Consider the following 144,179-nt stretch of genomic DNA (forward strand, 5'->3'; position numbering starts at 1 on the left):
GCGGCCTCTGCGGCGCCGGTTGGATCCCCGGCTGTTCCCCCGCCACCAGAGGAGGGTCCCACATGGCGCGCAGACCTCTCCTGCCGCCCGCTGCTCCCCTCAGCAGTGACCTTCGGTCCTTCTGCCTGCTCTGCTCCCCGCTCTGGCTCTGGTGAATTCTCTCACCCTCCCGCACTTCTGACTGTACCCAGTGCTTGTATAAACAAAACAAACAAACAAACAAATAAATAAAACATGCCTCTATTAAAAAAAAAAAGAAATACTGATATTTTTTTCTCCCCCCAAGGATTTATGCATACAAGAGCTGGGGTGTAGGCCAGGGTTGCGGGGTGGTGGGGTGAGAAGATTCACCAGAGACAGAGTGGGGAGCAGAACAGGCAGATTGACTGAAATACACTGCTGAGGGGAGCAGCGGGTGAGACAGGAGAGGTCTGCTGTGTCATGTGGGTCAAATCGAACTTCTGCTGCAGTGGCTGCTGATATCTTTGTAGTGCTGAGACTTAACCCCTTGTGCCACCACGGAGGCCCAATACTGATAGTTTGATATGATTGGAGCTTTGGGAGGGAGTGGGAGAACAGGTAGAAAAGAGGCAGAGGCCAAGTTCCAAAAGGATCTGTATATCATGCCCCTTTGGGGGCATGATAAAAGGATGAATAAAAAGGGTTTCCTGCTTTGGATTAGTGGGATCCAGCAGCTTTAAAGAGTGAGATTATCATGTGATGTGAAAAGTGTTATAGACATAAATGTATTTATGGGAACATAGAGAAGTAAGCTATTAATTCCACATTGGGAGGTGCCATTGGGCATATTATGGAAGGGATTCTGAGAAATTCTTTGTTTTTTATTTCCTGTTTATCTTGTTCTATATTTGACATTTTATAGCATATTTTATGCTCTATATCCATTTGCTTCTTTATTTCTTCCTAAAAGCAATTCTATAATGCCAAAAGATGATGGAAACGCCATTAATGTAAGGCAGTGATTTTAGGTAAAAGCATTAGATTACTGTGTCTCATCTGGAAATCTCGTTCTCTGTGTGAAGTGTTTATCTCTAGCTCACTAAACTATTTCTTAATTTAATTATTAAGACATAAACAATTTCAAGGCCATTTTGAAGAAAGAATGCAGTGCTATATTCAATTATATGTCAGTTCTCAAAGACAAGAATGGACACGAGGGCAGATTGAAACACACACACATACACACACATGTGTTTTCTTTCTTCCTTGAAACCCCACTCAAATGATAAGAAACAATGGAAGAGATAATAGTGGATGACTGATTTCAGCAAATGGAAAAAATAAAGAAAGTTCTTAGAATTGAAGCAGCAGTAAAACACTAGCTTGCTGAGGGGCATGTGATGAGAAAATCCACTACCCAGAAAGAACGGTAGAGACTTGTGATATGGAAGCTCTCTCAAGACTTGGGTGAGGTGTGGTGCTGAAAACAGATTGGTGGGAAGTCTGTTCAAGGAGTGGTTAGTTTTGCAGTTATTCTGATTTATCTTATGTTGTTATTACCCTGCCTTATCTTGATGGTGACCAGAGGTTTTCTTTGGAAAAATTGAATTATGAAAGCTTTGAATTGAGGCATCCAGGCACATCAGAAGGTAGAGATTGATTAAGGAAAATGTAAAGTTATAAATGTAAAATTGAGACCAGTCACCATGTTGTGTGATTTCTCCCTACGTTTGTTTGTTTATTTATTTATTTATTTATGCAAGAGCTGGGGTACAGATTAGAGATGCAGGGGGTGAGAGGATTCACCAGAGACAATGGGAAACAGAACAGGCAGATTGACCAAAATACACTGCTGAGGGAAGTGGCGGGGTGGGGGTGGGGGGCTCGAACTCGTACTGCAGAGGCTGAGGATTGCATCATAGTGTGGTGCTTAACCCCTTGTGCTACCAGGGAGGCCTTCCTTACCTATATTAAATTGGAATGGGGAATGAATGGAATAGATAGAAAGCTGGACTTAATCAGGATTGAGGCTTTGCCAGTTGAAGCTAGATGGTCAAAGGACATAATTCTGGAAGGAAAACCTAACATGTTTAGGATAGTTTCATAATAATATTCAACTTGCCACTCACACTAAAACATGCACATTCACACATGCAAACACACTCGCACAGGCTTTGACTTTGAGTCTGTGGAGTTAATTTTGTTTAAAAAATCTTCAACTGGCTATGTGTTAGAGGGAAGACCTTACTTTTGACTCATTATCATTTTGATTTTGGTACTTCTACCCTTAAAACCCTGTCATACTTCTGATATGATTTAGTCCTCTATTTGACAGATGTGTTTTTTTTTTCTTTTTTTAATTGTTATTGATGTACCATTGTTTTACACCCTCGCTAGTGTTTTGACAGTATGGGATATCCCCCCACTGGGGTAGTCACCATAGCACTCCCATTACCAAGGCACCCGTGTTCCTCCACTGTAGTCCATGGCATCAGCAGTTCTTCTCACTTGGAGAATATAGAATATGCATATTTTTTTCAAGTTCTCAAGACAAGTAAATCTTTCATCAGTGATTTTTATTCCACATTTTTTTTTGGTGTCTGAAAACTTGAATTTTAGACTTTTTCCTTACTCTGTGATTTTTTTTCTGAAAATGCTATGATTACATGTTAATGTGATGTGTTGATATTGTTCAGATAATATTAGACTCTTAGTTTCATTCTGATTAACTACTAGTCTTGTTCAAAGCTCAATTAGGCTTTCAAAGAATTTCAGATTATCTCTAAGCAGTTATAGAGGGATTTAAATTAGAGTACTATAACTTCATGGATGTGTATATATAGTCATATATTCAGAAGGGAATAACATTCGAGGAAGCTTTGTTTTTGCATACTCCTGATAAAAAGATTAATATTGGGTTAATAGATTTATTGCTTCTAAGAGGTGAAGGAGGACTGGAATATAACAAGAGATTCCATTTGGAGAAAAAACAGTTGTTGGTCAATAAAGATCTGAACAGGAAGATTTCTAATCTCAATTTAAGAATTCTGTATTTGTAGGAAGAAATCATACTAACAGGGCATTTTTTTTTAAAAGATTTATTTATTTATGCATACAAGAGCTGGGGTACAGGTCAGAGGTGTGGGGTGGGGGGGTGAGAGGATTCACCAGAGACAGAGTAGGGAGCAGAACAGACAGATTGACCGAAGTACACTGCTGAGGGGAGCAGTGGGCGAGACAGAAGAGGTCTGCCTCGCCATGTGGGTTGCTCCCTGGCCAGCTGGGGAATTGAACTTGTGCTGCAGAGGCTGTGGGCAGCTTCATAGGTTGCACCACCAGGGAGGCCCACTAACAGGGCATTCTTGTGAAGCAACAGTTTTGTTAGGTTTGGCTTCTTGGCAGGCCTATTGTATTAGGAAATAAGTATTTTTATGACTTAGCATAATTAAAATCACTGGATAGAAAGTGTTGGCTTTTGATGATTGACTTTGTGTTACCCATTGAAAAGAAAAAGTGTGTAAAAATTCTTAACTGTTTATTGATACTTGTAACTTCGGCCCTCTTGGACAAATAAGTGTGTCTGCTGCTGTGTTCCATACTGGCCAAGTCTTTGAATCTGAAGATGTAATTTGTGTTTTAAGCCCCTTAACTTCATTTGTCTGACTAGCATAGGTTTATATTAGGACAATTAAGGTTTATTACTTCAGCAAATATAACAAGCAATGTTTTTTTTCCTTCCTTTAGGATCATCAGGGCATACTGAATCAACAGGACTGGCTGGTGCAGCAAGCATCATGAGTAAGCACAGAGAAGTCTGTTCCTTATCACATGTGTAAGGGGACAAAGGTAAAAAAAAATCAGTGTTCTTATTATTAGAGGTTAAATTTTAGAAAAGAGCTAAGTCTATTAAAACTGCTTAGGTATATGTCACACTTGCTTCATTTTTGTCATTGTTTCTTTTGAAATCAAGAGTGTAGTTTTTCAGAAAGACCCGACTTAAATGCAGAGCAAAAGGGTATTTTAAAATTATTGTTGAATTATGTCAAAATGCTACTTTTTCCACCAGTACTTAGCTTCTCCCTTTTAGAATCAACTACCTTGAGCACAGAAGGGAGTAATTTCAGCATGGATTTAGAAACAGCGTTTAGAGAATATAGTGGTATATCTACTCAATTAATGCCATTTATATTTCTTAGTCATCATGTAAGAGCAAAACAAAACTAATTTTGGGGCAAGGAATCAGAAATATGGATTCAATTACATTATTTTGTATTGTATTTTAAGGCTAGTTATAAAGAGCAATAACTTTCAGAAAACTGGAAGTATCATACTGACTCTTGAAGAGCAGGAATCATTGACTTTTCTTTTTCTTTCTTTCGTTTTTTTTTTTTTTTTTAAGATTTATGCATACAAGAGCTGGGGTACTGGCCAGAAATGCAGGGGGTGAGAGGATCCACCAGAGACAGAGTGGGGAACAGAACAGGCAGATTGACTGAAATACACTGCTGAGGGGAGCAGCAGGCGAGACAGGAGAGGTCTGCCTCGTCACGTGGGTTTCTCCCTGGCCGGCCCAGCCTGGGATCGAACTCGTGCTACAGAGGCTGCAGACCATCTCATAGTGTGGTGCTTAATCCTTTGCTCCACTAAGGAGGCCCGGTCATTGACTTTTTCCTGATTAGGAATCATGTTGATTATCTTCTCAAGATTATAATTATTTAAGGGGTAAAAAGTGGGAGTGAGGGTAGATGATGAATGGGTGAGATTGGCAAGAAACTGATTATGCCATTCACTAATGGAGTGTTGCCTATTGTGACTGAGTTCTCTGGTTTTCCGTGTAAGCTCTGAGGATAGGGGCCTGGATCTGACTCTGTGACAGAAGACAGAGCTCCTTTTCTCTTTACTCACCAGTCTGACATTACTGGTGAGTCTGACACAGGAGTAGATTATTCAGAGTAGGATTATAACATGTATTCCAGTAATTTTTCTGTGGTTCAAATAAGAGAGAAGTTTGTTTACATGTTACATAACAGCAACTCTATTTTGTCCAGTGCAGGGATCCAGGTTCCTTCCACCCTAGTTCTCCACCATTCCCTAAGACAGAACTACTGAAAGTGCCAGTCGCCCAGAATACAGACCAATGCATTACTTTCTTCATGGACAAGGCTCACTACAAGAAAGACTCTCATTACTCACCAGTAATGCCCTCTTCAACAAAACCTCTGGGCCCGTAGTTGGCAAGGTATTTTTTTTTTTTTTTTAAAGTTTAGGGCTACATTTTTTTTTAAAGACTTATTTATTTATTTATACAAGCACTGGGTACAGTCAGAAGCATGGGAGGGTGAGAGAATTCACCAGAGCCAGAGAGGGGAGCAGAGCAGGCAGAAGGACCGAAGCACACTGCTAAGGGGAGCAGCGGGCGGCAGGAGAGGTCTCAGCACCATGTGGGACCCTTCTCCGGTGGCCGGGGAGCAGCCGGGGATCGAACTGGCGCTGCAGAGGCTGCGGGCAGCTTCACTACCCAGCGCTCAACCACTGTGCCACCGGGGAGGCCCAGGCAAGGTATTTCTTATCCCTAGCCTGCCCATGTCTGATTGTGAGAAAGGAGTGCCCTTCTCTGCCTTACCTAGCAAAATCTTATTCTTCAGGCATCATCTCTTTAGGAAGATTTCAAACCACTGTAGCAGAGACTATGAATAGTAATGCATAATAAAGGTTATTAGCAGTAATAAATTACTGGAATATTTGTGACAGTAGCATACTCTATTCCAAATAATACACCACTGCCTAATTATTTGCATTCATTTCTAATTGGCTTCATTGCACCTAGTATATTGTCCTCCAAATCCACCAACATTTCTTTTCCCCTTCTATAGTAGCTATAGCTGGGGATATATGGTAGTTCAGTCAACCTTTTTTGCAACTTGATTTGGCTATATGACTCAGTTCGCTATAGGAATGTGAACAGAAACTATGTATGCAACTTCTAGGCCCAAGTTTTTAGGAGATTGATTTTACCTTTATTGTTACTTTTATTTTTAGCTCAACTTAGATACGACTATAACCTAGCTTTGACCATGTAGGTGAGAACTATAGTGTAGGTGCTTATTAAAGTGCATTTTTCGAGCTGTTACTGGTCAATGCTAAGATAAGGAATTTGGTTATTTCTTTTTTTTTTAATTTTTTTTTATTTTTATAAGGAATTTGGTTATTTCAACTGACCTTTTTTTCTTGTGGTGAGCCTTGTCCATGAAGAAAGTAATGCATTGGTCTGTATTCTAGACGACTGGCACTTTCAGTAGTTCTATCCTAGGGAATGGTGGAGAACTAGGGTGGAAGGAACCTGGATCCCTGCACTGGACAAAATAGAGTTGCTGTTATGTGACATGTAAACAAACTTCTCTCTTATTTGAACCACAGAAAAATTACTGGAATATATGTTATAATCCTACTCTGAATAATCTACTCCTGTGTCAGGCTGATTTGGATCCACCTCTATGTGGTCCCATAGCACCCTGTGCACATTATTTGTTAGTACCTACTACAGTGTTTTTTTTATTTTATATTTTATATATATTTATATTTTATATTTTCATCTTTCCACCCTATGAAACATTGGGCACCTTAAGCCAAGGACATTGTCTCATTCATTATTGTAACCTAGTGACATGGACAGTGCCTGGCATATAGTAATGCTCAGTAATGTCATGTATTATGTACACATGTTCACTCTAATTAGTTTATGACATAAAGAGGAAGTATCAGTCAAAGAAACATAAAAGGAACAATCTGATCTGTGGTGTAAAAGCGGGCCCCCTAAATTGAGGTTCAAGAGAGTTTGTAATAGGACTCTGGTCAATAGAATGAAAAACAAGAGGTGGAGAAGCCCTGAGCCTCTGATTAGGGCAGAGGGTATTCCTTGAAGCTGGTTTCTGTGTCATTTTGACATATCCCTATCATTCTTGGAGCACGTCCTTGCTTTCTGACACACAGTATATTCAAAACATTCTCTTTCTCTTTTTTTAAATTGAAGTACAATTCACATAATGTAAAACTCATCCTTTTAAGGTAAATATATTCTAGTTGGTGGTGAGACCTACAACCCAATTCCCAGTGGTTTTTTGGGTGCTGAGGTTTCCCCATACTAACTGGCAGTTCTCTGATTCTAGTAGGGTGTCTGAGAATTCAACTCAATTCTAGAGACAGTATTAGATTCCACAGGTAGAGGACACAATCTCCCATTATTGCTTTCTATGCCAAACACTAGCCAAATGCCCATGGTGAGTCTTTGCTTCTGACCAACTGGCTATAGATCAGAGGTCCCCACAACCTCCTCCTCAAACTTCAGGTGCATATTGCAAGCCCCAGATTATTTGTACTGTAAATCAAATAATCAGGGCTGTAAATCAGGACACCCATCTCAGGTTCAATTGATTTGCTAGAATGACAAATAGATGCAAGGAAACCTTTTTACTCACTAGATCACAGTTATTGCAGAGGATACTAAAGAGGATACAAACCAGCAACCAGATGGAAGAGAGGCTTTTATAGAAGCTTCATTACATAGAAATGGGTGATGCAACCATTGACCACTGGCGGTTGAACTCTACCCTAACCTCTCTTCCCTTGCAAGAAACCAGGGTATGGAACTGGAAGTCCCACTTTCTTTTCATGTTGGTACCCTGGCAACTAGTCCTCATTATTAGGTGCTTTTCAAAAGTTACCTTCATTAATGTAACAAAATATATCTTTATCATTCATACAGCTTTGTGGAGGAAGACCAAATATATATGAGAAATATATTTTGATCACCTGAATGACCAAATACATATATATTTTTTCCTATAAATAACAATATTGCAGGGTAGTCCAATGGTTTTTATATATTTACAGAGTCAAATAATCATAACCATGATCTAATTCCAAGACATTTTTTACCACAAAGAAAAATCTCGTATCCATAAGCAGTCGCTCCCCATTTCCATCCAATTCCCCAACCCCTGATAATTACTAACCTACTTTCTATGTCTGTGGATTTGCCTCTTCTGGATGTTTCATATAAACGGAATGATACAATAATTGACTTTTTTGTGTCTGCTTCTTTCAGTTGCCATAGTATTTCTCAGATTCATCCATGTTATAGTATATAGTAGTCCTTCATACATTTATTATCATATAATATTCCATTTTATTGACATACCATGCCATATTTTATTTAGACATTCATCAGTTGATATTTGGGTTGTTTTTACCATTTGGCTGTTATAAATAATACTGCTTTGAGCATTCATTTATACATTTTTCTGTGAATATGTTTTCATTTCCCTTCGGTTATAAACCTAGGATTGCAGTGGCTACACCATGTGGGAACTATGTTTAACTTTTTTTTTTTTTAATAGAGGCATGTTTTTATTTATTTGTTTGTTTGCTTGTTTATACATACACTGGGTACAGTCAGAAGCGCGGGAGGGCGAGAGAATTCACCAGAGCCAGAGCGGGGAGCAGAGCAGGCAGAAGGACTGAGGTACACTGCTGAGGGGAGCAGCGGGCGGCAGGAGAGGTCTGCACGCCATGTGGGACCCTCCTCTGGTGGCTGGGGAGCAGCCGGAGATCGAACCGGCGCCGCAGAGGCCGCGGGCAGCCTCGCAACCCAGCGCTCAACCGCTGCGCCACCAGGGAGGCCCAACTTTTTTTGTTTTTAAAGATTTATATATGTATATAAGCACTGGGGTACAGCCCAGAGGCGCGGGAGCAGAACAGGCAGAAAGACTGAAATACACTACTGAAGGGAGAAGCAGGTGAGACAGGAGATTCCCACAAATCTCCGTGGCTGGCCAGGAATCGAACCCGTGCTTCAGATGCTGTGGACAGCTTCACAGCGCTGTGCTCAATGCACTGCGCCACCGGGGAGGCCCTGTGTTTAACTTTTTTTAGGACCTTTTCCCAAAGTTTCCACACTATTTTACTCCCCCTTGACCCCAGCAGTATACAAAGGTTCATATTTCTTTACATCCTCTTCAAAATTTTTGTATTTTTTTCTCCAGATTGAAATCAACCATTTCTCCATGAAACCGTGTTCCTTTTAGGGGATAACAATACTTAGAAATTAAGTCTGGTACTAGTTATACTTTTTTTTTTTTTAAGATTTATTTATGAGTAGAAGAGCTGGGGTGCAGGCTTCAGAGGTGCGAAGGTGGGGAAGATGAGAGGGTTCACCAGAGACAGAGGAGGGAGCAGAACAGGAAGATTCACTGAAATATACTGCTGAGGGAAGCAGCGGGTAAGACAGGAGAGGTCTGCTGTGCCATGTGGGTTAGCTCCTTGGGCAGGGATCAAACTTGTGCTGCAATGGCTGCGGATTGCTTCATAGTGCTGAAATTTAACCTTTTGCGCCACCAGGGAGGCCCAGTTATACTTATTAAATGGTGAAGAAGTGGGGGGTTGCTGTTCCACGATCCTCTGTGGCTAGAGAATATATGTACACATATATATATTTGTGTTGCTCTAAGTGTCTGTATTTATTGAGGTTTCTGAGTTCACACTGATATCTCAAATTCCAAACCAGCCTTGCAGGATTCTTCTAGTTTATTCCTTTTTATATTTTACTTTTTTTTTTAAGGTTTATGTATACAAGACCTGGGGTACAGGCCAGAGGTGTGGAGGGTGAGAGGATTCACCAGAGACAGTGTGGGGAACAGAACAGGCAGATTGACTGAAATAACACTGCTGAGGGGAGCAGCAGGCGAGTCAGGAGAGGTCTGCTGCGCTATGTGGGTTGCTCCTTAGCCGGGGATCGAACTCATGGTGCAATGGCTGTGGAGAGCTTCATAGGTTGTGTCTTAACCCCTTGCACCACCAGGGAGGCCCTACATTTTACATTTTTTTTTTTTTTAATAGAGGCATGTTTTATTTATTTATTTATTTGTTTGTTCGTTTGTTTTGTTTATACATGCACTGGGTACAGTCAGAAGCGCGGGAGGGTGAGAGAATTCACCAGAGCCAGAGCGGGGAGCAGAGCAGGCAGAAGGACCGAAGGACACTGCTGAGGGGAGCAGCGGGCGGCAGGAGAGGTCTGCACGCCATGTGGGACCCTCCTCCGGTGGCCGGGGAGCAGCCGGGAATCGAACCGGCGCTGCAGAGGCTGCGGGCAGCTTCGCAACCCAGCGCTCAACCGCTGCGCCACCGGGGAGGCCCTACATTTTACATTTTTAACCCCCTTCTCCAGTGGCAAAAAATGTTCATTGCCCTTTGATCTGTATTTTTGTATGTAACAATCTCCTATCACTGTTCTTCCCTGGTCCTTATACTACTCAGGCTTTTACCTGTCAACTTGTGTTGTCTTCTTCCATCTCTCTTACCCTCCTGCACATGGACCCTTCTCACCTACTTGGGCTCTGACTTCCCTTGCCAGACCAGCCCCTTCATGTGAATGCTCTGTCTCTTGAGTTCTGACAACCCACACAGATTGTCCTTCAGCATAGGTAGATTTCTCACTCTGTGGGGCTCTGACACCTTATGCTGGGCCACCCATACACAAGGACCTCTGCCACCACACTTAGGCTCTGCCTTTTCCTTACTGCACATGCCTTCTTCATCCTGCTTCCATGTCCACTCAATTTTTAATAACTTCCCTTTCAAAATTAAAAAAAAAATTGAAATAATTGTATTTGTAGGAAGTTGCGAAGAGTGGAGAGTTCCTATGTACCCATCATTTGCCCAATTTTTCTCATTGGTTGCATTTTATATAACTATAGAAATATCAAAACCAGAAAGTTGACATTGTTCAATGTGTGTATACAGTTCTCTCCAGTTTATCACATGTAGCTTTGTGTAACCACTTTTGCAATGTATGGTATAGCACTCTTCTGTCACCACAGAGATTTCCCTTGAGCTACTCTGTGGGTTCCATGAGCTGGCCACTCATGGGCAACTGTGACCTATTTGCTATTTACAAATCACAGCAGAACATTCCTTGACTACCTATGGAGTATAGCTTGTATCACAAGGCAGTCCCGGGGACACCAAGGCCGCTGTTGACCTGATTATGTGACTATCTTCATGGTGGTCTTGGAATAACTCTGCCTGTGATAACATCATCAAATGTCTCTTGACACATGGTCACGATGTTCCTCTTCCCTCTCCCTTGTAAAACTTTGTCCCCTACTCCTGTCCTACCTTCTGGACCCTATTCCTCATACCATTGTTGCATGATCAGCTTTTACTGTCCTGTATGATTTCAATAAATGGTACAAGAACTGCTCAGGTAGCAGTCTTGCCTTGCAAACCTACTTCACAACTGTTGTGTCCACTACTCCTTTATATTAATAGTTACATGTACCCTTCTCTTCCCACTATCCAGTATTTAAAATTAATAGCATTACAAGTCATAAGAATCACTGAGTAAACAGAGAGGGAAAGCATGTTCTGTACATAATGGGAAGACTTAATATTCTTACTCTTGAATGAGGGGTAGGGTAGGAATTCCAATTTCTGAAGGTGGTTTTTATTTTATTATTTTTTAAAAATATTTTCCTTTTAAAAAAAAAAAAGATTTATTTATGCATACAAGAGCCGGGGTGTAGGCCAGAGATGTCGGGGGTGAGAGGATTCACCAGAGACAGAGCAGGGAGCAGAACAGGCAGTTGGACTGAAATACACTGCTGAGGGGAGCAGCGGGCGAGACAGGAGAGCTCTGCCGCACCATGTGGGATTCTCACCGGCCAGCCGGGATCGAACCCACGCTGCAGAGGCTGCACCATCAGGGAGGCCCCTGAAGATGGTTTTTATTAACTTTCTATTCTACCTTGCTCTGCTGGTGAATCTTGGGACCACTTGGGAAAATTTTTCCCCCTGCTCCTGCCTTTATGCAGAGAGCCTAGTCTGACCCCCTCCAGTGAAGAAAGGTCTATAAATTTAAAGATAATTTTCTATCCATCTGTCTGCATTTCAAGTCACAGGCCTGAAGGTTGCTGTCTAGTTTTTTTTTTTTTTCCCTAAGATTTATTTATGCATAGCAAGAACTGGGGTACAGGCCAGACGTGCGGGGTGGGGCGGTGAGAGGATTCACCAGACAGAGTGGGGGACAGAACAGGCAAATGGACCGAAACACACTACTGAGGGGAGCAGTGGGCGAGTCAGGAGAGGTCTGCTGCGCCATGCGGGTTGCTTCCTGGCCAGAGTGGGATATATCTTCATAGTACTGCGCTACCCTTGCGCCACCAGGGAGGCCTGCTTTTTCATTTTGTTAGTGGTTTCCTTTGTTGTATAAAGCTTTTTTTCATTATTGTTTTTGATTTCCTGCCTTTGTTTTTGGTATCAAGTCCAAACAGAATCACCAAGATCAGTGTCAAGGTGTTTACTGCCTATGCTTCAGAGTTTGATGGGGACTTTCTGGTGGGGTAGGAGTTAAGCCTTAGGACTATCACCACAACAGCCTGAGTTCCATCCTCAGCCAGGGAGCTAACCCACATTTGGTGCAGCAGACCTCTTCTGTCTCACCTGCTGCTCCCCTCAGCAGAGTATTTAAGTAAATTTGCCTGTTCTACTCCCCACTCTGTCTCTGGTGAGTCTTCTCACCCCTTGATCTCTGGCCTATACTCCAGTTCTATGCATAAGTAAAATAAATAAATCTTTAAAAAAATAAAAGTTGTATGGTTTTAGGTTTTAAATCCATTTTGAGTAATTTTTTAAAAGATTATTTATACAAAAACTGGGGTATAGGCCAGATGTGCGGGAGGGTGAGAGGATTCACCTGAGACAGAGTGGGGAACAGAACAGGCAGACTGACAAAATACACTGCTGAGGGGAGCAGCAGGAGAGACAGGAGAGGTCTGCCTGCAATGTGGGCATCTCAGCGGCTGACGGGGATCGAACTAGCACTGCAGAGGCTGCAGACAGCTTCACAGCGCTGCGCTTAACTGCCTGTGCTACCAGGGAGGCCCCATTTTGAGTAATTTTTACATAAGGTGTAAAATAGTGGGCCTGTTTCATTCATTTATATGTGAGTTTCCAGTTTTCCTGACTATTATTGAAGAGTCTGTTCTTTCCTCATCCTACATTCTTGTCTCTCTTGTTTTCAGTTGACCATATATGTGTGATTGTGTTTCTGGGCTCTGTATTGTGTTCTATTGATTTATATGTCTATTTTTATGATAAAATAGTAACATGCTGTTTTGTTTACTGTAGCTTTGTAATAGAGTTTTACATCTGAAAGCATGATGCCATCAACTTTGTTCTTTCTCAAGATTGCTTTGGCTATTGAGGGTCTTTTGTGTCTCCATACAAATTTTAGGATAGTTTATTTCTGTGGAAAATGCCATTGGAATTTTTTATAGAGATTGCATTGAATCTGTAATTGTTTTATGGACATTTTAACAATATTAATTCTGTTAATCTATGAGTTCAAAATACATTTCCAGGGCCTCCCCTGGTGGTGCAGTGGTTGAGCACTGGGCTGCGAAGCTGCCTGTAGCCTCTGCAGCGCCGGTTCGATCCCCGGCCCCTGGCGAGGGTCCCACATGGCACGCAGACCTCTCCTGCAGTGCCCACTGCTCCCCTCAGCAGTGTATTTTGTCAGTCTGCCTGCTCTGTTCCCCGCTCTGGCTCTGGTGAATTCTCTCACCCTCCCGTGCTTCTGACTATACCCAGTGCTTGTATAAATAAATAAATAAATCTTTAAAAAAAAAAAGAAAAAAGAAACAAAATACATTTCCACTTATTTGTGTTGTATTCAATTTCTTTTGTCTTACAGATTTCACTGTATAGATCTTTTACTTCCTTGGTTAAATTTACTCCTACGTATTTTATTCTTTTTGATATAATTATAAATGGGATTATTTTCTTAATTTCCCATTATGATAATTTTTAGTATAAAAATGCAGTCAGGGGCCTCCCTGGTGGTACAATGGGTTAAGTCTCTGCACTATGAAGCTATTGGAAGCCACTGCAGCAAGAGTTCGATCCCGGGCCAGGTTGCTGACCCACATGGCGCAGCAGATTTCTCTGGTCTCTCCTGCTGCTCCCCTTGGCAGTGTATTTCAGTCAATCCACCTGTTCTGCTCTTCACTCTGTCTCTGGTGAATCCTCTCACCTCCACCCTGCACCTCTGGCCTGCACCCCAGCTCTTGTATGCATAAATAAATAAAAATAAATCTTTAGGGCCTCCCCGGTGGCGCAGCAGTTGAGCGCTGGGTTGCGAAGCTGCCCGCAGCCTCTGCAGCGCCGGTTCGATCCCCGGCTGCTCCCCGGCCACCGGAGGAGGATCCCACATGGTGCGCAGACCTCTCCTGCCGCCCGCTGCTCCCCTCAGCAGTGTGCTTCGGTCCTTCTGCCTGCTCTGCTCCCCACTCTGGCTCTGGTGAATTCTCTCACCCTCCCGCGCTTCTGACTGTACCCAGTGCATGTATAAACAAAACAAACAAACAAATATAATAAATAAATAAAAACATGCCTCTATAAAAAAAAATAAATAAATCTTTAAAAAATGCGATTGATTTTTATATTGACTTTGTATCCTGCAACTTTATTGAGTGTGATTATTCTAACAATGTTTTGGTGGAGTCTTCAAGGTTTCCAATATATAGTATCATGTCATCTGTAAATAGAGACAATTTTACTTCTTCCTTTCTGGTTCAGATGCCCTTTATTTCTTTTTTCTTGTTTTGACTAAGACATCCAGTACTATGTTGAATAAAAGTGGCAAGAATGGTCATCCTTTCTTTTTCCTGTTCTTAGAGTTAAGTATGATTATTGCTGTGGGCTTCTCATATATGACCTTCATTTTTTTGAGCTACATTCCTTCTGTACTCAGGTAGTTGAGAGGTTTTATCATGAATGGGTGTTGAATTTTGTGAAATGATTTTTCTGCATCTTATTGACATGATCAGATAGTTTTTGTCCTTCATTTTGTTAATGTGGTGTATCACATTAATTGATTTGTAGATATTGAATCCCCCTCCCATCTTTGCATCCCTAGAATAAAGCCCACTTCATCCTGATGATCATCCTTTTAATGTATTGTTGGATTCTGTTTGCTAATACTTGTTGAAGATATTTAGATTTTTACATCTGTGTTCATTAGGCATATTTGGTTGTGATTTTTCTTATCTTCTAGAGTTTTTGTCCTTTTTTGGTGTCAGGATAATGCTGGCCTCCTAAAATGAGTTTGGAATTGTTTCCTTCTCAAACTTTTGCAAGAGTTTGAGAAAGATTTGTTAATTCTTTATGTGGTAGAATTTACTAATGAAACCATCTGATCCTGGAGTTTTACTTGTTGGAAGGTTTTTAATTATTGTTCACTCTCCTTATTAGTAATTGGTCTGTTCAGATTTTTAAATTTTTTTTAAATTTTTTTTAAAGATTTATTTATTTAAGAATACAAAAACAGAGGTATAGGCCAGAGGTGCAGAGGGTGAGAGGATTCACAGGAGACAGAGTGGGGAGCAGAACTGGCAGATCCACCGAAATACACTGCAGAGGGGAGCAGCAGGCGAGTCAGGAGAGGTCTGCTACACTGTGTGGGTAGCTCCCTGGCCGGGGACGAATTCGTGCTGCAGTGGCTGCTGATAGCTTCATGGGTTGTGCCTTAATCCCTTGTGCCACCAGGGAGGCCCCAGATTTTTTATTTCTTGATGTGTCTGTCTTGGTACACTGTGTGTTTATAGGAACTTACCCATTTCCTCTCAGTTCAATTTGTTATACAATTATTTATAGTAGTCTCCTAAAATCTTTGTATCTCTGTGGTATCAGTTCTAACTTATCTATCTATTGTAATAGCTTAATTTGTAATACAGATTTAACCTATTCTTTAGGTTTAAACAAGTCTCTTGAGTGGTGTTTCCTTACCGATGGAGAATTATTTCCAAGCAGAAGCTTATAACCTGGACAAGGTATTAGATGAATTTGAACAAAACGAAGGTGAGAATTTGCTTCAATAATGATTGGCATGCTGCCGTTTTATTTCTACTTCTATCTACTCTTGCCTTATTATTATTTACATACCTTAAAATGTAGGCATTTTAAATGTATAATTTTGACAACTAGGTATCTATGTAACCTACATCCCAGTCATGATATAGATTATAGTGCATTCTGTTTCCACAGAAATTTCCTTTGTTTTCTTTCCTACTCAGTTACTACATTCTCTTCACTGTTCTTATTTGTTTCTACGTTAGCATAGTCTTCTCAACCTCACCTCCCTAACCCCCTACTTTCCCAGCCAGTTCAGCCCAAGTCCTTACCCCCTGCTGATTCCTACCCACCCCCAAGTATAGCCTGGGGCCACTTAAATCATGTTACTAAATTTAGATAGAATTATTTTCTTGTTTGTAATGTTCTAAGGTATACCATTTGATATAGGCTACAGTCTAAGTATATTTTCTTATTCTTAGTCAAAAATTAGAAACCTTAATGGCCTAGGAATATTCTGTTTTCTGAGTATATTTGCAAACATAGTTGACTTAGTCCATGTAGCCTTTCCATTATTATCAGCAAACTTACTGTCATTATTTTTTTCAGATGAAACAGTTTCTCCTATCTTATTGGATACAAAGTGGAATAAGATTCTAGAACCCCCTTCTCACCTACTGTCATTTAACCCTGCACTGGCCAGTGTGAATGAATCTGCAGTTTCTAATGAGTCACAGCCACAACTGAAAGTCTTCTCCCTCGCTCATTCAAATGCTCTGACTACAGAGGGAGACGACCATTCTGCTAAAGGACAGGAATGTGGTCTGAATCCAGACATCACCACAATGTGGATTGATGAAAATGCTGTTGCAGAAGATCAGTTAATTAAGAGGAACTGTAATCGAGATGATCAATGCAGTGCTGTTGAAGTGGGAGAGAAGAAATGTGGAAACCTAGCTTGTTTGCCAGATGAGAAGAATGTTCTTGTTGTAGCTGTCATGCATAACTGTGATAAAAGGACATTACAAAGTGATTTGCAGGATTGTAATAATTACAATAGTCAATCCCTCATGGCTGCCTTTAGCTGTTCACTGGATAATGAAAAGAGACAAACTGACCAGTTCAGTTTTAGTATGAATGGATCCACTGAAAAAGATATGAACTCTGAAAAACAAATGGATCCCTTGAATAGGCCAAATACAGAAGGGGATTCTGTTAAACATCTGTGTACTACTTCATCTGATAATCTAGCCTGCGTCTGTTCTCCTTCACAATTAAAGGATGGTGAAAATATAGGTAGAGACTCCTCCATATCTGTAGTCACAGGTTTAACTATTGATTCAGTAATCTCATCCCAAGGAACAGATGGATGCCTTGCTGTTAAAACCCAAGACAACTATATAGCAGATGAGGTTGTCACTGGCAAAACCAGCTCTCCAAGGACAGATCTAGGAAGTCCAAACTCTTTTTCCGACTTGAATGAGGGGATTTTGATGAAGGAAGAGCCAGCTGAGGAGACAGCAACTGAAGATTCTGTTCAATCTGGTTTACCTTTGCTTCTCAAACCAGACATGCATAATGGGTCTGCAAAGGATGATAACTGTGAACAATTTTCAGATAACTTTGTGCCCAGTGAAGGTAGAACTGATGAAAATGAAGGTTGTAAACATGAAGAAATTCTTGACACTACAGAATTTCTTAATATAACAGAGCATTTCTCTGAATCTCAGGAGATGACTAACTGGAAATTGACTAAACTAAATGAAATGAATGACAGCCAAGTAAATAAAGAAGATGAGAAATTTCTGCAGATGAATCCATCTGAGGACAATTATAATGATAGTGGAGAGTGTGGTAGAATGGCAGAAGCAGGTCTAGATTTAAAAGGAACTTGTGTGAATGAAAATGAAGGACGTAATTTCTCCACTGTTATGGCTACACCAGCAGCAGATTCTCTATCTAATTGTTGTGATTCCTATGGAATGCAGAACCCAGTTTGTTTTGTTCCAAAGACTTTACCCTCCAAAGAAGATTCAGTAACAGAAGAAAAAGAAATAGAGGAGAGCAAGTCAGAATGCTACTCAAATATTTATGAACAGAGAGGAAATGAAGCCACAGAAGGGAGTGGGCTACTTTTAAACAGCACTGGTGACTTAATGAAAAAAAATTATTTACACAATTTCTGTAGCCAAGTTCCATCAGTGCTTGGGCAATCTTCACCCAAGATAGTAGCAAACTTACAGTCTATCAGTGTTCCTTTTGGTGGTGCAAGACCCAAGCAACCTTCTAATCTTAAACTTCAAATTCCAAAGCCATTGTCAGACCATTTACAAAATGATCTTCCTGCAAACAGTGGAAATAATATTAAAAACAAAAATGATGTCCTTGGGAAAGCAAAATTAGGGGAAAACTCAGCAACCAATGTGTGCAATGCCTCTTTGGGAAACATCTCTATTGCTGACACAAATGGGGAACATTTAGAAAGTTATGAGGCTGGGATATCCAGACCGTGCCTTGCATTAGCTCCAGATAGCCCAGATAATGATCTTAGAGCTGGTCAATTTGGAATTTCTGCCAGGAAGCCGTTTACCACTCTGGGTGAGGTGGCTCCAGTATGGGTACCGGATTCTCAGGCTCCAAACTGCATGAAATGTGAAGCCAGATTTACATTCACCAAAAGGAGGCATCATTGCAGAGCATGTGGGAAGGTAAGTTGTATGTTTCAGTTTCAAATCTGGCATGCCCATTTTGTAATGCTCTAATTTTCAATTAGAAATTGAAGGCTATATGAGGTGAACACACTTCTGGTTGAGATGACATTATAAATAGCTTTTGAAAACCCAGTTCTAGTAAATTTCTAAGTATAAAATAACCTTGCTGATTCTTAGTGTTACATAATTTTTTGGCCAAGATTTAAACTGAATCAGTTTTCTTGAAGAGATGAGAATTGAGGAAGTGTTAATTTTGTGGTTTCTATATTGAAAGATACTTGGCTAATGGAATTAGTTTGAAATCAGGAAGTTATTCTTTCTGTTTAAGGAATGCTTGTAATTTACTTCATGTTTCTTGATTCTTGAGAAATTGGATATTACATTATATATCTTTTAAATTTTTTCTGTAGGGTTTTTGTCATTGTTAGACATCTAGAACTTTTTAAATACACATATTTTTGCTTGCTCCCCCATATAACTTTGTGGCAAAATAGAGTTAAAGGCTATTCCATAGTTCTTCCAGATTCTGTTACTAACATATCAGTTTACTGGTTTGTATTTTAACAAAAGCTATAAACAAGGAGAAAAGGGGATTTTGTATTTTTAAGAAGAATATAAGTTTTAGCATCAGGTTTAGATTCAGACTTCAGCTTTGTTACAACTATTACTATATAACTTTATTAAGACTTTGTTTTCTAATCAAAACAACATCTAAACATTAAAACAAAGTAATGATTTTCATTGAACTGTTGTGAAGATTGAGATTATAGATGTAAGTGCTCAGTAATTAATCTCTACTTCCCTTCTTACCTATTTGTCTGTGTATTAATTCACATGCTTTCCTCTTCAAGGAATAGAGGGATTCAGTGACTTAGACAAAAATAACATCTGTTTCACATAACATGAAGCATGAAGATAGAGACTAGGTTATATCTGGGTACAGAATCAGAATCACTGATGTTCTTTGGGTCTTGCCCTCATGGTCTCAAGGCAGTGGCACAGAGAATCAGATTCAAGCTGACAGCTTCCCAAGCACAAAGAAATTGCATGGGGTGGGGGGGGGGGGCAGGGTTGGCAAAAGAGCCTATTCTTGTTACTATCTTATCAGGAAGGAAAGAATCCCCAGTAGCTTTCATTTACCGGCCACTTCTAGACCACAGGTGCAATTTTAAACCAATTATTGACAAAGGAGAACAGGAGTGCCTAGACTGCTAAGATCAGTCATGTGGGAGACTCTAAGGAAAGGGAGAAAATGGTTCCTGAGCGGGCAGTTAGCAAAGGCTCACACAGAAAAATCAAATGATAAGGATCAGAAAGACGTTAAGACTGTGACTGGCTGTTGGTCTCATTAAAATTTGAAGAAAATGATATGTCCAATTTCTAAATATTTTGCTCTTGAAATAAATCTGTCAGTAGCGTGAACATCTGGTTTTCTATTAGGAGATTAGACTTAACATTTAAAAAAAAAAGATTTATTTATGCATACAAGAACTGGGGTGTAAGCCAGAATTGTGGGGGGTGAGAGGATTCACTAAGAGACTGAGTGGGGAGAGGAACAGGTGGATTGACTGAAAAACACTGCTGAGGAGAGCACTGGGCATGACAGGAGAGGTCTTCTGTGCCATGTGGGTTAGCTCCCTGGCTGGGGATTGAACTCATGCTACAGTGGCTGCTGACAGCTTCATAGTCCTGAGACTTAACCCCGTGCACCACCAGGGTGGCCCCCAGACTTACCATTTTTATGTTCTATGTTTGCTTAATATATAATAATTTCTGAAAATTTTGCTTTCTTAAGCAAATGAAAAAATAACACTCTTGCTCCAGACCAGCATATCCAGATTAAATAAGTATTTTAGGTGGATTCAGGGTGAAAATGGTGGAAAAATGCACATAAAATGAAAAAAATTAAATGTAATTTTTATTGAACAGAATTTGTGAAATTATTACTTGATGAATTCATGTGGATTATGAATTCATATTCCATCTTTTTTTCCCCATTCCATCTCCAGTTACCTCAGGGATGTTGTAAGGATTGATGAGATAATGTCTGTAAAGATCCTTGAGCCCCTCAGAAGAAAATGGCTTATGAATGAAAACATTTTTTCTAGGCATTAAATTAATTAGGTTACACTGAGAATATAACAATGTGAATTTATAAAATAATATTTGTTCCAGTAGAAATTAAGCATATCCAGTAATTTCTGTACTTAATTTCTACAGCTTAATTTCTATTCTCTTTACTGTAACAAGCATAAATTAATCATTTAATATATAAAGGTTTTGGCCTAGATATCAGCAATTCAGAGATATAGAGAGTCATAACTTCATGGAATTTATAAACAGACATTGATTTCAGTTAGGGGAGAGAAAAGTGTTTGAATTTCTAGGAGTTCTTAAAAAATCCTTTCCCCCACCCCCAAAAAAATTGTGAACCACTGATCTGACTAGACATATTCAGACCATCCCATAACAAACTATAATGCAGTATATTAAAGTATTGGTTTTTTGTGCTTTATATTCATTCCCCATAATCCTCATCACAGTCTTGGACAAATGAGTTGTTTGTATTTCCTGTTTGACAGATCAAGAATCTGAGATTCAAGGACTATGCCCAGGGTCACACAGCTTTAAAGCTAGTACTTGTTCCCTCTGTTCAAATTGCTCCCCTAGCTCATCTCCTCATTCATACTAGAAGTATGAGCATAATACTTTAGAATTATTGATTTCTAAAGGATTGAGAGCTTAATTTTTCCAAGAATGGCAGAGGTTATCAGGAAGGTCATACAGAAAAGTATTACTGAGCAAGGGAGTTAATATAAAGGTGGATATAACTTATGGAGCAGAGTTCTAAAGTATATGAGGAAAGTGGAATCATATCAGAACACAGAGAATTAGTGGTAGGGAGGGGGCGATAAATTCATTTTATAGATGAATTGGTCAAGATAAAAATATACTTGAATATAAAAGAAGAAATAGAAAACCATGGGAAATTATCACAGAATATGGCTTATATTCAGCTCTTGATACAAAGTAGCTGTTATCATTATTATAATATTCATCTTGGCTTAATGTAATTAAGTAGAAAATAAAATAATTGTGAATTTATAATATCAGAATTTATGAAAGTAAAATATTTATGAAATATTGCAGTATATTTCTATATTGCTATAATGGAGATTAAGACATCTAGATTCCATTCTTCTGTTAATTGGAAAATTATGTCACACTTGAAAATGTTTAACAAATTGGGAATTATCTTATGATTTTATACATTATTAATTAGATACTTATTACATATAGTGGCATAATCCTTACCTCTCCTGGATGATAGGCAAGAAATTAAAGAACAGAGAGAATAGAGCACCTTCCCCAAAAGGTGCCCTGTAATTCAAATTACCACCATTACTTTATATCTATTTTACTTTCCTGTAGAAATCACTGATTCTAGAAGATTATGGTTATTCAAGTTCCATTTACCATGATTATCTTAATCCTTTTTATTTGATTGTATGACTTTGAAAACCTAAGAAAACCATTGAGTTTAAGAGGAAAGATGAGTTTTCTAAAAGTGGGAATTAAAAAAAATTGTTTATTGTTTATTTGGTCATTAGCAAAACTGTCATATTCTATCCATTACTGTCATTGGTGTGGCCAGTTATTATTTAATAGGTACTTGGTTATTAACTCTTATTTTTTACCTATTAATCTAATAGAAGTAGATGTTAAAATAACCTTAAAAAAAGTAAAACTTCTTGTATTGATACTTATAACTTAGCTATTTTGTGTTTGGGAGGGTGTGAAAGATAAGAATAACTTTTTTTTTTAATATTTCCACTTTATGCTAAGCTTGTCTAATCTGACATTTCAATTCTCTGAAATACAGTTAGTGTGAAAAATTTGTCTCAGAAAGCAAGTTGCCTGAATTCTCAGTTTATAAATGAGACTACAATAATGCTGACATAAATCTGTCCAACTCCTAAGCTTCATGTTCTTTTTACTGCACTGGACCTAGCAACAAAATTTATCTGTACTCGAATTGCTTTCTGGAATTGGAAATATAAGTAATTGTCTTTGGTTAAGTATTGGTTTGGAGCATAGGTAAAGGTAAAGAATTGAGAATTTACGTTTTTGAATTTTTAAGGAAGACGGTAATGCCTAGAGATTGGTGCTCTGAAGTGAGGGAGGAGCCAAGCAAAGTTAGCAGGATTGTCTTGAACCACAAAGTAGGAAAAGGACATGGGTGCCAAGTAATTGAATGAAGAGAGATTTAGTGAGAGTAAAGTAAAGTAAAGTAAACCATTCCAGTTTATTCAGATTATTTTTTCTACTTTTACTTAAAAAGTATAATTCAGAATAGGTAAATTTTTACTGTATTAGTGGTTTAAAGAACAGAGAAGAGAACTGTAGGAGGGGTAGTGTGGAAAAGAGCACCAGAATGAGTATGATAAAGCTCTGGGCTTGTTTACACTTTGAAGTTCTGAAAGCTGGGTGAACCTCTATGTTAAAAAAAAAAAATGAAATTAAAGGAAACTGAAAGATTTGTGCCAGCACTGATTTATCTCTATAATATTATTATTAAACTTACTGATTAACTGAGGTCACTTTGTATACTTGACTGAAAAGTGTGTTTTGTGGAAGTCATCTCAGACTGGAATGCTGTTTATCAAGGTTAAGTCAACTGCATTGAAGGTTTTATTTTGCAATTACTATTTCTTTCTTGATCATTTTCAGTACTAATTTCTTCAAGGTCCCTTTAGGCACACATGATCTTCATCACTTAAAATTTTTAATTTTTATTTATTTTTTAAAGGTTTATTTATGCATACAAGACTGGGGTCTAGGCCAAAGGTGGCAGGGGGCAGCAATGGTGAAAGGATTCACTAGAGACAGAGTGGGGAGCAGAGCAGGAGGATCTCCTGAAATACACTGCTGAAGGGAGCAGGGTGAGATAGGAGAGGTCTGCTGCACTGTGTGGGTTATCCCCCTGGCCGGGGATTGAACTTATGCTTCAGTGGCTGCCGATAGCTTCATAGTGCTAAGGCATAAACACTTGCACCACCAAGGAGGCCCTCACTTGTAATTTTTAAAAAACTGTGATGACATCCATTATGCCAAAGTGGCATATTGAAAAATGATCTAGATTAATTTTTAATAGAGAAAGGTTCCCCCTTACAACTATTTGACATATACTGAACATTTATAAATTATATAATTTTATATTTTATAATTACACTTTGCTCCTATTTATATACTTTGTAATCTTATATGCATATTTATAAAATAGCAGACTATAGGCAGTTTCTAACTATGCTTTTAATTTGAATTAGTATTATGCAATAAAGTCAAGAGTATTGTATTTAGAAGATATATCACAGAACTATGTAGTAGTAGTTTGATATTTGTGTCATACCATATTTTTAGCTTAAGTAGAAAATACTTTAAAAATTGAAATACATTAATGATAACTTCAAATTTAAAATTGAGAATAAATGCATATTTTGAGATAGGATGAAGAGGACTGGTATTATTATTATTTTTAAAAGATTCATTTATTTATTTTTTACAAGCACTGGGTACAGTCAGAAGTGTGGGAGGGTGAGAGAATTCACCAGAGCCACAGCAGGGAGCAGAACAGGCAGACTGACGAAAACACACTGCTGAGGGGAGCAGCGGGCGTGGCAGGAGAATTCTGCATGCCATTGTAGGACCCTCCCCGGCCGTCCGGGGATCGAACTGGTGCTGCAGAGGCTACTGGCAACTCTGCAGTTCAGCGCTCAAGCGCTGCGCCACTGGGGAGGCTCAGGACTGGTATTTTTAAAAAAACAATAGTAATATTTGTGTCTTGAAAGATTTTGTCCTCCTGCCTCCCTCTCCAGTATCCTTAGTCTACCTCCCTAGACATCTCTATGGATGGAGCTGAATGGGATCATGCTCAGCGAAATAAGCTAGAAAGAAAAAGAAAAATACTGATGGTCTCACTCATAGCAGGAATTTAGAAAACTTAAATAAAGGACCAGGAGAAAACCTAATTATAATAAAGTAAAAATCAATATCAACAAGCAACTATAAACCAGAGACACACTACTGGGAGTCGAGGGGGGAGAGGAAGGAGTATGATCAAAACAAGGTGGGGGGTGGGAATTGTATGGGGATTATAACCAAGATGAAAATGCATACATTGTGCAAAAATGAAAAATGATGTAAAAAATGTATAAAATTAAAAAAATTAAAAATTACCCATTTTTTAAGATTTATTTAAAGTGGAATAACAATTTTTTAAAATCACTGTATGATTAAGAGGAATAGGTTCACACCTCCAATTAATAACTCATTTTTTAGAGCAGAAATATTGAGCAGATAGTACAGAGTTTCCATATACATCCCCCTCCACCCTGTAGCCTTCCCCATTATTAACATCTGCACTAATGTGGTACATTTGTTAAAATTGATGAACCAGTATTGGTATATTGTTACTAACTAAAGTTCTGTAAAAGAAATATGCACTGCAGTTTACATTAGAGTTCCATCTGTATTGTACAGTTCTGGGGGCTTTGATAAGTAAATGCATATTATATATCCTATTATAGTGTCATAAAATAGTTGTATTGCTCTAAAAGTCTCTTGTGTCTCATCTATGTATCTCACTCTTCCTCCTCCCTCTTTCTGATAACCACTGATCTTTTTTACTGTCCTTGTGTAATAGTTTTGTGTTTTTCAGAATGTCTTATAGTTGGGATAATATAGGTTGTTACCTCTGTAGACTGGATTCTATCCTTTTTTTTTTTTTTAAAGATTTATTTATTTATTTATACAAGCAGTGGGTACAGTCAGAAGCGAGGGAGGGTGAGAGAATTCACCAGAGCCAGAGCAGGAGCAGAGCAGGCAGAAGGACCGAGGTACACTGCTGAGGGGAGCAGCGGGCGGCAGGAGAGGTCTGTGCGCCATGTGGGACCCTCCTCCGGTGGTCGGGGAGCAGCCGTGGATCGAACCGGCAGTGCAGAGGCCGTGGGCAGCTTTGCAACCCAGTGCTCAACCGCTGCGCCACCGGGAGGCCCGATTCTATCCTTTTTTCTTTAAAGATTATTTATGCATATAGGAGCTGGGGTAAAGGCCAGAGGTGTTGGGGGGGGAAGGTGAGAGGATTCACCAAAGACAGTGAGAAACAGAACAGGCAGATGTACCGAAACACACTGCTGAGGGGAGCTGCGGGCGAGTCAGGAGAGGTCTGCTGCACCATGTCTGCTACCTAATGCAGGGTAGCCCCCTGGTGAGAAATCAAACTCATGCTGTGGATAGCTTTGTAGGTTGCGTCTTAAAGACCCCTTGCGCCACCAGGGAGGCCCTGGATTCTGTCATTTTGATATATGGTTTAAGGTTCCCCAGGTCTGTATTTTGTTTGTTTTGTTATATTGAGGTATAATTGACATGTAACATACTAGTTTCACATATATACAACACAGTGATCAAGATAAATATATATTAGTTAACACTGTGGTGATCTTTTTTTTATAGTGATTTTTGTATTATTTTCTTATCATCTCTGAGAGCTGAGAAAGATTTATTATTTAAGTATGTAAGAACTGGGATGTAGACCAGAGGTAAAGGGGCTGAGAGGATTCACTAGAGACAGGGTGGGGAGCAGATCAGGCAGATCTCTGGAAACACACTGTGGAGGGGAGCAGTTGGCGAGACAGGAGAGGTCTGCTGTGCCTGTCTGGGGATTGAACTCATGCTGCAGGTGCTGGCAATAGCTTGATAGCACCGAGACCTTAACCCCTTCACCACCAGGGAGGCCCTAATCTTTATTTATTTTAAAAATTCATTTATATATATTTTACATCATTGTTCATTTTTTTTTTAAACAATGTTTGCTTTCCTTACCCAGGTGTAGTCCCCATAGAATTTCCCCCACCAGCTCACCAGTGCACCATCACCATAGTCCCTTGTGCTCTTCCCACCCTCATTTTGATCCTCCTCCCCCCTCCCCGACAGAATGTCTCTGATTTATAGTTATCTGTTTATTTTTGTTTTGTTGTGTTTTTTTATTATTATTCCTAATCTTTATTTTCTATTGAATGCCTTTTATTTGGTTTTCCTGCCTAACTCCTGGCTAAATGTCTAATACTAAATTTGAGTGCAAGTACGAGTAGCAATACAAGTATACAAGTAGCATACATCCTCATCATATTCTATCTTAGAGGAAACATTTTCTGTCTGTCACTGCTGTATATGATGTCAGCTATGGGTTTCTTATTATGTGACCCTTGTTTTATAAGGTAGTTTCCTTCTGTTCCTGGTTCGTTGAGTTTTTAGTCATGCAAAGATATTGACGTTTAAGTGTTTTTTCTGTGTGGAATTGATCATGTGGATTCTCTCCCCACCCATTCTATTAATGTGGTACCTTATACTGATAGACATTTCTATGCTGAGCTATCCTTGCATTCCAGTGTTAAATTCTACTCAGTCATGGTAGCAATCCTTTTTATAGTCTGCTGAACTCAGTATTTTGTTGATGACTTTTTGCATCAGTGTTCATAGGGATATTGGTCTCTATTTCTCTTGAACTGTCTTTGGTATCAGTGTAATACTAGCCTCATAAAATGAGTTAGGAAGTAGTCCCTTTGCTTCTGTCTTCTGAAATAGATTTAGCAAATCAGTTAATATAATTTACCACATCAACAGCTAAAGAATAAAAACCACACAATTATATCAACAGATGCAAAAAAGACATTTGGCAAAATCTCGTGCTGATATGATAAACGAAAAACTCCATCAATTAAGAATAGAGGGGGCTTTACTTCATAAAGAACATCTACAAAGAATCTATAGTTGACATCATATTTAGTGGTGGGGAACTTGAAGCTTTCCCCTGAAGATCAGGAATAAAGCAAGGGTATACTGTTTTGCCACTGTATTTCTACATGTGGAATTCCTACCTAATGCAGTAAAATAGGAAAAAGAAAGAAAGAATACATACTCATGTGTTAACCATAGAGCTCTGTTCTGAGAAATGCATGTTTGGGTGGTTTTGTCACTGTGTGACTATCATGGAGTGTGATTACAAAAATCTAAATGTAATACGTAGGCTATATGATATAACCTATTGGGACCACCATCTTCCATGTAGCATTGCCATTGACTAAATTGTTAAGCATGTTTGTATAGATTTGGAAAAAGAAACAGGACTTTGTTAACAGATAACATAATTAATTGCCTATGTAGAAAATCTGTTTAAAAAAAAAAAAAAACAATAAACCTACTCCTAGAACCGATGAGTGATTATAGCAGTTGCAGTCCACAAGTCACTTGTTTCTTCTATATTCGCAATAAAGAAGTGGAATTTAAGATTAAAAACACAATCCTTTTTTACATTAGCAACACCAAAAATGAAATGTGAAATACTTAATCTAACAAGATAGGTATAAGATCTATATACAGAAAACTACAAAATTCTGATGAAAGAAATCAAAGAAGAACTAAATAGCTATTCCATGTTCATGGATCAGAAGACTGTATTATCATGATGTCAGTTCTTTCCAACTTGATCTCTAGATTTGATGCAGTCGCAATCAAAATCTCAGCAAGAGAGCTTGTGGATATTGACAAATTATTTTGAAAGTTAATAGTCAACACAGTAGTGAAAATGAACAAAGTTGGAGGATTAACACTACCCTACTTCAACATTTACTATAAAGATACAATAAGACATTTTGGTGTTGGTTAAAGAGTAGATAAATAGATTAGTGGAACAGGATAGAGAACCCAGAAATAGACCTCCATAAATGTCATCAGTTTGTTTTTGACGAAGAAAGACAATATAACAGAGAAAAGATTGTTTTTCAACAGCTGGTACTGGAACAACTTGACATCCACATGCAACAAAATTATTGAGACACAGACCTTACACTCTATACAAAAATCCGTTCAAAATAATAGATCTAAATACAAAACATAAAACCACAAGGCTTCTAAAAAAACACATTAGCAGAAAATCTAAATAACCTTGGTTTTGGTGATAACTTTATAGATAGGAGATCAAAAGCACAATCCATGACAAAAATAATTGGTAAATTGGATTTAATTAAAATAAAAATTTTATGTTCTGTGAGAGACTGTCAACAGAATGAAAATATAAGCTACAGACTGGGAGAAAAATATTTGCAAAAGACACTTCTAATAAGGAACTGTTACTTAAAATATACAAAGAACTGAAAACTCAACAAGAAATCAGACAACCCAATTTAAAAATGAACAAAAGACCTTATCAGACATCTCATCAAGGAAGAGCTATAGATGCAAATAAGCTTATGAATAAATGTCTACTATGTCATAAGGTAAATGCAATTAAAACAGTGAGATACCACCACATACCTATAAGGATGACCAAAATCCAGAACATTGACAATACCAAAAACATGGAACAGGAACTGTCATTCACTACTGGTGGTAATGAAAAATGGTACCACAACTTTGGAAAAGTTGGGCACTTTCTTTTTTTTTTAATAATTTTTTTTATAGAGGCATGTTTTATTTATTTATTTGTTTCTTTGTTTGTTTATACATGCACTGGGTACAGTCAGAAGTGCGGGAGGGTGAGAGAATTCACCAGAGCCAGAGTGGGGAGCAGAGAAGGCAGAAGGACCGAAGTACACTGCTGAGGGGAGCAGCGGGAGGCAGGAGAGGTCTGCGCGCCATGTGGGACCCTCCTCAGGTGGCCGGGGAGCAGCCGGGGATCAAACCGGCACCGCAGAGGCCGCAGGCAGCTTCGCAACCCAGCGCTCAACCGCTGCGCCACCTGGGAGGCCCAAAAGTTGGGCACTTTCTTACAGAGACAAACAGACTTACTATATGAGCCAGCAGTTGTACTGCTAGATATTTGTACAAATGAGTGGAAAGTGTATGTCCACACAAAAACCTCCCCATGGATATTTATAGTGACTTTTTTCATAACTGCCAAAATTTGGGAACAACCAAGATGTTCCTCAGTAGGTAAATGGATAAATAAACTGTGGTATACCCAGACAATGGAATATTATTTTGTTCTAAGAAAAAAATGAGCTATCAAGCCCATGAAAAGACAAGGAGAAATCTTAGATGCGTATTACTAAGTGAAGGAAGTTAGTCTGAAAAGGCTACATACTGTATGATTCCAATTATATGACATTTCTGGAAAAGGCAAAACTATGGAGACAATAAAAAGATCAGCAATTGCAGGGGTTACTGGAGAGGGAGGAATGACTGTGTGGAGCTAGAGTTGTGACACTGCTCTAATTACTGTGATAGTGGATAATATATGTCATAAATTTGTGCAAACTCATGGAATATACTACACCAAGAGGGAACCCTAATGTAAACTATGGACTTTGACAATGAAGTATCATTGTATTACAGGTTTATCAGTTGTAGCAAATCTACCTCCTATGTAGGGGAGGTTGATATTGGCAGAGGTTAGGGATATTTGGCAACAAAGAATATATGGAAAATCTGTGTATGTTCTAATCAGTTTTGCTGTGACCCTAAAACTGTTCTAGAAAAATAGTCTTTAAAAATAATTGCAAAAAATTATAGAACTTGTTCGTAAATTTGGCAGTAGGATTTGTTATGTGGAAAGCCATTAGTGGGAAGTTTTAAAAAGGAAAAGGAAATAAAGGAAAAGGAAATGAATGTATAAAATCTTGTACATTTAGTACCTATAATAGTAATATTTTACTCTCATAAAAATCTTAAGAGACTGATATTAACATTTCAATTTCACATGAGAAAAACTTGGCTCAGACAGTTTAAATTATTCTAATAAAGTTACTTGGCAAGTGAATGTTAAAGTTGAGATTGGGCCCCAGAAGCACCACATTAAAGAAAATTGTCTGAACACATATTGAACTTTAAACCAGTGTTTAGCTGGTTTAAACATTATATAGCATATGCATTCTAAATCATTAGGCAGATTATATCAATCCTGTCATTTAAGGTAATCCATAACCATTTGGCTGTAAAACTTAAAGTCCCTATTAATTATAAACTGCTTTAAATGTGTTTGTTGTTGTTAAAGTTGTGAATTTGGGTGTGTTATAGCACAATCCTTCCAGGGTAAATGCACATTAATGTTAGTTTCTTCAGTCATACATTTGTGTAATAATTTTTGCTAATTTAAGAAGCAGTAAGCAAACATTATCTACTTTATTTAAGGCATTGCCATAGCAGCATTGAGCGATAGGGAGATTCTTGCTGTTTAGTGTGGAAGGAAGATAGTGAAAGTTTCAGAATCAACCCTGGAAGGTGGAAATAAGTTGCTGGAAACTGGCATGACCAATTTTGGTTCCCTGCTCTGATTTCCTGTAACTATGACTGTACTTTTTTTATGATTGAATTGAGATGTACATTTCGATCTTTACTGACTTCTGTAGCAAACCAGCTGATATCGTTATTATTCCATGCATACAGATAGTGAAATACAGAAATTAAAACTGAAAATTCCCAATCTCTGTTTATTTCATTGTGCCCAGAAATAGCAGCTATAACCATCTTTTTGTGTTTATGGTATGTGATAATGCAAGTAGGAATTTTACCTGAGGGCAGCTCAGATCTCCCCCCCTCCCCCCATTTGCTTCGTGTGTTTGTGTTTTTTTTTTTAAGATTTATTTATTTATTCACACAAGCACTGGGTATAGTCAGAAGTGCGGGAGGGCGAGAGAATTCACCAGAACCAGAGCAGGGAGCAGAACAGGCAGACTGACGAAGTACACTGCTGAGGGGAGCAGCGGGAGGCAGGAGAGGTCTGCGCGCCATGTGGGACCGTCCTCAGGTGGCCGGGGAGCAGCCCAGGATTGAACTGGCGCTGCAGAGGCTGCGGGCAGCCTCTGCGCCATGGGGGAGGCCCTGCTTTGTGTTCTTGACTAAGGGATTTTTCTTTTCAGCCAACATTACCATTGACACTTGTTATCTCAATCTTGCTTTTGAAATGAGTCCGATGTCCAACTTCCTCATTACATTTTCATTCGAAGTTTTTAGTATTATAGTAATAAATTTCCCTGTCAGTCAGTATCGGTTTGGTCATTTTGTACTGTTCTTTTTTCCTTCAGGTTTTCTGTGCTTCCTGCTGTAGCCTGAAATGTAAACTCTTATATATGGACAGAAAGGAAGCTAGAGTATGTGTAATCTGCCATTCAGTGCTAATGAATGGTAAGTATTAAAACAGGTCGAATTCACAGTTACTATGAGCAAGAGAATTCCTATGAAAAGGCTACTATTTTTTCCCGCCTTTCTGTACAAGTTGCTTACCTTCTCAGTTATCATAATTTAACTGAAAATATTGAGCTGAATTTTCAGGTTTTGAAAATATCTTAGCATCTCAGAATTCCCATACTTAATTTAATGCATGAATGCTAAAGTCAGGTAAGTTTTGCAGAAAGAGTGGAAAGCCTTGTGGAAATTTGGTGTTATGTGACTGATAATGTTCCTGTGAAATGATCAGAGTGGGATGGGGGTAGGGACTGTTCATCACTTAGATAATGAAATATTAAAATGGGGCTCAAGTTTTTAAGTGAAGCTATCTTTTTCTAGGAAAGAACTTATGAACTTAGAATATATCCTTACACCTTGTTTCAATCAGCTAGCTTAAAATAAATATTTTAGTTTCTAGGATTAATTAGAAAATTTCTTTTTTCTATCAGTTGTCTCCTTAAAAGTACTTACATTTCGCTATGAGAATAATGATTTTTAATTTAGTTATGTGGTAAAAGAATGGCCAGGAGAAGGCAAGTATAGCTTATTCAGTATTCATCTTGTGTGGGGCTGGGAATGAATACAGGGCAATTTAGTTTAAAAAAATAGTATTCTTGTAAAGAGATACAATAAGATTGATCGGGACTATATTTGGGCTGTTGTATTTTCTCTTTGGGTGCATCTTTTGTAATGTTGCCAGAACAATTACTAGCAGTCATAAAAGATTGAACTTGGATAGCACTGCTGCCTGTTCAGGATACTGTACCTCCTGGAGGCTGGAACTTCTCTGCTCAAGGCCCCTCCTGCCCTGTCTGTCTGCATTGCTCATAGTGATGTTTTCCTGTTGCTGGCTTATTAACCTATTGCATGTCAGTTAATCTGATCTGTTCTAATCTCCTGTGATCCACTCAGTTTCCTCCCATTTCTGAATTCTTACAATTTTGATCAAATATGACTCATTCTGCTCTTAAGGGTCACTTTTTAGATGGTGGTTTTTTCACTCAGTAGCTCAATTGATTTTTATTCCTGCTTTCTTTTTTTGGACCTATATCCACAGATAAGAGCATGCTGCTTAATTACAGTGCCCAATACCTCCTTTATTTGATGAGGTCTTCCAACTTGATAGCTTTTTAAAAAAAAAAAAACTTGGCATAGATAAAGATGAAGGAAATGGCAGAGGATTCATATGGAATACTTTTTATTAAGCTAAGGATGCCCTTAACAAGGGATCCTAAAATAATCTACTTTCCTCCTGGTTTTTCCAGCGTCTTTCCTCTTGCATGGCTTAGCCCAGTCTTTTAGTGAATATTTAATTTGATGCTTTTCAGTGTTCCCTATCCTTTTTTCCTTTTCTCTTCCTCCTTTCTTCCTGCCAGTGCTTTCAAAAGAACATAGCTGTTGTTTCTAACCTTGTTCTGCAGTATGGAGATAACAAGTATTCAAAATCTTATAGATCATTCTTTCATGTTAAATGAGATTTTTTAAAAAGATGCTCAAGAAATTGAATGGTTTCTATTCCTGAGCAAGTGATATTATCTGAACCGAGAAGATCAAATTTGCTGTCATTTCTGTAGCACCTTTCATCCTATTTACTTTAAATACTGTAGTTGATATGTCCAGATTTAGTTAGTAATATTGTAAACAGAATCTTAACACATTTGTGATCATTCATATTGGTTGATGGCACTTATATGACATTGACACATTTTCATGTTCAAATGGGTCCTGTGCTTTTGAGACACACCAAACATGTGAAATGGTTGTTTTTGCTGAATACTTTTACACAGGCTCATAACACAAAAGCAGAATTCACAAAAATGTGGAGATGTATTCTCCTGAACTTTAGGCCTCAGAATTTCAAATAAGATTTTACCTCAACCAAGAAGAGCCTAAAAATCTAGAAATGAAACAAAAATATTATACAATAGTTACCCTGTTTGAGTCCCTGATTTTGATTTTTGATAGAATTTTATAAAATGCATTGAATATGAAACTTGCCTGCCCACCAATGTCTATATGCTACTCCCTTTGCATTTCCTTAATAAGTTTTATGTTTCACTCCCTTTAAAGGGAATGTATGGTCTCCTTTAAAGAAACAAGGGTCCTAGTCATTAACCTCAGACCTATTTGCTGTCAGGCTGTATTGGAAGTATCATGTATTTGCTACTTCCAAATCATTTGCTTAACTAAGTGGTCTCCTTTATTGAATAAAATCATCTGTCTCCTTGATATTTTCAGTAGCTGGAAAAGAGGCATACTGTAAGTGTTAATGAGGAGGAGCTACATTATTTACCCGTTATTATGGAGGTCTGATGTCCATATTTTGCAATCCATTCACATTGATTGTGTCTGTATTTGTTTAGCTCAAGCCTGGGAGAACATGATGAGTGCCTCAAGCCAGAGCCCTAACCCTAACAATCCTGCTGAATACTGTTCTACTATCCCTCCCTTGCAGCAAGCTCAGGCTTCAGGAGCCCTGAGCTCTCCACCTCCCACTGTGATGGTACCTGTGGGAGTTTTAAAGCACCCTGGAGCAGAAGGTAGGGGATCATGTGCTATTCTCTCTCTTTTCTTCACCAACTTCCTCTGAAAAGGTGCTGATGTGATTTTACAGCACAAGTCTTTAAAACACTGCAGATAAGTACCTTTGGGTGGTTATTAAAGTGGAAGAACAAGGTGAGAAATGTGTCAAGACTATTCTGGGCAAGTAAAGAATAATATTGTGTTGCCTGATATTTTGGAGGCTCTTCTAAAAATATGCCAATCCCCTCTTCAACTTAAGAATGGAGTATTTACACTGCTTATACTTGAAAAGAGAGATAGAATTTGAAGTCTGCCTGTAAAATCCTAGCTTCATGTCTATCTTAACGTTCTCTGTAGAAGTTTAGTAAGTGGTGAGTGTGATAGTTCTTCCTTCTGAACAGCCCATTCTACTATTGCTTTTTAGAATATACATTGCTATTTTCTCTTCATTTTTAATCTATCCATATGAAAATAATGTGTTAGGTACATGGACCTTTATAAAATGCAGAACTATTATTCTAATTATATCATATCATAGGTAGAAAATACAGGTTCAACTTGTTTTAGTTTATATCTTTATGATTATGATATTGTCAGATGAAAGGTACTTTATAAATTCAGGGTTTTATGAATAGTAAGAATAATAATTACTGTATTTCTTTTAGATGATCTTGTCAAGAAGTTTCCCTTGATAATTAAAATCAGTCTTCCTTCATTGATTTTATCTTTTGACTAGTAATATTTCCCTTCCCTTGCTAAGTAGCCCTCCTCCCCTTTTGAATATCGAAGACTTCTATCAATATTATCATATCTTCCCCTATATTCTCTCTTTCCAGATCGTCCCTTAGTCATACGCCTTGTATTTTATGAATTCAAACTTTCTTAAAATCTTAATTCTCTTTACTTCGGTTGTTGTTTTTGTTGTTCTTCCCTAGTCTCTTTGTTTTGGTTGTTTGAATTGATATCCAAAACTGGATTTAAAGAGATCATTTCATCATACTCAGTTTTCTAACTTTTCCTTTGTCCTTTTACTAAAATGCAAACTACTTTTGCACAACCAAATCAGTCTTTTTCTTCTTCAGTTACACTTTAATCAAAGATCTGGTCACTTTACTACCCAATTCTTACATATCTATGCTAACTCTTCCTTTATTAATTAATTAATAATTCTTAACATTCTTCAGGGTTTCTTGCCCTTTAAAAATACCGTATCTACCATATCACTTTTCCAGATATTTAATTCCTGAGGAAACATCAGATGTGGATGTCTTTTACTAGATATTTTTCACTTGCTGTTTATTTCCTAGGCACTTTAAACACCTTCCTTAGTTTTTTTGTCAGTGAAGTGGGACAGAGTATGTGACATTATCAGAAGTATATTTAAGACCTCTATTTAAAAAAAGTATTTTAAATCTTTACATGATGAGTTAATGGAAGTAGAGGATATATTTAAAGGTGTACTTTAATTTATAACCACTTTTGTACTATTATAGTTATAAGATGCTAAATATTAGTGATTTCTTTGTACATCTGGAATTGGTGACCATCTCTTCTTTGATATCAGAAACCCTTCCAATGTCACACTGATGTCTGTTTTATCTTTCTGGCTCCTCAAGTGGCTCAGCCCAGAGAGCAGAGGCGAGTTTGGTTTGCTGATGGAATCTTGCCTAATGGAGAAGTTGCTGATGCAGCCAAATTAACAACAAATGGAACTTCCTCTGCAGGAACCCTGGCTGTGTCACATGACCCAGTCAAGCCAGCAACTACCAGTCCTCTACCAGCAGAGGTAAGAAAACAAAATTTGGGGAAAAAAACCAAAACCAAAAACAAAATTTTGGCTAAAAGTGCGTACATACTTCACACACATTGTGATGACTCTGCCTTGCCTTTTTCTAAGTTAAGTGATCTTTCTGTGGAACTGTAAAGGGTTTGGATGTAGTTTAGAGCATGTGTTGTGTGTGTGTGTGTGTGTGTATGTAGGGGTAAAGTAAATTTGGCAAAATCAGTTGTTCTTGTTTGCTCTGCAGTTGCATGTTTTTTAGGAGAAATATTCCTAAGAAGGTTGGTCTCAGGTGAGCTCAGGTTTTGCTATTGTTAGAGGTCATGTTAGAGTGGAACCTGGCCCCTGATATATTGGTTTCAAACCATGTACCTCAGGTTCTGTGGTTGCCTCTTGGGAGCTGTGGTGCGGAAGGGCCAGGCAATATGAAAGTGGCTGAGGAATTTCTCTATTCCTTTCTCTTCAGCTCAGTGTCTCCATTTTTTTCTGTTTACTTGTTGTGTTTCCATTTAAGATTTTTAAAAAGGACCCTAAAGCTTAAAAATAAGTTGAAAACCATTTGACTTGATGGAAGACTCATAAGGGAATTAGCTCACACTGTGATATCACTTTTATCTTGTCTCTGTCAGATATACTGGTCAGTTTTAGGACTAATAGGATTCTCTTTTCTTGAGGCCTAATTTTTAGAAGGGCACAAATACCAACTACTTATTTTGGAGTCAGTGAGAGAACAGAGTGACCTAGGACCAAAATTAGAAAGTATACACATAGGATATTTTTATGCATTTGGTTTCCTTTCTAGTGCTGATTGACTTCTCAGATTTGGTGGTCAAGGTTATAATAAGGTCATACATTACTCCCAACTAAATATATATTTCCACCTTTAAAAAATTATTTTTTCATTAGCTTTAATCAGGTGTGATTTATTTTTTAAATTTGTGTATATGTGCTTTTTTCTATTGAGGTAATATTGGTTACCTCTGAATTTGATTCAGAGGTATAGGGTCACACCTTCTCAGATGTGTGTCACCACACCACACCTACCACCAAGGCACCCACAGTCCTCCACCATAGTCCATAGTGTCCCCTCCCCACTGCATTTCCCTTCCTGCCCCCCTTGTAGCATCAATTCCCCAGTCAGATTTCTAAGTATTAAACTTTGAAGGAACATTAAACCTTCGTATCTGTCTTCATATATGTCTAAATCTATTTTTGGAGATTTTTCTCTGACTGCAGAGGGCAAAATCCAGAACTATGTCTTAATTTTTGTATCTGCACAATAATACTGTAAAGAAATTTCTTCTCTTCCCTCACACCCCCCAGTTGTTTATTTGGAAAATTTCAAATCCACACAAAAGTTGAATTGTATACCCATATGCTTTTGACCTACATTCACCAGTTATTGCCATTTTGCCACATTTATTTTACTTGTACACAAACCTGCGTTCATGTGAATATACACACTTTATTTATTTATTTATTTTAAGATTTATTTATTTACACAAGCACTGGGTACAGTCAGAAGCGCGGGAGGGTGAGAGAATTCACCAGAGCCAGAGCAGGGAACAGAACAGGCAGACTGATGAAGTACACTGCTGAGGGGAGCAGCGGGCGTGGCAGGAGAGGTCTGCGCACCATGTGGGACCCTCGTGGGTGGCCAGGGATTGAACTGGCGCTGCAGAGGCTGCGGGCAGCTTCGCAGCCCAGTGCTCAACCCCTGCGCCACTGAGGAGGACCCTTACACACTTTATTTTTAATGAGCATTTTGAAGGTTAGTTGCACTTCATCACTTAGTACTTAGCTGTGTCTCCTAATAAGTCATTTTTTAACATAAGTGCAATATATTTCATTAATTTGTGTTTCTCATGATTAGCTTCCTGAGAAACTGTTTGGCAATAACAATGATAATACATAAAGAATAATGGTACTATGTGATGGTCAGGTCTTAGTGAGACACAATAAGAAGTGTCAGTGTGATAATTAAGTTGCTTCTCTTGTGTTTCTTTACTGCAAAAGCAGCTTTTCTTCTTTGGAATTAATGCGTAATATGAGGGGTGATACTTGAGACTATGAGTGTCCTCTTCCCCAACAGTCTTTCAGCCAGTGACTTTACTGTCCTTTGACAATTCTTGCCTAAATCAGTTACAATTTTGTTAATACAGTGGGGATATTTTTCTTTTTGTTAAATATTTTATAACTCTTGGAATATAGGATAACTTCTTAGAACAACTGTTTTTGAATGAATGAGGAATCTCTAGTGAATGAATGTGTTACAAGGAAGCAAGAATCAGCTCAGTTTAAGAGAAACTAAACCAAGTTAGTTGTTTTATTTCTGTGTTCCCACATTGTTCAACACTATAGTATTCATTTTATAAGATGAGGGGGGAATTCTTTAAGACTAGACTGGAATGTATTTGTTTCATCTTTATGGTCAAGTAGAGAGCTTCACGCTTAATAAATTTATTTTCACACATACTATCTAAGTAGAGGTCAGATGACCACTTCTTATAATGATTGTAAAAGGTGAATTTAGGTGTCACTAAGTAGCACATTAAATGGATTGTTTCCTGTACTAGGCCTAAAAATGAGTAAATAGTAGCTTGCTAATAAAATTTCCAAATTTACTCCTGTTAGGATGATGTACTAGAAACATTGCAGAATTTTAGTAAAAACCCACTAAAAGACACCAGTCCTGAATTACAGCTAGTACAGACAAAGCTATGACAAGACATGAGCATTTTTTAAAAAAATATTTTAATCATTACTCAAGTATAAAGGTGCTTAAGAAGCATTAATCTTTTTTTTTTTTTTATTTCATACAAGAACTGGGGTACAGGCCAGATGTGTGGGAGGGTGAGAAGATTCACCAGAGACAGAGCAGGGAACAGAACTGACCGAAATACACTGCTGAGGGGAGCAGTAGATGAGATAGGAGAGGTCTTCCGTGCCATGTGGGTATCTCCGTGGCTGGCTGGGATCGAATCCGCACTGCAGAGGCTGCAGACAGTTTCACAGTGCTGCACTCAACCGCCTGTGCCACCAGGGAGGCCCAAAGCCTTCATCTTTAGGAAACAACATCAGTAATAAATTTTGATGCCCACAGCATGGATAAATCTCATAAATATTAGGTTGAATTTAAGAAGCTAAAACATTATATACTATGTGTTTCCATCAAGAGCAGATAAAACTAGTGGTAATACAAGTGAAAATAGTAGTTACCTTGGGGAGAGAGGGACAGGTCTTTAACAGAAAAAGGTCATGAGGAAATCTTCTTCTAGAGTAATGGAAATGTTCTATATCTTTACCTTAGTGGTGATTACATGGGGGAGGGGTACGATTTGATGATGCCAAACGGAGATACAGTTGGAGACATATTCATAGTATTAACTCAGTCCTTTGAGAAAACTCAGGTTAATGAGTATCTTGTGCAATCTTTCAAAAAATATGAATTGCAGATTTCACTTAAATTCCATTTATATTTTTTACTCATTCTGCCACAGTCTTGAACTCTTAAAATATTTACTTTGTTGATTTACTTTTCCTAGGCAGATATTTCTTTATTTTCTGGGAGTATAACTCAGGTTGGAAGTCCTGTTGGAAGTGCAATGAATCTTATTCCTGAGGATGGCCTTCCTCCCATTCTCATCTCCACTGGTGTAAAAGGAGGTATGTAGACTCATATATATATTTTTTAAGAATTTTAAAACATTTATGCATACAAGAGCTAGGGTGTAGGCCGGGGGCGGGGGGCAGCCTACAATTAAGGGAAGGGCCTACAATGTATGTATTAACCACACTTCTCTTCTTCCAAAAAAAGTCAATGCCCTGAAAACAGTTGTTGATGTTAGTGATTTTTTATGTTTTTATATTATAACATCATTTCTTTTGTTAGAAGGTGGTAATATTTTCAATTATAAATGAAGTTCATTGGCAGTTTCTTCATTTTATTTCAAAGCAAGCACATAATTAGAAAAATTGCTTATTTTCTAGGCTTGATCCCCCTGATAAGTCAGCACATTGATTTTGTTTGAAATATAATACACATTCAGAATTATGCATATAAGTGGAGAACACTGAACTTAATAGAAATTTTACAATAAAAATATTTTTAGGGAATAAGAAGTAAACTTAATATCTAATCATAAGAATGTTTAACTTTGATGTGAAAGTTTGTTGTTGATATATCTGGTCAGTACATTTTCAGGAAATGGTTTATGGTTTGTCAATAATCTCTTTTTTGTCCCTGTCTTTTGCCTGTCCTCCTTTCTTCTTTCTTTCTCTCCTTTGTTTTATCTTCCACATTGTTGCCAGTTATCTTTTTAAACAGATAGTACCATAAATCGTGCTTGCTTAGAAACAGTGAATTCTCAATTCCTTCAATAAAAATTACTTGTCATAGTTTACAGTATTCACTATGAACTGACCTCAATTTGTCTAAGTTTTTTTCCACCTAATACTCTAGTACTCTACATGTATATAACAAATTATTATTTTCTGAATATTCTTTTTCCATACTTCCATGTTTTTTTTTATACTGTGGAATGTTGGGAAGCAACTAAACTTCAGAGTTGGAGAGACCGGTATATAAATCTAGGCTAGCCATGTTGTCCACACCAGATTGGGTCACAGTGAGGGGCATTATTTCTTTTTTTAAAAAAGATTTATTTATTTATTTATTTATTTATACAAGAACCGGGGTACAGGCCAGATTCGTGGGAGGGTGAGAGGATTCACCAGAGACAGAACGGGGAACAGAACAGGCAGACTGACGAAATACACTGCTGAGAGGAGCAGTGGGTGAGACAGGAGAGGTCTGCCTGGCCATGTGGGGCCCTTGCAGGCGGACTGAGATGGAATCAGTGCTGCCGAGGCTGCAGACAGCTTCACAGCGCTGCGCTCAACCACCTGCGCCACCAGGGGAGGTCCGTCCGAGAGGGGCAATATTAACATGACACTGGGAAAGCAAGTTCATTCACTCTATCTGTAGATCGAATACATGCTTGTCTCTTTCCTGTGAATTATCAGCCCATCCCTCCATCAGATTTCTTAGTTCCTTTCTTCAATCTCTCATGTTGTTTTTTTTTTTCCCTTACAGACTATGCTGTGGAAGAAAAACCATCACAGATTTCAGTGATGCAGCAACTGGAGGATGGTGGTCCTGACCCACTTGTATTTGTTTTAAATGCAAATTTGTTGTCGATGGTTAAAATTGTAAACTGTAAGTTAGAATTTTATTTTTTTACATAATTTGGTTACTTTACTCATAGGTGCTAAAGCTTTCAGGTTCATTACACAAAGTATTTTTTATGTAATGTGATATCTTACTAGAAACTTGGGGCTGAGGAAGTTGATTTTTTTAATCAAATAATATAACCCAGAGGACAGCTTTGGGAAACTTGCTTTTTAATCAGAGGGATGAGATAGAGGTATTCTGTATGGAAGAGAACCAAATAAAACTTGAACTGATCTAAGTTTTTTCTGTGTTAAGTCACAACTTACCACCAGAATAACTGATGGTAGATAAACTATTCAGGAGGGTCAAGTAATTCACATGCTAGGCTAAATGTCAGAAACCTAAATCATGTGTAAACCTTATTTGGGAGAACTATTAGTTAACTCACATAGTAAAACTTAAGTACATTACAAATTAAGATTCAGCAGAAACTTCTCAAATTTTGGTGCAGGCTTCTTGGGCATCAAAAGGACAATAACTTGGAATCTTGATTCCAAGATGGAATTGGAAAATAGAGAATGCATTATCCTGAAAAAACGTTAATGGACAGTTTGGGAGAGAGAAAGGAAACGCTGAGGAGTAGTCCTCCAGTTGCCACCATGTACTTGCTTTTAGTTGGGAACCAGAAATACTATTATTTCCTCAGAGGTTCTACATTCATGGAATGTAGGTTTCCAGTTTTTTTGTTTTTTTTTTTTTTTTTGCTAATCACACCCTTTTGTATTTGGCTAGTTATTAATGATTGCTTCCTTTTCTCCTAGGATCAGATTTTAAAATAATTTGTTTGAAATTTAGTTTACCATATCCAGTTTTTAAGTTTCACATAGAAAATAGCTAACCTAGACTTCCTGAAGTGTATACAATCTTAACATAGTTGGATTGGGTGCCTACTGTTAAAGAAATTTCAAGTAACAACTCCCAAAGTGAAAGAAAAGGAATCTTTTATTAGTTTTGATTTTCATCATGGTATCCAGAGGTTTACTTGAGCCATTTTTTCCCTTTCTTTGCAGATCCCATTGTGTTTGGGGGGTACAAATGTTAAGTGCCAAGGATTGAACATTAGTTTTTAATTATATATGGCTTGTGTTATTGGAACTTTACATAGCCTTAAAGTGAAAAAGCAGAAGGAAGTAACAGAAAAACCATCCTTTCACAACTATAGCATGAAACCAAATAAAGTCATGTTGCTCACAATCTGGAATTTTCTCTCAGAATGGACTGTAATTAAAATAGCTAGACTCTTTCAGGCCAGATTAATGATGTACAAAAAAATATTTTTTTCTTGAAGCCACAGCCTGAATCCAAAGTGATCATACTAACTTTTACTCTTGTTTCTTCTGTTACATAAGTACTTTTTCCCTTGGTGAAGTGCTTTTAAAATAAAGGTTATAGACTATGTCCTTTAGTCACTATAGGCTAGAATATATAGTTTGGTTTTGTTTATTTTATTTATTTATTTATTTTTTTTTTTAAAGATTTTTTTTTTTTTTTAATAGAGGCATGTTTTTCTTTCTTTATTTGTTTGCTTGTTTGTTTTTTGTTTTATACATGCACTGGGTACAGTCAGAAGCGCGGGAGGGTGAGAGAATTCACCAGAGCCAGAGCGGGGAGCAGAGCAGGCAGAAGGACCGAAGTACACTGCTGAGGGGAGCAGCGGGCGGCAGGAGAGGTCTGCGCGCCATGTGGGACCCTCCTCCGGTGGCCGGGGAGCAGCCGGGGATTGAACCGGCACCGCAGAGGCCACGGGCAGCTTCGCAACCCAGCGCTCTACCGCTGCGCCACCGGGGAGGCCCTGTTTATTTTATTTTTAATGGACTTTTTTTTAATAATTGCACCATTTAATAATAGGAGTTAAAAGTTTTAAGTGTATTTTCTTTCACTGTAACTTCTTTTACTTCCCTTCTAATTGTTTTTCTGAGTGTTTACTTAGCGCTAAAGGTGCTGATATGTTTTCTATAAAGTTATTTGGCTCAATTCAGTGACTCTTGACAGTTGAATTATATGGACTCAGTCTGACCTAGTGTATTTGCCTTGTTATATAGATTTATGGATATTTGTTAAGGATAAGAATTGAAGGGAATGTTTTTATTTTTATATTTCCATTCTGTCTACAGATGTGAACAGAAAGTGCTGGTGTTTTACAACCAAGGGAATGCATGCAGCGGGTCAGTCTGAGATAGTCATTCTTCTGCAGTGTCTGCCGGATGAAAAGTGTTTGCCGAAGGATGTCTTTAATCATTTTGTGCAGCTTTATCGAGATGCTCTGGCAGGTGGGAATCTTTGTGACTTAGTAGAACATAAAAAATTTTGGATTCCAATGCAAAATGATAGTCTTAAATTTAGAAGCCTGGCATAGGATTTTGGGATTAGTGGTAAGTTAGAATTTGCCATGGTTTGAAGAAGTTATAAATTTTAGTACTTGACCTGGTGTGGCTATCCTTTACAAATGTTGGAATCAAGTTGTAAAAATCCATTCCCCTTGATGTAAAAATATCTTCCTTTGAGTGGCTTAGGGGTCATGATATATCCAGTAGAAGGAAGCATACTCATAAGTTACTACTAGTTTATTCAGTTACCAATATATATATAAATATGTAATATACTCTTTTTTCAAGTTTCAGAAACCACTAATAAACAACTTTATTTTCACAATAACCTATAAGTATTATTAACTGTAACAATGTAAAAGTAAATTCATGGTTACTGGAAGTTGGAGAAAATGAAGTATGCTAACATGAAGGCACAACATTAAAAGTTGAGAGAGAAAGAAATAAATTTGAGTGTATTATTTGGCATTACAAAGTTAACCTTTTGATTTAAAAAAAGATGTAAGAAGTGGTGTAGTTGGGCTAAATTCTCATTTATCAGTTAGGAAGTAAGACCATACCTGTAATTGATAAATAAGGAAAAAGCAGTGTAAGTATAGGACCTAAATGAATAAGAGCTTGTCTCTGAGAAATAAGGCTTGGAAAGGGTTGTATTAGAGTGACCAGGGTACTAAAATTATTTTCTTACATTATTTGATAATATTTCATAAATATATTAAAACCATAACTTAGTCATACTGTCTGAATGCAGTAATTTCCCTTGTGGGACTCTATGCTAAAGAAGTTATCCAAAATATATAATGCATTTTGTACATTAATGTGTTTATTGCAGCATTATTTTTTTTTGAAGGTTGGTTTATGCATATAAGAACTGGGGTACAGGCCAGAGGTACGGGGGATGAGAGGATTCACCAGAAACAGAGTGGGGAACAGAACAGGCAGATGTAATGAAATATACTGCTGAGGTGAAATATATTGCTGAAATATACTGGCCGGGAGATAACCCAGCAATAGCTGGTGATAGCTTGGTAGTGCTGTGTCTTTAATCCCTGTGCCACCAGAGAGGCTCTATTAAAGCATTATTTAAACTTAGCAGAAAAATTTAGAGGTAACCTAAATGCCTGACTATAGGTAAAAAGTTTAACTTTGCTATATGTATTAGATGTATGTATCTTTTATAGAATACTTTTTAGCCGTTAAAAGTATTATTTATGAACAGACTGTAATACCATGGAAAGTAAGTTCAAATATAAGATATAAAATTTTTTTCCTTGTGATGAGAACTTTTAAGACCTATTCTTTCGGCACCTTTCAAATATACAGTACAGTATTGTCGACTATGATTATGTTGTACATACATCCTCAATTATTTTATAACTGGTTCTGTTACATTCTATTACATCTATTACATTCTTAATTATTTTATAACCTTTTTACCATTTTCACTCACTTCTCCCATTCCCCGCAACTCCTGTCCCCTAGCAACCACCAATTTGTTCTCTATTTTTTAGAAGTTTGGTTTGATGCTTTTTTTTTCCTTTCAGATTACACATATAAATAATATGGTGTTAGTCTTTCTATGTCTGACTTATTTCAGTTAGCATGATGCCTTCAGGGTCCATATATGTTGTCACATGGCAAATTATCCTTTTTTATGACTGATTAATATTCAAGTTTGTGTATGTATACATCTACATATTCCTTCATTATCATTGGAGACTTGGCCTGTTTCCGTATCTTGGCTATTATAAATGATGCTGAAATTAACATGGGGATAAAGATCTCTTTTTAAGTTAGTGTGTTCATTTCTTTTGGATAAATACATGAAATGGAATTGCAGGATCATGCATGGTAGTTCTATTACATACTGATTTCCATAGTGGCTGTACCAGTTTACAGTCCCACCAGTGGTGCACAAGAATTCCCTTTTTCTGAAATCTTTGCCCACACTTGTTATTTTTAAATTGATCGATTTATTTATTTATTTTAATTTTTTTTTTATTTATAGAGGCATGTTTTTATTTATTTGTTTGTTTGTTTGTTTTGTTTATACATGCACTGGGTACAGTCAGAAGTGCGGGAGGGTGAGAGAATTCACCAGAGCCAGAGCGGGGAGCAGAGCAGGCAGAAGGACCAAAGCACACTGCTGAAGGGAGCAGCGGGCGGCAGGAGAGGTCTGCACGCCATGTGGGACCCTCCTCCGGTGGCCAGGGAGCAGCTGGGGATCGAACCGGCGCCACAGAGGTCGCCGGCAGCTTCGCAACCCAGCGCTCAACCGCTGCGCCACCGGGGAAGCCCTATTTTTAAATTGATTTAAAAAAAAAACCTGTTAGGGCCTCCCCTGGTGGCACAGGCGGTTGAGTGTTGCGCTGTGAAGCTGTCTGCAGCCTCTGTGGCATGGGTTCTATCCTGGCCGGCCAGTGAGGGTCCCACATGGTGCGGCAGACCTCTCCTGTCGCCCCCGCTGCTCCCCTCAGCAGTGTATTTCGTCAGTCTGCCTGTTCTGTTTCATGCTCTGTCTCTTGTGAATTCTCTCACCCTCCCATGAATCTGGCCTGTACCCCAGTTCTTGTATAAATAAATAAATCTTAAAAAAAAAAGCAAAAGTAAAAAAAAAAAAAAAACCCTGTTATAGGAATTCAGCAAGAAATTAAGAAATTATCGGGATTTAAGTGATGACAGTAAGAATAAAGAGTGTCGGGGCCTCCCCTGGTGGCGCAGGCAGTTGAGCGCAGCGCTGTGAAGCTGTCCACAGCCTCTGCAGTGCAGGTTCTATCCTAGCCAGCCGGCGAGAAACCTACATGGTGCAGCAGACCGCTCCTGTCTCTCTCGCTGCTCCCCTCAGCAGTATATTTCAGTCAGTCTGCCTGTTCTGTTCCCCTCTCTGTCTCTGGTGAATCCTCTCACCCTCCTGCACATCTGACCTGTACCCTGGTTCTTGTATGTATGAATAAATCTTTAAAAAAAAAAAAGAATAAAAAGTATCGAAGCAATATAGAAAAACAGTTCAGTAAGATTTGGTAGTTAATGGGAAGTGAGGTCTGAGAAAAGACAAGTGAACATTGACTTCAGATTTCTGGCTTGGGCACCTGAGGGACTTTCGTTTTTATTCATTGAGATAGTGAATAGAAGAAAAGCAGATTTGGCAGAATAGTGAGAGATAACTTACTTGTTTAGTATGTTGAATTTGAAAAAATGACAACAGATGGTGATAGGTAAATGAAAGTTACATGGCTATGAACCTCAGGGCATAGATTTTGGCTAAAATACAGATGTGGGAGGTCCAATAGTTATGTGATAAAATAAAACAATGGTTTTGAATGGTATAGGCCAATGTGAAAAATTTAGAACTGTGAATAGAATTCTGAACTATTCCAACAAAGAATGAATCATTACGTGATTCATTAAAATATCTAATCATAATGTTTCTTCACTTTTTAAAGGTGTCCTTATTTATCAATAGTGTCTTCTTTGAACAAATGGAAAAATTTTACAACAAAAACTACTTGGAACTGACAGTAAGATAATGGTCATAATCTAAGGCCAGAATATATTCCATCATGGTGTTTTAAATATTACCTGTACTGCAGAATGAGGGCATGTATATACACATCTAAGTAAATAACATGTTAGAAGCATAAATGATGAAGCTATAAGAATTGGAATTGAATAGGAATCATTTCATAGCTCATAAAATATTGGGACTAGGCGGTATCTTAGGTGATCTAGTACAAACTCTTTTTGTTTTTTTTGTTTTTTTTTAAGATTTTATTTATTTTTGCGTACAACTAGGATGCAGGCCAGAGGTACAGGGGGTGAGAGGATTCACCAGAGATGAGAGTAGGGAGCAGAACAGGCAGATCTACTGAAATACCCGGTTGAGGGGAGCAGCAGGTGAAACAGGAGAGTTTTGCTGTGCCATGTGGGTTAGCATGGGATCAAACCTGGGATCAAACTCAGGTTCGAGGTGGTAGCACTGAAGATTTAATCCCTAGGCCACCAGGCCCCTCTTCATTTTCTTTTTTTTTTTTTTTTTTTTTTTTTTTTTTATAGAGGCATGCTTTATTTATTTGTTTGCTGGTTTGTTTGTTTGTTTTGTTTATACATGCACTTGGTACAGTCAGAAGCGCGGGAGGGTGAGAGAATTCACCAGCGCCAGAGTGGGGAGCAGAGCAGGCAGAAGGACCGAAGTACACTGCTGAGGGGAGCAGCGGGTGGCAGGAGAGGTCTGCGCGCCATGTGGGACCCTCCTCTGGTGGCTGGGGAGCAGCCGGGGATCGAACCGGCGCCGCAGAGGCCGCGCGCAGTTTCGCAACCCAGCGCTCAACCGCTGCGCCACCGGGGAGGCCCCCTCTTCATTTTCTTTTAATGTAGTAAACAAGACCTGGTGGTAAAGACCCTAGTTGGTAGCAGAATTAGGACTTAAACTCCCAGGCCATTTTTTTTAATGTTGATTGCCTCTGTATATATACATATTAATAGTACAACAGTTTTATAAACAGGTATGCATTATATCTGTGTCATGCATGTTTTATTAAGTATCCTGGTATTAGATAATCAAGGTGGTAGTTTGACTATTTTACTTTTTTTTTTTAATAACTGGAAAAATTTTAGTGGTCTAATGTCCTAATTCACTATTTTTCTTCCCTGTAGAATACTCTGGAATTGGCAAATTGTTTTGTTGTTTTTTGTTGATGTACTTATGTATTTATTACAAACTGCATGAGACAACATTGATCAGGCAAATTTTAGCTAGATGCACAAAAACTGTTCATACAGTCTGTTCATTGTACTTGTTGAATGTCAGCTCTGTATTTCTCTAGACACTTCCATGGTGGCATTCAAGGTTCTTCTTAAGTGCGAGAAAAAAAATGAAGGTGCTTTTTGGGTAGATGAAAAAATACCCTAAAAGCATGATCATTATCAGGATAGTTGGCATGAGGCCATTGGGTTCCTAAGTGGAAATGACACATTATATCCTAAATTTTCCCTGATTGTGAAGACCTGGAGTATTCTATGACTTGCTTAGTGGTCAATCTGTTGCACATTATTCAGAAAGCCTTGGAAGCCCTTGAATGAAGTTTTATATGCATATTTAAACTATATGCTTCAAATAGCAATATGTGTATGCATATATGTATATACATATATATGTTTCTTATTTAGTATATATCTATACTGGTCATACATAGTAACTTATGCTTTCAGAGAGAGGATAAAAATTGTACTTTGCAAAATTACATTCTGAAAGTTTCAGGATGCCTTCTGGCTAATATAGTACAATGAAGAGTCCAGATTTTACATTATTTCTCTCCATCTCCCCTTCCTTCTTCCATTTTTTTTTTTTTTGCAAACAAGTATTTACAACATGAATTTGAATGGAAAAGGAATTGTGTCTACCAGATTATTTTTCCTAGAGTTAATGTCTGTTTCCCTGATCTAAATTAAAGGCTATGTTAAACCTTCCCCGATACTCTTCTATTGATTAACACAGAATCAGTTACTTACTAACCTAATCATGGAGTGACATCCCATCATATTCACAGGCACATCTTCCTCTTATCGGGAGGAAATTAACCATCAGAAGCCATGTAGAATTCTCCCTGCCACACAATATTTCTATCTTCCAAAGATGACATCAACTTAAACACACTTTTTGTACTTACTTATACCTTAACCAACTCTTCTGTTGTTCCTCAGCTTATTTTACCTTTTGCTTTTGTAAAAGAAAAAATTAGTGTTCTTATTCAGTTATCATTTCAGTATTCAATATATGTATCAGAAATCAATACTTCAGTCAAAATATAAATTTTATTTGCCTTCATATTTCTCCATATCTTTTGTTTTTAGTAGCCGTTATTTCCATTTGGATTTGCTTTCCTTAATGAAATACATCTTTTTGTTCTCTTAATGAAGGTCTGTGATTGGTAAACTCCTTTAGTGTTTGTATATCTAGAAATTTTTTTGCCTTGCCATTGCAATTTAATAGTTAAATTGTTACAGTATTCTTTTTTTTTTTTAACATACTTTATTTTTTTTAAAGATTTATTTATTTATTTATACAAGCACTGGGTACAGTCAGAAGCACAGGAGGGTGAGAGAATTCACCAGAGCCAGAGCGGGAGGCAGAGCAGGCAGAAGGACCAAAGTACACTGCTGAGGGGAGCAGTGGGGGCAGGAGAGGTCTGCACGCCATGTGGGACCCTCCTCTGGTGGCCGGGGAGCAGTCGGGGATCGAACCGGCGCCGCAGAGGCCGCAGGCAGCTTCGCAACCCAGCGCTCAACCGCTGCGCCACCGGGGAGGCCCTGTTACCGTATTCTTGAACTGATTTCCTCTTTTCATTCTTTCCTTCCTTCTTTTTCCTTCATTTTACTTGCCCTTGGCAAATACTTTGAAGATAATATTTCGTCATCTTCTGGCATATTCTGCAGTAGGATTTTTCATTTTCTTTTTTAATAGGTGGTTATTTGTCTTTTCTTTTTGGTGCCTTTTTGGATTTTCTCTTTATCCTTGATTTTTGGCAAGTCCCCTGGTAAAGTTCTGTGTGTTTTTCATAGGTAGCACTATATACAGTAATGTATACCTTTTCAGATATGTAGTTCCTGAGCCTAGACAAACAGATACAGTTGTGTAACCATCACTAAAATCAAGATATATCATTATTTCCCTTATCTCTAAATCTTGCCTTATCCTCCTTTGTATTTATTTTATTTTATTATTTTTTTTTTTAGAGGCATGTTTTATTTATTTATTTGTTTGTTTGTTTTGTTTATACATGCACTGGGTACAGTCAGAAGCACGGGAGGGTGAGAGAATTCACCAGAGCCAGAGCGGGGAGCAGAGCAGGCAGAAGGACCGAAGTACACTGCTGAGGGGAGCAGCGGGCGGCAGGAGAGGTCTGCGCGCCATGTGGGACCCTCCTCAGGTGGCCGGGGAGCAGCCGGGGATTGAACCAGCGCCGCAGAGGCCGCGGGCAGCTTCACAACCCAGCGCTCAACCGCTGCGCCACCGGGGAGGCCCCCTCCTTTGTATTTAATTCCCTCCTCTTACCTTCTGTCCCTGACAAATATCAATCTTATTTCTGTTTTTATAGTTTTTTATTTTCTAGAATGTCATATAAGTGAAATCATACTTTTATGTTTGGTTTATTTCATTTATTGTAACATTTCGGAGATACATCCATATAGGTGTATGTATGTACTGTGGTTTATTTATCCATTTACCTGCATTGTATAAAAAGTTTCAGTTATTCTGAATCATTCCTAACACTTAGTGTTGCTTGTTTTTATTTTTAATTTTTGCTTTTTGAGTGCATAATGTTTCTCATTATGGTTTAATTTGCATTTCTCTAATGACTAATGATATTGAGCATTTTTTCATATGCTTATTTGCCATCTGTAGCTCTTCTTTTGCCCATTTAAAAATTGGGTTGTTTCCTTAATTAGTTTTTAATACTTGATAAATTTTGGATACAAGTCCTTTATCAGATAGTATGTTTTACAAATATTATATTCCAGCTCATGACTTGTCTTTTCATTTCCTTAACTGATTTCAAAGAGTAGACGTTCTAAATCTTAAGGAAGTCCAATTTATCAGTGTACCCTTTAGTTCCTTATAAAATATTTGCTTTAATCCAAAGTCACAAAACTTTCTGTATTTTTCCAGAAGTTTTATAGATGTTGCTCTGACATACATATCTGTGATCCATTTTGAATTAATTTTTGTACAGGGTATGACGTATGATTGAAGGTTTTTGTTTGTATTGCTTATGGCTATCCATTTGTTTCAGTACCACTTATTAAAAAGACTATCCCATTGAAATACCTTGGCACTGTTTGTGGGTACTAGCTTGCAAGTTAAATCATTTTTACATTTAAAAACTGCTTTGTGTTTCTATTCCATCACATGCAGTTCTGTTTGCAGACATGTTTGTCTTTTCTCATACCCTGGGTATCCTGAATCTAAATTTTGTGGATTGAGAACACATTTGTGTATCATGGGAGCATTGGTGTAATGGGTGTAATGGGTGTAATGGGTGTAATGAAACCACTGAAATTGCCTTAAAGCTTCCAGTCGTTTCCCACTATAATTAGGATGAACACCATACTCCTTCCTTTGGCCTGCAAAGTCCTGCGGGAAGTAGTCCCTAAAGATCCCTTTGACCTTATCTCATATTGCTCTTTAGTTTGTGTTCTTTGTTACCTTTGAACCTATCAAACTCATTTCCAGCTAATGGCTTTTGCACTTACTAATCTTAGACCCACGATGCTATCATTTCAGATCTTTGATGGCTGTTTTTTTTCTTATCATTCAAGCCTGTTCACAAATATTTTTTTCTCAGGATTTCCCTGACCCACTTAGCTAAAGAAGTATTTTCTTCCTGTCCTCATCAGTCTGTCATGTTGCCTTCCATGATTTATTCTCTCCAAAACATTTATTGCTAATTCTACTAACTTACTTGTCTTCCATGAGAATATAAATTCAATATGGGCAACAATTTGCACTCTCTAACTCAACTCTGTATACCTGCCCTTAGAACAAGTAGTCTGCATATAAGAGAGGCTTAATTTTAAAAGGAGGGGGCACCCTGGTGGCACAAGGGATAACCCACATGGTGCAGCAGGCCTCTCCTGTCTTGCCCGCTGCTCCCTTCAGCAATGTATTTCAGTCAATCCGCCTGTTCTGCTCCCCAGTCTTTCTCTGGTGAATCTTCTCACTCCCTGCCCCGCACCTCTGGCTTATACCCCAGCTATTATATGCATAAATAAATAAAATATATCTTAAATAAACAGAAAAAAACCCACCAGAACTGTGACTTGAAGGAATTAATAAGTTGGTGTGATGTCACTAGGAAGCATTTTTTGTTATTTGCCAGAAAAGCCTCTGAAAGAAGGGAGTGCTGAGAAAACTCTGTTAATAAAAATGCTGTGCTGCTTATTCTTGACTTCTTGTTCCCACGGGGACTTGGAGACAAGGAAAAATACTATTTAGATCAACATTTGAGTGTTTCTAATCTTTTAGGAAGAAATATTGTGGATCACTTGAACATGTCACTAGGAAAGTTTTTATAATTTTAGATCTTTGAAAGATCTTAATTCTTTCCTTTTGTCACCTACCCTGATCCTAACGTCTTAGTTATTTTATATCTTTAAATTATGGCCACCTGGGTTAACCCAGATGAATTTATGATCAATTTAAATTTCTTTCTTATATGGGTCAGCTAAAAGGCAGTATGGACTTTAAATATATTACTGATTTATATGTTAGTGAATAAATTGTATTCATCTTCTTTGAAATTTATTTTATATTTTTTAATGTCACTAACAAACTTATAGACTTCAAATACATTACAGTATGATCTTTTATTTTCTTTTTTCTTAAAAGATTTATTTATGCATACAAGAACTGGGGTACAGGCCAAAGGTGTGGGGGGTGAGAGGATTCACCAGAGATAGAATGGGGAACAGAATGGACAGATTTACTTAAATACACTGCTGAGGGGAGCAACGTGTGAGTCAGGAGAGGTCTGCTACGCCATGTGGGTAGCTCCCTGGCTGGGGATCGAAGTCGTGCTTCAGTGGCTGTGGATAATTTCATAGGTTGCGTCTTAACCCCTTGCGCCACCAGTGAGGCCCTGATTTTTCATTTTCTTAATGTGAAAGTTTTTCTCTGTCTAAGACTGTACAAGTCACTAGTAATTTAGAAAAGAATATATTTAGAATATTTCTAAATCATCACCTCTTGCTCATTTTCTATCCCCATAAATATATATTTTTAAAGATTTATTTATTTTATACAAGAACCGGGGTATAGACCAGATTCGCAGGAGAGTGAGAGGATTCACCAGAGACAGAGTGGGGAACAGAACAGGCAGACTGACGAAATACACTGCTGAGGGGAGCAGCAGGTGAGACAGGAGAAGTCTGCTGTGCTATCTGGGACCCTCACTGGCCGGCCGGGATCGAACTGGTGCTGCAGAGGCTGTCTGCTTCATAAATATTTTTAAAAGAAAAAGTACAGGTAACTTAGAGGGGAGGAGGAGAAATTTTTTAAGTCATATTTCAAAGAATATACAGAAACGATAGGGCATTTGTAAAACCATTATAGGTATTCTATAAATGTGAAATGACTGGCAGGCAATCAAATTTTGTGCATTGTAGACAATATTTTGTTTATATGTGTATTTCTTCCCTGGTTGATTGTATAGCAGTGTATGTCATATGGTAAATGCTTGATCAATTCATGTCCTAGTTATTTAAAATTTTAGCAGCTTGGCTGAAATAATTATACTGCCTATAATCCTTAGCATTTGGGAAACAAATAACTTTTTTATTTGCAAAATAAGAATAAAAGTTTCCTAACCAATTTATTTCAAGAGAAAAAGGAACTTCATTGGTGTTGTCACCATTATTATACATTTTCTTGTATTGTTTTTCCATTGAATGAATATTATATCATGATTAAGGTTTTTTACTTTCTAATTAATTGGAAACTTATTTTTGTAAATTAAATTTATCATATCTTTCTGTGAGCAAATGAACCCTAATGTTGCTGCTTTGCAAAGTAATTTTTCAGCTGGTGAGAAAGTAGTATGGCATTATTTATGAAGTGATTCAAGAGTAACACTTAATATTACTTCATGCTAGACAGTATAGTCATTGCTTTATGTGCACTATTTCACTTCTTAACTACAACTATGAGTTTTCTACTGTTCTTGCTCCCTTATGAGGAACTAAGAGGCACTGAAGCCACAATTATGTAACTTGCCCAGAATTGCACACATAACTTGAAAATGACTGAATCCATGTTGGAATCCAGCTGTCTTTTCTTCATTCCAAGTTTTGAATCATAAGGAGCAATAAACTTTGAGCTTTTGAAGTTACATGGTAAATCTCTCCGATTCTCTAGACTGAAGAAATGACTTCTTAGGAAACACTCCTGCTTAACTGCGGTTTATTGTATTACAAAGAACTCCAAGGAATATCTAAATTCTTGTGATGAATTTAGGGTTAGTTATAGTAATGTTTAAAAATATAATGTTGGGCCTCCCCGGTGGCGCAGCAGGTTGAGCGCCGGCTGTGAAGCTGTCCACAGACTCTGCAGCACGGGTTCAATTGCTGGCCGGCAATTGAACAGGGAGATACCCACATGGTGCAGCAGACCTCTCCTGTCTCATCTGCTGCTCCCCTCAGCAGTGTCTTCTGTCCATCTGCCTGTTCTGTTCCCCGTTCTGTCTCTGGTGAATTCTCTCACCCTTCCGTGCCTCTGGCCTGTACCCCAGTTCTTGTGTGCATAAATAAATCTTTAAAAAAATAAAAATATAATGTTGAAGATGTTTAAGAAGTGTTTCTTGAAATAAATGATCCATTTGCATGGAAATTGTTTCATTTGAATTAATGTGAGGATTGATAAATATAAAACAAAGGAAACTTGTCACAAAGCTATTTAAGCTATATTTGAAATAAATCTAAAGATGGCTATTTGCAAGCATTTTGAAAAACAAACATTTAATTTCACAAAACAAAGGTTTAATTTTCACAATATAAGTTAAGAGATTGCAAATTGATATGTATACATGTTTTTTTTTAAGATTTATTTACAGAAGAATCTTTATAGAAGATTTATTTATTTATTTATAGAAGAACAGGCCAGATGTTGTGGGAGGGTGAGAGGATTCACCAGAGACAGAGTGGGGAACAGAACAGGCAGACTGATGAAATACACTGCTGAGGGGAGCAGTGGGCGATTCAGGAGAGGTCTGCTATGCCATGTGGGATTCTTACCAGCTGGTGGGGATCGAACCCGTGTTCCAGAGGTTGCGGACAGCTTCATAGTGCGGCGCTCAACTGCCTGCACCACCAGGGAGGCCCTATACATGATTTTTTGAAGAAAGTTTGATATGTGGAAATTACTAGATATGTGGAAATTACTAGAAGATTAGAAGATCATCTTCTTAGACCTTTCTTGCCACTTATTTACCCTGAGTCTTTGACAGTCTTTCACCTCTATCCCAAAGCTTCAATCTCTTCATCTGTAAAATAAACTTCCAAATATTAGGGAAATGGTACCCGTTCTAGTACCACTGGCCCAGTTACAAAACTCTTTTTAACTACTCACATAAAGTGTTGATATTCTTGCCAGGTCGTTTAAGCTCAGAGAGAAGAGTAAGTGTCTATTTGAGTTATATGGATTTTTTAGTGGTCTTGGTATATAGAATTTGTTCAGTGGATTAATTGTGTTGTGTATTTCCCTAGAGAAGTGCCTGTATAAATTAGTATGTAACAGATTTCATGAGTTCAAGAGCCCCAGATTCAGTCTTCAATGAAAGCTTTTCTATGTCAAATTCTCATACCCAGTGCTTTATTTTTGCCTGTATTTATACCCTTAGAATGTTACTTGTTTATACATGAGGTAGAATATTGCTATGTCACCCATTAGATTTGATCGAGATCTAGTTTTTAAAGAAAATTTAAAGCAAATATTTAAAGATAACAGATATATTTTATGGGCCTCCCTTGTGGCACAGCGGGTTGAGCGCAGTGCTGTGAAGCTGTCTGCAGCCTCTGCAGCGCGGGTTCGATTCCTGGCCACCATGGTGTGGCAGACCTCTCCTGTCACGCCCGCTGCTCCCCTCAGCACTGTATTTTGGTCCATCTGCCTATTCTGCTCCCTGCTCTGTCTTCGGTGAATCCTCCCATCCTCCTGCACCTCTGGCCTATACCACAGCTCTTGTATAAAAATAAATAAATCTTTTTAAAAAAGATATATTTTATGATGACAAGGAACAAAGGGAGGAATCTGAGTGTCTTTGGGATGGAGAGTGGTTGTTAGGTAATAGAGCAGACAGGTGATCATAATCTGTGGAAAATAACCAATAATAGTTTCCACTCCCTAAAAGGGACATCCCAAAGGAATAATGAATAAGTGCCTGGAGTATCCAGCCACCACATTTTTTACTTCTGAGTTGTATTCACTAGGGCAGTCTTTGGAAACTTAAGCGTTGTGCTGTCATTAGATCTTCAGAGGAAATGCTATTGTGTTTTCTCCATTGTGGAGGAAAAACCACCTTTCATCTGTTTTTACTTCCATCTCTCCTTACCCACAGGGGAAAAAATGAATATTATACAAATCTTACTCTAAAATCTTTGATAAAACAAAGAAAATCCTCAAATGTTTGGCTGATCCTTTTTTATGTATATATGTTACATATATTATAAGTTACAATTTTACAAAACACATTGTGTGCAGGACACAGTCTTTTCTTACAAACATGTCAGAAATTTAGTAAAATTCTCTGCCTCACTTTACATAGATGCTGAGGTTCACAGAAGTTAATTTGCCCAAAAATCACATAATAGTGTTTGATTGAACTAGAAAGCCATTATCTCTGTGACTCCAAAATCTGTGATTCTTTTCAAAATGTGTAGTGTTTTCTTAATATGGGGACTTTTTTGTTTGTTATTATAGACTTGGACTAACAGCTAAAATGTGCAGCCAGATTTGGTTAATCCTGAGGCAAAAAGTACTGTCCTAAGTGTGTTTAGCATGTCCAGGTGAACATGGCTGTCAGCCACAGAGCTTCTCAGATTTATGGGGAGGTGTTCTTTTTACTTGAGGACCTTACTATCAACTTAACTTCTGCTTCACTCAAGGATTCTGTGACCAATCACTGACTATTCTGCCAAGAGACTAGTTTTCAAGGAAAACAAGCTTTAACTCCTCTGATGGGGATTTCTGTTTTTGCTGTAATCCTTTCAGAGGAATCAGAAAGAGCTTACTCATGCCTAGTGAACATATCAACTGTTTCAGTATTGACCCACTCTTGTAAGAAAATTCTTTTCTATTTCTAAACTGTGGAAAATATTTCCTTAATGAAGGACTGTGTTACTGTTTCATTAAAAATTCTTAAACTAGAAAGTACTTTAGTAAAGAGTGTTTGCAGTTAAAAGAAAAGCAACCTGCTTAATATGAATTTAAATAACACTGTGTTGTGTGTTTCTTATTTGTCTCAACCAAAATGACAAATTTTGAATCATTTCTGTGATATTATGTTCTCCATAAATTTTCTTTTCCCCTTATTGTTTAATACATACCTGTATTTATTGTCTTAATTCATTATTTTCATGTACTGACTTTATTTTCCTAACAAGATCGTAAATTCTTTGACAACAGATGCCTAATCATAAGGTTTTTTTCTTGACCTTTGAGGCAATACTTCTTTCCTGAGACCTTTCAAATCATTCATACAGTAAAGCTGCATAGTCTAACTAAGGAAAGCATCAATATTTTTTACTTTTACCTAAAAAGACTTCTATAGTGCAATGGTACAAGTTACTCATGTTTACTAGATGCCCTGACAAAACTGAGAAATTCTTATATAAAGTTGTCATTTATTTAAAAATGTATGTCTTTCATGGTGAAAGGTTGGGAATTAGTGTGCAATAGTGTCTGGTCCAGTGTTGACTGATAATGGTTATTTAAAAAAAAAATAACTGACTTGTTGATAGAAAATAATAATGTTCTTTGTTTTAGGAAATGTTGTAGGCAATTTGGGACATTCCTTCTTCAGTCAAAGTTTCCTTGGCAGTAAAGAACATGGTGGATTCTTATATGTGACTTCTACCTACCAGTCACTGCAAGACTTAGTACTCCCAACACCACCTTATTTGTTTGGGATTCTCATCCAGAAATGGGAAACTCCTTGGGCTAAAGTATTTCCTATCCGGCTAATGTTGAGACTTGGAGCTGAATATCGGCGTAAGTAGTAAAATATCTTCTTGCCTATGACTAAGACATGCTAGATAGCTAAAGAGCTAAAATATTCAGAGTCCCGCTGCTGATCCAGTTCAGTGGAAGTAGTCTTTTGAAACAGCAAGCTAAGTTTGGCCATTGTCTTGACTTACTTTGGTTATATAGGAACAACTACAAATATCAAGTGAGGAAGTTAAACTTACTGGTTTTATAGTTCATTGTGAAATACATGATCATCTTCAGAAAAAAGGAATTTAAACTTTATTTTTATAGTATCTATAGTATATATACACATATATAGTATACATATATCTATAGGTACTATAGATACTATATATGTGTGTGCATGTATAGTAACTATAGTATCTATATTTTTTGTCACCTGGTTGGAAAATAGGGCAAATTATGTTTCACATAACAGATACTGGAAGCTAGCGGTATTGCAATTGCTTGCAGTTGGTAAGGTGAGCAAGAGAAAAGCTTCCTTGCCCATGGTTGTAGCAGTACAAATTGTGATTTGTTTTAAAGTAACATTAAGACCTAAATGTAAGCTTTATTTTAAAATTTATGTCTTCACCCTTGCCCTGATCTTGCCCTGATCTCGGAGTCAGCCACTTGAAGAAGGATCTTGACTCTGCCACTTACTAAGTTACCTTTTATATTATATAGGATAATTAAGAGGATCAAATGAGATAATAAAAAAATTATTTTATAAACCATATAACAGTATATTATATATCTCTAGTAGGTCATCCTCATTCTTTCTCTTACTCATTCAACAAGAATGGAATAAAGGCCTACTATGTGTCATAAAATCCTGGGAATTCAGAGATGGCTGAGTCATGGTGATAGGCCCCTGGGAACCTTTGTAAGGGGGACAAACAGAAATCATCATGACAGTGGTATGTTGTTTTAAAATATGTGCTTGACTTTCGACAAAGTGCAACACCCATTCATGATAATAGCCCTTGAAATTCTTGGGATACAAGGAACATACCTCAACATCATAAAGGCCATCTATGACAAGCCAACAACCAGTATCATTCTCAATGGTGAAAAGCTGAAAGCAATTCCATTAAGATCTGGAACAAGACAAGGATGTCCACTCTCACCACTGCTTTTCAATATAATACTGGAAGTCCTAGCCAGGGCAATAAGACAAGAGAAAGACATCCAAGGAATCCAAATAGGAAAAGAAGAAGTCAAACTATCACTATTTGCAGACGATATGATATTATACATAGAGAACCCCAAAAACTCCACAGAAAAGCTAATTCAACTCATCAATCAGTTCAGTAAAGTGGCAGGATACAAAATCAACACGCAAAAGTCAGTAGCCTTCCTATACACAAACAATAAATCTGAAGAAGAAGAAATCAAAAAAACCATCCCTTTTGTTATTGAAACAAAAAAATCAAATATTTGGAAATAAATCTAACAAAAGAGGTAAAGGACCTATACAAAGAAAACTATAAAACACTGTTAAAAGAAATAGAAGAAGACACAAAGAAATGGAGAGACATCCCCTGCTCATGGATTGGAAGAATAAACATTATTAAAATGGCCATCCTTCCAAAAGCAATATACAGATTCAATGCTATTCCAATCAAAATTTCAATGTCATTCTTCAAAGAAATAGAACAATTATTGATGAAATTCATATGGAATCACAAAAAACCCCGAATAGCCAAAGCTCTCCTGAAAAAAAAAAGAAGGGAATGGAGGCATCACACTCCCAGACTTCAAACTATACTACAAAGCCATAATCATCAAAACTGCATGGTATTGGAACAAGAACAGACATACAGACCAATGGAATCGAATAGAAAATCCAGAAATAAACCCACAGATTTATGGTCAACTAATCTTTGACAAAGGAGCAAAGACTATGCATTGGAGCAAAGAAAGTTTGTTCAATAAATGGTGCTGGGAAAACTGGGTCGCTACATGCAAAAGAATGAAGCTTGACCACTACCTCACACCATACACAAAAATCAACTCAAAATGGATTAAAGAACTAGACATAAGACCTGAAACCATAAAATATATAGAAGAAAATATAGGCAAAACACTACGTGATTTGCACATCAAAGACATCTTTACAGACACATCACCCAAAGCAGTGGTAGTGAAGGCAAAGATAAACAGCTGGGACTACATCAAATTAAAGAGCTTTTGCACAGCAAAAGAAACAATAACAAAAACAAAGAGAAACCCCACCGACTGGGAGAACATTTTTGCACCCAACACTAATGATAAAGGACTGATCACAAAAATCTGCAAAGAGCTGATGAGACTCAACAACAACAAAGAAAATAATCCAGTCCAAAAATGGGCAGAAGAGCTAAAAAGAAACTTCTCTGAAGAGGAAATGCAAATGGCCAACAGGCATATGAAAAAATGTTCAACATCACTTGTCATCAGGGAAATGCAAATCAAAACTACCATGAGATACCATCTTACACCAGTGAGAATGGCACATATTAAAAAAACTAGCAACAACAAATGTTGGCGAGGGTGTGGAGAAAAAGGAACTCTTCTGCACTGTTGGTGGGAGTGCAAACTGGTCCAACCACTGTGGAAAGCTGTGTGGAGATTTCTGGACCTACTAAACATAGAGCTTCCATATGATCCAGCAATTCCACTCCTAGGTATTTACCCAAAGGACACAGAAACATCAATTCCAAAGAACACCTGCACCCCTATGTTTATAGCAGCACTGTTTACAATAGCTAAGCTTTGGAAACAGCCCAAATGCCCAAAAATAGATGACTGGATCAAGAAGATGTGGTACATATATACCATGGAATATTACTCAGCATTCAAAAAAGATAAACACATGCAATTTGCAGCAACATGGATGGCGCTGGAAGGGATCATGCTCAGCGAAATAAGCCAAAAAGAAAAAGAAAAATACCGGATGGTCTCACTCATAGCAGGAATCTAGAAAGCTTAAATAAGGGACCAGGAAAATGAATATAAGAAAGTGAAAATCAAAATCAACAAAAAACTATGAACCAGAGACACTTTTAGGGGGGCGGGGGCGGGAGGGGAGGGATTGGGGTCAGAATGGGGGGGCTGCAATTGTATGGGGAATATAACAATAAAATTTATAAAAAAAAATAAAATATGTGCTTGATGTTCTTTGGGAGCTCCAAGATGGAGTCTAACATTACTAAGAATGAAGGTGTTAGATAAAAAACATTTGCTGGACCAAGGTGCCTCTGACTGAACTATAAAGGAGGCATATGAAGCAGCTAAATGAAGAGAGAATAACATGTATATCTTCTTGTCTTGTATATGCAACTCAGACTATGAAGTTCAAGGTGTAAGCCAGCTGGTATATGAAATCTCCTGGTATTTGGCCTTTTTTTTTTTTTTTTAAAGGCAATTCCTGCGATATATCAGGGGGAATTCTTAGATTTCTTAAGCACAGAGGGATTAGGAGATACATACTTCCTGGATCATATTAACCCAGTCTGAAGAAAAGTGCTTCCTAAGATGTTGTGGTTCATTTTTGAAAAGGCTCATGGTGATCCTCGAAAGACATACTATTATTGTATGGCTTGTAGAAGACTTGGGACTTACCTTTGGTGGTGCCATGCTGAATAAATACTTTTTTTAAAAAAAAAGATTTATTTATTTATTTATTTATATAAGCACTGGGTATAGTCAGAAGCGCGAGAGGTGAGAGAATTCACCAGAGCCAGAGCAGAGATCAGAACAGGCAGACTGATGAGGTACCCTGCTGAGGGGAGCAGCGGGTGGCAGGAGAGGTCTGCGTGCCATGTGGGACCCCTGGCGCCTCAGAGGCTGTGGGCAGCTTCGCAACCCAGCGCTCAACCACTGCGCCACCGGGGAGGCCCAAATAAATACTTTTTGAGCCCTGAATATCACATGCCTTGAACCATCACAGTTATATTTAGAAAACTATCAACCATGATGCCTCTTTTACCCAAATTTTAAACTGCCAAATTAACCTGATCATTTCTCATTTCTGTAGTTTATCCTTGCCCTCTGTTCAGTGTCAGATTTCGGAAGCCTTTGTTTGGAGAGACAGGACATACTATCATGAATCTTCTTGCAGTAAGTTGGGAATTTTTTTCTTTTTCCTTATTGGGGTTTGTATGGGAGACGAAAGAGAAGGATTTTTAAATTTTGTGGATATCCATAGCCCTGCTGCTTCATGTAGCTGAAAATGTATGCTGGAGGAGAAGAGGAGAACATATATATTTTTGGAAAGTATATGGAGCTCAGGAGTGAAATAGCACATGACTCCAACTCCTGATTGTGCACTTATCTAAGTGACCTTGCAGGGTTATTATGAAAGCTGGAGGTAATGTATAATTAAAGCAACTAACATTCTGTCTTGTTTTTATTTTAAACCTGGCATCCTATGGGTGTCCCCTATGTCTATATACTTTACTCTTTAGCCAAAGGTTGGTTAGAGATTGCATTTAATACCTCAAGCAGTATGTTGTCTGTTCTTTCCTGAGGAATCTGTGTATGGACTGGGATTCAAACTTCATTCTTTCCCTTTCTGCTGAGCACTCTTGTCTCCTCTGTATAAGTGCAGACTCTGACTCTCTGGTGAGGATGTTGGTTGGCTGGAATCCCTAAGCTCTCTGTTTCACATGTGCATGGCCTGTGATCAGTTCTAGTATATGGAGAATTATGAAGCCCCTATAGCTCTTTCATGTCAGTACTCCTTGTCAAATCTCTGCCAGTCTGCCTGCCGGTTCCTTGCCCCAACAGGTTAGCAACCTCAGACTAACAGCTGCTGGCCCTCCCTTTTCACAAGCCACTGAGATGACCACTCTAACTGACAACACAACAAGTAAAATCTTTAAGGTTGTAAAACTTAATGTTTTCACAAACTACCTTGCTCTAGTTGAATTACCTAGTAGGGCTAGAGACAGCCAGGACAGAAGGCTGTGTACTTAATTCTGGTGTTCTTACTTGAAGTTTGGTAATTTTCGGTAATAAACATGTTTCATTATGTCATATACTTTCAGTCTAATTTCAGGGCACTGCAATGGCTTTTTTTTTTTTTTAAATTTGGCAGACTAAATGGCAAAAACCCCACACACCCAGATTTTAAATTGCTTTTTTTTTTGGGATTGTTTATTTCCTCTCTCTGTCATGAAGTTGTAGTTATGGTTTCAGTTATCTTTTTTAACTGATTCAAACAATAAGAAAGATTCTTGTAGATTTACCCATATAGTTGACATTTTCAGTGTTCTTCATTCCTTTGTGTAAATTTCTATTTCCATCTGGTATCATTTTCCTTCAGCCTGAAAGATTTCCTGTAACATTTCTTGTAGTGCGGGTCTGCTGTGATGAATTCTTTCAGCATTTGTATTTTTAACATTTTTATATCATCTTTGTGTTTAAAAGATATTTTTGCCAGATGTAGACATCTAGGTTGATGGTTGGTTCCTTGAGTTGTTTTTTTAAAAGATTTATTTATGCATACAAGAGCTGGGGTATAGGCCAGAGGTGTGTGTGGGGGAGGTGGTAAGAGGATTCACCAGAGATAGAGTGGGGAGCAGAACAGGCAGATCTACTGAAATACACTGCTGAGGGAGCAATGGGTGAGACAGGAGAGATCTTATGTGCCATGTGGGTAGCTCCCTGGCCAGGGATGAAACTCATGTTGCAGTGGCTGCAGATAGCTTCATAGTGTTGAGGCTTAACCTCTTGCGCCACCGGGGAGGCTCTTATTTTCCTACTTCTTTGTATGTTTGTTTTTTTGCTGTTGTTGTTTAGTTTTGGGGGGGATGTCACACATTGATTTTTATCTCGCTGGGTGCTGTATGTTTGTGTTTCTGTAAGTGTTCTTGAATTCTGTTAAAAATAATACAGTTAGGGCCTCTCTGGTGGCTCAAGGGGTTAAGACGCAGTACTGTGAGGCTGTCCACAGCCACTGCAGCACGAGTTTGATTCCCTGGCCAGCCAGGGAGGTGACCCACATGACGCAGCAGACCTGTTTTGCCCGCTGTTCCCCTCAGCAGTGTATTTCAGTACATCTGCCTGTTCTGCTCCCTGTGCTGTCTCTGGTGAATCCTCTCACTGCCCCACATCTCTGGCCTGCACCCCAGCTCTTGTATAAGTAATACAGTTAATTTACCAAGTCCATATATGCTATAGGGCTGATTATTCCCCATTATTAAGACAAGACCATTACAAGCTTAGTACTTGTAATGACTTTGGCACTATTTGGAATTAGTCCAAATTTCAGAGAGTAAGGTCTTAGTTCTTCACAATACTGTCCTTAATTTCAGACACCAGCTGCAAGCTAGGGGGGTACCAGGGCACTCGTACTTCTGACCAACTGCATACAAACTTGGGAGTTGACATTATCCCTTCATATTTGTTAGTTCAATAGAATGACTCACAGATCTCAGTGAAAGATTATATTTATGATATAGTATTGTTATAGCAAAGGAGATACAAATTAGGACCCAGTCAAAAGAAGAGACATGTAAAACAAGGTCTTGGAGAATCCCAAACGAGAAGCTTCTGTGTCCTTAGGGCTGCATCCTGTTCTCAGTATATCAGTGTGTAGCAGTATGCAGAGTAAGCTCAAACTCCTCAGTTTTTATTGGGGCTTCCTTACTAAGCACTGGCAGTTCAATCACTGGCCTTGTGCTTGAACTCAAATTCCAGCTCCTCCTTTCTCCCCTGAGGTTGGCTTGATGTCATGTGCTTCAGAACCTCCAATCTTTTGATTGATCTTTCTGTGATGACCATTCCCCATTCTGAGTCATCTTGTTATTAGGGATCCAGGGACCCACTTGGAGTCACAAATTAACATGAATTATCAGAGTCCACAAAAACGCACCTATCACTCAGGAAATTCCAGGGAAGTTTAGAGACTACCTCCTAAGAACCAAGGGTAAAGGCCAGCCATTCTTTATTATATAATAATCATTTATCCAGTGCCAATTAATTATGAGGTTTCCTATCTAGATTTTGGGAATAGGCATAATTCCCAGACCTGAATGGCAGATGTTTCCAGTAATCCTTTCATGTGGTTCTTTCACTGGTCTCAAGAGGTTTTCTCACACACATTTGCTAATGACAGCTCTCCAGAATAATGGAATGGGAGCCTCTACAAATCTTTGGAGTTCTCTCTGTGCAGTTTTCTTCTCTCTGGTGCTTTCTGTCCTATGAACTCTAGCAACTGTGGTCTTTCTCAATTCTCAGTTTTGTCTTCTGCCTAGGTTCCCTTTTTCCTCCCTGGAGCTTGGTAACTTTAAACTGGGGCCATCATTAGAGCTCATCTTGTTTTCCATCTCTCAAGGATCAGTGTCCTTTGTTGCCTAAAATTCAATGTCTTTGTGCCCTTATCAAAAGTCAGTTGACCATATAACCTATGAGGATGTAAATCTTCCTTCTTAATTTACTTCCAAGCCTGAATATTGGTTAAAAAAAAAAAAAAAGACAAAACCAAAAAACAAACAGCTTACTCATTGGTCTGCTTTAAATTCATGACCAGTACCCTTAAGGAAGCTCACAGTCTACCTGGCAGTTTTTCCTGGTCAATATATGGTACATTCTTCCTGTTCTAGATGATTTGTATATTATGTCTTATCAAATTTCTATGCCTCATCCCCTTTCCTCACTTTCAGCAAATGACCTATCCCTAACTTCCCTGAATAAATAGAAGCAATCAGAGACAGTTTCTTGGTTTTCTTCTACAACCTTCTGATTTACCACCATCCCCTTCTCATCATATTCTGTATCTCACTGAGTGGCAATTCCAGTCTTCTAGGCCATAAAGTTTAGAATAATCTTTGACTCTAGGTTTTTTTTTTTTTTTGAGATTTATTTTATTTTTATTTATGCATACAAGAACTGGGATGTAAGCCAGAGGTGCTAGTGGTAAGAGAATTCACCAGAGATAGGAAGCAGAACAGGCAGACTGACTGAAATACACTGCTGTGGGGAGCAGTGGGCAAGACAGAAGAGGTCTGCTGTCCCATGTGGATTAGCTCCCTGTCTGGGGATTGAACTCATGTTGCAGTGGCTGGTGATAGCTAGATTGCACTGAGACTTTAACCCCTGCACCACCAGGGAGGCCCCGACTCTTGTTTTTTATTCACATGCCATATCCAATCCAGTGGCAAATATTGTCAGTTTCCCTTCAGAATATATTTAGCATTGACTACTTCTCATCACCTTTTGGCCTATTGACATCTTGATCCAAATTGCTGTTGTCTGTTGCCTGGATTATTTTTATAATATTTATTTGATTTCCTTCCTTCTATCCTTGCTCCATTACTATCTACTTTTTATACAGAATTCAGGGAGTGTCTTTAGCCAACTCTCCAACATTGTAGACTCCCTTCATAACAATGTACACGTGTGACTGGCATTAATCTGCCCCTCCCCTGTGTGCCTATGGGTGTGTGTTCGCGCATGCATATGTGTGTTTTACCCTAAAAATTTATATTGAGTGCCTAAGCTGTTCCAGGCATTTGGGATATAATAAGAACAGAAAACTGAGAATTTCAGCCCTCTTGGAGTTTACCTTTGAGAGAAGAGACCATTAATGACTGCTAAGTGGTGATAAAGCAGAATATTCACATACTTGTTTAATATTGTTTATAAGTAGTATATGAAGCTGTTATGTCCACTTCCTCATAAGAGTTTACAGTCTAATTGGAGAGTGAGAATATACATAGTGGGACTTTTGTTAGATTTATGTCCTTATTTAGAGAAATGCGCTCTTTTCTTTTTTTTTTTATAGAGGCATGTTTTGTTTTATTTATTTATTTTGTTTGTTTATACATGCACTGGGTACAGTCAGAAGCGCGGGAGGGTGAGAGAATTCACCAGAGCCAGAGCGGGGAGCAGAGCAGGCAGAAGGACCAAAGTACACTGCTAAGGGGAGCAGCGGGCAGCAGGAGAGGTCTGAGCGCCATGTGGGACCCTCTTCCGGTGGCCGGGGATCAGCCGGGGATTGAACCGGCGCCACAGAGGCGGCGGGCAGCTTTGCAACCCAGCACTCAACCGCTGCGCCACCGGGGAGGCCCCGAAATGCGCTCTTTCAATGTTGATATTCTTTTATTTTGTGTTAATCTTATTTCTATAAATCAAATCCTGACACTGATGAATTCTTTGTTCCACTTCAATCTGCTTTTGTGCAGGACTTCAGAAATTACCAATATACGTTGCCAGTAGTTCAAGGTTTGGTGGTTGATATGGAAGTCCGGAAAACCAGCATCAAAATCCCCAGCAACAGATACAATGAGGTAAGATTTACCTTGAAGGCTTATTTTTCATATATATAATATTTGTTTGAATACATGAATTAAGGTGGCAAAATACATATACATTTTATTTTGTGATTGGCGGTGATATCAGTCAATATTATATGACTTACATCGGTGATGGGGAATTTCATTACAGATAGGTAAGATTTTGAAATTGTTATTTAGACATTGGTTGTGCTTTTGGCCTTTTGATGCTATAATAATATAAAACTGATAGTTTTACATTTTGATTAAGTTTATATTTACAACATTAGTGTAGGATCATTTCTTTTCTCTTCTGAGGTATATGATATTTCTGATTGCCTTTAATATCTAAGCACAGATATTGGGTATGTCCCAAAGTGACTTTTTTATTTTTAAAGAGTATTTATTTATGCATGTAAGAACTGGGGTACAGGCCAGAGGTGTGGGCGGTGAGAGGATTCACCAGAAACAGAGAACAGAACAGGCAGATTGACTGAAATCCACTGCTGAGGGGTGCAGTGGGTGAGACAGGAGAGGTCTGCTGCACCGTGTGGGTAGCTACCTGCCTGGCCGGGGATCGAACTTGTGCTGCAGAGGCTGCAGATAGCTTCATAGTGCTGTGCTTAGCCCCCTGCACCACCAGGGTGGCCCCCAAAGTGACTTTTAAGTAAAGTTTCAAAAGCAAATGATTGCATCGTGAATTAATATTTTGCAACTAAAATAAAATTGTATATACTACATATGCATTAACAGAAGTATGTAAAGAATACTGTTATTTCCCATGTCTTTCTTGCATTTAAAAATTTCTTAAATGTTTAAAGATAATTGAGTTTAAAAGAGAAATTTTATTTTAAAACTTAGTTTGATATAAAAATGGTCAAAATTTGTTTCATTAAGGAGGATGAAACTCCCATTTTACTTCCACTATTTCTGGTGTAAAATAATTTCCTCCTCCCTTTTTTTCTTTTCCTTCCTTTCATTTTTTCTCCATCTTAGCCATTTACTCACTTTTATATTCAATAAACATTTTGTATTTGGTGTGTACTTAAAATTAAATGTCTCCCTAGACTTACAAATTCAGGGCTCAGTGTTATTATGTGAGAATGACCTATGTAAAGAAAACCTCTACCCTTCCTTCCCATTTGCTAACTTCTTTTCAGGACAGTAGAAAATAGTAGCTAGAATGTATGCTTAATTTTTTCTGGGCTACAATTAGCTGATTTGAGCTATTAGATGTCCTGCTTTAGAATATCAAATAGTACACTGGAGTCAAATCTTTAAAGTGAATTATTATTTTTATATGACTTGTGCACACATAGTCTTCAACTATATTTTGAAAACTATTTTATTTCTCATACTTGAAGTTCTGTTATCTCTCTCACAAACATTTGTTAAATATATTCTGTGACGAGTAAGTACATTGTGCTTGCCTTCTGGGATCTTAACGACGCAGAAGAAGATTGATCGGATGGCATCCCCGAACAGATAACATGCTTTGCTGTCCTTGGTGTCTGCAAGGTGGTGTTTTTGTGTTTGGGAATTGGATCTGTTTATGCAAGTGTATCTGTAAAAACTGTGAGGCCCCCACGGTTATTTTAGTGCTGACTGAGGACATTCAGGACAGTAGCTGTCCCTAATACTCATATCATCTGTGATTATCTGCAGTCTGCCTCCTAAGTTTGTGGTTGTGCAGGTTCAACATCTTCGTTCAAAAACAGTTCCTGTATTTCTTGTCATTTATTACATTTCATTTCCAGTAAAGTTTATCAACTATATATTGCTTATTTTTCTTATCTGATTTAGCAGATTGACTCTTAATTCAGTTTTTGTTTTGATGCAACATAATTTTGTCTTCTACAGTCTTAGTTGACTTGTGTTCTGTATAATAATTCTGCTTTATTTTATAGTTGGAAAGTAGTTTCTTAGACATTATTTTATTTAGTTATCACAATATTTCACGTTTCCTCTTATTTTTCTTTATTTATATCCAGAGTCTTTCATATCATTTCCTTAAGTTCTCTTTTGCTTCATAGCCTTTGTACAAGCAATTTCCTTGTTGATACACACCTGCCCTTCTCTTTACCTGCCAGTCAGGATAGTGTTTCTCAGGGTTTCACATAACTCTTCCTGCTATAAGCATTTACACACCCTCTTATAATTCTCACTACGTTTAGGATATATCTAACTTTACACTTCTTTGTAAAATAAGGATAAAAATGGAGATTTCTAAAGGAAAAGGAAAAGTGAGAAGGACATAGTAGAGGTTTGGGCAATAATTCAGATTCAATATTTAAAAAAAAAAAAAACCCTCCCAAATGAATATGACTAAACAATTGAGAACTGAACTCCCTCTGCCTTTCCAACACCTGTGGTAAGAGTTTAAAAAGCCAAATTGGGGCCTCCCCGGTGGCACAGCAGTTGAGCGCTGGGTTGCTAAGCTGCCCGCAGCATCTGCAGCACCGGTTTGATCCCTGGCTGCTCCCCGGCCACCGGAGGAGGGTCCCACATGGCGCGCAGACCTCTCCTGCTGCCCGCTGCTCCCCTCAGCAGTGTACCTCAGTCCCTCTGCCTTCTCTGCTCCCCACTCTGGCTCTGGTGAATTCTCTCACCCTCCCGTGCTTCTGACTGTACCCAGTGCTTGTATAAATAAATAAATAAATCTTAAAAAAAAAAAAAAAAGCAAAAAAACCCCCAAATTGCCCCTGTGTTAAGGGGAAAAAGAAAAGGGAAAAAAAATACTAAGCAGGTTTTTTGGGTGGAAATTGAGATGCTGATTCTGAAATTTATATGGAGATGCAAAGGACCTAGAAGTGCCAAAACAACCTAAACAACATAATTCTTAGACTTCCACTATCTTATGTTGTGGCTATTTTATTTTATTATTTTTTAAAGATTTATTTTATTTTATTTATTCATACAAGCACTGGGTATAGTCAGAAGCGTGGGAGGGTCAGAGAATTCACCAGAGCCAGAGCGGGGAGCAGAGCAGGCAGAAGGACCGAAGTACACTGCTGAGGGGAGCAGCGGGCGGCAGGAGAGGTCTGCGCGCCATGTGGGACCCTCCTCCGGGAGCCGGGGAGCAGCTGGGGATCGAACCGGTGCTGCAGAAGCTGCGGGCAGCTTCGCAACCCAGCGTTCAACCGCTGCGCCACCGGGGAGGCCCTGTTATGGCTATTTTAAAGGTGTAGTAATCAAGACAGCATTTGTTTTGGAGTAAATATATGTTTAGGTCAATGGACTAGAATAGTGATTTCCAGTGCAATTTGATACGGGTATATATTCAGGTCAAGATTAATCAAATTGTACACTCTGAACAACTACATTATGTTAATTATTTTAAATGTAGAATAAATATTTTTCTAGTAGTGCAGTGGACTTCCAACTATCAGGTCCCTGGAAGAATAATATCTTAGCCAAAAGGAACAAGGTTTTGTTAACCTTTTACTCAACCAAAAAGACAAGAGTAAGAGAAGTTTGTGTTGATTGTGATATAATGCAAGAACCTGAAATTGTACATCTGTATGGTTCCCCATTTTATATAGCTGAATAGTCTCTTGAGATTCTTTCCCACTCTAACACTCTAAAATAGGAGTTTGGGTTTATTTTAATTCAAAGTCACATATTCTTCAGAGAAATGTGAAGTTACAAAAGCATGATTTCAAAGATTCATTGTAGCACTAGCAAGAACAGATGGCCCTAAAATCTGTTTGAAGAATGTTTTATTTTCTGGCCTTCAAGGAATACATTTCTCTTTTTCTTAGGGTAGGAGGAGCTGATATCCCTTTTTTCACACCCAGTCTTAGCCAAAAGGCTGAGAAGTGACAATATCCTCTTTTCAAAAGGATGAAAGGAGTTGGTGAACAGTGCTCTGGAGAATAGTGCAAAGGGGGGAGGTTGACTTGGTATTGATGTAGCTACTCCTGTCATTATATGTAAAGGTGATATGTATACTTAGATATAAATTAAAATAAAAGGGTCCCCAAGGAGTCCTGGCTGCCCTCCATTCACTGACAGCTGTAGGAGGTCACTGCTAAATGTGGAATACCCGGAATGAGATTATCCTTCCTCTGTATCATGCTCATCAACTGGAGTGAGCAGTGGCTCCAGGACATTCTGCTTACAATCTTGCTGCCACTGTTGGCTTTGAGACCACCAGTTCAAATCTTACTAGATCAACTGGAGTGAGCAGTGGCTCCAGGACATTCTGCTTACAATCTTGCTGCCACTGTTGGCTTTGAGACCACCAGTTCAAATCTTACTAGATCTCATCTAATCTCAAGTACCACAAGAAGCCCTGGACTCTATTCTCATCTCCCACAATTTAATGTCAGTCTCTGCATATCCCCCTTTCTGACTCCCCGTTTCTCACTCACTTTAGAAAACACAAGGCGTTAGTCCTCTTTAAGTTTCATCTCCATTTCCTTTATATCTCCAATGCTCTGGCCTTAAATACTGTCTATATACCAATCTTCCTCTAGTCTCAATCTCTCCAGTTTTGTAGTCTTAAGCTTCTTACTTCCCATCTGATGTGTCTATTTGCAAAGGTATCTCAAGTTTAGCAAGTTCAACTGACCTCCTGATCGTCTCTGAAAACCTGCTCTTGTAGCTTCCCCAACTTAATGATGGTATTGTCCTTCCAGTTACGAGGCTCAAAATTTGGAGTCATTTTTGAGTCTTCTTTCTTTCATATCCCTTGTCTAATCTATCAGGAAATTCTTCTGGCTCTACTTTCCAAACTCAACCACCTTTCAATTCTTGGACCAGTCTTGGTCTAAGCTAATTAAAATCATCTCTTTATTCATGTAACATATATGTATATTTATAATTCCTGCTCCTCTCCCATTGAATTTTGAGCCCCTTGAGAGCACACAATATGTCTTTCTTTCATCATTGTATCTCTGGTGCAGTGGTTTGCTTTCATAGATTTCCCTTATTGCTGCCAAAATCATTGTCAATCATTTGTAAATGTTCATAGAATTATATTGTTAAAACTTACTGTATAACTAACTATATTAGCTTAATATATGTGACAGTGAAATGTAAGCGCACCAAAAAATTTTTATATACTGACATTAACTATAACTCCATGATTAAGACAAACCCATTCTGTACCTATTTATATGGTTTACTAGTGGATCTATTCAACAAATGTTTACTGAATACCACAACAAGACCCTGCTAACAGTTTTTTTTTAAAAAACATGAGAAAGGAAATCTTAGAAAGGAGATTGAAAGGCATTGTGTGTTAAATCAGAGAGAGATTGGGTTTTATAACTCCTCATCCATTCCTCCAGTATAGTCATTCCTAAAACTACCTTATGTTAATTGGCTCTTAGGATTTTCATGTATGGTTAAATGCCAGTGGGGGGAGTAGAAGAGATACAGGGAGGTAAAGCTTCTATGCTGTTTCACTTGATACGTTAAAGTGTGTTTTTCGAAAACTCCATGTAGCATTTTACTCAGTGCCTAACTCATGGCTGTTAGCCACCATTTTTCACTTTGTCATTGTGTTATAGAGCAACCCCGATATTAAACGGGTTCCTGGCTGTGGGTCCTCACCCGCGCGCTTTAAAGGGACTTATGAATACTCTACTACAGACACACGCAAAAGGGTTAATAAAAGGTTTATTTACAAGAGAAAAAGAAATAAGGAAAATGTACAACTCAGGGAGAAAATAGGGAAATAAAGTCTTTAATGCGTCCTACCCGATCCGAAGACCTGGAAACCCAAAGTCACTCTCAGAGCTGACCGGACGCTGTAAGCTGGCGGAGAGCCCAAAAATGGAGAGACCCCAAAGCCCACGTGTCTGCCTTTTGTATCCACCTGGCTGCTTAACCCCACCCTCAGGTCCCAGCCACCTTCCCTTTGGTGGTGATGGGATTTGGAGTTCCCAGTGTCTTTGGCTTTGACCTGGGGTGGGGGTGGAGTCCACAAAGCCTATATGGAATTTGCTTTGGGACATCCTTTTCCCCCTAACAATTGTAACTAATTTGTGAGCTCTTAGGAAGGGTCTGAATTCCTTTATTTCCCAAGTGAATTATTTGCTGATTTTAAGGTCGCTTTATGATTTCATAAGCAGGTTGTAGGAGATAAGCATACACATTTTTATTTATCATTTAACCAATGTTTATGTGCTTGGTGCTGTTCTAGTTTGCTTAACTCTCATAACTGTATGAAATATTTATTTTTCTGATCCCATTTTAGAGAGGGAGAAACTGGGATACAGAGAATCAAGTAACTTGTTCACAGTAAAAGCTAGCTATTAACAAACCAGGACTGAAATACAGACCATCTAATTTGAGTCCTTGTTTTTAATAATAATCCAAAGCTGAATGTGGATGATACCATATAAAAAACAAAGGATGTAAATGGAAGTTCAAAGCAGGGAGAGGTCACATTGGGTATCTCAGTGGGGATTAAAGAAGGTTAGTTACATGCAGGAATTGGTGTTTTTACTGTCTTGATTTGTTGGCACACCTTATTCAGCTGCTCGGATATGGGAGAAGAAAAAGGGGGTCCTCCCCGGTGGCGCAGCGGTAGAGCGCTGGGTTGCAAAGCTGCCAGCAGCCTCTGCAGCGCTGGTTCGATCCCCGGCTGCTCCACGGCCACCGGAGGAGGGTCCCACATGGCGCGCAGTCCTCTCCTGCCGCCCGCTGCTCCCCTCAGCAGTGTACTTGGGTCCTTCTGCCTGCTCTGCTCCCCGCTCTGGCTCTGGTGAATTCTCTTACCCTCCCACGCTTCTGACGGTACTCAGTGCTTGTATAAATAAATAAATATTAAAAGGGGAGGGGGGCTAGCAAATAGCATATGCACAAACTCAGAGATGGGAAATGGTAGTGCAACAGGACATAGTCCTGCATGTAAGGTTACAGTAGGAAGGAAGCAAGCTGGGAAAACTGCTTGGGGCTAGAACCTGGGAAACTTGTGATTTTGAATGAAAGGCAAATGGCAGAGAAGATGGAAAAGATGTGACATGATTGTAGCTGTGCATTGGTAAATATGAAAACATTGTATGCTATGAATTAGAACTGATAAAGACTGTAGAAAAACCAGTTACAAGGTTACTGTATATAGTGACAAAAGATGCAATTAGGCTGTACTATGGGAAAGATAGGGATAGATATGAAAGATATTACAGAATTTGAGTTGATAGAGAAATAGCTAAAATGGAAAGTTGCATATTTTTTGTATCATCATATAACAAATATATTTATTTGATGGTTGATAAGGCCCTTCAGGTATCTGGGAAACTCTCCTTAGTGTAAATGAGCACAATTTTAAAAGAATAAAAATCTGAAATCTGTTCGTTCTCTTTTTTTTGTCTTCCTACCCCCACTTCTGGGCAGGCTACTCCTGGGGCTTTGTTCATAAAATATTGAAGAAATACGAAGTTTATTTTTTCTGGACTTGAAATTGACATCCAGGGAAATGATTTCCTTAGAGACTAATTTATTCAGCATGTCTCTTAATCTGCTTAGTGTAGAGAGAATTAGAAACAACTGTAGCCTAATGATTTGAAAGAAATGATGGAATTAACAGTCTAAAATTTCTGTGATTATATCAGTTTCTTTCATGTGATACAAATGTAAATTGCAAATGAGAATCTAAATTAGTCTGTCATTTGACTTCTCTATGTGGTAATCTTCCAGCTGTTTTATCCTGTTTGCAAAAAATTATGTAAAAGTAATCTTTGAAAAATTCTGATAGAACTGGTTTGGATTAGTAAAATTAATAAATATCACTGTGAGAGGAATATTCAAATGCTTTTTGGATGCCTTTGATGATATAATAATATGTTAAAATATTTACTTTGCAAGAATTATAAACATAACAAAGTAAAGCCAGAAGGTGATGGTAGAATTCTATTGATTAATACCAAGGAATAAATCTTATCAATGGAGTGAAAGACTTGTACCCTAAAAACTGCAAAGCATTGCTGCAAGAAATAAAAGAAGACCTAAGTAAATGGCAATACATCTCATGTTCATGGATTGGAATACAGAATTGGTTAAGAAGTCAATACTGTGCGAAGTCATCTATAGATTCAGTGCAAATCCTTCAAAATTCTGCGGGTGGAACATACTTTTGCACAGAATCTCAGAATAACTATATTCTCAGAGAATCAGTGCATAGGAGAAACTACTGCAGTTAGATAAACTAATTTTAGCTATTTGAGTTCAGTACAACAATAAAGACAGAAAAATAATGTGAAATGTGTCATGTGCTTATTAGGTTATAATACAAATCACCTATAAACTCTGCCGGGAATTTTTGAATCTGGTTATTACTATTATTATGCTTTGTTTTTTGGTTTTTTTTTTTTTTTTTTGCTAATGGTGACTGATTTTTCACTTTGTTTTTATTGTTTAGTAGCCCCTTTCTCACTTTAATGATAATAATTTGAGAAGTGAAGGAGTTGTGCCATGTCATACCAAAAATAAGTAAAAGTCCATTCTTGTCAGAATAAGTATGTTGACCCTGTTCTTTGATTGCAGATGATGAAGGCCATGAACAAGTCCAATGAGCATGTGCTGGCAGGAGGGGCCTGCTTCAATGAGAAGGCAGACTCCCATCTTGTATGTGTTCAGAATGATGACGGAAACTATCAGACCCAGGCTATCAGTATTCACAATCAGCCCAGAAAAGGTGAGTGTTTGAGTTGGTTGAGACATGAGCGTGGAAGGCTGTCCTGGACTTGGAGTGTTGGATATCTCAGCCTCAAAATATAGGTAGCCACACTTTGATTAATCTTTTAATCCGCATAATCCTCCAGGTTTGTGTGGACTCCCCAATGGTCAGGCTCAGAATTGCAAATGAGATCTCTGTTAATTGAGGGGAACATTTTGAAAACACTGCCTTAGGGTATAGAAAGGGCCAAAGTAGGTCTGTAACTGGGTCCTATAGTGAAAGTATGCTTAGGAAAATTTGGGGCTTGTTGAATGGCCATATCCAAAGAATGTTTCTTATTAGGTTCACAGGATTAGGTTCAGTGGTACTTAGAATGTGGTGTCATCATTCAGGAGATTGTTGGAAATGAGCAATCTACACACTGGGTCTGCTAAAGCAGATGTTGCATTTTAACAAGATCCCTGTGTGATATATAAATACACATTACAATTTAAGAAGCAATGCCTTAGATATTTCCTAAGTGTCTATCAGTTTCAATGGATTTAAAAAATATTCACATAAGTAAATAAAAATCTTGTTTAAAATCTTGGATTAAACAATTTTAAACAGTTTTCTTCACTACAGGACTTCCCAGAGCCTTTAACAAGTCAATACACAATGTTGTTTTCCTAGTGGAGGATAGTACCTAGCTTTTTCTAAATTTATTTGACCATGAATCATTTTTTTTCCTTCCCTCAGAATATCTCCTCAACCTAGATTTTTTTTTTTTAAAGATTTATTTATGCATGCAAGAGCTGGAGTACAGGCCAGAGGTGTGGGGGGTGAGAGGATTCACCATAGACACAGTGGGGAACAGAACAGGCAGACTGACTGAAATACACTGCTGAGGGGAGCAGTAGGCGAGTCAGGAGAGGTCTGCTGCGCCATATAAGTATCTCCCTGGTTGGGGATCGAACTCGTGCTACAGTGTCTGCGGACAGCTTTATAGGTTACGTCTTAACCCCTTGCGCCACCAGGGAGGCCCCTCAAACTAGCTTTCTTTGGTATACTTTATGAAACACTTTTCTAGTACACATATTGCATGTTTCTGTCTTCAGTATATATTTTAAATCAGCAAAGGAAGAAAAAATATTTAACATGTATATTCTGATGGAATGTCTAAAAAGGTAAGTGATAAGTTAATGTTCCCTCTTAGTCAAATCGTATCTGGAATATTTGAGTAAGTTTTGGAATAGCTATCTCTGTTTTAAGTTGTCTGTTCTGTTGAAATAAGATTCAGCTGATTCTCTTTAACTACAAAAGGTCAGAACCAGCATCAGTGGCTAAAAAGTACAGGGATCTAGATTCAGGCTCAACTTAACACACTCTGTAAGCTGCAAGTTATCTAAGAAATAGGCTACCTTGAAATACTGTGGGCTCTTTGCAATTAGGAGTCTCTGACAAAGACTGCGTGATCTCATATTAGAGATATTGTAGGATGTCAATGGGTAGGATTTGGAGTAAGACTGTTGAAAAATAAAGATGGTGTTATGAAGTTGTCATAAACCTAAATATAATTAAATATCCTTTCTTTTATGAAGAGATAATGGTAGCAGGTGGCTGTCTTTTAAATAGTTATTTTTGTTTTAACTCCATTTGGTAAGTAGAATAGATGGCAGTCATATCCCCATCTTCAAATTACCTTTGATCAAAAAAGGAAAACAAATACCTTTGATTAAAAAAAAAAATTGGAAACCAATGAATTAGATCAAGGATCAGCAAACTTTTCCTGTGAATTGTTAGTTTGCAAGTATTTTAGACTCAACATTCCTGCGGTCTTTGTTGCCCGCTACTAAACTTAGGCGTCATACTTCAAAAATAGCCAAAGATGGTATGTAAATGAATGGACATGGCTCTGTTCCAATAAAACTTTGACAAGGAAGATTCCTTTGCTTTCAAGATTCTTTGACATTTTTAAAAAGATTTGTTTATACAAGAACTGGGGTACAGTTGGAGGCACGGGAGGGTGAGAGAATTCACCAGAGACAGAGTGGGGAGCAGAACAGGTAGACGGACCAAAGACACTGCTGAGAGGAGCAGCGGGCGCGGCAGGAGAGGCCTGCTGCGCCATGTGGTTTGCTCCCTGGCCGGCCGTGATCGTACCCTCGCTGCAGAAGCTGTGGACAGCTTCATAGTGCGGCGCTCAACCCCCTGCGCCGGGGGAGGCCTGATTCTTTGACATTTGTTTGGAGGAAGAGCAAAACAGCATAGAGGAATGTATCTTTAAATGTCATTCCCAGAGCTATTATAAGCATCTGAATTATTGGTTGCTTGTATATTATTGTATGCAGAATTGGTATTTTATTTATTTTCTCTGTAATTGTTGTTCATGACTATCAGATTTTTTTTTAATTGTTCTCAACCCCTTCATCTTAGGATCTGCCATCACTAAACTGTTTCTCTTTCTATTTTAGTCACTGGTGCCAGTTTCTTTGTCTTCAGTGGCGCTCTGAAATCCTCTTCAGGATATCTTGCCAAGTCCAGTATAGTGGAAGGTAAAGAATGAGTTATTTGATGCTTATACATTGGTTCAACTCTAATTGTACAGCTCAAAAGCAAGGGACATTAGGGGAAACTATGATACTTTTACTGTAGACTTCTGACTCCTGCTATTTATTCAATAGCATCTCACTCTTCAACTAATTAAAACTCATATTGGCATGTAGTTCTCCAAAGAAAGGAGTAAGTGCTAGAGAAACCTGTAGGACAGAGACAGAAATATTGAGAGATGACTTTTACAGAGGTCTGGGATAAGGCATCTGAAGGGACTCAGTCTGAGTTCAAATATGTCATTGAGTGCAAATGTATATGTAAAGTCCAGTTCCTCTTGCCCACAAGAATGCTGCAATCATCATTTGGGTACAGAATGGAATGTGCTTGCTGCTGGTTCTCTATAACTAGCTATGACACACATCTTCACAAAAGTTAATTAAATGAAAGTTAATGAAAGGCTAATGAGCATATTGTTTCTTTCAATTATTGTTCACTGTATTCTGATCTGGTTATTCTTATTGCATAACAAATTAACCTAGAACTTAATGGCTTAGCACAACTATTATTTGATGCTTATGCATCCCTCTAGGCCAGAGTTTTTACAGAGCAGTTTAGGGTTGTCTTGACCCTCCACAGTCATATCTGGAGCCTCAGTTGTGGTGACTGGAAGGTTAGCACTCCCTCTATGGTTGGGGTCTAGAATTATCTGAAGGTTTGTTCACTCACATGTCTGGGGCCAGGTCCAGGCCTGATGACTAGAGTGCTTACTTGTATATGGACTCCTCAGTGCAGCTTGGCAGCCTTGGGGGAGTTTGGACCTCTTACATAGTGGTTTGGGGCTCCAAGCACTAGTATTTCAACAAGGCAGAAACTGCATTACACTTTATGACCCATCCCCAGAAATCATGCAGTGTCACTCCCGTTGCAATCTAGAGTTAAAAATAGTCATCTTCTGCCCAGATTCATCAGAAGAGGAACTAGACTCCACTTTCGATAGAGGGATGGGAAAGTATTTTGTAGAAAAGCATGTGAGATGGGAGGTAGGTGGTCAATCGGAAATGCTTTCTGCCACACAGGATGACAGGTTATTGCTTCACAACAGCTCACTCCAGGGCCCTGCTCAAAAGCATCCTTCTTGAGGATGCATTTCAGTGTTGATTGAAATGCATAGATAATCTTACATATGTTAATGGGTATTGGCTTTGATCTCCTTATTAAAGAAATCAGGTTAAGTTGGTGAACCTAATAAAGCAGTGAGCAAAGAAAAAGGTATAGTAATATCTTACAATTAAATTTCACAACTCTGACTACATAGCAGAAACGTGCTATTCAAAAATTAGAGAAATCTAGGAGTTAAACTGGGTCTTCACTGACTGATTCCTTTTTTTTTTTTTAAACAACATAATTCTTCATTTTTTTTTTAATAGAGGCATGTTTTATTTATTTATTTGTTTGTTTGTTTGTTTGTTCGTTTTGTTTTTGTTTATACATGCACTGGGTACAGTCAGAAGCGCGGGAGGGTGAGAAAACTCACCAGAGCCAGAGCGGGGAGCAGAGCAGGCAGAAGGACCGAAGTACACTGCTGAGGGGAGCAGCGGGCGGCAGGAGAGGTCTGCGCGCCATGTGGGACCCTCCTCCGGTGGCCGGGGAGCAGCCGGGAATCGAACCGGCGCTGCAGAGGCTGCGGGCAGCTTCGCAACCCAGCGCTCAACCGCTGCGCCACCGGAGAGGCCCCTGATTCCTTTTTGACCAAGTATTAACTACATTTGAAATCGTCTTTATAGGATGATGTAAAGATAGCCCTTAAATACTATCCAAATGATAAATTCAACTGATGGCCCCTTACAAATGCAAAGCAGTGTGCTTAAAAGGTTTGTATCTGTGTGTTGGGAATTCTATTTTACTCTAAGTCAGTAGAACACTTGACTACCTACTTATGAAATCTTCATTGAAGCTCTTTAGCATTATTTTAGCTGACAGTTTTGTGTCCCTGAAGCAGGGTAACTGCTCAGCATGCGACAACTTTTACCCTCCATTTCAGTGTTTGCCTTTGACTTAGGATAGTTAGGTGAGAGCAACTAAGAGGCAAATAAATAAGTATGATTAGAGCATGATTAAGCTCTAGTCATGGATGCCTGGAAACAGGAACAAGATGCTCTTTGAAGCTGAGAGAGGGATGTGGCTGCGTGTGGGGTTTCCTTTGAACAGTTGCAGGAAAAACTCTTAATTGTGACTGAGTGAAGTCAGCAGACAGGTGTTTCAAGGAGAGCCCACCTTGGCGTTCACTCCCCATAGCACTTTAAGTAAGTAGGAAGTTCAGCTCAGAGAACAAAACGTCTTTGTATCTGTCAATTTTAGACAGCAGAGCAAAGCTTTCTGATTAATTCTAGCGTGATGTTCTAGGCACCAAATACCACATTACATCTGCCTTGCTCCCTGGCTTAGTGTTGTTTCCATCTGTATTGTCTTGGTGCTGATTCTCAGATGGCGTTATGGTCCAGATCACTGCAGAGAACATGGACGCCCTGAGGCAGGCACTGCGGGAGATGAAGGACTTCACCATCACCTGTGGGAAGGCCGATGCCGAGGAGCCCCAGGAGCACATCCACATCCAGTGGGTGGATGACGACAAGAACGTCAACAAGGGGTAAGTGCAGCAAACGTGTCCCCTGTGGCATTGTAGTTATGGGCCACATACACGCTGGTTTTGTCTGCACTGGTGTCTTATAGCTTCACTGAGAGCCCTGCCTAAGAAAAAGGACTGTCCTGTATATGTGACATAGAATTTAAAATTTCTGATTTCTTGTCTTCATTCCTATAGGCTTGTTTTTTCTATGCATGTTTTTGAGAGGAGAACGAGGGAAGGAGTTGACAGTTCAAACTCTCAAGTTACTGAGATGATAGCAATAGCCTAGCCCTTCATGGCTTATAGGACACTTTTGCTAGTGTGGTTTCATTTGATATAATAACTGGTTTTGTTATTTCCCTTATTACAGATGAGTAAACAGGTGCCAAAAAGCTAAATCACTGCACAAAGCTAGGAATTGCAGGACTAGAACTTAAGACCACCTCCTTTGGCATCAAGTCCTGTACTGTTTCCTACTACATGGCAACTCTATGCTTAGGGATCAAGCCAAAACCTTGGAGTCATCTTTGACATGTCTCTTTTCTCACACACTACTCCTAATCCAGTAGTAACCCCGCTAACGCTGTTAGCGTTACTTCAAATTATATGCAGAATTATGCTACTTCTCACTATCTCCACTGTCACCATCCGACTTCAGGTCACCATTGCTTAGTCTGTATTACTATAATAGTCTCCTAATTGGTTTCTCTTTTTCTTTTTTTTTTTTTAAGATTTATTTATTTATACAAGCACTGGGTACAGTCAGAAGCGCGGGAGGGTGAGATAATTCACTAGAGCCAGAGCGGGGAGCAGAGCAGGCAGAAGGACCGAAGTACACTGCTGAGGGGAGCAGCGGGTGGCAGGAGAGGTCTGCGCGCCATGTGGGACCCTCCTCCGGTGGCCGGGGAGAAGCCGGGGATCGAACCGGCGCTGCAGAGGCTGCGGGCAGCTTCGCAACCCAGCGCTCAACAGCTGCGCCACCGGGGAGGTCCTGGTTTCTCTTTTTCTATTCTTGGCCTCCTCTCGGTCCCCAACCTGTTATGTTTCCAATAGAGTGGCCAGAATAATGTCACTATACTCAAAACCCACCACAGGCGTCCGATATCACTCAGGGAAAAGCTGAAGTCTTTTATGACCCTTAAGGTCTTACACAATCTGTGCACCCCTCCACGCACCCTGTTAGTTCTTAGAAGGAATACCTGTCTTCTTCCATGAGCTTAACACCTTCCTCCCTCAGACCTTTGATGTTCTCTCAGCTTATACTCTGACCTTAGATAGCACATGAGTCACTCCTTCCTTCCTTCAGGTCTTTCTGAAATGCTGCTTTCTCAATAAAGCCTTCTCTGGTTAACCTGTGTAAATTACAACCCTTTCATACACATTTCCTCCCTCTCAGCCGCATACTTCCTACCCTGCTCTCACTGCATTATATTCTTCAGCCCACTTCTGACTCTCTAACATACAATGTATTTTTACTTATTTATTTTATCATATTTCCCCTGAAATGCAAGCTCTATAGGTTACACAGGGTTTGTGGTTTACTTATTGCTATACCACCTAAAACACTGTCTAGTACCTACTTTGTACTTTAAAAAAATTGATTGATTGAATGGCTAGACCATACTCCATTGCATTAGGTTTTCTTCCATTCATTCATTTATCCATCCATCCTTCAGGCAGACCTCTAAAAATACAAAAAATGAATTCCAGATAGTCCCTGCTGACATGTGACTCAGTCTTGTTTTGAAGACAGTTATAAATAAGTATACCAAAGTATGGAAGACGCTCATAGAAAACTCTGTAGGATACAGTGAAGATAAAAGAGGAAGCTGGAAGAGGTAATAGGTCAGTACTCCAGAAAGACTTCATAGAGAAATGGCTGATGTTTGAGCTGAATTTGGTAAGAGGAAGTAGGTTTTGCCACATAGCTGTGGCAGAATGGACATTCCAGTGTGAAGGAGTAAAAGGAGCAAAGGCAGATCATGGGACACCAGTTTAAAAATAAGATTTAAAAACTTTCATTATGGAGCAGAAAAAAAGCAACCTAATCAGTGAGTAAATTTGCCTATTGTACAAATAACCTTTTATCTTCTCGTTCTTCACTGGAATATTTAATTTCAGAATGAACTCGTGTTTAATTCTTTATTGTGGTTGGATATGAATATAGTTACTGGAGCCAAAAAGTTTGATAATCTGATGCTGTAAGTGATGCTGATAAGCAGGTTACCCTTTCTTACAGCAAGTGCCAGTGGCAGCAGCTTCAAAAGCAGACAAGAATGAGTTAGGGAAGATTCTCAAACTCAGGATTTTATTTATTTATTTTTTAATACAAGCACTGGGTACAGTCATAAGTGTGGGAGGGTGAGAGGATTCACCAGAGCCAGAGCGGGGAGCAGAGCAGGCAGAAGGACCGAAGTACACTGCTGAGGGGAGCAGCGGGCGGCAGGAGAGGTCTGCGCGCCATTCGGGACCCTCCTCCGGTGGCCGGGGAGCAGCCGGGGATCGAACCGGCGCTGCAGAGGCCGCGGGCAGCTTCGCAACCCAGCGCTCAACCGCTGCGCCACCGGGGAGGCCCTCAAACTCAGGATTTTAGTTTGTAGTGTATAGATTTAATGTTTTCAAGCTTGTCCCTCAGTGTCTGAGTATCCACTCAAAAGTGTGGTAACGAACTAAGGTTGCCCTTTTTTTTGACATTGTTGTCTGATGAGTTAGAAGTTACACTTAGTGGGCCTCCCTGGTGGCGCAAGGGGTTAAGACGCAACCTATGAAGCTGACCGCAGCCTCTGCATCATGAGTTTGATCCCTGAGCCAGCCAGGGAGCAACCCACATGGCGCAGCAGACCTCGCCTGACTCTCCCGCTGCTCCCCTTAGTAGTGTATTTCGGTCAGTCTGTCTGTTCTGTTCCCCACTCTGTCTGGTGAATCCTCTCACCGCCCCACCCACATCTCTGGTCTATACCCCAGTTCTTGTATGCATAAATAATCTTAAAAAATAATTAAAAAAAAGATGTTACATTTAATGTTCTTTAAATATTTTTGATTCCCTAATGTGGAAGTTTATGTTAAATTTGATCTTTCCTACATAGAGATTAAAAAAAATTAACAGGCTTGAAAATTGTTAGGAAATGTTTGGAGTCTTATGCCATTTATTTTTAGTCCCCATCAGAATGAATGTGTATCTCTACCCATTTACACTTCAGAGAGGAAATGACCATAAAAAGTGGCTTTTCTATTAGGATCCTGGCTGTGATGATTTAGCACTGAAGGAAATTTGTTGTGATTCTTACTCATCAGATCCCATCAGCACTATCACAGTGAACACACTTGGTCAAATAATTCTTGTATTCAAATAACCTGTAATTTAACTCCCAAGTTCCAAGCAGTTTGTCAATACTGGGAATATAGCACACACAGCTGAGTAGTTCAGAAGTTCATTTGTAAGGCAGCAATGCAGTCGGATGGAGAGTACAACGTGATGTGTCATTACAGAGCCAGGAGTAGAATGCGGCGGCAGAGTAGCAGGTAGAGCAGGATTGGATCAGTGGCCAAGAGAAAGCGAAGGCTGGGAAACGAGAGCAGGTTTGGGTAAACAACTCCTTTACGTTAAAGAGAACAGGCTCCTGTTTTACATGTGGTCACTGAATTATTTCAGTGCATAGGCTCTTCGAGGCGAGCTCTGTTCATATGTATTTTTGCACAGTGGTTTCTTACTGTGTTGAGTTTTACAGTGAGGCACCAAGTATAATTAGTAGCAAGACTTGATGAGAGAAATGGGTCCTCCAACGTCAAGAGTTTCATCAATCTCTCTTGTTTGCTCTTTTTTAGTGTCTTAAGTCCAATAGATGGGAAATCTATGGAGTCTATAACAAGCGTGAAGATATTCCATGGGTCAGAGTATAAAGCAAATGGAAAAGTCATCAGATGGACAGAGGTAAGGAACTGAAAGTGACCCTCTTGGAGCACAACTTTTTGCTAGACCCAGAGAAACACTCCACTGTTTAAAGAAGATAAGAAAAAATCTGTTTACCTATTATACTCCAGTGCCCAGCTCTGGTGTGTCTTAGTTCACCAAGATGAAATACTGCCAAGGACGGCCAGTAGGAACCTGATGTCTCCTTTCTATGAACTAGATTTTAGAGGTTTGTTTGCATTGAATTTAAGAAGGGTACACCTCTGGATGGCGCACACCATCTTTGCTGTATTCCTCAGTGCTGCACTGGTTTTGCTGCACTCACAGTTAAAAATTATCTTAGAAAACACAGTCTTGAAAAATTACTAATTTCACCAATAAGAACTGAAGCTCAGAGACGAAGTAACTGATCCAAGATTATAAGGCAAATAAATAATGGAAAAGCCCAGATTCAAAGCCAGGCCTGGCCAACCCCTAAGTTCTTTTCCACTCTGTTGTTCCTTACCTTGAAAACTGTATTAGAGCCTAACCTGGGGATGAGAGGAACTCCCAGAGAGTTTATTCTCTGAGAGTAATAAGGTCCTGTGTCACTTAATTTCTACACTTGATCTTAGCCAAAAGGCCGAGAAGCGATGTGTGTCACTTAATTTCTTTTGAACCTCATACTCATCTATAAAATAAGGTAATAAATTTTGAACTCCCCAGCATTCCTTTTAGAGTCTTAGTTTTTTAAAAAAAATTCTGGGGCCTTCATGGTGGCGCACAGGGTTAAGACACAACCTATGAAGCTCTCCACAGCCTCTGCAGCACAAGTTCAATCCCCGGCAAGGGAGCTACCCACATGGTGCAGCAGCCCTCTCCTGCCTCGCCCGCTGCTCCCCTCAGCAGTGTATTTCAGTCAGTCTGCCTGTTCTGTTCCCCACTCTGTCTCTGGTGAGTCCTCTCACCCCCCACACCTCTGGCCTATACCCCAGTTCTTGTATACATAAATAAATCTTTTTAAAAAAAATTCTGTAACTGCTAGCTTTTCCATTTTCAACGCAAGGCGTCTGAGGCCAACAGAGGTTAAGTACTTGACTGAGGCTCACACAGCAGTTTCCTGCTAACACAGACATGAGAACCTGTTTCTCCAGTTCTCAAGCTTTATGTTCCCAGTGACTTGCCCTTCATACCAGGCTCAGTGTTTTCTTTTGAACCCCAATAGCCTTAGCTGCTTACTTTGTAATGATTATCTCTCTGAAACATTTTGAGGAGTGCAGAGTCTGGAACATGTAAAAGCCTCTTTATCCATCAGAATACAGTTTGACCTCCATTTGCTTCCAGGTGACCCAGTGAAATGGGGGAGACCCATCTCATTTACATAATGAGAAAACAAACTCAAAGAATTTGTGCAACTTCATGACTGTGCTGATAGCTGGTGGAGCAGGGCTGGAGGTTGCCTGGCTCCCACCCCAAGGGCTCTTCCCTGCTCCTCACACTGCTCCTCACTGGTGCACCAGAGCCGCCCCCTTTGCCGTATTCTTAGCATGAGCCACTTAGCAGTAAACTGTTGGGATATGTGTGCATTTTATATTGTCTTTTATATTTTGCTTTTATATCATTTACTCTGTATAGTAACCAGAGAGCACAGGGGATTTCCATTTTAAAAGGTATTCAGAATGCAAAGGACTTTTTCCTGATCCTCCTCCTTGTGACTCGGACTCAGCTCCAAGCTGCTGTGCTTCTGCCTCTGCCCAATACATGCTCAGCTTGGTGTGAGGACACTGGCACAGCTCTGGCCTCAGCAGTGGCTGGGCCCTAATGCTCTGTCTTTGATAAGAGACGGAAGACTCGGATTCTGGCTTTGGGCTGGCCCCTGTCTCTAAATATATCTATGCACTTGAGCAAGTCTTCCTTCTATTAACTTCGTGTTACCCTGTAACATGAAGGAATTGAGTCACATAATCTATAAGGCTGTTGTGTTAGGCTCTAAGATCATTTTCTAAGAATACCATCCATATGAAAGGATAATCTTTTAGAAATGAATGTGCAAAATGAAAGCCTTTCTAGTTCTGAGAAGAATACTCCATAATGACCATGGCCAAGAGGTAGCCTGTAGGCAGTAGGCTTTCTGGCACATCTCGGGGTCATGTACTGCAACACAGGAAACTGATGCACTTGTTTCTCCACATGACTCCTGGGCATGAGGTAAGTCTCATTTGTCTGGGGAATAGGTTTTCTTCCTAGAAAATGATGACCAGCACAGTTGCCTGAGTGACCCTGCAGATCACAGCCGACTGACCGAACACGTTGCCAAGGCTTTTTGTCTTGCTCTCTGTCCCCACCTGAAGCTTCTGAAGGAAGACGGAATGACTAAACTGGGGCTGCGTGTGACACTTGACTCAGACCAGGTAAGAGGAGTCTTAGGCAGCCTTTGAAGCTGGCTTTGGGTTGTCTGTGTTTTTGGCATGTGAGTTTTCTTGCATCAACCTGGAGATCTTAATTTGCTGCATCTCTGACCTGGTCAGGTGTAGTATTCCCTCAGTGATGTGCTGCTTAGCTTCTCGGCCATTTGAACCTGTGTTTCTTCACCTGAAGGTCTTGTAAGGACTTGGTTTTACTTTTAGTGTGAGGTGAAGGAACAGGTGTGTGTGTGTGAGGACCTGCTTCCTGCCTGAATGATGCTGCTCTTTGAGACCTCCCTAGACCTCCCCTTCAGGAATCACTCTGGTTCCCTCAGAAAGCAGCCCTCAAGCTGTCCTGTTTTTTGTTTTCTCAGTTCGACTGTAGCAGCTTTCTGCTGACGACCTCTGTCTTCAACGTGTATCTTACTGTCAGCATTTCCCTGCTAGTTAATGGACAGGACTTGAGCTATTTCCCTGTGAATTCTCCTGTCAGCTGGTCTTCTATGACCAGGTTCCTTCCTTGTCTGATCTAACCTATTTTGATACTATTTATAGTAACAATCCAGTTGTAACAGTGCCCCCCTATACACACACATTCCCTCCCCCAATTCCTTGGCCGGGTTTGTCTATCTATGGCCTAGTATTCTAATTTCTTTGAGATTTTGGATCCTGGATTCTAGTGTTTGTTTTGATTCAGAGCTTTGGCATTATCAGGGAAAAATGTGAAAAGTTAGGTATCTGGCTCTGTTTTCTGACTGGTCATGAATTAATCATTTCTTTTCTACTTATGTCTTGCCCAGTGCTGTACTAAGCATATCGGGACAATACGAATGAAGTATCATGGTCCTTTCTTGAGTGGTACTGATAATATGACTGGAAAGAATTACCTTATAAAAAAACAAAGAATAGTTTATTTTTCCACCAAGTGTGTTAGCTCTGTGAGGGCAAGAGCCCTGTTGTGTTTATCCTCAAAGCCCTGTGTCTACAGTGCTCCAAAATAATGTGTGGATGAAAGGAAGGATGGAAGAGCAAGTGTTCATTTCCTGCTGTGGTAGTACCTGGTGTATTTCTCATTTTAATTTTCACAGCCAAATGTTTAGTTATTATTTTGACATTCCCTCTCTCTCTATGCCACCTTCATGCTCCCCTGCCTTTTTCCTGGGAAGCTAAGACCAAAACAGGTCCTTTAAACCCATTTTGCCCAAGGTCTAACAACTACCAAGTGGCAGGGTCAGGATAAGTGACAGGGTAAGTAACAGTTCAGTGAAAAGGAGAATTTTGTGTTCACTGCTATTGACTGGCCCCTGGCCAAGAAGATCTCCTTTCCTGTCTAATCTCCTTCACCCTCAGTGCTTTGGAAAGATCTCTGTCCAGTAACCTGTCATCCCCTTCTCTCTGTGGTGTAGGTTGGCTACCAAGCGGGGAGCAATGGCCAGCCCCTTCCCTCACAGTACATGAACGATCTGGACAGCGCTTTGGTGCCGGTGATCCATGGAGGGGCCTGCCAGCTCAGTGAGGGCCCCATCGTCATGGAACTCATCTTTTATATTCTGGAAAACATCGCATAGGCAGAGAGGACTTCATTTTTTTCTGTTCAGACCTGTTGCCACAGCAGTCATACCCAAATCATTTGCACTTTAGAACTGGAAATTAAGCTTTTGTTAACACTATTAATGGGGGTGGGTGGGTGGGAATGGGGGGTTGGGAGGTAGGGGTGGGGAAGGGTGGTTGGGGGGACATACGTTCCATAATTCTAAGTCTCCTATGCATTGTCCACCAAGAAGATCTGGGCAGCTTCTGTTACTGCACAACAGTTATGCTATCCTTGCAGCTAATCCCCTCTGTTAACTGTTTAGACAAGAATTCTGCTCCTCTATTTTAAGACTTACCTATGGTTTTGTGCTCAGAAATGCTCAAATGGGTACAGCCATCACCAAGGGTGGGGAGGGAGGGCAGAGGGGAAATAAAAAATGAAGCATCAGTTTTGCACTCTCTGTACAGAATTGATATAAAAAGGACAACTCCACACCAGTCATGTCCTAGTTGCATCAGTGTCTTCAAGTAGAAGTCACTCTTAGATTTTTTTGCTTGTTTTTACCAGATTACTCATCAAGTTGAATCGAAGACCCAAGGATTATTTTTCTATCCAAGGTAAATGGTGTCAACAGTCACTCAGATAGCAGAGCCCAGCAGGGTGGCTCACCATTCACCAGAGTGAATGGCAGATGTGAATTGGGCCTATCTGTGAAAGCTCACAAAATACAACCAAGATATTTTTAGTTACATACACCAGAGGTATTTTAAAATACATTTTATAGCGAAATTACTTCCAGGAGGGTTGTAAGTACAGAGAAATCTGAGTATGCTTTACGCAGAGTCACCCATCGTTCATGTATTTGTTGCCACATTTGTTTTTCACTGTTCCTTTCTCCAAAAAAGTGAGGCAGTTGAGTGTATATGGCATACATCATAGCTCTTCATACCTAAATACTTTGATGCCATTTCCTAAAATCCCACAGGATGATTCTCAACCTCACTTAAACCTTGGTCTGACACTTTAACTTAGCATCTGTCTGGTAATGTCCTCCAGCAAAGCTTCCAGCCAATGATCTGATGTGGTACATAGCTGTCATGACTTACTTTTATGTCATTGATATTTTTGGTGAGTAGTTTCTGCCACGGCCCTTTATGTTTTCATATAAAATACCTCATTTTGGATTTGAGTGATGTCTCCTTATAACTAGAATCAGTGTATGCCTTCTTGGCCAGAGCTCTACCTAAGTGATGTGTCCTTTATAGAGCATTTTGTCTGGGGTCACTTGGTACCACATACCTACTCACTGATGATGGTGAATATTTTAAGTGAAAAAATGAGGGAAACAAACTGAGCTTTATACTGGTTTACTGAAATTTGGAAACAATTTTTTTTTTTTTAAGGATTTATTTATGCACACAAGAGCTGGGGTATAAGCCAGACCAACTGAAATACACTGCTGAGGGGAGCAGTGGGCCAGTCAGGAGAGGTCTGCTGCACCAAGTGGGCTGCCCCCTGGCCAGCGGGGCTCAAACTGCTGCTGCAGAGGCCTCGATTGCTTCATAGTGTGGTGCCCAACCCCCTGCGCCACCAGGGAGGCCCCAGAAACAAATTTTTTAATTTGCCCTCACTAAGCTGAAAATCACTAGCCACCATCTCAAGTAATGTAGAATATCTTGAATTCTGCAATTCTAAAAATAATGATTTTGGATTTGCACGGCTTTTCTATAGCTTGCCTACTATATTAGAATCCAGGAATATCTACCGTGAAAGTCAGACTTTTTCTAAGGAACAAGGTGTTTGTGCAAGCTCCTCATGTAAAAGTCACAACAGAAAAATCTAATGCTAGAGACATTAAATTAAAAAATGTATATGCTTGTTTTCTCTGTTGTAGAAGCACCTTATGAGTAAGTAGTTTCTAAGGAACTCTAGACTCCAAGGTATGTTATCAACTTCATTTGTTTCTTTGGGGGGGTGACTTCCACTTTGGTAACCACCTCAGGTGTTCTTACTCAGCACATTATCACGGTGGTGGTGAAATCATTACCAGTGTTTGATTTTCTAAGAAATGGTGGTGGCACATTTTGTTCATCTGGTCAAAATGGTGTCCAATTTCTCCAGTGTATTTTTCCTGTTGGAATTAATAACTGGTATATGTAGACACACTTTCAGAACATGCAAATGTCTTGTTCATCAAAATTTCCCCTTAGATTTAGCATTCAATGGTGTTTTTTGTGTGAACTGCAATTTTATTTATGGCTACAAAATGAATTTTCACTTCCAACACTCACCACCTTTTCCAATTGTACTTGGTAATCTATAAGCAAAGGCCCTTCTTCCATTTTTAAAAATACCTTTAAGTAATGGAATTTCATTATGGACTCATGAATGGTCCTAACACATTATTTTGGTGCTCAAGTGGCCTCAGCTTTGGCCAGAGAGCACCGCTTTGGGCTAAGCCTAAATCGCTATAACTGCTCCTATCATTTTTTCAAGTATTTCCTTTTCTGATCTGACAGGATGCTCTTGGCTCATTGTGCTTATTACTCTGCCCCATCATTTCTCCAAAGAGCCTTGGTTTCTCACTCACTGCAGGTGGTATCAGGCATCAAGATTTGATTTGCTCATGATATATGTGATGCATTGTTTTCTCTTCCATCAAATATTTATTTTGATCACAGACCACACAGATTTCTCAGCCTGCAATTTGAGACAACTCACTCCCTTGTCACTGGTCAGTCCCTCTGCAGTAAGAGCACGGTTCTAAGAATCCCCGGTTCTAAGAATCCCCGGGAAGCTAATGTAGGCCTCTAGGAATGTGAGAGGCTGCTCCCCAGTGGCTAGAGCTGGGCTTAGCACCTAGCAATTATGGGCTACGGAAGGGTAGCAGATGTTTTTCAAATAGGCCCAAAGCCCTGGCCTTGGAAGTATGTGTAGCTAGGGTTATACCTCTTTTCCATGGTGGTTGATCCACATTCTACATTTGCCTTCATAGGCCTTGCTGATGTGGCTTTAGAGAACTGGGACTTTTCCTAAAAAAAAGTCCACAAAACACCAGCTTGTTCAGACTGAACCATTGGACCACTACCCCCAAACCTGACGGGATCAGGAAACACTTGTTGATGAGCAGGTATTTGGGGTTTGCCATTCAGCTTGCTCTAACAGGCTTTCATAGGAGCTGGTTCCATTTTTCTACAGATGTTTATTACTTCCCACTCAACTAAGTACATCTTGGAAATGTATGTATTTCTTCTGGATCAGTGCAAGCGTCTCTTGGCCCTTGTAGTAAGGTCCCTTCTCAGTTGCATCAAATCTTGATCATCTTGTAGAACTGGGCATAAAATAGCCAAGGCTAGTTCCCTTCATTTTGTTTTTATACACTGTTATGTTTTAAGAATTAAAATGCAAGGCTGACACATCACATTTCCAACTAAGGCAAATTTTTCTAGAATGTAAATGTGAAGATTGAGATAGATTCTTAAATAGAATTACTACTCTGATAACATTTTAAAAAAAGGTCTTAATTCTTACCAAATGCTAGGCAATGTCGTTTCCCCATTTACCTTTTTTTTTTTTTTTTTTTTAATTTATTTTGTTTGTTTGTTTTGTTTATACATGCACTGGGCACAGTCAGAAGTGCGGGAGGGTGAGAGAATTCACCAGAGCCAGAGCGGGGAGCAGAGCAGGCAGAAGGACCGAAGTACACTGCTGAGGGGAGCAGCGGGCGGCAGGAGAGGTCTGCGCACCATGTGTGACCCTCCTCCGGTGGCCGGGGAGCAGCCGGGGATCGAACCGGCGCTGCAGCCGCGGGCAGCTTCGCAACCCAGCGCTCAACCGCTGTGCCACCTGGGAGGCCCTCCCCATTTACCTTTACCAACACTTTCTAAATGCCTCCTGGATGCTAGCACTTTAGAAATATGGACTTTGCCCTGTGTAAGTTCCCATCCAATGTCTTCCCTCACCCACAGTGGTTTCTGAATGCAGGTAGACAAAAAATTTCCAGCTGAGTTTACGTCTATCTTAACTAGTTTTGTGGGGAATAATTTATGCATTTAGCACATTTCAGACAAGCAGACTGATGAACATTTTCTATAAATTTGTGCTATTATTTTCTATTTTAATAATAATGCTAAAATAAATGTAATAATGGTAAGGGAATTTTTAGGGACTATATATGTAGGTCAGAAGGGCTAAGAAATATAGCAGGAATGGTAACACAATATTTTTAGAGCTTGCAAAACTGAGGCCCAGATTAGTGAAGACTATTTGTGATGGAGCTGAACCATGTAAGCTCCAGGTTAAACCAGTCTCAACCAGTTTCATCCTTAAAGCAGTTACCTCTGGGTGAAGGGCAAGATCTTTTAGAAGCTGCCCAAACATATTTGAGACATGAGCACTCAAAATTTGGAAGCCAACAGAGCAGGTTTCAGAATGGCATTACAAGAAAGGAAAATGTTAAAGTTGCAGAGTAGTTTGTACTTTAGCAGTAAGCTACACTTCCTGATTATAAATTTCTTCCATATTTTATTGCGTTAACTAATTTAGAATAAAGTGTGCCTTGTATTTGTTTGAAAAGAGAATTTAAAATTTAAGAGTGATTTGAATTGTGGCAGTTCCCAACTGCCCAAATCACTAACCTCTGATGTCTGGCTGTTATTATTTGGACAAATCTTAGGACAAGAGGAGGCTGGTGCAGGCTCCGCCCACTAGTGGGATCCCTGCACACTCTGGCTACAATAAAAGCCTTTTAAGAACCTCAATCTCCCAAGTCCAGTGGGCGGTTTTGTCTTGCCTCCCACAGCCTGGAGTTGTTTTCCAAAAAGCTAAAAACTATGATGGAGAGTGAAATTGAACAGGTTATGAAGGGAACTCTTTAGAGTCCCAGAAAAATTCCTATCAAATTGTAGAGGGCATTACCAGCAGAGGCTGGGGTTTAGTCAAAATTTCTAGGCTGGTTAGAATCTTTAAGGATAACCACAGCCACCTCTAGGCATCTTCATTAAGTACTAGGCTGGGTGCCAACCCTAAGGGGGAGAATAGGTAGGGTCAGAACCTTCCTGGCTACCCATTTTGCTCTAGGCTACCTTATAAAAGCTAATAACCCTGCTTTTCATTCTAGATTACTGCTTATTTGCCACATACAGATGTGACTGCCATTGTTAAAATTCACATCTATGGAATTTTTGTAGTTCACTCTGGTAGGTAAGTAAGCTGACCAGAAAGCTCTTGGAAAAGTCATCTGACTTTCATTCCCTGTCCTGTTACCTACCAAAGCTCTGCTCCTAAGGGCAGGGAGGCATGGGCCAGACATGTTGGGGGGGGCAGAAACACAAAAAAGCTAAATCCCTGAGCTGTGCTTATGCAGTACTATAGTGGTCAATATGCTGAATGTATCTGTTTCACTTTGAGCCTTTAAAAAATGATCTTAAGGAATGCTTTATTAAACTTAAGTTAATGTCTCAAAACAGGAAAAAAATTATGGGTTGTTAAAAGTTTATTTCTAAGAAATGTAGAATACTGTAGTTTTTGAATATTAAATCTATTGAAACCACAAAGCCCTCCACTGTCTCCATCCATTCAGAAAAACAGAAGCCAAAGTAGCAGCGCTTGTCCATTAACAAATGTTACTGCTACTCTGGCTTTTAAAAGTGACAGGGAGCAGGGCTTTTATATAGGACTTTGATGGTTACTCTGTTTCTGAGTGTAAAACCTTTGCAATGAATCAGATCTAGTTTCTTCAATAAATAAAAATGGCTACATAAAATTATATATATATATATAGATATAGATGTATTTCTCCCCCTCTAGTTAACAGTCTTTTAGTTGTAGGTACATGGACCAAACCTAACCACCTTTCCCTCACTCCCAGAACATGATTCCAAATGTAACTTCCCTTCCTCCACTGAGAGCGTCGGAAGCAGGGAGGCTAGTGCAGCAGCTGTCAGGAACCAAGGCACAGACAGAGAACTAGGTGGTCAGCTGAGTTATGAGGGTTAGGCTGCCACCGGCCAACTGAGTCACGGAACCTGCCCCATCCTAAGGTATGTGGTTTCCAGATAACCCTCAAGTGCTCCCATCCCATAGTTCAATCTTTTAAAGGCACATCCAGAAATGGTACAGCTGAGACAGCTGCACACAACTGCTACACGGGTTAAGGGGCTGTAAGACTCCATGGCCCGAGCACTGAGGCTGTCCTTGCCTTCACCCACGCTGAGGGGGAGGGGACCCTGGAACCCAACCTGCTTTGGTGGAGGCCCTGCATGGGGCCAGCGACAAAGAGTAGGGTGGTGGTCAGTAATTCACGTACTTAACAGGTCTTTGGTGCTTACGTAGCAGCATCTTCTTTATGTACTAAAGCCAGAGCCCGCAAAGCTGAGAAAAGTACAGTCCTGAAATTAGTGGCTGGCTTGATTCCACCGATGTCGACGACCCGCTGCACTGGGACACAAAGCATGGAAGTCAGTCTAAATTGCAGAGTGTGTAAGTAGATTTTAGAAAGCATTTCCTAAGGACAATCCTGGGAAAGGTAAGCTCCCTCCCCAGTTCCCCTGAGGAACATGAGAAACTCAGCCTAAACCCTTCCCAACATTTGTTCCTCTTTGATCTTCCTCACAAATAGGAAATGCCTATGCTTCCTCCCAGATTATGAATTTAGTACTGGGAGGGTCCTTGTGGGGTCCTGGCAGAGAGTAAGAGGAACAGAAGGCCCAGAGAGTTACCCATTTCACAGGCCTCTGGGCTCCAGAACCAGCCAGTTCTCGGTGACTGTTTGCACATCCTGGCCACTCAGAGGCTCCCGCAGCCTCACCTTCACCTCCAGCTTGCCCCCCGTGGACTTCCTTCCTTCTAGGACCTGTGAGGATGCCAACAAAACAAAAGAGGTAGAGGGAGGCAGCACCCAGGGTGCGCAGGAAAGGAGTGAGAAGATAGAGGGCCTGCAGTGTTAACACAGGAGTCTGTTTCATGACGTCCTGCTCAACAGCCTGCTGCCCAGTGGAGGTGCTTTTAGGTAAGTTTTGTAAAATAACATCTAAGTTTAAATAAGCATCAGTGCTCTGAAGTGGAGATGAAAAACCTAGGGTTCTGCTTGGTTCCCCCTCCTCCCCCCATGGCAACTCCCAGAAGAAATGCTCTGGCTTTAAGGTGCAGCCTGAAAACCACTGAACTCACACCACCACTGCGTGGAAGGCCAGGACTAGACCCCAGGCCCAGGGTTCCTTTCCACCCACTGTGCTGCTTCCCTCCTCCTGGGCAGGACACTGCACAGCTGATGTACAAAGCAGTGGTCAGGCTCCACGAGTCTGACCACTCTCAATGGGGCCAATACTGAGCAGGCCCTTCTTACAAATAACAGCCCCAGAAAAGCCCCAGACTGTGAAGGCATCAGCAGAGATCTGTACCCAGCTCTGCCAGGGAACAATGAGAGGGGCTTATGTAGCAACACTGTTCATAAGCACAGGTGAGGAACCCTCACCTGTCAGAGGCAAGCGGTTATAGTCCCTGCCCCCTGTGTTCATGGAGGTTTAAGGAACAGTCTGGGCCCTTGTGCGGAGAACGCCTTACCAACTTTACATCCAGAGCTTATTTCACCTTATACTGCCAGACAATCACCCTAACGACAAGCCTGACACCAGAAACCTATGCCAGGTTGACAGCCATGATCAGACCTCGCCAGAGCTCTCAGATCCAGCGTCCTTGGGAACTTGAGCGGCCAAGAGTGTTGTGAAAGAATGTAACTACTTCCCCCATATCGCCTCATTTATCAAGTGGCATATATTCAACAGCACATTCACAGGAATTTTTAATTAATGAGCCTAAAAACCCTACACTGATCATCAATAAATGCTGGCTCTTTTCTTGCCACATCCTTTGTCTTGTCCAACCTACCTCCACAATCTCGCGGATCTCACACTCATTTTCCAGCCGCTCTAGCTTCAGGTGGGCTGTACCAACCAGCTTGTCACTTCTGAAGAAGGACCTGGTGAGCCAAGAGTCAGCAAAGTATTGGGCACGGAAGGCAGGAATGAGCTGGGGGAATCCTGGTGCAGGAACACTGAGCAGTAAGGGCAACAAAAGCCACTCCTGTCCAGTCCACCTTGGCGGGATGACTGACAGGGGCCTCACCCTTTGTGGAAGATTTCAAACTTGATTCCTTTGCTTTGGATCACCCTCCTGAAGCCCCTGTGATTTCGGTTGATGTTTAATTTGAAGAGTTGATCAAATTCTGCAAGAATAGTAGGAGGAGGAGTTTGGCTCGCTGGGATTTCCTGAGAAAAGTGAAAGGCCCAAGTCTGGCCTCCCCTCTCCACCTACAATTCAAGGTGATTACCACCACAAGGTGGGAGGGCACCTGGCCTTGGAGATCTGGGAATTTAAGAGTCAGGGTTCTTGGACTCAAGTTCCATTCCCATCACCACCTTGATGAGATCCTAGCTAGGCAGGTCCCCTTACTGCTCTGAGCCTCACTTTCCCCACCGACATAAAAGATGTGCCAATATCTTTTTCTCTCAAGTTGAGTAGACCAAGTGAGATGAGAGCATGCTGGGAACCACCACTGCACACAAATATGAGCATAGTGGGGGAGAGGGAATGGCCCCCATGTGAGCCCGTACCTGGACAGTTTGTGTTCTTCACCACAGCTGTCTTGCTTTTTTGAGCCTGATCCTAAAGGATTGAGAAGGGAGCAGTCAGAACAGCTTGAAAATAAGAATATCGGGTCAGGAATTCTGGGTTTACAAGAAGGGACCCCATCCTATAGTGAGACCTCCCAAGGACGGGGGGAACTGATCAGAGTCCTGGAATGGGAGAGGCAGTTTAGGGGATCCCACCTCTACATGAACCTCACCGAGTTAGGGTAGTGGAATTCAAACCGCACAAAAGCATCCAAGTCATCAGGGGTCACCCCTATGGAGAAGTGGGAGCCAGGATCAGAGGGAGTACCTAGACACCTAGCACTTCATGTAGAGGGAGAGCCAGGAGTGGGGCGTCTGGGCAAGAGCCTCCTGGATGAGGGGTGTCCTAGGGTTACCTGGAGGGGCAGGGAGGTTCAGTCCGCGGACAATGATAAGATGCATTTCTGTGCTGTTGAGGTCTGCGAAGATCCTATAGCCAGGAAGCAAGAAGAAAGAGCTCAAAGTAAAGCAGGATGGTGGGGAAAAGCCGCCTCTTCCACTGCCTCCCACCTCGGCAGGCAAAGCTTATCCAGGTTAGGAGCCACACAGACCTTGGTCTGTGACACCCCCTGCCCATGCCCCACCTCTGTCTAGAGCTCCTTGCAGATGGCCCCCATGTCCTATGCCAGCCTTGGGCTCCCAGCCTCTTGCCCCGGCCCTGCACGGAGCCATTGTCTCCCTTAGGCTTTGGCACCTCACAGTCTGGAATGTCTTCAACTCAAAATGGTGGCTGGGAGGGTCGAGGCCCTGGGCCTGGGCCAGCTGCAGGATATCAAGTTGCTTCTTGCGGTCCTGAGCTAGTTTCTCAAACCTGACAGGGATGGGTGCATGTGTCAGCATGGTAGGGCTCATTTTCTGCTCACCTCCCCAAAAGCACCTTCCCTTGCACTTACCGGGTGGTCTCAGCCACATTGCCCTGGTGCATGAACTGCTTAGAGAACAGCAGACACTTCTGAAAAAGAGGGCCCAGAGTGACTGCGACGCCTAGGGCAGAACCTATCTTGGCAGGTATTCAAGGCCTGACTTCTGAAAGTCCCAACCTTTTCTGTAGTCACATCCTTTTCCTCCCCTAACACATACCCTGAGGTCAGTGTTCCCAAGATCCTTCAAACTGTTCTGCCTAGGTTTCTGCTGTTAAGTCTTGGCTAAAGCAAGGTTCGCTGTTCCCCAAAGTTTACTTATCCAACTATCACTTCAAAAGGCAGACTTGCAGGCAGCAGTTCTGAGAAATACAATCAAGAAGTATACATAGGGGCCTCCCTGGTGGCACAGGGGTTACAGATGTAGCGCTATCAAGCTTTTGCCAGTCACTGAAGCATGAGTTTGATCCACGGCCAGGTAGCTGACTGACCTGGTACAGCAGACCTCTCCTGTCTTGCCCACTGCTCCTCACTCTGTCTCTGGTGAATCCTTTCCCCATCCCCCCACCTCTGGTCTACTTCCCAGTTCTTGTATGCATAGATCAATCAACCTTAAAGTACACATATATGTCTACTTTTATATATACGTATATATACTCCCCTAACAATTCTTCTAATCATCTTCAAAGGACTGCCCCCTCCACTCTGAATTCCTAACCATTTAACAGAGGACTGTTTATCATCCCATGTTCTCATGGTTCAGAGAGGGAAAATGCCTTGCCCAGGGTCACACAGCCACTAAGAGGAAGAGCTAACATTCAAATCCAGGCCTACGTGGCCTGAGCAACAGACCACCAGTCTACTGACCTCATGTTGCTCCAGAAGCATTTTTTGTAGGTGTGCATACACTTCTTCAGCCTTCTGGGAGAGCCGTAGGTCTTCATGGTGAATGAGGATGAAGTCACCTTCCTCATCCGTCAAGGGCGAAGGCACCTGCCCAGTTCACAAGGCCCCTCAGGGGCCCCAAAAGTCAGATATTTCTTCTATTAAAGCAAACAAATGCAGGGGTCCAAACTAAATGTTTTCCCAGCTTCTAACCTCCCATGAGGAGAACTCACTGCCTCCCACTCTAGCCCAGGCTGCTGTGATCCTCTGCCTCCTCGAACCTTGTCCTGCCCATCCGGCCTTCCCCACCCTCTCCCGAGACTGTGGCAGGCAGAGGCACATGCAAAAGGCTCTTTCCCAGTTGTTACCACATCTGATCCACCTCCAAAGAGCTGCCAATCCATATAGCACTGCCCAGCAGGTCTGCTACCCAACCCACCACCTGAGAAGCCTTGCTGCTTAGCCAAGTGGGCTCACCTTAGAGAGGTCCACAGATCGGCCGGCTCGAACCTGGATGATCTGAGCCTCAAGGCATTTGGCTACCCGCAAGTGGGCTTTGGCCTGCTCCAGGTCCTGGCCACGCTTGGCCCGCAGGGCTGCCCGCTGGTACTGCAGTTTCCGTGCCTCTAGCAGTGCCAGCTGCTCCCGCACTGAGGGGAGAGGGTACTGGTTAAAGCCGTGCTTGCCCAGGCCCTTTATTCTCCCCGCTCTTTTCCCAACTCACCAGAGGGACTCAGCGACTCCTTAGAAGTTGATGTCTTGGGCCCAGGCAGGGGCCGAGATGAAGGAACCAGAGGCTGTGCTGGCTTCTTGGCCACTGGGGCCTGGGTTGGGGGTTCATCCTACAAGCAGCCAGGAGGTGTCATACGGGGTCTCATACTTGCCCTGGCAACTCGCACACGTGGGCTCTCCCACATATCTGCACTAGCTCACTGTGTAACCAGAGCTAATGGCTTCTCCTTAGGGGCTAGCCACAACCGCACAGCGGGAAGGTGGCTCGAAAGTTCTCTAAGTTAACCTCCCGGCAGGAGACAGCAGGGGAATGGGGATAAAACATGGGCTCTGGAGCAGAAAGACCTTGATTTAACTCTAGCTCTGCTCATTCCTGGCTGGGTTCTCTTAGCCTAGCTTCTTTTCTAAATGGAGGAGAGAGTACCAACCTCGCCAGGCTCGCTGGCATGGGCAGCAGCAGGGCTTGGGTTTACCCCTTTCCTGCTATTTCCCACCACCAACCCCTGGAGTCTCGGACCCTCAGTCAAACCTCATCCTCATCTTCCTCTGCTGGGGCTGTATCCTCTGAGGAGGCCAGGTTCTGGGCAGCGGCTAAAGCAGCTGCCACGGCATCCTCCTCAGTGCTTGCAGAGGGCTCCAGGCCCGGTATCGGCGGGAATCCTGTGAACAGGAACAGGCGGGAGGGCAGTGGCTTAGCCTCAGGGAAGCACGAAGCTGCTGTGGGCCCTGGTTTGGGCTTTCAGGGCTAGAATGGGTGGCTAGAGTGGATGCAGACATGTAGGAAAGCATTTCCTGCCCCGACCAAGCCGTCTTGTTCAAAGACCTCCATGTTAGGGTCCCCAGGCCAACCAACACTCACCAGGAGGAACAGGCAATTCAGCAAAGTCAACTTTCCGTCCCGCTCGGTGTGCTCGAATGGCATCCTGATATTGCTGCAAGGAGAGGGAGAGGGGCCTAAGGGTGGACAGCAGTCTGCAGGTTCCAGACAGGGAGATGGGGAGGAAGACTGACAAAGAGCAGCCCCAGAAGAAAAAGGACCCCAAAGCAACAAAGGTTCCAGCAAGACAGACACGCAGACTCAAAGACCAGGGCTGGCTGCAGAAGCAGAAAGCAGCCGGTCAGAGGCCGCCACAAGGCGGTGGTGTAGGAGGCAGCGGGCCCACCTTGGCAATGCGCTCGTGCATCCGGGCCTTGCGCTCATCCCCACTGCCCCGGGCCTGGACGCCAGCCTCACGGTACTTGTTCAGCCTCTGCTGCAAGGCATCCAGCACTGTCTGTGGCTCAGCAGGGGTCACTTGAGAGGAGGAAGGAGATGGCATCAGCTCTGTCTGCTTCTCTCCAGGCCCTCACCACAGTTCCACCATCCCGTCCTACCTGAGGTTGCTGCAGAGTCAGGGGTCTTCACCAGCTGTACTTGCTCCACTGCTGGGGGAACCACTGAGGGTTCCATGGAGGCCTTGGAAGCTCGTGGGTGGTGCTTCAGTTCTAGGGGACCCAAAGCACGGGTGGTGGTGGAGATGCCTGGCCAATCCAGCCCTGAAACACCTCCCCAGCCCCAGCAGGTTCCCCCCCCCCATACTGACCTGCAGGTGTGGGGGGCATGGCACTCAGGTCCACAGGCTGCCCTTTTTCTAGGGCCTCCAGGACAGCACTAAACCTCTGTAACAGGAAAAACAGTGGGTGTGGGCATAAGCCAGGGAAAGCCCAAAAGCCTCAGCTGAAAACAACTCAGGCCACTTCTCTCAAGCCCGGCCTGCCTCCAGCAGGCCACTGCTCTCCATCTGGCTCACAGGCCTCTGTAGGCTAGAGGTCATACCTTCCCAATCTTCATGAGCTCTCGGGCACTGTCCAGGTCTCCAGCCCGCTTGGCATTCAGGGCAGCCACTTTGTACTCTTTCTGTCGGGCCAGCAGCAGGACCCGGGGGTCTGGGTCTGAATCATGTGGGGCAGAAATGTCAGAGCTGCCCAAGAGGATGGGCTCAGGCTGAGAGGCATTGTCTGTGGAGAAACAAAAAGCCCAGAAAGGGTGTGAGGCTTAAAAAAGGGCATACCTTGGGGTCCCAGTGTCCAAAGATCTGGTTGGTCTGAAGCCCTCTCAGAGAAGGTGCCACTGATGACAGTGGACAGTGGCTGGATGAGGTGGGGGAGAGGGGCAGCCTATGGGCTCTGACCTTGGCAACTGAGACAGACTGGATGTCCAGATACCTGGCTCCACAGTGGGAGGGTCTGGGGGTTCTACATCAGGGCTACTGTTGGTTGTCTCCCGGGGGGCTGAGGGCCTCTTGCCCAAGGCCACTGGAGGTGGAATTTCATCCTCATTGATCTTCCTGCCTTTCCTCACGGCAGCCAGCTGAGATTCCAGAGTCTGAGAGCAGAAAGAGCCACAAACCCAGATAGCCAGCTTGGCCTAGGCCCTGCCTGAAAACAGGCCAGGGAGCCATCATGTTCCCAGGGCTGATGGGGAGGCCTTCCCTCCACGGCCCAACCTCCTCCTGCGCCTTACCCATGACCCTCTCCCCCGTTCCTCCCAGCTGTTCCCCAACCCACCTTCAGGCCACGCTCACAGCGCCTGGCTTTGGCTGCTTCACCGGCCTCCTTGGCACTGGCGGCAGCTTCCTGATAGTTATGGATTCGATCCTCCAGCAGCGCCTGCAGCCCCCGAGGCCCTCCAGCCTGTGGATACTTCAGTTCAGGGCCTGGCTACTCCCTGACCAGCTAGGCCCTTGCTGCTCCCTCCCTGCAAGGAAGCTGCCCCAGAAAACAGAGCCCTTGGATTCAAGGAGGAAAAAAGAGCCTAAAAGCCTCAAGGAGAGAGGCAAAGACTTACTAGAGAGGCCAGAGGCCATGTCAGAGGCGAAAACAGGCCCTAACAATCTGCGGAAGCCAAGAAATGGCTGTGGGGGGTGGTCTGAGAGAACAGAGAGGCCTTTGAGGCCAGCCATTCACCAAGGAGTTCTTGTGCTCAGTCTCTGCTTGGGGCAGCTGTGGAAGACGGTCCCGGAAAGGGCTCTTGCAGCCTTCCTCTGCAAGTCATGCCACCAGCTTGTTATACCCGGACACAAAGGGACATCAAGCACACAGGCCCCTCCAGAACCTACCTGAGTTGCTGGGACTGAAGCTGTTGGAGCTGTCTGCCCTGGAGGGGCAATGTTTTCCCATGCCGCCTTCTCCTCAGAGTCACCCTGGCTGGCTGGCTCATCACCATCCGGGGGCCCAGCCTCCTCATCGTCACCCAGCACCTCCTGCAACTCAGTCTGGGGGGAAGAGACAGGTCCCAGGAGCTTGGGGGACTCATGGCCACACACACAACAAGATCCAACCATAAAGGACCCTCTCCCCCCAGCAGTATTTCCCAAAATCACTGTGTTTGAAAATCCCTTTTGCCAAAAAACTTCTTTAATCTGACCAAGGATAGCCTTGAAAACAGTGAACATGCCAAAGCTGAGAATGTTCCAGTGCAGAGCTCATACCAGATGAGACTAGTCTCACACTGTAGGCAGGAAAATGGGCCCAAGATGGGCAAGGCACTGACTCAACATCAGAGCAGCACAGGGACAAGCCCCGGGCCTCCCAACAGGCCTGCCCTCGGAGCCCGGGACCCCAGCCTGGCAGACGCACCAGCAAGTCTGCGTCCTCCTCCAGCCCTTCCTCCTCCTCCTCCTCCTCCTCCTCCACATCCCGCATGCAGTCCGCCGCCAACTTCTCGATGTGGGCCATAGGCAGAGGGGCTGGGGAAGAGGGTTACAGAGGGTCAGAGCAACGCAGAAAAGGTCCAAGAGGGGCCATGGAGGGTCTCCCATCCACTGTGACAGCACCGGGTAGAAACCTTCCCCTCCATGGCCCAGGTGCCACCTGGAAACTCCTGCTCTTCCTTTAATGACCCAGCTCAAAAGACCCTCAACAGGAAACCTTTCTGGGCCCTCCAACAGCTACAAAGTGCTCCCTTCTCAGCATTTTTGCTGAAGTAGTTACTCCCAGACAGTCATCCACCCCCATGCCACGCCTTTCACATATGCAAAGATACTCAGTGTCCACTTAAGCCTCACCATCATTCTGATAGGTAATATATTCCCGCTTGGTATTTGAATAAACCGAGAACTACCAATATTAATTAACTTTCCCAACACGGAAATCCCCAGATTCAAGTCCACACTCGTATAATTAAAAAAAAAAGGTTTAAATAAAGAGAGAAGGGGGAGAGGTGGTTCTCCCAGACCACAGGACCCCTTCCTGGGTCCTCCCATTGTCTCATCTCAAGGGCCTATGTGATGAAATGCGATTTTCGGAGGGTTCCTGGCAAGGACTGGAAGACATAGATCCTCTGACCCTCCCAGATCTGCATTCTCCCAATTTGGGGAGGAAGATTCTACTTACTTGACATAATTTCTGTGTATTTACTATGAACCTAATTCAGTCCCTGCTACCAGAGCCTCTGCTCTACACCAGGCCCTCACCAGGGCAAAGGACAGGGGTCTGAGTCAGAGTGAGAAAGACTGCTGCCTGTCCACCACGGGGGGAGGTAGTTCCGGGCAGGAGGTGCTCCCTATCACACAGCTATGTGGGCAGGGCAAGGTGGCCTCTTGGTGGGGAAGCAGTGGGAGGCACGAGGCTAGCAGAAGGACCCGGTGATCTGGCCCGCTCCCAGCTATGAGGATGGACCCTCCCCACCACCTGCCTGAGCCCCCTCGGGCACCAGCACCAAGCCAGCCCAGTGTTGCAAACTCACCCTGCCCCTTGGGTGCCGGCTTTTTGCTTGTGTTTCCCGCTTCCCCAGTGAGGGCCAGTAGCTCAGCTTCCAGGTCGCCATCATCTTCAGTCTCCTCCATCCCCAGAAGCATGTCCTCAGGGTTGAACTCCACAAAGAGCCCCAGCTGAGAGTAGAGGAGGGTTCTTAGGAACCACCCAAGGAGGTAGAGGGTGAAGCCCAGCCCAGGGCCAGATTCTGGGCTCCGAAAGGACTGGTCAATGTCTCCTTCACTGCCGGTGAAGCCCAACGAGCACAAAGGAAAATTAAGGACTACACTTCACCCTGCGAGACACTCCCGGATGACTGCAAACACCCCCAGTAAGGTTATGCTGCATCATCATTAACAATAACAGCAACAGGGGCCTCCCCGGCGGTGCAGCGGTTGAGCGCTGAGCTGTGAAGCTGCCCGCAGCCTCTGCAACACTGGTTTGATCCCCAGCCACCGGGTGAGGGTCCCACATGGCGCACAGACCTCTCCTGCAGCCCGCTGCTCCCCTCAGCGGTGTATTCCAGTGTATCTGCCTGTTCTGTTCCCCGCTCTGTCTCTGGTGAATCTTCTCACCCCCCACACCTCTGGCCTGTACCCCAGTTCTTATATGCATAAATATTAAAAAAAAATGAAAAATAAAAAACATCTTGTGATCTGAGTCTATGCCCTTTACTCCACCGCGTCTCTTATTTTCCTCTTTTTGGACAATGAAGATAGAAATCTCAGGATTTGAGCCCAGAAGAAATAAAGGGAGGGAATACCCCCCTCCCCCCTGAAACTTTTGGGCAACAGCCCTTTGTCTCTAGACAGCAAAGCTCTCCCGTGGCTATAACCCTCAAATCCCAGTATCCTTGGCTGCCAAGCTAAATGGCTTAAACGAGGGACCCATGAGAGTGCAGAGACCCTCTCAGGACACACTAAATGTTAGTGGCTCTTGAACCTCCCAATTATTCCTATGAAGGTCACCAAGGCAGAAGGATGTCTGTGGTGAAACCCAGGGATTCAAGCCTCATCTGCCATGTGAGTGGCAAAGACCAACAGAGGGTCTTTCATGGGCTCTACCAACTTCAAAAGGCACCATCACAGCTCTCTGGGCTAATGGGGAAGCCATACAGGTGAACTAGTTTGTCCAAGCTGTCCAGAGACCCCCACCCTCAGGCCCAGGGGTGAAGGAGGCCGTTGCAATATCTGTACCTGTTTGGCAGCTGCCACACCTTGGCCACTGGTCTGCGGGCCCTTCCGAGGTTTTGGCATCTTGGCAGCCTAGGTAGCTATCTGGTGGGAAGTGGAAGAGACTCAAAATGGAGAGCCTACAGCCCCACCCCCAACCACGCTAGGGTCGTAAGGGATGGTCAGTGAACTCTCATCTCAAAGCAAGCAAGGCGCAACACCAAAGGCTGAAACAGTGACCTTGAAAGCACAGCCCTGAAGCAAGCAACCTGGGAGCTGAAAGAGATGGGGCCCACCTGTTAATGGTTTAAGGGGAAGTGTAGACACACACAAAAGCCATTGAACTGATGACAAAGGTGGGTTGAACCTAAGGGACTGAGTGGGGCAGGGCCCCACTCAGGAGAGCAGGGGAGTAACGAGGGTAGGGCACAGCTGGGGAATATTCAGGCTAACTCTGCCTTGCAACATGGTAGCAGTTTGTGGCTACTTAAGTTTAAATTTAATTTAAATAAAATTCGAAATTTAGTGCCTCTGCTAGGCACATTCCAAATGCTCAAAAGTCACATGTGGCTAGTAGCAGCCACTGTAGCCCGCACAAACACTGAACATTTTCATCGCTGCATAAAGTTCTGGGGGACAACTCTATTCTGGAGAAAGCCGAGTCTGCACTGTGATTCTCTCCGTGCTCTCACCACTACTCCTAGGACCTACTATGTGTCAGATCCTGTGCTGGGCACCGGGAGTGCAGCAATGAATGTGAGTCTCCCCCGCAGAGAATATGCACGTGGTGGGGGCAGCCTCATCAATGCACAAACACACACAGGGCCGCGCCGGGGGGCCGTGGGTGGCCTTTCATCCAGCACAGAGAAAAGGCTTCTTGGAGAAGGTGATGCCTGTGCTGAGTCATGAGGACGCTGGGAGGCGAGGGAGCCAGGGTTCCGAGCTGAGGGAGCCACCAGATGCGGGCTCTGCGCCGAGGAACAGCCCGGCATGCGCCCGGACACCGGACCCTCGGGATGCCCGAGGAGAAGCATGAGCCAAGAACTCGGACAAGCGAAGCAGAAACGCCAAGTGGCCGAACGGAACCCCCTGGCGCCCTAAAGGAGCCTGGGCGTTATCCTAAGGGAATGAACGCGGCAGGATCGCGTCCTCGCTCCAGAAGCATCTCCGGCCGCCGCGGGAAGGCGCGGGAGGCGCAGGGGGGCGGCCGGCGTCTCGCAACGGCCCGCGCGGAGAGGCGGGCTGCCGGGCCGGGGTGGCGCAGGGAGTGAGGCGTGGATCCCAGAGTTGGGGAGTCAAGTCAGCGGGGTTCCGAGGTTACACAGAAGTGGGCGCACGGCGGGGCGCGCAGGGCGACTCCAGGCGTCAGATTCGGTGACTGGGGTGACCGGCGGGGTCGTCCGGGGGGCCGCGGGCACCGAGCGGCGGGGTCAGGGGTAACACAGTCGGCCACGCCAAGTCTGCGGCCCCGGGGGCACCTTACGGGGGCCGCCGGCGCTGGACCCCGCCCGGGCTCAGGAGAAGCCGGCAGCGGAGCGAGCAGGGGAGGCGAAGCCGGGCACCCCACTCCCACGCTGCAGGGCGCGCCGCCCTGCCCTGCCCCAGCCGCCTCCATTTCCCCGCCGTCCCTACAGCTCCCCGCGCCGGGGGGCGGGCACGCAGCATACCTCGCGGCGGATCCGAGACCAGCCCGGGCCTTCGCCCGCCCGGGACCGCCCAGGGCTTCCGCGGCCCCCGGGCCCCGGCGGCGGTGATAGAAAGCGCCCCCGCCCCCCCGGAGACGCCTAGCGCCCGGACACGTGACCCACGCCCCGCCGTGCGCAGCACGCATGCGCGCGAAGACGCGGGCGCCGCGCTCCAACAGGTGACTCGAGGGTGGGTCCCCAGCGCGCAGGCGCCGGGCGGCAGGTTGCGCTAGGCGGGCACAGGCGCGAGTGGTTCCGCCTCGCCGGCGCCAAAACAGTGGGCGCGCCCGGCTCCCGCCTCCACTCCGGGAGGCCCCAGGTCGCTGGCTCGCCGCCCGCTCTCCCCGCGCCCCGCCCCCCTCGGCGTGGGGGCGGGGCCCCTGCCGCTGAGTCCAGCCCGCGATACCCGCCCGAGTGTCCCGGGAAATGAAAAGCCGCACCGAATGCACCTTTTCCGGTCAGAAGGCGAGAAGAACGCTTAACACAGGCAGAGCGCCTCTGACTGACCTCGTCAGGAAGTCACTTTATATATATATATATATATATATATATATATATATATATTTTTTTTTTTTTTAAAGATTATTTATGCATACAAGAACGGGGGGGGGGGGATGTACAGGCCAGATGTGTGGAAGGGTGAGAGGATTCTCCAGAGACAGTGGGGAGCAGAACAGGCAGACTGATGAAATACACTGCTGAGGGGAGCAGCGGGCGTGACAGGAGAGGTCTGCTGCACCATGTGGGTTGCTCCTACATGGAACTCGTGTGGTAGCGACTGTGGATAGCTTCACAGGCTGCATCTTAACTCCTGACGCCACCAGGGAGGCTCCTCACTTTAGATATTTTATCATCAAGCTCTTACTCCCCACCCTCACCCTGCAGTGCATTGAAATAGAGAACAGTTAACTCATGCTTGTCTCCTAAACTTCATCATTATTATGTTTTCTAGTTAGTAGTTTCAAGTATCTTTCAGTTTTCTTGGCATTTCACTCTTCTTACTGCTCTTGGGTGATTTCTTGAGAGACCATCCAGCTCTCTACCGGAGGTAGGCAAGATAACCAATTTTTACATATTCTCTCAGAAATATATATATATACACATATGCATACAGGTAATGGTGTGCACACTTGTATTATGTGGTATGCTACCACTAAATAAATGATAGGACTACTCACAGAAAGTGAGAGCGAAGACCTACCATAGGAAAGGTCTTATAATGTCATGTAAGACCTTTTGATTTTACAATGTCATGTTTGCAAAGATTTCCCAAACTCTGGAAAAAGCAAATTATTTAATGGTAAATTCCAAAATACCTAACAACCATCTCCACTCAATATACTTTGCTCCAATTCCATGTGCTTCGACAAAGGAAGTCTGGCTCTGGGAGATCACAGGTCACACTCCTTCCTGGTGAAGCCCTTCACTGGTCTTTCAGTGCAAACCGCACATCATCCTGGCTGACATTGAGACGCACTCGAAGGAGCAGGTCATTCCTGCTGGGCTCCACAAGGAGGAGGCGGCAGGCGCCCAGGTGAGCACACACTGCCATGGTCTCTGACATGGTGGGGTACGACAGGCCCTCCATTCTGCACAGTGCCACGTGTTGACTGTAAACCTAAACAGAGCAAATCCAAGGTCAGCAATCAAAGATTATAAGGAAAGGTAGCCCTGGGTCTCTTATCTGATCACTTATTTCTTCTTTGGGAAAATTAGACATTTTTTGTCCAGATACTTACCACCCCAGGAGGCAACAATGGGTGGGCATAAAAGTACAGGCAGAATGCAATACTCACCACGGAATTGGAGAACAGCAGGTGTTGAATTCTGGTTCTACCTTAATAAGTAACCTAAATATAATACCCTGGGCAAGTTTATTTTACTTTTTCAGTTCTTTGTTTTTAATATTTGCATATATTGGCAAAATGTCACATTAACATCTATCACCATACAGTTATAATTTTTTCTTATTATACAAACTTTTAATTGAACTTTAGTTTCATCTGTTAAAGGTACTGCCACATCCCTCATAAGTTAATGGACATAAAATGTGTGGTAACTGTCACTAGTCTCCAGGGGCTGAGAGTTCCACTACTAAATGTCATAATTCAAATAAAATTGTGCCACAATGGCATTTTCCTTAGCAGATACAATGGGCAGGTGCCAATACATGACCCTTGGAAAACGACAAAAGCCTAGAGAGAATACTGAGGAGAGCTGGAAACTTTCCTGTCCGAAAGCCCTCTGACAGTGAGGCAATCTGTAGCACTCCCTAGTCTCTATTCTAACTATTTGAAAATCTTTCCCCCCACCAGCACCAAGACTGAGTGGTTGTCAGGAGCAGGGAGTTTAATCAGTTCAGCCTGGGGTTCCTAGCACACACCACAGATAAAGGTATATTGTAAATATTAAGAAAATATTTAAAAACTTAAACAAAAGTCACTCTTGACAAAAGAGTTGTATAATGCTGTAGAAGGAGAATAATAATGAGCAAAACATGACCAGCAACTAAATGTTAAAAAAAGAATTTAAAGAAGTAAAAATAAAATAAAGGAAATAAAGACATAGTTGATAGGACAATGTTTTACTAACCTTTTCATTTGCACGTCTAAGACACAAAAGCATGCGTGCGCACGTGTGCACACGTACACACACACACACACTCTTCCAGACACACAATCAAAGCCTTTAACAATTCTTTTTCTAAGATAGCACATTACCTGTGGGCACCAGTTTTATTATAAATAAACCGCTATTACACAGACCATAATGATTTCATCTATTCAGTATAATTGAAACTTGTGTTCTCTGCCTGACTGAATTAATCTTTGTGATTTGTTTTTTAAACAAAATTATTCTGAGAGCCTTGCCCCCACATACAACATAGCTGTGTTAGGGTAGTAACTTTTGTCTTGTTCATCTTTGAATCTCCAACTCCTGTATCAATGTCTGGCAAATAGTAAACCTTCAATATAATATGCTGAACAATTACAAAAGTTCTCATGCAATAAAAAATATTGTATAAAAATAGATGCTAGCCTGATATTATTTATCACAATCAGGTTGGCACAAAATAGAAAGTTTTAAAATCTAGGGTTAAAATAAAGAGATGAATTACCTGTTGAAATGTTGCTTCCTCCAATCCTGATCGACGGAATTCAGCAAGGATGGCTCTCAGGAAGTTCTGTTCCAGAACAGAGGAATTTCTTAAAGAAAAGAAGATGTGGATTCTCATTAGTGGCTGTGCCATCATACCAAGGGAAAGTCAATAAAGCTTTTCTGTGTCGTTGGAAAAGAGGGAGGAAAGACTGTGAAAATTTTATTAAAATATATTATTTGACAAGGCTATCCCCAGCTCCCAAAGTCTCAAAATGATGTGGAAAATTCTTTCACTCTAAAAGTGAAAGAATCCAGTGATTTCATCTGGAAATGTGCCAGGCACCCCCATTTCATGAGCTGAGTATATCATTCAGTGTGGGAGAAGTAGTAGCATCTTCCTTTTTCTTATTTCCACTAGGTAATTAAATAAATGGTAATTATTCCTCTGTTATACCAGAGTTACATTTCTGTCTCCCTGACTAGACAGTGCCCCTAAAAATAACAGTGTCTTCAGTAAAGGTGGGTTGTTGAATGAGTAAAAGCTCTGAAAGGGAAAACAGTTTCTAGGGCCATCCCAGACTGTGCATGTCTCCAGTGGTGTCTCAAGAAAGCATCTTACTTGATGGCAGTGATGTATGCCGATGAAAACATCTCCTCCACTGCTTCCAATAGGTGGGCTACCGTGACCACGCCAGGGCAGTCGGGTTTCTGGTGTGAAAACTCACAGATCTCTGTGGCACGCCTACAAATGTCCAGGCAGCGTCGTGCATCTCCAGAGAGGGCTGCTACCTACAAGAGGGAATATTTAGTTCTTTGAGTTCGCCTTGTCCTCTCCGTCCAGAAAAAAAACCCAACAGATTGTGTGTTCACCTGAAAACAAAAGGCAGCACTTCAAATGGATTTAAGCCTGAAGTCTTGGCCCTGGCTGGGAACCTGGTAGAAGCCCAGATATAAATTATTACACTATACCTAGGACTGTTCCCTGAGTCCAAGCCCTTGTCTTGGTTTTACAGATAACCTGACAATGGAAAAGGCGAAAAAAAAAAAAAAAAAATCCCAACTCAATTTAATATTAGGGAAATGAAATCTAAAAGATTCTTTTTTTAAAAAAAAGATTTATTTATTTATATATACAAGCAGTGGGTACAGTCAGTGGCGTGGGAGGGTAAGAGAATTCACCAGAGCCAGAGCGGGGAACAGAACAGACAGGATCGAACCGGCGCTGCAGAGGCTGTGCGCAGCTTTGCAGCTCAGCGCTCAACCGCTGCGCCACCAGAGAGGCCCAAAATCTAAAAGATTCTTGACTAAAGCTCATTGTTGAACCATCGACAAACACAAGGATCTTCTTGCTTCTTGCATAAAGAAAGAAGTATGCCCTCAGAAGCAGTAAGCCAAAGCCAAAAGGCTGAGGCAGAACCTTCTTTTGGAGATAAAGTCACAGATTGAGTCTGCCTTATAGCATATGGTGAATTTTGGAGACTACCTGGTAAATGTTAGCAGAACCAGATCAAGAGGGAAGGAAGCCACAAAGCTGAAGTACCCAGAGGATTTCTGGTTAAATGAATCAGACCAATCCACAATGGCAAAAGCTGTGCTGTTGTTCCTTCCTTTACATGTGTACAAAGGCTGAGGGACTTCTGGGCTCCCTTCAAAGGGAATCTACTACTCTCTCCCAAGCTCACTTAGAAGGTCACTTGCATTTTAAATTTCACTAAAGGAATTCTTGGACTCGCTACAGGCTCTCAGTCTCTGTATTCCCAGTGCTTGGCAGCAATCCCCCCCCCCATTTGCCAACGGTCAATACAGGCAATGATATTCTGTCTGACAATACCTGAAATGATTTCCTAGCAAAATTCATGTTAAGTTTAAAAGAACAAATTATATAAGCATATATATGTATACTTAGATATAAGTATATAGGTATACCTATAAGTATATATGTAAGTACACACATACGCACAAACACACACCCACAGAGGCTGCTAAGACAATAAAAGTAGTGACCTCTGGGAAGTGGGATGATAGAAGCCTTAAAATATTTTGTGTATATTTCTGTTTTCAGAATTCAAACTTAAGACATTCAAAGCACAAATCACTTTTCTAGTAACCCAAAAAATAGAAGAATCACCTTATACTCTTCCCTTCCTGTAATGAATATCTCACCCCACCACTTCTGTCCTCCTATCACCATTCCTACTGCCTTTGAAGTAGTATTTTAAGAGTCATTAGTAAATAGCAAGAACCCCAAATCCACTGCAGAGGCCTAAAAATAAAGTGAAAGGGAACTGTGGGAGGGAAGAAAAACACCCAAAGCAGTTCTTACCCAAAGTGTACCTGTGAACCTCAGCAGCCCAGGCGCTTCTGTTGAACCCATGTGCCTTTCTCTTTGGCGTATCTTTTTGTCTGATCAATTTTTTTTTTTTTTACACACGTTTTAGGAAACTATCTCGGTTCTTAGAGCACTTAATATGCTCAATAGGAACATACTCTTAGCAAAAATCTTGTCCTTTACATGTTTGTTGACAACAATGCCAGCCACTGTGGGGTAACATTATAAATACTTCCAGTTTTACCATGGTAACATTTATGGGGCATTTCTTTTTGAACAGCGCCTATCCCCTTAATGTCTACAATACCAGCCTTGCATTTATTTGTAAATCTTATTTGCATTTATGTGCCAAAGGAATAACTCCACATTTTCTAAAAGGCCTACAGAACACACAGTGGCTGCTTCTCCTCTTTCCCTTTGTGTTGGTCATTTTGGTGACTTACTGGAAGGTGGCAGTCTCCTCTGTGAAATAATTTTGTGTTTTGGTAATTTGTACTATTTCCATAAAACTCTTTGCCCTGGATATTATCGCTCTTATAACATGGCAGAGATTTATTCTCAAGCAAGGATTTAAAAAAATACTTCTGGGTGGGGGGTTGGAAGGGACAGGGCACTAAGTGTCCAGGGGTGGGGGTATCCCTTACCAAATACAGATGGTAATCACTTGCATGCTAAAATTAGAAGATCTGTACTTTCTCTGACTCCATTCCACCTCCCCTGCTGCCAGAACACTGTCCTCTAGGAAGGACATGGAACCCTATTCTGGAAAATGTGATTATGCCAATGGGAAAGAACTAAAGATACTGAAATCTGTCCTCCTCCTCCCTACAGTGAGCCTCTCAGTGAGCAAGTCCACTCATGTGCTCAGAGCTCCCAGTCAGTTTTTGAATCTCCACTCTTACACCTGAGTGGACAACAAAGACGTATGAAAAAAAAGGCTCCAATAGTAGACACTGACTAGAAACCCAAACCAACAGACAAAAGCATCTCTGAGGGAAAGGGAGAAGACATATCAAATAAATAGGATGACATAAAAAAGGACCATTACAAGGAGAAAAAAAATCTCAGAAATTACATGAAAGCAATAGTAAAAACTTATCCAATTACATGAAAGCAAAAGTAAAAAACTAGGGCCTCCCCTGGTGGCGCAGCGGTTGAGCACTGGGCTGCGAGCAGCACCGGTTCATTCCCCGGCCAGGGGCGAAGGTGCCACAAAAAAAAAAAAAAAAAAGAAAGAAAGAAAGAAAGTGAAAGTAAAAAACTATCCAATAGATCAGATGAACTCTGAGGACCTCTCTTCTACAAAGCGAAGACTGGAGACAAGCACCACATCTAGCTCCTCTCTGCAGTACCTAAGACTGTACTCAGCTGTGAGCAGGTGTTAGAGGTATATGATGATTATTCAGAGTTCACAATGTTTCAAGCAAAAAATAAAAGCTTATAATTCTTTTTAGGTGGCCATGTGGCTTTTCTAGCAGTTAGCCTGAGACAGTTAGCAGCCTCAGAAATGAGCCTGAGTTAAATCTCATTTGGCATTTTCCCAGTGAATTTAGAGGACGTAGGTACCAAGACCTCTTATCTACCATGGAATGTGTACTGTTGCCAGGCATATGACAGACATAATATTATTTAATTATCATAAAGCCCCTAAGGAAACTATTATTCCCATCTTTCAGAGAAGAAAACTGAGGTTCAGGAATTTTAAAATAACTTTCCTATAACCCAGCACATACTTTCTATGTTTTAAGAGGCAGAATTCACACCAGGTTTGTCTACCTGACTATGTTGCCCTTTTCATTATATGAAACTACCTCTTTTCTGAATCAATTAATTTTAGTTTGTGTATAATTATATACAAACTATATGTAAACACAGTATTCTAAGGAATGATACAAAAAGAAGGTAAAGGAATTTTTCAGAATTTTGTTTCTACTTGTTACTTGCTTCTACAGGACTTCCTAAATTTCTCTTCATCCCCAGAGCACCAGCACAGAGCCTCATAGCCAGGTGCTCAGCAAAGATTTGCTGGCTGGTTTGTAAGTGCTATGAGCTCCCTGAAAGTGGCTTACCTTCCTGGATACCAACTGGATGGCATCATCCTCAAAGGCCTTTAAGTATTTGAGTCGGGACAGTAGAATCTGCTGCAATTGACTGTGAGTATATGGCTGGAAGGACATCCTGGTAAGACCCTGGGGAGCCAAGATAACCTAAGTAAGTTCATTGACCACCTACTAGTCCTAGTGGAAAGTCACCCTTCAGTCCCCAAACCTGATTTCCAAGTCCCATCTAACAATTTAAACATTTCATCCCAGAACCACAACTGCTTCCAGCTCCTTGCATGATTAACAGTGGCCAGTGGTATCCTGTGGGACAGTGGTTCTCAACTGTTTTTTTCATGTAGTTTCAACGAAACTTTTATTCTACCAGAATAAAAGTAGATAGAAGCAGAGGTGCTCTCATTCGAGATGGTAGGAGACTTTTCGGCGCTACAGTATGTACAGACACAGGTCCTGGCTTCATGTGTCATGCTTGTATACACTTGATGTTGTGCTTGCTACTGGACCACAAGGTCCACAAGAGCAGAGTGCGCCTGCTTGCTCGCTGCTATAATTCACCATCTAACGCTGTCTAGCAAGGGTAAGTCTTAAGTTATTTATTTATTTTTTAAAATAAATTTTATTTTTATATTCCTCACACAATTGCAACCCCCTTATTTGTCTTAAGTTATTTTTTAAAAATAATTAAACTTCTAGGGCTCTGTGCAGTTTAAGAGCGCATAGATGGCAGGACACCAAGAAGTTATGTTTGAAAAAGTTATGCAATGGTGATATATTTAATTCCAATATAGGAATTTTAAGAATTTCAGAAATCACATTTCTTTTCCCATTTTCTCTGCTTACCAAATTGCCTCTGAAAGAGAAATTTCTATTCCTATAGAATTATTTAGACAATAAAAGCTGTGCCAGATGCTGTAGTTTTTAGTTTTCAGGTTTCTTTTCACACAACTCATTGGCCAAGCTTATGGATCTGTAAAAACAACTTGAGAACAACCCAAGGACCTACCAGTCGGCTTGACACTCGGTTCATCATAATGCGCTCTGGGAGGTCCATAGTGTTGGCAATGGTTAGGACTACAAGCCGGGCCTCCTTGTGAGTAGGCCAGTCAAAGAGATTGTACATTACGTCTTGCTTCCGAGTCCAAAGAAGGTCAAGCTGTTGGGGAAACAAAGAGAAATGTAGGGGCAATCAGATACTGAGCCAAGGCATAGAGCAAAGACCTGTAACCATCTGTCAATAGACTGATACCTCTCACCACCGGAAGATGGGCTCAAATGAATGAGAAGGAGCCAGAACTTCCCTCCCACCCAATGCTTGCTCCTGGACATTATAGTTAGGAGCTCCTCCAGTTCTCCCGTGGGCACCTCCTTACTTCGTCCACAAGCAGTACAGTGGTTTCCTGAGAAGAGCCTCGAGTGCGGAATCTCTTTGCCAGAAGTTCTGCCGCATGATCTGCTGTTGCCTTTTGGCCTGTCAGCTTCTGCAATGTGTGTGTGGGGGGGAAAATAGGCATGGTAAACTAAGGATTTTACTTCCTTGGACTTAAGATTAAATCTGCAAGTAGAGGAACCTATTTAGTCTGAGGACTTCAGTATCCTATACCCTGCCTTCCACACTAGCCTTAACCTGAACCTGGAGGGCACCAAAAGCATAGCCTGTATTTGAAATGCAAGTGAGCCACAGGCAAGTTGAGGAAGCCCCTCCAAAATCATTACTACATGAATCTATAGCATGTCATTAACATGTAATATGCCCAAAGCTAAGTAAACATTTCCCTTTTCATATGCCAGGAAAGTGCACTTTCTAAAAGGCCAATCAGTTTTGCTTACCTGCAAGATTTGCACATAGACCTGGTGCGGTTCTGTCAGCTTCATGCCATTGACCTCAATGTATTGAAAAGGAGGAACATCATTTGCCTGGGCTGCCTGCTGCAGGCAGCGTATCACCTCATGCACAGTGGCAGTCTTCCCTGTCCCAGGGACTCCTGAGATGTACATGCATCTAGAACAAGAAGGGAAGTCCTGTGGGTTAGGTCTGCACCAGCACCTCACACTGTCATCAGTTAGGAATATGGGAATGTGTGCTGAAGGAAGGATGGTCACCCCTGCAATGTGGTGTGAGGGCAGTAAAGACCATCATTAGTTGGTCAGAGCAGGACCTGTTCATATAGAATCATTCAATTTAGTAGCAATGCTGTACGTAAACTGCCACTAGAAGGTCAGTTTCATTTTGTCTGAATGACACAATTTCTATTCTTATAGAATTACTTTGACAACAAAAGCTGTGTCAGAAGCTTTAAGCCTGAGCAGGGAACTTGCACTATTCTTTTGACCATATGCTTGAACTCTAACACCTGAGGTGATGTATTAATAGCAGAGACATTCTGCCCTGACCACTTCAACATGGCTTACCCTCCAGTACGATCAAGGAGTTTGCTTTCTACAAAGTTGTAGATGTCTTGGAATTCCTGTTCCCGACAAGGAAGTGAATCAGGTACAGCAGAAACATGCAGCCTACAGTTGGTGGTAAATGAAAAAGGAGGATTTTAGAAGCATTTTACCATCAACTCACTAATCTATGAAGAAGACGTGTCTAGTTCTATATGAAACCTCACTCACAGATTCAAGGGAATGCCCTCTTTCTCTAGTCTCTTCATTTGGCCTCATAACCCTCTTTTCTACATAAATCACCCAATTCAGAGTTTCTAAGCAAGGGTAAATATCATCTAGGGAGTTCTCTACAAATCCCATGGGTGTACCTCATCCCACAAGAGAATCTGATTCAGTTCATTTCCAATAGAATCTTGGCTTACATGTTCTGAAGGCATCCCTAGACGGTTCTAAAGAAAACCATAACTGAGAAAGTATCCTAACTAATCACCTTTAATCAACTCCCATGCCCAAGAAAATAGGGGCAGCAACTGGAAAGTTACTCCTTCAAAGTCTACTTTGGCTCACCTAGGCACATTCATTTTACTCTCTGCTTATATAATGCACATGCATGGCTTGAAGTTACTCCCATTTTATGTGACTAAAAGCAGAGGCACATGTCTGCCTGTCTGAAAGGGGCCCTCGGTAGCGTCACCTCAGTCGGGCCTCCTCCAGCATGCTGGCAGGCTCCTGGGCGGCCAGCTTTCGGTTGCGGATCTGGGGCGTGGCATCACGTGGTGTTCTAGGCTTGGACTATATTCAAAAAAAGAGAACATATTTCAGTAGAGATAAATTAAGCAAAACACTGTCCAGGACAAACCTTATTCATGATGATTTAATAAAAAGGAGAGGTAGTGAACTCTCCTAGTTCCTTCCTACATAAAGTCCAGGAATCTCCTTTTCCCTCATATTACACATATGCCGTGTTCACAGTCCAAACACAGTTTCTTTTTTCTAATCTATATAATTAGGCTTTGAAAACAATGTCAATCTCTGAGGGAAGAATGAATAAAAGTATGGATTAAATACTATTTAAAAATAAAATATTATCTTGAAAGACCAAAAATTATTAAGAAATCCTAACTACTTGCTCAAATATAGGAAAGAGAAGGCAGTATAAACTGGGTTTGATTCAAAGGAACCTCCTCTAAATTTATTTGAAAATACGATCACACTTTATTCAGCTTAGGACTTCTACAATATGGTATTTGGGGAAACCTTACCAGATCTTTTCACAACAAATGCCAGGGACACTGTTCAGTCTAAGCGAACAGCCTCACTCTCTTTTCTTCCTTGCTCCTGACTCACTAGAACAAGCCTGCCTTCATCTTCACGATGTTCCTACATGGCACTCCTCCTATGGGAACAGTTCACCTTCCCACGCCTGCTTCCAGTCTGCCTATAGTGACCACAGTTTCTCCACCTCTCCCTCAGGTGGTAAGCACTAAAAACTCTCTTGGTTTAATGGTTTTGCATCTATTAATTCCAGGAGAAAACAGAAAAGACATGACAAAATCTTGCTGAGGTTGTCAAAAACTTGACTGGTTTTTATTATGCTAAAGCACCTCCACACCCTGTATCTCTCCTCCTAGGTGGCACCCAGGAGAAGCAATCGAACCAGAACAGTAAGTGACACATCAGGAGAATGAGGAATTCCAGGTAAGGTGGCCTTTATCTCAGGGTATTTAATATTTAAAACTTAGTTTCTGTACTTTGCTCAGCTGAACAATGCTGGGAGACACAAAATAGATAAGAAAAGGAAACTGACAGAGATGCTATGGGAACCTGGCCTTGGGTCTACATGACCAATAGGTGAGATGTTCTGCTGAGAGCTTTTATTTAAATCATCTCATTAGGGACCTCCTTGATGGCCCAGGGGTTAAAGTCTCAGCACTATGAAGCTATCCACAGCCACTGCGGCATGAGTTTGATCCCCGGCCAGGGAGCTAAGCCACATTGAGAATTTCCAGGAAGATGGAAACAGGACAAGCAGAACTAAGCAGAACACCTGCTCTGAGGAAGGTCCACTAAAATCTAATGTCCTAGCAGATAGCAACTGGTAGAGACAGACCCCCCCAGTGATGAAAAAGCCCTTGAAAATAGGTTATAAAAGGGAATTCCACATCCTCGCTCCTGTACAGACATCTCCTATCTTGCCCCTGGCTCTCCTGCAGTATATTTCAATAAATCCACCTTTTCTGTTTTCCACTCTCTCTGGCACCTCCGCTCTCACCCTGATATACTGCCACACTTTTGTCCAAATAGAATCTACTGTATTCTCTTTCCTAGAGGTCTTTCTCTGACTTCAACCCAAAACCAATCATATTTTCCTTCTTTTGGAAAAAAAGGGAGCTGAGTTTTTGGAAAGTCTCCTAATTAGGCATGCCTAATTGTGTTCCAAAGAATATAATGTATCATGAAATGCTTCCCAGTCAAATACTCATATACTGATGCTCTCTGGGAAGGTCACAATGAACAAATTCATGGCCTTGTGAGTGCACATGATCAAGAAACCAATTTAACTTTATTTAATCAAAACATTTCTCAAGGGGCCACCCTGGTGGCACAAAGGGTTACATTTCAGTGCTATCAAGTTATTGGCAGCCACAGCAAGCATAAGTTCAATCCCTGGCCAGGGAGGTAACCCACAGGGCACAGTAGACCTCTCCTATCTTGCCCGCTGCTCCCCTCAGCAGTGTATTTCAGTCAATCTGCCTCTTTTGCTCCCCACTCTGTCTCTGGTGAATCCTCTCATCCCAGCCATCCCACACCTCTGGCCTATACCCCAACTCTTGTATGAATAATCCCTCAGATATACTAATTGGTACAAAACCAAGAATGTGGCTCAGTAGCCCTGGATTCAATGCCTACTAAGCAATATGAACAAAGCATTCTGCTAGCTTCTGTGGGAAATGCAAAGATAAGTCAGTTCTTGTCCTTCCCTCAGGATGTTTAGCTTTCAGTCACTTCATTCTCTGCCATAAAAGGAATTTGAGGGCCTCCCCTGGTGGCGCAGCGGTTGAGTGCTGGGCTGCGAAGTTGCCCACAGCCTCTGCAGTGCCGGTTCGATCCCCGGCCACCGGCGAGGGTCCCACATGGCTCGACAGACCTCTCCTGCCACCCACTGCTCCCCTCAGCAGTGTACTTTGTTAATCTGCCTGTTCTGGTCTCCGTTCTGGCTCAGGTGAATTCTCTCACTCTCCCGTACTTCTGACTGTACCCAGTGCTTGTATAAATAAATAAATTTAAAAAAAAAAGGAATTTGAACTCAAAAATCACTGTCTACTGGATTTATTTTCAGTTCTAAGATTCACTTAGATTCTTCCCTCGATGAATATACCAAGTGTAATGACTTTGACTATCACAGACCTGAATCCAGCAATTACTAGTGGTGTGAACTGTTATCAAAATTTTTAAATTTAGAGAGCGATACTTCACTAGAAAATAAACCTAATGAATCTTACTGTTTTCTTTGGTGTCTTGCAGGGGGTCTGTAAGGATGACTTTATGGAAGACCGAAGGTTTCTGGGTGTTCTTCTAGGAAGGGGTGACATGGAAGCCTCTTCCTCCTCACTATCAGATTCTGAAATCTCTGCTGTTGGCAGGAACTCTTTTTCTTCTGGGTCATTTTTATTATTACCTAAAAACCTGAATGGTAAGTCACATTATTTTCTGATATTCAGTGTTTGAAATCTAAACAAGCAACTCCTTTACAGGTCAGTGCAGATTAGAGACACTACAGTCTTTCCTGAGACCAAGAATATGGACATGCTCCCTTCTTAAGTGCCTGCTTATTGAGATGTTCTGCTGAGGGCTTTTATTTAAATTATCTCATTAGGGGCCTCCCTGATGATGCAGGGGTTAAAGTCTCAGCACTATGAAGCTATCCACAGTCACTGTGGCATGAGTTCAATCCCCGGCCAGGGAGCTAACCCACATAGCACAGCAGACCTGTCCTGTCTTGCCCGCTGCTGCTCCCCTCAGCCATGTATTTCAGTAGATCCACCTGTTCTGCTCCCTACTCTGTCTCTAGTGAATCCTCTCACCCCTTGCACCTCTGGTCTACACCCCAGTTCTTGTATGCATAAATAAATAAAAAAAAAATCTAAACACAAGTATCTGACTATTCCCATTTTATAGAAAAGGAAACAGAATAAGAAAGATTAAGTACTCTCCCTAAAGTTACACAGATGGTAAATGAGAAAGCTCTTCCAAGTATGTCAGAATCAAAGTTCATTCACGCTCTTTGGCACCCACAAATGGTGCCGTTGGAGGTGTGATTATGGGGCACTGGGAGACACCTATGTACAGGTCAATTTTTCTTGCCCCTTTCAAACTGTAGTATTCACATGAAATTCTTACATAATTCCAGACATACAAGGTAGAAGGTGAATTTCAATGGGTTAGCAAATAAACAATAAAAAGCCTTTAAGAACTAAGATTACAGATATCATAGTTAACATTTTTCTACCTGTCAAGGAGCAGTATTACCTAAGCTGTTGCCTAATCCGGTTCATAGTCAAGAGAGAATTCTTCCTCTGGACACGATGCGGAGTAGCAACAGCCTCATTCTGAGTTTCTGGTTCTTCAGCCTCCCTGTAAGATATTGCCACAAGGTTATAGGAGACAGTAGGCACTGGGGATCAGCAGCAGGCACTAGAGATAGCTGTGCCTCCTATTCTTTTTACAACTATTTTGGAAGGAGTTAATTACACTTTGCTAATAAGTTTATATAGTCTATCTTCCTTATCCATGGGTCCTACCTTCATGGATTTAACCAACCTGGGATCAAAAATGCGTACTATATAATTAAACCTATGACATTGCACCTGCCCTGTACATGAGGGTTTTGTATTATTTTCTAAACAATACAGTATATGTATTTATATAGCGTTTACATTATATTAGGTATTATAAGCAGTATAGAAATGATTGAATGTATATGGGAGGATATATGTAGTTTACATATAAATACTATACTTTTTTATATAAATAATATCAGCATTTTTGATTTGGGTATCTATGGGGGTCCTAGAATAAATCCCCCATAGACACAGGGGGACAATTATAACTGAGGCTTAACCCAAATATAGAGATTAAAGTTTGCTTAAAGTATATCATTTAAATTAGGCTCATCACCTCCCTAATGAGAGAACAGAATATATTAATCCCAGGGATTTTCCTACTCCTTTTTGTTTCTGACACATCTGTGCATTTACTGTCCACCCAGGCTCAAGGTTAGCAGAGTGCTGCTATACCTTCAATATAAAGCCTTTATAAAGCCCTATTACTAGGCAGGTGCTGGAGTTTCTTATCAAGGAACACTGAAATGTGTGATTTCTAGCCTGTCAGAAATTTGTGCCGCTCATTATTTACAAAAATTATCCAGTGTCAAATTGCAGTTTGTTCTAGGTATGTTATCTTTTTGTACTACAGCTATTTAAGAATGATTTCCACTTAAAAAAAAAAACAAACTAAGAAAATACCTGTTAAAGTATGGCAGAGTCATAGCAAGTAAAGGAATTCGGGACTGTGAGCCAAATAGACTTAGGAAATTATTTTCTAGAGCAGTGATTCCCAAAGGACAGCTAGATCAGAATCACCCAAAGAACATTTAAAAATGCAGATTCATGGGCTCAAAGCCTGAAGAGTGATTCATTATGTCTGGAAAGAGTCTCAGAAGTCTGATTTGGAAAAGCCCCTCTATGACTCTGTGACACAGATTTGTGACCCTGCTGCTCTAAGCTTGTTTGCTATGATGCACACATTTCACATCATGTGAAGGGTTTTGATTTGCTCAGAAAACAGGGTGATGTCCGTGTCACCTGTTTTTGCTGTCTTCTGGTTTCAGAATCACAGAAGGTACCACCAAAGATGTCCGACCTCGCCTAACCGGGGTAAGTGTTATTTCTTCACTCATCTCTGGGGTTTTCAAAGCTGGTACTCGAGTTCTCAGGGTCATGTGACATTCAGATGAAGTCTTCTTGTCATCCTCAGCACAAGAGTGTCGAATGTCTCCAGTTTTCTCTGGGGCTTTCATAACTGGAGATGGGATCTCTAGTCTATCTCGCTGAGGCCTCTTAGAAGGTGAGGTAATCTCAGAGAGGGTCACTTTCCTTTTAGTTCTTCCAGGAGAATCTAATGAAGTCCCTAACATCTGCTGGGAATTCCTAGTGTTGGGTGTCCTGGGCAAACCTAAGTCCAAGAGAAATCATAGACAGTGCACCAATTTTATAATCAGTATTATATAAGATAAACAACAACAACAACAACTTTTGTAATTCTGGGTTGCTACCTAGGTGTTTTATAGTATGACAACCCCGCTAACAACTGAAGTCTGGACATTTAGCGAGGACCTGAGCTTATGACTCCTACCACAAATACCTGCTTTGTTTCTCCCTGAGTACGTTTAAAATAACCACAGAGAATTAAGTCCATGAAAAATTAGTAACTTCTGTCCCAACCACATTATAGGTAATATAACTTGCTATTTATCTTCTGGTTGTTCATGACTTGGGGCTGAAGACTGTCCTCCCCCTGGCTCACTATGGGGGCCCCTTTTGGGATCTGTAAGTAATAAACCTTTTTAAAAAAAATAAAATCTTTAAAAAAAAAGATTTCTTTATTTATGCATACAAGAACTGGGGTGTAAGCCAGAGGTGCGGGGAGTGAGAGGATTCACCAGAGAGTAGGAAGCAGAACAGGCAGAACGACTGAAACACACTGCTGAGGGAAGTAGTGGGCGAGGCAGGAGAGATCTGCTGCGCCATGTGGGTTGCTCCCTGGACAGCTGGGTATTGAACTCGCGCTGCAGTGACTGGTGATAGTTTGACAGCTCTGTTTTTAACCCCTTTGCCACCAGGGAGGCCCAGGAAGTATTAACTCTTGAAACTACTTCCTTTGTGTGGGTGTATTGAAACTGTGCCTTCTATCAAAACAACTTTGGGGGTTTCTCTTCCCAAAGTGGGAGCTCAGGTGCTGAGGAAGCTTCCCCATCTAGGTGGCTTGTTTCTGCTCATTCAGCAGGTCATAATCTTAATTCTTATTAATTCATATTCTAATTCAACATACCGTCTCTAACTTTCTAATAACACCCTTAATAACCTCTTTATAAATTAATTAATTCACTAAAATTATATGAAGACATGAGGAAACTTGAGGTTATAAATTAGAATTATCAGTATAAATGCAACAGTTTTAAGGTGGATATTTCTTAGTTCTCCACTGATCTAAAAGTATCAGGGATCTTGAAGAAATTGCTAATGATAGGGCTCAATGATCACTAATCATTAGGAAATACAAATAAAAACTAATAATCACTTCATAACTACTAGGATGGCTACCACCAAAAACACAGAAAGTAACAAGTGTTGGGAAGGATTGTGGAGAAATGAACACAGTGCACCAGTGCAAAATTATGCAGCTACTATGGAAAAACAGTATGGTGGTTGCAGTTTCCATTCTAGAAGAAGATGGTGATGGCTGTACAACAATGTGAATGTACTCAATGCCTATGACAATACACAAAAATGATGAAAGTGGTAAATTTTGTTATCTGTATTTCAACAAGTGTCTAATCGGTACCGGGCCCACTAACTCAACACTGTAGCATGGATTAATATGTTATCATATTCCTTTACCTCAGTATTGCCCATTGTGACCCCTTCCACACTTACTGCCAAGTTCTAGCTTCTTCCTTGCCCTAGGAGTAACAGGATGGGTAGGAGTTTGGCGACATTTGGAGGTAGAATGCCTTGATTCAATGCTTTTGACGACATGCTGTGCTCTGATGCAAGAAGGGCTTTCTGTGCCCTTAGCCTTGGTCCCCGTGAGCTTCTGGCATCTAGGGCTGACTTCCTGTGGCTTATCCAACTCTGCAAATAATTCTGAGGATAGTGGTATGAATTTCGTCTCGTTCCAAGATAGTTTCACAAAGAATGTCTTCTTATTTTTTAGACCCATAGGCATCACATCATCTGGGGCTAAAGCAACTACCTGAATTCAGGAAGTGTAGATGAAGAGGGAGAAATAAGGTACAAAAGAGTCAAATGGGAGCTATGATCAAAAGCATTTAAGTCTGCATCTGTACCTGGGATGTTTCTTTTCTAAACTAAAAAGGCACAGACATGGCACAGCATATTTCTATAGACTCCTTCTCACCAATATCCATACTTCACTTTGCTTTCTTTTTTAGTCAATTCTATTTACCCATGCCAAATTTTCCCACAACAAAACTTCTCCAGGCCTGTCCCCTGCTAGATAGTCCATTATTTTTCCCCACTAGCATAAGATCAGACTACTTAAAGTGACTTTCAATGCTTTCTAAAAACCTCATTCTATTTTCCCTTCCGAGTGTGCAATACTTCTCAAAATGGTCTGTATCACTAGTGGAGCATGGCTTGTCACAGTCCTGCTCATTCCCAACATCAGCATCCTACCCAAATACTCTGCCTTTCCAAATCTACCGATCTTACTGCTTCAACTTCTATACCACACCTGCTTTTCTTTATTCACTCATTTTAATTAGAAATGAGTTATTTTACGGCACATAAAATGTGCTGGGCCCACAGAGTGGAAAAATCTCACTATTGTCACACCAGACAAAAGTCTTTCTATCATACATTAAATCCACGACCATATGACTATATTGCACTCATGATGAAACCTCAAATTGAGAGCATGAGGCAGCTTGAAGAATAACCTATATTTTGGTCTCCAAACCTATGTAACCCCTTAGGTTACACCCTAAATATCACTTCCTCTAGGAGACTTCTAATGCATAATAAATAGTTTCAGTAAATATTTGTTGAGATGAAGTAAGCAGGCAAGCAAAGAAGATAACAAACAGGAAAAAATTAATTTTGCAGGGTAAATTAAAGGTACTGTCTTTGAGAGTCACTATCATGCAGATTCAGAGGCAGACAGAATTAAATTCCAAGACAGAACACTTACCTGTACAGGGCCAATGATGGTCTCAACACTAATGTTGGTGGGACAAGCAGGGTAATCATACCAGAATATCTCCTGTGCATCAGGCTTCCGGCCAAGCAAGTGTTGTTTATGGACAGGGATTTCACAGAATCGGATAAACCATTGTACTCGAGCACGTTTCTTGTTAGAAACTTCATAATCTAGTAGAGATTAGAGGGAAAGGGGAAGTGTAAGGGAATGCAAGAACATCTTATTAAGCATTTCCTATGTGCCAGACACTGTGCTAAAAACTTAATGGCTAACATATTTTCCTTAATCCTCACAATAATCCTGCAAGGTAGTGATGATGGCTAGCTCTCCCTTTTACAGGCAAAGTAATTAAGGACCTTAAATTATTTGCCAAAGCACAGGACCAACAAGCAGCAATCTGAAGCCACTCAGCACCCAAGGCCTTCTCACTTTGCTCCACTTTCTAATAGTGCCATCAGCCATCATAGAAATTGCAAACTGCATTTGAGAGGAGCAATTCTGATCACAGGCAGTGAATAAATCAATGATTATAAAAAAGGCATCAAATAGCAGCAAGACAAAAATCCTACCAAGAATCAGAGCACTGGCTACTAAGTTAACTTCTGGCAAACTATGCTTACAATCTTCAACTTTTTCATTATAATGTAACATTAATAGTGCTCCAGATTATCAGCTCCTAATAAAAGGACATATACTTATTAGTACATCATCATCATCATATCATCAACTCTTCTCTTCTTACCTCTCAACAGATAAAGATTGAAGCCACCCAGAAGAGGACCACACAAGAACTCTAAAATCTCTACACAAAAAGCCCATGCTGGGGCCTCCCCAGTGGTGCAGTGGTTGAGCGCTGGGTTGCGAAGCTGCCCACAGCCTCTGCTGGTTCGGTCCCTGGCCACCGCGAAGGCCCCACATGGCACGCGGGCCTCTCCTGCCACCCGCTGCTCCACTCAGCAGTGTACTTTGGTCCTTCTGCCTGTTCTGCTCCCTGCTCTGGCTCTGGTGAATTCTCTCACCCTCCGGCGCTTCTGACTGTACCCAGTGCTTGTATAAATAAATAAATCTTAAAACAAACAAACAAACAAACAAACAAACAAAAAAAGCCCATGCTTAGGATACAAAAGCCCACACTGATGTGGAGTGCTCCCCCTAGTGGATGTAAGTTTTCCTCTATATTTGTCAATTATCTTTATTATCTCTGTAATGGAAACATTTATGGAGTCACTCATCAGTTCCTTCTTTTAGGCATCTAAATTGCCAGAGGACAGTCTAACTACCATGTCAGTCTTCTCTTAGCTCTTGGAAGAAGCAGTTCGGTGTAGTTCAAATTGCTCTTTTTCCTTTTTTCCTTTTGGAGCCTTGCCCTATTCTCACCTTCAGACACTCTGTTGGACAGGGTTAAAAACTCAGAAAATCAGCTGAGGCTCTACAAGTGCACTGCCAGTGAACACTTTTGCTGATTTTTGCCTCTCCAGTCTTATTACAGGTAGTTGTGGCTTCCTGTACTTACCAATCTCTGGGAAACATCAGCTTCTGTTCCTCTAATCTTTTTAACACTTATACACGTCTCGCTGGGTAAAGTGCTTTTGTTTTCCTAACTGAAAAACTGGTATACCTTTCCAAGCTAACTTACTTTATTTCTTGTAAAGAAGTTACATTGCAAGTTAATTACTAACTTCATAAAAAATTAAAGGAAATCTCTATTGTAGTACAAGTCACCTTTTTTTCTTTTCCCCCTTTCCTGAATTAGTCATTTCTCTCAATTCCACAAATCATGCCTTAATGGTCATCCATCCCCACTCTTGAGCCCTCAGACCCTTTTAACCAATACTGCTCTAGTGAGTAAAGATGTTTATTAGATGAATGAGGGAATAGTTAGTACATTCCCAACTAAGAATTTAGAGTTCACATTTCAAATGCTGCTGAGAACATATGAAATAGCAACTGTACCTATTCCCCATTACCTAGCCACATTCACAATAAGGAATGGTATTTATTCTAGCCCAAAACTCACCATCTTCAAATAATTCAACCAATTTAGCAACATATGGATTTTCATCATCATTCCCTTCAATAAACACGAACTGTCCAACTTGGACACGAATCTCAGAGGAACAACCTTCCATTTTTATGCTCATTTCTCTAGGAAGTAAAAAGAGAAACATGTTAGAAAATAATTTAGGGTGAGCCAAGCTCTTCGGACCCTCTGAGCATAGAGGAAAGAGCTCTCCAACTGGAAAATCCTCTAAATACTTTCTCTCTACTACAGTTCTACTGGGAAACAAATTCGCCCAGTTATATCCAAGAATAAACGAAATGGGTTGAAGGAGTTGTTTTAGCGTGAATGTCTGCAGAGACCTTAATATGAATCCTAAGTTCTCTTGGTTCTTGACAAAGAACCAAGGCTTCCCAAAGCGTGAAAGCTGCCCAATAATATCAAACTGTTTGGAGATCTCTAGGACAGGATCATACCCTGTTATCATGCACTACGCACAACCCACCTTAAGAAGATATAACATTGGGCCTCCCCGGTGGCGCAGCGGTTGAGCGCTGGGTTGCGAAGCTGCCTGCGGCCTCTGCAGCGCCGGTTCGATCCCCGGCTGCTCCCCGGCCACCGGAGGAGGATCCCACATGGTGCGCAGACCTCTCCTGCCACCCGCTGCTCCCCTCAGCAGTGTACTTCAGTCCCTCTGCCTGCTCTGCTCCCCACTCTGGCTCTGGTGAATTCTCTCACCCTCCCGCGCTTCTGACTGTACCCAGTGCATGTATAAACAAAACAAACAAACAAATATAATAAATAAATAAAAACATGCCTCTATTAAAAAAAAAAAAGATATAACATTATCATAGATACCAAATTGTATTAACCTGATATCATTTCTTCCTCTATCATTAAGTGCTATATTTATGCTACAATCTTGAATTAAACAAAAGACCTCTTTACAATAAATTCACATGTACTGTCTCTCAATCCTCAAATTTGTAATAACTAGAACAGGTTGGATAAAAGTTACTGACATTTTATTTTGGAGAAGCTACATTTCCAGGACAATCAAAGGACTACATCACTCACTTGTAAGTTTGATATTGCAGTTTTCGATCCAACAGTGGCCTGCCAACCCAAGAATAAGTTTGTCTGGTCTTCAGCCTTGTAGAGTAGCATGCCATGGCTCCTGTGTAAAAGTCACTAACTTTGAGTTAACATGACAATACTCTGGTTAATTCCAGACACAGTCCCTGCATTCAATGAATGCAACCTTCTTTTCTGTTTCTGCCACAGCCCTGCATATTTCAGACTGAGAAAACATTTTCTTTGAGGAAAAAAACAAGTTCTATGAAGAAGGAACATAGGCAACTTAATATTATATGTGTACATCTTGTACTATGCCTTATCTATTCCTAACCAGAGAAACTGGATGGTCAATATGTAAGAAAAGAAACTACAAAAGTTTAGAAGTACTTACTAGGTACAGGCAATATGATTGGTATAAATATCTAACAACTTGAAACCAAAAAACAGTGGTTATACAAATGTCTTCCTTTACACTGTAATCTAGACAGGGATAACATATAAATGTACTGAAGGACAACTAATAGTGCAAAGACCCTAGGAAAAGAACCACAGAGACTACTACTGCAATTTAGAGGACTAGATCTTGTGGCTGTTTTAGGAGGAAGGAATTTCTACAGGGGTTTCCAGAACTGAATATTGAATAATGAGTAGGGATTGGTAAAATGGGATGTAGTGAGGGGTTCCAAAGGATGGAGGAGAAAACATGCAAGAGGTATTTGGGGAAATGGTAATGGAATTGATCAAGTGGATCACTCCATTTCTTAAAGGAAAAACAAGGTGTCACAAACCCATGCTGCTTTGGCAATTGGAAGGAGTATATATTTTTGGCTGACAAATTCTAAGTATTGAAAGTAGCTGAAAATGTGTGTGCTACAGTACATGGAAGAGACATTTTTACTGACAAAAATAGAAATGTGGGGCCTCCCCAGTGGCGCAGCAGTTGAGCGCTGGGTTGCGAAGCTGCCCACAGCCTCTGCAGTGCCGGTTTGATCCCCGGCTGCTCCCTGGCCACCGGAGGAGGGTCCCACATGGCGCGCAGACCTCTCCTGCCGCCCGCTGCTCCCTTCAGCAGTGTACTTCGGTCCTTCTGCCTGCTCTGCTCCCCTCTCTGGCTTGGTGAATTCTCTCACCTTCCCGCGCTTCTGACTGTACCCAGTGCTTGCATAAATAAATAAATAAATAAATAAATCTTTTAAAAAAAAGAATTATTAAAAATAGAAATGTGAATGAAAAATCTAAACATTTCTGACAATCCTCTTTACAATTTAGAAACTGATCTTTGAGTCCTAACAATGCTTAGCCATTATCTTAAATTTAAATAATTAGGAAAATAATAAACCTCTAAAGTCAGTATTTATTTTATGGAGCTAAAATTTGGCAAAACAGATAAAAATATTTTTAAAATGCAGTCTGAATTACTGATAGAGACCAATATTTTCAGTCTTTGTTAAAAAACAACAGAATTAAAATAGCATTATAACAACCTGACTAAACATGCTGGCTTCCTAAATTTCAGCAGACTTACGGCCTACATTCTATTTGGGAATATTTTGACCCATAAGATTTTCTGCCTTTCTTTTTCATTTTAAAGGTATTTTTTTAGTATACTTAAGAAACTAAGGAGCAAAAAGAGATACTGAGTCATTAGTAAACACAAATGATGCCTGATTGTTATTACAGATATTTAGAGAATAATTCACAACATAATTAATTACATTGTAGAAATGAACAAACAGTAAGATTAATGAATAAAAACAAGTATAAGACTTGTACTCAAGTAAAAAATAAAATGGGATTCATAATATCCAAAATCTTTTGGTAAAAATTAGTAAATGTGAATCCTAAAATTGAAGGGAACATATAACATTAACTTACCTTCAGTATGTGTTCTTTTCACTGGATGATGTAACACGGAACTGTCTCAAGTAAGCACGGAACTTTTCACCTTTCTACAATGGAATTATATAATAAGCTACTGAGATACAGACAAAAGGTACAAGTAAATCACAGTACTCACTAAAACTGTCAAAACAATTGGAATATCACTGATAGTGCTTTGTAGCAAATTAGCATATCCCAGCAAACATTTTATAATTCTTGAATAATTTAACTATGATAAATGGCCTGATTTGTCACTTTGATGATGTTTGATTACATGGATACACACAATGATTTTTTTTCAATCCAAAAACTGACTGCAGAAACTGCAGAAGGGCTATCTCCATACCTCTAGGGTCCTCATACATAACAAAGGGGATGTAAAACATCAAATCCATACTCTCAACTCTCATAAATTCAGATCATATTTTTGCTTACTAAAGCAGGTAACTTCCTTCAAAATCCAAGCCATGATAAAATTTAACCTTCCTTTTCTAGGAGACCATGAACAATGTTAAATAAGACCAGTATATGCACACATGTATGCAAAGGTTGGTAATTCACCCTAGGCTGGGTATCAGAAGGAATGTTACTTGGCCCTGGGCAAAATAATCTGCCTCAACTGGGTCTGTGACTGCTCTAGGCCTGCTTTCCCAAGCCTCAAACAGACCAAGGTTACTTGAGCCTTTAGACTTAGGCAGTAGCTATTCTCTCTTACTATATATCTTTGCAGGGATGGTTCAGGTCTCAGCTCCAGTAAAACTTCCTCAGAAAGGCCTTCACTGATATGCAGTGGAAAGCTACTTCTCCCTCTTACTGTTTCTCAGAGTCATGTGCATTACATGACCCTATTATCAAAGCAATAACTATTATATCATTTTGTTTATTATGTTTCCCACATAGAATGTTAACTTTCAAAAGAGCAGGGATCTTGGGACCTTGTCTAACTTGTTCATAACTGCATCACCAAAGCCCAGGTCAGAATGTGGCACACAACAGGTGAGTTAGTGGTTCCAAAAATCACTAGAACAAAACCAAGTGTGGTAAGGACACAGAGTAGCCAAAACTCTCATACACTGCTAGAGGGGATGTAAGATGGCAAAACCACTTTGGAAACCTGGCAGTAACTACTAAAGCTGACATATGCTTTATTTATGGAATCACCCAGTAATTCCAACAGAATATACCCAACAGAAAAACTTCATCAAAAGACATGACCCAAAACATTCGTAACAGTACTATACAGCAATGAAATTAAATCAATGGCAACTGCACATAACATGGGGTAAATCTCACCAAAAAATTATTTTAAAAATTAGGGTTTTCTTTAATCAGCTATAAATTGATTCCATTTATAGGATTCAAAAACAGGTAAAAATAATCGATGATGTTAGAAGTCAAAATAGAAGGCAATCTAGGTGATTGGGCATGATGGGGGAATAGGGTGCTTCTGTGATGCTGGTCATGTTGTTTCATGACCTAGATACTGGTTACATGGACATGTTCTCTGTAATAAAACTCACTGAGCTATCCATTTATGATTTGTGCATTTTTCTGCATGTATGCTATTCTTTAATGAAAAATTAAAAAATTTAATCAGGAGTTCTTCTAAAGAGGCAACATAAAACAATTATAATTTATACTGCTACCCCAGTTTCTTACCCTCAACCGAGAATTTCATGTCATATACCATTAGCAGATTCTCCAAGAAAAACCATGAATTCACTGAGAGGAAGGTCTGATTAGACCTAGCAAAGGTTTTGGCGCCTATAAGATACCCACTACCAGGCTCTCAGTCCCAGATACCAAAATCTAGAACATACACACCACCCAGTCAAAGGACTGCATCCCAGGAAAAGATAAGGAAGTTATACTAAAAATGATAGCAGATGTTAATTGAGCCAATATGACAAAAGATGAAGACAAAACTGTGCTATATTTATCTCACTGTAGTCTCAAATTCTAAAATAATACTAGTACACAGTAAGAGCACAGCAGGTGCTCAATAATAAACATTTGCTGAATGAAAGGTAGACACTATCATCACTGAAAAATGATAATTTACTCCAATGTAGTATAGGATGGCACAGCCTTAATTCAGACTCTCAGAGAGTGAATACCATGCCTGCAGTTTTAACTACATCCTCTTTCTGTTTAAAAGTGGATAATGTTAATGTATGCCCAAGAGAACTTGCTTTTGATATCCTTATTAAATGTCAGGCTTCCCAGTCACCAACTGAGAAGTCAAACGGTCCTCAATTTCCTTCCCCTTATTTTATAGGGGAGATAATAGAAATTTCCTCTTATTTAACCAATAATTATTAATTAACCATGGTGTGCAGGCACTATTCTAGGACTACTGAGGCTTAAGTAAGAAAATGAAAGTGGTAAAAACATTTCCCCACTCCCTTGCATCTATTTCTAAAAGACAGTAGCTTTGTTTTTGTCTTTAGTTATTTGATGAAATTATGAAGCAATACATTTCACATAAAGTTTTCCGTTTAATTTTTGGGTATTCATAAGCCTTCTAAAGTCCACATTACGCCCATAACCCCTCTGTTACGTTAAATACTGAGGGACTTGGTAAAGACCATGCCTCACAGAGGAAACCACTATTGCCATGCAAAGCACCCAGTACAGCCGGCAAGAGCGTAGCATTTTTACAGACAACTACAATCGAAAACTGACGTATCTATTAATAATTACAGTAGTTTCACTAGGGTAAGGATCTAGCATCTCTTGCCTCTATATTCAGTGATTCTTTTCCAACTGTCAAAATAGAAGGCCTTTCTATTCCGGAGTTAAGAATAGAGTAAGTAGAAGAGGTGCCACAGACTTGTCTCCTTGGAAAGAAAGTGGATGAGAGTCCACCCGTTAACAACAGCTCATCTGGAAAAAGATGTCAGGGTCTCCCCGGTGGCGCAGCGGTTGAGCGCTGGGTTGCGAAGCTGCCCGCAGCCTCTGCAGCGCCGGTTCGATCCCCGGCTGCTCCCCGGCCACCGGAGGAGGGTCCCGCATGGCGCGCAGACCTCTCCTGCCACCCCCGCTGCTCCCCTCAGCAGTGTACTTCGGTCCTTCTGCCTGCTCTGCTCCCCGCTCTGGCTCTGGTGGATTCTCTCACCCTCCCGCGCTTCTGACTGTACCCAGTGCTTGTATAAATACAAACAAATAAAAAAAAAAAAAAAAAGATGTCACTAAAAGCCCTGATCACTTAGTCACAAAAGGACAAGTTTCCCTCTGGACGTAATAACTACATCCCTAAAATGGGATCATAACTTCTGCTGTGCCTGCCGGGTGGTGCTAGCTACAGTTACAGCACAAAGGAGAAAAAAGGGCGAATGCCTCACAAGGACAATGCAAATAAAAAGGGATGGTGACGACCATTACAGAGGCCTCAGGGCGCCCAGGGCAGGAAAGCCCACGCTTCCCCGCCATTGGCTTCCGGCTTCCCCACTGCAAAGTCTCAACCCTGGCGGAGCAAGGAACCGATTAGGAATCGGGATGTGGAAAAGAGAAACGCTCCTAACGGGTTTAGAGCAGTGTCTGGCACTTCACAGACACTTAGCTAACATGTGCAGAATGAATCAGTGACCAACAGTCTACAGAGAACGTCCTCAGCCCCGGTGGCTCGGGTCTCCCTCCTGCCCACCGAACGCCGCACTCACGCCGCACCGAGACTTCCCAGAGCTAGGAGCAAGCCCTCTGCTCCCCCGCCCCGGCTCCAGGAGAGTGTGGTGCTAGAGCCACTCTGACCTGCCCCCGCTGGATTCTCCTCAGTCAGTCGCCGCGCGCCGGGCTCAAAACCAGCGCCTCACTAGGAACCGAAAGACGAGGAGAAAATTTCGCGCCAAACGTCGTAGCCCCGCCCCTGGGCGGTCCCTACATTCCACCGCCCGCCAACCCTCACGCCCCGCCCACCTGAGGGGAGGCACGTGATGTCGTCCGTCCCCGGGCAGCGGAAGTCTTAGTAGGTGGTAGGCGTTTTTGGTTCCGTTAGCGGAGCCGTTTGCGGAAGGACGTTCCTTACGCAGCAGTTTCCGGTTTCAAGATGGTCGCTTAAGCTGTTTAGTTTATCCCATCTCCGGTTGTTTTTTTTTTTTTTTGTTAAATCCGGATGTGACGTATTAAAGGACCCGCCGGAAATAGAAGTGAAAACATTCTGAAATGGCGAACCGCACGGTGAAGGATGCGCATAGCATCCACGGCACCAACCCTCAATATCTGGTGGAGAAGATCATTCGAACCCGAATTTATGAGTCCAAATACTGGAAAGAAGAGTGCTTTGGACTTACAGGTGAGCGGGAGTGCGCGGACCCCTGGCCACCCAAAGGCCCAATTCCCTTAACTGCTCGGTGGAGGGACTGGCCCTTGGGGATAGGATTGGGGAGGAATAAGTCAGTCATTCAAGAAAATCTGAACATGTTGAGTTTTGGGAACGTAGATGAATCTAATACGTGTTTATTCCGAAGGGTCTCTATTTCTTTGAGTCATTCCATGTTTAATGAGAACCTGCTGGATCCCCAAAGGTTAAAATCAGGGGACCCTAAATGTATTAAAGTTATCAATGTGCTCGAAACCAAGTTCAAGATCTTTTATCTCTAAATCTAGACCATTTGCAGTATTTCTGTTGTTAGGACATCATTTCCCCGTAACATTTCCACATTCAGGTCCTAATATAAATACTCAGAAAATTTCCAGTTAGTGTTCCAGTTGTTCGATTTTTGGCTCTTTTTAGTAAGCTATGTCACCCGGTGAATCATGGCTTTTATTGTAAAGCTGTTAGGGGGATAAGGATTTCCTAAAGCTAATTCCGTACAGGCTTTGTGGACTCCACCCCCACCCCAGGCCAAAGCCAAAGACACCGGGAACTCCAAATCCAATCACCACCAAAGGGAAGGTGGCAGGGACCTGAGGGTGGGGTTAAGCAGCCAAGGTGGTATAAAGGCAGACACGTGGGCCAAAAGGATGACCTTTTCCCTTGTAAATAAACCTTTTATTAACCTTTTGTGTGTGCCTATAGTGGAGTATTAATAAGTCCCTTTTAAGCGCGGGTGAGGACCCACAGCCAGGCAACCCGTTCAATATCGGGGCTGTCTTATAACAGCGGGAGTGTAAATGATGCACCGACCTTAAATGGTTGTTCTATGGATTAAATGCAATCATCTGTAAAAAGTGTTAGGTATAGTTAAAAGTATGTATTTATAAAAAAGTTTTCAGTAATCAAGTGATAGTGATGGTGCTAGTTGTTTCACTGTTAATTATTTCTGTGCTGTTACTACTGCCACCACCACTGGCCTCCATGGATGAGTCATATTGTTTATCTAAGTTGCCATTACATGGAGTCATGTAAGATTTGATTTTGGGCCCTTTTCTCATTCCAAAGTTCTCCTTGGATGATCTCCTTATCAGTTACATTATATATGGATGCCTTCAAATTTACTTTTGCCCAAATCTCCCTGATATCCAAAACTCTAATTCTAAGACATGCCAATTCATTTGGTCCAAGAGTGATCTCATGACCTTTTCCAAAGAAGTCCCAGTATGCCCTATGTTCAAGTCTTTTAGCATAGTGTCAGTTTTTCTGTAGATTTACATAGTCATTGCCCCCTTCCCCAAGAGTAGATTATGTTCCCTTGTCAAATACTTTCATTGAACTCTGTAGCTTCTTTCAACTACTCATCACACTTAAAATTTATTTTCAGTGCTTCTGCTTTCAGTGCCACACTGTAAAGTCATAAAAGTAGTAATTGTGTTCCTCTTCTTTACCCCTGTACTTGTATCTCCTGTACATACTTAACGTCTAAGTTGTTAGCACTTAGCTATAGGTCATCAACTATAATGTTGACTGAGTAGAATTTATCCTGAACTTGATATCTGGATCATAGGATGACTTTTTCTTAATGATAGCTGTCATTTGTTATATCCAGTTCTTAATATTTATTTGTATTGTCTCGTTTGATTCTCATGGTAGCCCTTAAGCCAACTCCCTTTGTTACTCAAATTTTAACTGACAGGTACAAGGAGACATGAAGTGGTTTGTCTTAGTTCCTAGAGCTAGAGTTTGATTTTGACAACATTGGAAGGTTATTTCCCCATTCTGTAGATGAGGTTTGCTCAACTTTATAAAGCTATTAAGGGGTTTTGTTTCTTATAATTCTTACTCTGGCAGACTTTTTCCCCTACATGTTGGGGACAATCATGGACTTTGAAGACTGCTTAGATTTAAATCCAGGCCCTGCCACTTTCTGACCTTTGTACCTTATGCAAGTCATTTAACCTTTTTTAGACATCATTTTTCTTTGCTGAAAGTAGAGATACTAGTACTTACTTCATTGCTTATAAGGATTAAATTAGAGAATATTAAGTACTTAGTAGAGTACATGACACATTATAATTATCCTTAGGTGTATTCTGGGTGCCATTATTATTACTATAAATGCATACTTGTGTTCCTTGTAGTAAACTGTTGAGTGTTCTTGAACACCAAACCTCGAAATAACTTCTCAGTACTTAAAAACAGGAAATACTTAACCCTAATATGTCTGAGTGCCACTCTTGTTTTTGTTTTCTAGCTGAACTTGTAGTAGATAAAGCCATGGAGTTAAGGTTTGTGGGTGGCGTCTATGGTGGCAACATAAAGCCAACTCCCTTTTTATGTCTGACCTTGAAGATGCTTCAAATTCAACCAGAGAAGGACATCATTGTAGAGTTTATCAAAAATGAAGACTTCAAGTGAGTGAAATACTGACTAATATAAAAGTTTCCATTTCAGTGGTCCAGAATTTGGCTTTGCTTAAGAGCAGTGAAAACAATGTATCTCATTTCCATAATGCTTTCCACTCTAGGATTTTGCTCTTGAGCCCTTGTCTTTTTTATTTTTGTTGATCTTCTCCTTTACTTTTTCAGTCTTGATACTTTCCCCCCAAAATAGTATTTCATAGCCTGACTGAAAATATTTTAAGCAGAAGTGAATACCTAATATGTTGGCAACAGTGGATTACAGGGGTAAAGAAAACAACATCATGTACTGATGTGAGGGGAAACTTGGGTGTTAACTTCATATCCAGACACTGTTGCTTAACTGTGACCTTGAAAAAGTTAATTTTCTTAGTTTTTCTCTCTTTATCTGTAAAATGGAGGCAATAATAACAATTCATGATTGATGTGAGGGTTAAAGAAGATAATGCTGTGCCTGTCATGCAGTGCCTGTTATGTGGTAAACACCCTCAAAATGTAGCCGCTCTTAAATAGTTTATTATTCGTTCTCAGAGTCAGACAAATTTAGGCAGTAAACACAATGAAGTTATGTGCAATGTTCTGTTCTAAGGGATTTACATATAATAATTTAATCTTTGCCAACAACTCTATAAAATTATCTCCATTTTACAAGGGAGGAAATTTAGGCACAGAGAGAGTAGTTTCCCCAAGATCAGACTGCAAGTGAGTGACAAAGCTGACTTCAGAATCCACATTCTTTGCTACACAATTCAGTTTATCATGTGAAGAAACTTTAAGTTTTAGATGCCTATTTATCCAAGTGGAGAGTTGAACAGGTAGTTGGATTTAAAAAAGAGAAAGAAGAAATCTTATAAAACATTAATGGTTAGAAAATAGCTAACTTTAATTAAGCACTTAGTATGTGCTGTAGGCTATTAAGTCTATTAAACTGAAATTTGAATAGTGTGTTGTACATTTCCACAGCCAGGAAGTGATAGAATGGGAACTTAAACCCACATCTCCATATTTTAGTTAGCTTTCTACTGGCCCATGCTACCTCTGTAATTGCAGCTTTTCTACCAAAGAGAAGAGAGAACTTTATTGAGAAAAAGCGAATTATGAAACTCAGAAATTATTTAGAATGGCCCATTCATTGCCTCATTATCATATATTTTTCAGGTATGTCCGCATGTTGGGAGCACTTTACATGAGGCTGACAGGCACTGCAATTGATTGCTACAAGTACTTGGAGCCTCTGTATAACGACTACAGAAAAATCAAGAGCCAGAACCGTAATGGAGGTATGAGTGTTGTGGGGAATGGTCAAAATCACCCTTGTTAAGAACCCGATGTGGGGGCATCCCTGGTGGCGCAAGGGGTTAATAAACACCACACTATGAAGCAATCTGCAGCCTCTGCAGCACGTGTTCAATCCCCAGCTGGCCAGGGAACAACCCACGTGGCGCAGCAGACCTCTCCTGTCTCGCCCGCTGCTCCCCTCAGCAGGGTATTTCAGTTAGTCTGCCTGTTCTGTTCCCCACTCTGTCTCTGGTGAATCCTCTCACCCCCCTGTAACTCTGGCCTGTACCCCAGCTCTTGTATGCATAAATGAATCTTTTAAAAAAAAAGTAAAAAAAAAAAAAAACAATGTTTAAGATAATAGTCACTATATAAGTTCCAAAAAACAATTGCTCCATTTATAATATAAACTACATCTCTATTTTTAGAAATATAGTGTTTTCATGTGGGAAATCTCACTTGAGTTATATCATCTATTCAAGAACGTCACCTTTATACAATTCAGGACTGTTTCTGCATTTCTCCTGATAATTGGAACAGTTTCATTCATCCCTTTCCCTGTAGCACCTAGCAGGCTGACACATAGATGGCCTCAGTAAAGATGAACTGAATGAACGAAAATAGATGGTGATGATAAGTTAAGAAAAGAAGGGTTGTAGTTTGAATTCAGGTTTGACAGTAGTCCCTTCTGGGTAATTGCCGCATTGCAGTAATTCTAACTAGTGAATGTGCAGGGAAAGGCAAACTGAAGGGAGTTAATATTTTGTATATCAAGTACTTATTAGACATTCTATATATAGAATCTTCTTTTACTTTTTGACTATCTGAATATATTTCCAAGTTGCTTGAGCTTATGATTTTTCTTTCAGAATTTGAACTAATGCACGTAGACGAGTTTATTGATGAACTGCTGCACAGTGAGAGAGTCTGTGATATCATTCTCCCACGGCTGCAGGTAAGAGAGAAAGATCTCATCAAAGTCACTGTTCTTCTAGCCAAGACAGGCAGTCAGACAAATATACACAATAAAACACTGACGCTCCCATGGGAAAATCCCTTTAATAATTAGTCTGTGTGTCTATGAGCAAGGGATTGTAGTTAAAGGAGAAAAGACCAAGTATTTAAAGGGTAAAGCATTAAAAATAAAAACACAAGAAAACTAGATCCCAAACTGTGGTGGTCCTATGATTAGAGAGACCTTTCACAAGAAATTGACTTGACTGAGTGGCATTTTGTGTCATTTCTACCAACCTTCATAGAATTTTGGTAAGGGATGAGAGAGCTAAGTAGCATACACATTACTAGTTATTCCAGAGCTATTGAACATTTTTTGTATGTCCTTAGCACAAGATAATGGAAAGGGGTCTTATGACACAGCCAGTTCATTTGGCAACTTTGAACTGACCTTTGCCTTTCAGGGCCTTAGTCATTCATTAAGCACTGCTAAGCCACATTGCAGAAGAAACTAGAATCACAAGATGATTTTTTTCATAACCTGTGTTTTATTCAAAATGCATGACTCTTCACTGCTCCCTAAATCCTACGTCTAGTAGAGTTGGTATGTCTCTAGAGTAGGACCCAAGGCACTTCAGCCCTTAAGCTGGGCTGAGCTTCTCCTGGCAGAACTACCAGGCCATAGAGACTCAGCTGTGTGTAAACTTACTGATCCTAATGTATGAAGCCCACATATTTATTCAAGGCTGTCCCTATACTGATTGATACTTCAGTCACTTTAGCATATTAGATCATAGGGAATAGAGACAATAGGAAATAAAGATGTTCCGCTCAGGTTTCCCCTCTCCGTCCACCCCCCCCCCCCAGCTTTGTATTTACAGGTCTATAGAAGTTATGAGTGTATAGAATCCAGTTGTGTTAAACTATTTAGAAAAATCTTGGACAAGGGTGTCTGAAAAGAAACTGCCTGTTGTTGCGCCAATGTTTTTCTGTCAATCCCAGTGTTAGACAGAAGAGAGAGACATCAACGAGGTCTCCCTAACTCATCATTTTCTCTGTAGAAACGCTATGTGCTAGAGGAAGCCGAGCAACTGGAGCCACGGGTTAGTGCTCTAGAAGAAGACATGGATGACGTGGAATCCAGTGAAGAAGAGGAGGAGGAGGATGAAAAGGTCAGGCATATGGGAGTTTAAGGGAGGTGAGGGATGGGAATGGTTCCTTTTTATTTTGCTTTGTTTTCAAATTTAAATCAACTCAGTAGACTATTAGGTGGGTATTAAAACTAGTGAAAAGTATATGATAATGGGGAGATTCCTACGTTAGGTTATAGAAGATGGATGATGATGGATGCATTTATGATTAAAATTATAAGTAACATGTATAAAAAAAGGCTGGGGTAAATACACTAAGGTTTGCTGGCTTATAGATCCTGGGTGCAAACTGAATTGTATCTCTGAACCTATAGGCTCTTAAGATGAATGCAAAGATGTTCTATCTCTGTCTTATTAAGCTGCTGCCACCAACCAGGAATTAGCCAATTTTTTTTTATGTTGGGATATGGTAGCTACAGCTCCAATCAGGGCACTATAAGTGCTCATTGCTTTAAGTTTGGCCAGAGCTCAAAGAAAAGCTTTTCCAAGGTAACTGTACTGCTGTATGGTTCTTCCTTTACTTGCAATGAGGGTTTCATATTGATACATCCATTCTGAGTTGAAAATGCCTCTAATACATCTAACCTACCAAACATCATGGATAAACCTGATCTACTTTAAATGTGTTCAGAATATTGACATTAACCTACAGTTGGACAAAATCATCAAAAATAAAGCCTTTTAATAATAAATTATCACAAGAGTATTGTACCACATTGCTAGCCCAGAAAAAAGATAAAAAGTTCAAGGTTTTTTAACTCACTCTGTGTGTGTGTGTGTGTGTGTGTGTATTTCACCATAGCAAAGTTGAAAAATCATCAGACCATTGTAAGTCTAGGAATATCTGTATCTTTTCTCTTTCACATTGAAAACCTACCATCTTAAGAAGTGAAGTAAATTTATTTTTCAATATATTCAGCACAATCCTGGAATAAGGGCATCAATGATAGAAAAATGGGATTATTGGAAACAGCTTAATTTTTTAATTTTGTAGTGAGGTGGTTGTCTTTAGGATTATTCTATATATTCAAATTATTGTTTTAAAAGTCACTTGGAGGTGGAATTTGGGACAGAATGGGGAGTATAAGTAGTATTTCTAGATGGTTTTGTATAACTGACTCATCACTGAGCTCCTTACTGACTCATCCATCTCATTTTTAGCTGGAGCGAGTACCATCACCTGATCACCGCCGCCGAAGCTACCGAGACTTAGACAAACCCCGGCGCTCTCCCACACTGCGCTATAGGAGGAGTAGGAGCCGGTCTCCAAGAAGGTAATGTCCTAGTCATTGACCTCTTCCAGGGAGTCTTTTAAGCACTGTAGCCAAAAAGTTTGGATATCAGGGAAGGAAAAATGCCAGTATGTACACAATGTTTATTTGTCCAGCGTCTTAAGTACTACAGAAACCACCACAAATGCGCTGTTAGTGCTAGAAATTAGTTCAAGTGTTTTGTCAATTATTTAAGCTCAGCTTGGATAGGCTTTTTTTTTTTTTTTTTTTTTTTTTCTAAGTTTAAGGTATGGCTCCTTACCTATTTTCTGGTCAGGTGTCCATGGCCAGTATATGGTGGCCCCAGTTGGGATGCCTGGGACAACTTATTTCTTTGTGTCTCATCCTAGGCTAGGCTAGGCATGTTCTCATGGCAGTGACAGAATTTAAGAACAAGCCAGCCTACTCTTGCAAGTATTTTTCTAGTGTCTTTATCATACTTGCAGATATCCCATTGTCCAAAGCATATGTGTAATTGCAGACTTGTACTGGGAGGGTACTAAAGTTACCTGACAAAGGACATGGTAACAGAGATGGGTGAAGAAGTGAGGTAATTTTTACAATCTACAACAACCAGTGTACCTAAGACTATTCTTTCCTTTCATCCAGGCGGAGTCGGTCTCCCAAGAGGAGGAGGTAGGCCTTCTGTGAATTTCGATATTTTGGAGGGGGGCACTGTTGTTCTGAATATGTTGTTAAGACAGATATGGGAATCCAACCAATTATTCCCACAGCCCCTCCCCTCGCCGAGAAAGGCATCGGAGCAAAAGTCCAAGACGACATCGCAGTAGGTCCCGTGATAGACGGCACAGATCCCGTTCCAAATCACCAGGTATGGCGTGCTCGCTTCGGCAGCACATATACCAAATCACCAGGTATGGCATTTGAGCCATAGTTGTGGTTGTCTTAAAAAAATGTATTACGAGTTGTTAGCCTTCTGAAATAC

General features: G+C 40.9%; 4 protein-coding genes across 5 annotated transcripts in view; 2 read left to right on the top strand and 2 right to left on the bottom strand.

Annotated features, from left to right (window-relative positions):
- Nucleotides 1–15,779: 15,779 nt before the first annotated feature.
- Nucleotides 15,780–89,305, top strand: ZFYVE9 (zinc finger FYVE-type containing 9; the record flags this gene model as incomplete). 2 transcript variants are annotated; one of them, XM_084243918.1, is made up of 17 exons in its annotated part: nucleotides 15,780–15,873; nucleotides 16,474–18,572; nucleotides 31,655–31,754; nucleotides 34,160–34,336; nucleotides 35,936–36,105; nucleotides 39,645–39,765; nucleotides 41,195–41,317; nucleotides 43,447–43,602; nucleotides 58,193–58,417; nucleotides 62,415–62,497; nucleotides 67,567–67,671; nucleotides 76,153–76,303; nucleotides 78,739–78,819; nucleotides 81,302–81,464; nucleotides 85,269–85,374; nucleotides 87,567–87,743; nucleotides 89,144–89,305. In XM_084243918.1, the coding sequence occupies 17 exons, from the start codon at nucleotides 15,804–15,806 to the stop codon at nucleotides 89,303–89,305; spliced, it is 4,269 nt and encodes a 1,422-aa protein (XP_084100044.1). The 2 variants fall into 2 exon arrangements, with proteins under 2 accessions (XP_084100044.1, XP_084100043.1); XM_084243917.1 differs by lacking the exon at nucleotides 34,160–34,336 and having other exon boundaries at nucleotides 15,804–15,873.
- Nucleotides 89,306–95,995: 6,690 nt separating this feature from the next.
- Nucleotides 95,996–106,410, bottom strand: CC2D1B (coiled-coil and C2 domain containing 1B; the record flags this gene model as incomplete). The annotated part of the gene is made up of 23 exons (XM_084244287.1): nucleotides 95,996–96,124; nucleotides 97,159–97,249; nucleotides 97,396–97,495; nucleotides 97,884–97,935; nucleotides 98,117–98,175; nucleotides 98,300–98,373; nucleotides 98,638–98,754; nucleotides 98,837–98,895; nucleotides 99,671–99,796; nucleotides 100,166–100,338; nucleotides 100,413–100,530; nucleotides 100,950–101,080; nucleotides 101,280–101,352; nucleotides 101,584–101,714; nucleotides 101,795–101,905; nucleotides 102,004–102,079; nucleotides 102,237–102,418; nucleotides 102,626–102,785; nucleotides 102,968–103,093; nucleotides 103,519–103,674; nucleotides 104,039–104,148; nucleotides 105,147–105,291; nucleotides 106,351–106,410. The coding sequence occupies 23 exons, from the start codon at nucleotides 106,408–106,410 to the stop codon at nucleotides 95,996–95,998; spliced, it is 2,559 nt and encodes an 852-aa protein (XP_084100413.1).
- Nucleotides 106,411–107,626: 1,216 nt separating this feature from the next.
- Nucleotides 107,627–130,058, bottom strand: ORC1 (origin recognition complex subunit 1; the record flags this gene model as incomplete). Its single annotated transcript, XM_084242310.1, is given in 18 exon segments — nucleotides 107,627–108,460; nucleotides 109,416–109,445; nucleotides 109,447–109,629; nucleotides 111,130–111,217; nucleotides 111,730–111,899; nucleotides 115,509–115,628; nucleotides 116,503–116,652; nucleotides 116,870–116,977; nucleotides 117,327–117,498; nucleotides 117,909–118,010; nucleotides 118,582–118,679; nucleotides 121,391–121,574; nucleotides 122,418–122,522; nucleotides 123,752–124,121; nucleotides 125,603–125,921; nucleotides 126,879–127,057; nucleotides 128,905–129,032; nucleotides 129,964–130,058. Coding segments are annotated over 18 exon segments (3,435 nt in total).
- Nucleotides 130,059–135,824: 5,766 nt separating this feature from the next.
- PRPF38A (pre-mRNA processing factor 38A) overlaps nucleotides 135,825–144,179 on the top strand; it is a 9,802-nt gene continuing 1,447 nt past the window's right edge. Inside the window, exons 1-8 of the mRNA XM_084243181.1 lie at nucleotides 135,825–136,135; nucleotides 138,414–138,573; nucleotides 139,738–139,859; nucleotides 140,727–140,812; nucleotides 141,873–141,983; nucleotides 143,124–143,236; nucleotides 143,843–143,869; nucleotides 143,968–144,065. Of these exons, the coding sequence (XP_084099307.1) occupies nucleotides 136,006–136,135; nucleotides 138,414–138,573; nucleotides 139,738–139,859; nucleotides 140,727–140,812; nucleotides 141,873–141,983; nucleotides 143,124–143,236; nucleotides 143,843–143,869; nucleotides 143,968–144,065 (847 nt within the window). The 5' untranslated portion in view covers nucleotides 135,825–136,005. The remainder of the gene's footprint in view (nucleotides 136,136–138,413; nucleotides 138,574–139,737; nucleotides 139,860–140,726; nucleotides 140,813–141,872; nucleotides 141,984–143,123; nucleotides 143,237–143,842; nucleotides 143,870–143,967; nucleotides 144,066–144,179) is intronic.

The sequence above is a fragment of the Talpa europaea genome (genome assembly GCF_964194135.1).
Source record: "Talpa europaea genome assembly, chromosome: 9".
Taxonomy (NCBI): Eukaryota; Metazoa; Chordata; class Mammalia; order Eulipotyphla; family Talpidae; genus Talpa; species Talpa europaea.